Source organism: Notolabrus celidotus, chromosome 2 (assembly GCF_009762535.1).
Source record: "Notolabrus celidotus isolate fNotCel1 chromosome 2, fNotCel1.pri, whole genome shotgun sequence".
Classification (NCBI taxonomy): domain Eukaryota; kingdom Metazoa; phylum Chordata; class Actinopteri; order Labriformes; family Labridae; genus Notolabrus; species Notolabrus celidotus.
Genome location: NC_048273.1, coordinates 38,673,930 through 38,805,551, shown reverse-complemented (window position 1 = coordinate 38,805,551; position 131,622 = coordinate 38,673,930). Strand labels below are relative to the sequence as shown.

The 131,622-nt window shown below is 40.4% G+C and overlaps 4 protein-coding genes across 5 annotated transcripts; 1 reads left to right on the top strand and 3 right to left on the bottom strand.

Annotated features, from left to right (window-relative positions):
- The first annotated feature begins 20,946 nt into the window (after positions 1–20,946).
- Positions 20,947–22,252, top strand: LOC117829233 (putative nuclease HARBI1). The gene is made up of 4 exons (XM_034706835.1): positions 20,947–21,385; positions 21,488–21,600; positions 21,681–21,792; positions 21,876–22,252. The coding sequence occupies exons 1-4, from the start codon at positions 20,947–20,949 to the stop codon at positions 22,250–22,252; spliced, it is 1,041 nt and encodes a 346-aa protein (XP_034562726.1).
- A 62-nt stretch (positions 22,253–22,314) lies between these two features.
- On the bottom strand, positions 22,315–23,617 carry LOC117832824. 2 transcript variants are annotated; one of them, XM_034712113.1, is made up of 7 exons: positions 23,482–23,617; positions 23,105–23,279; positions 22,953–23,013; positions 22,820–22,885; positions 22,640–22,696; positions 22,418–22,549; positions 22,315–22,337 (listed from the first exon to the last, which is right to left on the bottom strand). In XM_034712113.1, exons 1-7 carry the CDS (start codon positions 23,579–23,581, stop codon positions 22,317–22,319), a joined length of 612 nt encoding a protein of 203 aa, XP_034568004.1. In that variant the 5' UTR covers positions 23,582–23,617; the 3' UTR covers positions 22,315–22,316. The 2 variants fall into 2 exon arrangements, 1 of the variants encoding a protein (XP_034568004.1); XR_004635265.1 differs by lacking the exons at positions 22,315–22,337; positions 22,418–22,549; positions 23,482–23,617 and having other exon boundaries at positions 22,556–22,696; positions 22,953–22,982; positions 23,103–23,475.
- Positions 23,618–43,577: 19,960 nt separating this feature from the next.
- senp5 (SUMO specific peptidase 5) lies at positions 43,578–57,641 on the bottom strand. The gene is made up of 10 exons (XM_034707465.1): positions 57,511–57,641; positions 53,857–55,608; positions 50,318–50,423; positions 49,713–49,860; positions 46,957–47,004; positions 46,747–46,824; positions 46,479–46,616; positions 46,071–46,154; positions 45,292–45,342; positions 43,578–45,060 (listed from the first exon to the last, which is right to left on the bottom strand). Exons 2-10 carry the CDS (start codon positions 55,361–55,363, stop codon positions 44,950–44,952), a joined length of 2,271 nt encoding a protein of 756 aa, XP_034563356.1. The 5' UTR covers positions 55,364–55,608; positions 57,511–57,641; the 3' UTR covers positions 43,578–44,949.
- Positions 57,642–59,203: 1,562 nt separating this feature from the next.
- On the bottom strand, positions 59,204–126,285 carry anos1b (anosmin 1b). Its single transcript, XM_034700308.1, has 15 exons — positions 125,892–126,285; positions 102,799–102,846; positions 87,339–87,401; positions 86,515–86,722; positions 84,635–84,819; positions 81,837–81,966; positions 76,521–76,614; positions 75,750–75,993; positions 71,699–71,837; positions 68,182–68,418; positions 65,020–65,114; positions 63,618–63,780; positions 62,404–62,636; positions 60,400–60,543; positions 59,204–60,312 (listed from the first exon to the last, which is right to left on the bottom strand). The coding sequence occupies exons 1-14, from the start codon at positions 126,069–126,071 to the stop codon at positions 60,403–60,405; spliced, it is 2,160 nt and encodes a 719-aa protein (XP_034556199.1). The 5' UTR covers positions 126,072–126,285; the 3' UTR covers positions 59,204–60,312; positions 60,400–60,402.
- Between the last annotated feature and the right edge of the window lie 5,337 nt (positions 126,286–131,622).

The following is a 131,622-nucleotide window of genomic DNA, read 5'->3' as shown; positions in this document are numbered from 1 at the left end:
TGTCTTGTTATTTTTCTATGACAGGATCACGATCTGGATTTCATCACACTTCTATTTCATGTTGTTTTTAAGACTTTTCTGACCAGCAGACAACATTTTAAGAACTAAATAATTCTTGTCCTACATTCTGAACTATTTTTTCTGCACCAAATTTTGCCTTTTCTGCACAATTTCCTAATTTTGATCTTGTCTTGTGTCTTCTGAACTTTTAGTGTTCATCAAGAACATTTTCACATCATGATAAAAACATTAATTTGAAAAAAAACTGTCAATTCTTGTGTTTCCTCCTAATTATATTCCTGCAGAATATCCAGAGCTTTGCATTTATAAAAGTAGTCCATATGAAGCTTTTTGAGACGTTTCTGGATTAACTTTAGTTTTGTTTGTGCGCTTGAAAGAAACTGCAAATGTACAGATGATTCAGAAGGTGATTAATTTCTTTGCTATAATAACACATTTTAAGATGGAAGCTTGGGGCCATAATTAAATGGACATTGGGCCGCAATTGGCCCCCGGGCCGTACTTTGGACACCCCTGACTTAAGCGTATACAGGACGAGATCAGTGAATAGATAGGAGTGGAACTTTGTCCACAGGTTACGATAAAATTGACTAACAGAACATTTCGAACAGGAGCTTTAAGAAAGGAAGAGGAAAGCAATATAGTGAGCTTAGCTTTGTGAAGATGTGTACTAGCACTAAAGTATTGACACCGAACAGTGAACACAAACCTTGTTTTTTATCTTGACATCAACCTGACGCAACAAATACTAGGGAACTAGTTTGTGTTACTAGTCTTTGACAAGTTGACAGGAAGACATGATGAACCTCAAACTCACCTTTAATGGCAACACTGCTAACTGCCCTATACAGACCGGTCTTGCTCCCAGAGGAAAATGTTACTGCTCAAGGCTTTCTCTTCTAAGTCTCCGGAGACAAAATTGAGATTCTCACTTCAGCCTCATTCAAGTTTCAAATTGTTCTCATTAGTTTCTCCTAAAATTCACTAGGAGAAATAGTTGAGACCATGACATGAGTCTTATTTGAGATTTAAATGAGAGATCTCATTATTGGCTAATTTTCTTCTCTTTTTAAAATATATTTTTGGCCTTTTTGCCTTTTTTTGACAGGACAGCTGAAGAGAGACAGGAAATGTGGGGAGTAGAGAGTGGGGGAAGACATGCAGGAAATAGTCGACCGGCCGGGAATCAAACCGGCAACCCCTGCGACGAGGACTGTAGCCTCTGTATTTGGGGCGCTTAGACCGCTAGTCCACCAGCGCCCAAAAGAATCCACCCCTTTAATTGTAATAATCTGGTCCATATTTTAAATAAATGGTCGGTCATACCTCATATGAAATCTCTATCTTTTGCAATTTCTCTCAAATCCACTAAATCTTTGTGAAGTTCCCATAGGAAAATACATTTAGAGAGGAGATCTAAAAGGTGTTTCATTTCTGTCTCCTAGACAACAATGAGATCTGTTTAAAAAGCAAAATGAGACTAGAGCTTATGTCTCCTGTTTCTCATTCTTGCCTCCAGAAAAAAAGTTGTAAAAAGTCTCAGCTTAGTCTCCCTTTCAGTTCAAAAGGAGATCTGGTCAGAATCTGAAATGATTCTCAGGTATTTCTCAAGTGTTGTGACTCCTTTTGAGCTCAGGTGGAGAAATCAGGGAGCTCTCTCAACTGTCTCAATCTAACCTCATCCATTTGTTTTTGTCAGACTCAGTTTTTGTGTCTCAAGTTGAGCTCAGATGGAGCAAAGAAAGAGCCTGAGCTCATCTTTTCATGAACATTAATAGTGCCCTGCAAAATTAACATTTCAATGTACTTGTCCACAAACTTACAATTCTCATTAAAACATTTGATCCACTTCAAGATCAGCTATTTAGATGTCAAATGATCTCTTCTTTGACTTCACAGTATGGTCCTTCCTTTACAAGTCTGTTTGGAACAAAACCACTTCACAAAGATTTAGTGGATTTGAGAGAAATTGCAAAAGATAGAGATTTCATACCAGGTATGACAGACCATTTATTTAAAATATGGACTGCAAAAGGGCTGACCAGATTTATCCAGATTATTACAATTAAAGGGGTGGATTCTTTTGGGTGATGGTGGCCTAGCGGTCTAAGCATCCCACATACAGAGGCTACAGTCCTCGTCGCAGGGGTCGCCGGTTTGATTCCCGGCTGGTTGACCATTTCCTGCATGTCTTCCCCCGCTCACTACTCCCCACATTTCCTGTCTCTCTTCAGCTGTCCTGTCAAATAAAGGCAAAAAGGCCAAAAATATATTTAAAAAAAGAGAAGAAAATGAGCCATTAATGAGATCTCTCATTTAAGTCTCAAATAAGACTCATGGCATGGTCTCAACTATTTCTCCTAGTGAATTTTAGGAGAAACTAATGAGAACAATTTGAAACTTGAATTGAGGCTGAAGTGAGAATCTCAGTTTTGTTTCCAGAGACTTAGAAGAGAAAGCCTTGAGCAGTAACATTTTCCTCTGGGTTGTTTTGTTCCAAACAGACTTGTAAAGGAAGGACCAGACTGTGAAGTCAAAGAAGAGATCATTTCACATCTAAATATCTGATCTTGCAAGTGGTTCAAATGTTTTAATGAGAATTGTAAGTTTGTGGACAATTACATTGAAATGTTAATTTTGCAGGGCACTATAAATGTTTATGGAAAGATGAGCTCAGGCTCTTTCTTCGTTCCATCTGAGCTCAGCTTGAGACCCAAAAACTGAGTCTGACTAAAACAAATGGATGAGGTTAGATTGAGACAATTGAGAGAGCTCCCTGATTTCTCCACCTGAGCCCAAAAGGAGTCACAACACTTGAGAAATACCTGAGAATCATTTCAGATTCTGACCAGATCTCCTTTTGAACTGAAAGGGAGACTAAGCTGAGACTTTCTGCAACTTTTTTTCTGGAGGCAAGAATGAGAAACAGGAGACATAAGCTATAGTCTCATTTAGCTTTCCAACAGATCTCATTGTTGTCTAGGAGACAGAAATGAAACCCTTTTGAGATCTCCTCTCTAAATGTATTTTCCTATGAGCTCTCACATCTGTAATCATGGATGTGTTCAGAGAGTCAACTGATTTAAACTCTTGTGTTTTCCCTTTGTAGTAGACTCTAATGTGGAGTTGAAACCCTGAAAACGATGTATGTGAGACTCTTCCACTTCCCCCAGGTGGTGAAGTTAATTTATACACTGAAAACTGTTCCACCTGGCCCAGGTAGGTCAGACATTTGTCCTAGTTTCCAGCACCATCTTTACTGGGACTGTGAACAAATCTCAGTTTACTCTGTGATGCAGTTTAAACCATGCCTTCTTCTCAGTCTCAAACATGTGGATGTAATTTGACATTTGCTGAAGTGCTGTGCATTACATTTCAGGCACATGAGAAGAGCATTGGCCCATAACCGCCATTTTTCATTTGCCACTTCAACTACATATGACTTCCACAGAGATCTGAATCTGTTTCTGTTCACTAAGCTGTGAGGCTCTGCTGCTCTGCACTGGTTTCTGAGAAGAAGCTTAAAACAGACTGTCTTTTTTGTTCGTCTTAAAACAAGATGTTTTTTTTCTGTGGTGCACATACAGCTTTTGACATATCTACTGACCTACATTAACCAGACAAGATGCAGGCAAGATTTTCAAGTAGTTAGATGCATAATCTGCATACCGCCTGAACAGAGCTGAGCAAGAAAAACATTCAGTGAGATTAAAACATGCATAAATTATGCAGTAAACATCTTTGTTTAAGTTCCTGATGGTCTAACAGTGGTATACAGGTTAGCCCTGTTTCCCCACAGAAAGAAAGGTACACAATCCCACAGGAACCTTTCTGTGTGAGAGTTTCTCCCCGTGTATGCATGTGTTCTCTCCGGATACTCCAGGTCTCCCACAGTCTGCTTGTCAGGTGAATTGGCCACTAAATTTTACACTAGTGAGAGTGTGTGTGAATAGTTGTTTGTCCCCACATGTCAGCCCTGTGATAAGCTGGTGACCTGTTCAGGGTGTACCCAGCCTCTCGCCCAATGACAGCTGGGATAGGCTCCAGCAGTATAGATAATGATATATTTACTTACAAGTATTTATAGATTCTCTTTAAATGTGTGGTGATGACCTAATGAGGAAGAAAAACTGTTCAAAAGTGGCACTGCTCAACTGGAATACTGGGATACATAGCGGATCTTTGTCTGGTCCGTCTCCGATCCATCACGGTCTTGGAGTTGAGAGATTTCTGTTCAAGTCAATGTGTTAACTTCCACTGGATCCGCACCGTTGCATTCCGGCTGCGTCTCAGATCTGGCAGGTCAAATATGGAGCCAAAACGATGACTTTAATGTTTGGTATTGAAAATAAAATTTGGCATTGAAAACACACTCTGAAACTGAAAAAAAAAACACTGGTAATGAAACACTTATATTGAAAAAAAATTTAACGGCATCAAAACAGGTATTGGCATTGAAAACGTTTCATTGAAGTTAAAATCACAAACATCAAATTTTATATCATTTAATTTATAGCAATTTTTGCATTCTAATATTTTTTCAATGACAATCATATTATTTTTCTTCGATGTCACTTTTTTTTCAATGACAGATTTTTTTTTCGATGACGTTCTTTTTCAATGATTGAATTTTCAGTTCCAACTTTTTGTCACCGTTTTGGCGTGGAGGGGAGGGTTTGAGGGGAGGGGCTAGGAGGGCGTGATTTGCATCATTTTTCACGTGTTGTCACAGACTCATGGAACGCCCCCCCTGCAGAGCAAGGAAACATACAGTCTATGCTAACTACCTAAGGGCTACGGGGAAATGACCGGACTCTGCTGTCAACTATGTGTTTAAACACTTGAAAAGTGCAGAACAGTTGTTTATCAGGTATCAGGTTTATCAAGTGTTTCATTGCCAATGTTTTTTTTTTTCAGTTTCAGAGTGTGTTTTCAATGCCAAATTTATTTTCAATACCAAACATTAAAGTCATCGTTTTGGCTCCATAGTCAAAGCCCTCCGGATCAGATACGCAAGACTTCTATTTGTGCCGGATGCCGGAGCACGATGCATCAATCTCAACAGAGCAGATGGAGCGGGACAGGAAGTCAGGTTTCACCAAAACAAAATGAAAACATCCGGTTAATTTTCAGAATAAAACACTCTGTGTTATCACCAGATCGTATTTCACTTAACTACAACAACAAACCGAAGTCCTGATGAGCGGAGCCAGGCCTGGAGTCAACAGGTCAGAGGTTTTCAGAGGACCAGAAAGACAACATGGATGAGGAGAGGAGGAGGAGGAGAATCCTTGATTCAGTGATTACAGTGAGAAAACCCTCGGTCACATGACTCCAGCTGACCGGCGGTCCTGCTCTGTGCTGCGTTCTGAAAACGCAACCCGTTGGTGTTGAAGGATGAGAGAGCACAGCGGATCAGAGACATACCGGCCACAGATCTGGTGGGTAGGATGCAGCTCATTGATGAATGGAATGGAAATCTGCATTAAAGGAAGGTGGACCAGAAACTTGATTTCGATCTCTCTTACAAGTTGTAGAAATTTGCAAAACATCAAAACCCATTGTGTTTCCATGCCCTCTGGAATGGAACTGATAAATGTACACAAGGGCACAAACAGGCCATGGATTCAAAGAGAAGAGATTTAACAACAGAAATACTATTGCTTACTTTGAATGCCTTTCCACTTCATTTCTCATGCTTGAGTTGAATTGAAGGAGCGTGACTGATTGTGCAATTACTTTTTTCACTCACGTATCATTGCTCATTACAGCACTCCCTTTTCTTTCCTCACAGCTATCATGTTTTTATTTTTCTATCTGTGAACTCCTCATCTCTCTGCCACCACAAACCATGTCTAATCGTTAGGTGACTGCATGAGCAAGTTTCTGTTAGAAGGATTTGGAAACACTGAAGCAACCATTTGACTTCAATTGTTTTTCAATCATTTCCTTCTATCACATGTGCTTTAAAGGGATACTTCAGGGTTTTTTAAGAGGGATTGAATGAGGTAAAACCCTGCTTGGAAATAAGTGAACCAAGAAGACAAGGCACAACTGTTAAAAATGTTTTCTATTTCTCATGTGAAAAGACAAACAACGTTTTGATATGTGAGCTTTGAGGGTGCAGGTCAGCAGCTGTAAAAACTATGGACGCACACAAGCTTGCCATTCTCCCTTCTTCTGGTTTTTATACCAAGTCAAACCAGCTACCTCAAGGTCAAGCTGATCTCAATCGAAATTGAAAATCAGAGTTTAGAATCCATGTTTTTGTCTAAGTTTACGAGAATGACCTTACGTAAGTTATTGCTAGCATACAGAAATAAAAGAAGTGTACTGAAGTTAAACATGTTTTTGAGGCTAGCAAGCTTCAGGGCTGTGTTTTTTCTTATTGTAGTAAACAGGAATTGCTATTGTGTGCATTTTCTATCTAACCCTATGGGCGTTTGTGTGAAAATTCAAAACACACACTCCTCTTCTGTGACTCCGCACACACACACAGCTGCACACAGAGCTATTAAAACACTTGCTTCCTGCTGGCTCAGGCTTTAGATATATTGTACAGGCAGTGTAAGTCTATCTCATATACTGTAGTTCACAGTTATAAAGAGGAGGATCAGAGAGAGGCCCCCATATCTGAAGTGTGATTACCCCTCTCTTTGTGGAGGGACAGATTGTAAACACACATACACGCACATGCACACGCATACGCACTGATGAGATGTGCAGCTCCTTCTCCACTGTGAGGATCCTCATCTATCATTCTGCTATGAATACAGACGTATGCTGAACGGATATGTTTTCAGGAGATAAACATGAATGCACTGGGTTATAAACACTGCCTCTCTGTTACAACAGATTGAGATGAAATGAATTTATTTAGGTCTTATATATTCTGAGCATGAGCCGCTTTTTTATTCCAGCCAAATGAGGAACACAGGAGAATACATTGAATTTAAAATAGGACAAAACAGAAAGCGTGCTTTGGATGCAAATTAATTCAGGCGCTAACTTTCATTAAATCTCATATTTAGGCATCCCTGTCATTTATAAGTCGAACTAAAACATCTCTCAATTATAATTAGAAAAGCCGAATTTAATGCCATGTAGATTTGGCTGCAGAGATGAACACAAAACGGCTTTTAAAACATGATCATTTTTCATGCTGCTTCCACAGTTCCCTGCCAAAATTTCTCTCCACACGTGTGAAAAGCTGTCACTGGGCACCAAGACAGATGAGAATTGGACTCCTCCGAAATGATGAGACATGATGCCACAGTGTGTGACCAATCACAGTCATTTGAGCTATGACACAGTGCATTTAGTACTTCTAATTGGATGCAAAGACTTGCTGCTTTTGGTTGATTCCCACTCGACCTGTTTCTGCAAATCCCACGATGTCTGTTTGTGTTGTGTTTAATTAATAATGAAGTGGTGTCACACATGTGCATGTAAAAGTGAGGATAGTGTACCAGTGATGTGTGTATATGAGAGTCTTCTCTGCGCATGTGTTTGTGTGTAAGGTAAGCCAATGGGATGACAGCCAAGCGTGCAAATGTATGTGTTCGTGTGTGTATTTGTATCAGTGTCTGCGTGTTGTGGTTTTCAACAGGGGGATTTACTACTTAAGTAACACAACCATGATTAGGAGGCACTGCCATCTGGTAGTTTGAGAGGGGTGCTGTGACACATGCACACTAGCTTGTGCACACAAACAAACCCACATACAAACACACAGGTACATGACACACAGTCACAAATATCAGCATGTAATGAATAATTCAAATGCAAAGAAAAAGGCCACGATGTCCTGCACTGTGGTCTATATCAGGGAATCAAACACCCAAATACCAACACAAACATTTACATCCTAATCTGAGTGTTTGTTTCTGTTAGACTTGGATTCACTCACTTTTTCTGACAACAAACTGCAGACTTAATGACCAATTTCCACACACTTCCACTCAAAGCTGTTTTCATTTTCACTCCAACAGAAAATAAATCTCCATCTGTTGATTCAGGTGAGGATGGAACATCATGTTAATGAGAAAAGACTGAATGTTTCCAAGCAACACCTTTACCTCTCCTGATGTGAATATTATTCTACACCTCCATTTTCGTGAAGACAAACATCCTCTGCTGTGTCACTACCGTCTCAAGGGCAAAACATCTTAAAGCCTCTGTTAAGGTGCACAGCTCCGGAGCTCACGAGTGTGTTTAGACGTTGGAGTTGCTGCAGTCTAAATCCACATTTGATTTTTGCATGAAGAAAAGATGCAAGATAACCCTTAAAAACATACTCTAATAAACAAATCACAGCTTAACCTTAGTTTTCATGCAACTCTTGTTGTTGTCTTCCGACCTAAAAGCTTGTATTTCATTTGTCACAAATCTGAACCATTACGTTGTTTGTCAGCAATCCTTTAAAAATCAAAAGAAAAACGGTCTGTTCTGTGTTTTAAATTGCTGTAGTAGGAAAGAGTGCTGCCTCTGTGTGGCTTACTATTTACAGCGAAACTGAGACTCACCCAAAACAGGCTCTAGCTCAAACAGAACACCAGTTCACTTCTACCAGGTGAATCTCCTCCAAGGGATGTAATAAAACAAGACATGATGGCGATGATTTCATTGGAATATCTTGAGGGGCGACTTTAGCAGGGGCGGAGCCAGACTTGAGTGACTGGGGGGTCCAAACTGGGGTACAGACTTTTGCAGGGGTGGCATAAAGACACTTTGTGCACACAAACAAAAGAATAGCATTTATTTAACATTGCTATCTCGTCAAGACGTATCTATTTTGACATCTAAGGTGCAAGTAAAGTCTGCAAGGTTGCATGTAAGGATAATGGTTAGCACTTCTGCCTTATAGCAGAAGAGCTAAGGGTTTAAAGCAAAAGTCTTCCCGTCTGAAGTGAAAGTGTTTCAGTGTCCTCCAATGTCAGTGATGACCAAGATTTTCAACAAGCAATTTCATATGAAAACTAAGTTCACCTAAACAAGTAAGCACCACAAGGTATCAGTGTGGTGGGTAGTTCTTCCATCTCTCAGTACAAAGGATCAACGTTTCAATCTGAGGAAGAGCTTTCCCAAGTGAAGCTGGAGTGAAGTATTTTTCTCTCACTGGAGTTTGAACCATTATTTTAAACAGCCAGACTCAATTTGACAGTAAATACACCCTAAAGTTTAAGATTCTTCCCCGGCACAGAGAATTATGATATTGAATTACCAGACTGAAATGGAAAGTTTAAGAACCCCAATGAGTAAGCGCTGAAAGCAGGGATGCTAGTGTGCTGGTATTCACTGCTGGGTCAGGCTTCAAATCCAGGCTGAGGCTTTTCTGTGTGGAAAAAAGAGTGATCTGACTTTCTCCCTCTGCAATGTGGTCCATGATTTTGAACTACCAGGATGAACTAAAATAATACAAGGCCACACTGACAGGTGTCATGGTAGTGTGGTATTAGGACTGCAGCCTTTGAGTGATATGATGCTGGTTTAAATGTTATGGTCCTGGTTTTTTGTTATTTGCCCTAACCCTCTCTCTCTCTCTGCCTGCAGGTTGCATGGGTAGGGGCGGGGCCGGTCTCCTCAGGAGTGAGGCTCATCAGGGACAGGTGTGCCTGATTTTCTCATCAGCACTGGCTTCTTAAGCTGCCACCAAACACTCCTCCAGTGCCAGATTATTTTCCTCTAGCCGCATGCTCCATGTCCCGTTGTAACCTTGCTCCTGAGGAGATTCAAGCCACGCTTTCTGTGTACTTATCTCGAGTGTTTTCCAGAGGATTGATTCCTAGTTTTTTGTTTGTGAGTTTTTTGATAGAACCTTTTTTCCCCCTTTTTGGGTGATTTTGTGTTACTCCTAGTTTTGTACTTTTTCTCAGTTGTTTTTACCCGCAAGGCGCTTTAGTTGAACCTTGGTTTTTTGCTTAATAAATATTTTTTTCCCTGTACTCTGCATTTGGGTCCTGGTCCTTTGCTCAAGCCGTAACATTAAATCCAGTACGGGGTTTTCATTGTGAGATGGCATTGACATGCTTCCCCCACACTGTAGTCTGAGCTGTGCTTTTAAACTAACAACACAATGGTGACATCAAAAGACCAAAAGGGCCAGCACTGCCAAGCAGCCCTGCGGTGTAGTGGACAGGACTGCTGCCAAATCCAGGACAGGGGCTTTCAGTGTGAGGTGGGAATGAAATGCTGAAATGAAAAAGTCTATAAAGTCAAATAATGCCAGGCAGCCTTGTGGTGTGTTGGTTAAGACTGCTGCGTATCAGTTAAAGGATTCTGGGTTTGAATCCCAAAGGTCAACCTTTAATGTCAAATGGGGAATGATGGGAAAGTCTTCTAATTAAATGTAATCTGATTAAAACACGTACAATGATCTGAATATTCTGAGGACAGTAATGTGATTGTATGTGATCTGAATGTGTTTTTCTCCCTGACTCATATCAGAAACTGGGCTTTTTGGGATGTTTGATGTCGTCTGTTATTATAGCCAACAATTAAACACAGCCTGGAGGAACACTCAGCACCCTGAAGCTCAGTTTGTGCTTTTAATAGATCATTGATCTGTCCTCTGTGGACAGAAGTGACACGTATTGACCTTTTTCTTTTTCTTATTTACATATGAACACACAGACAAATCCTGCTTGTCCCCTAATCCTGAACCTGCCTCTTACACACTGACACACACACACATTTAAAAAGCTTCCATCTACTCTCGTCGCTGATCTTGTGCAAAGTGAGCGGGCCGTGTTGAGTGGTCTTTCCCACACACTGCAGCATCTCACACTCATCTTTGCAAGTTTAACCTGTCAGTCCTCACAACATGATCTCCAGACATGACTCACCAGCAAACCACTGCATCTGTTCACACACACGCACACACACGAAAACAGATGAGCAACTGCAGTCACAACTATCACCATGCATGCAGGTTACACAAGAAAATGTGGAGGCACACTCGATTCATCTTCAGTTCCGTTTGGTTTTCCATTAGGGATGGGATGACCGTACAAACACATAGAACCAAAACTCAACACATGACTTTCACCCACATGCTGCGGACCAACAGTGCCTTACCTTGTCTGACATACTGAGTGTGAGCTTTACTGTAGCTTGATCTGCAACACCAGTCATGCTCTAATTATATCTACATAAACAGATTATAATCTGGATTCTTTTGAGGACTATATATGATATACACTGCTCAAAAAAATAAAGGGAACACTTAAAGACCCATCCTAGATGACGATTAATGAAATATTCCAGTTGAAAATCTTTATTCATTACAAAGTGGAATGTGTTGAGAACCAAATAACATAAAAATGATCAATGGAAATCAAAATCATTAACCCATGGAGGTCTGGATTCAGAATCCTACTCAAAATCAAAGTGGAAAATCAGATCACAGGCTGATCTAACTTCTGTGGAAATTCCTCAAGACAATTCAAAATGAGGCTCAGTAGTGTGTGTGGCCTCCACGTGCCTGTATACACTCCCTATAATGTCTGAGCATGCTCCTGATGAGACGACGGATGTTCTCCTGAGGGATCTCCTCCCAGACCTGGATCAGGGCATCAATCAACTCCTGGACAGTCTGTGGGGCGACTTGACGTTGGTGGATTGAACGAGATGATGTCCCAGAGGTGCTCTATTGGATTCAGGTCTGGGGAATGGGCAGGCCAGTCCATAACATCAATGCCTTCATCATGGAGGAACTGCTGACACACTCCAGCCACATGAGGTTGGGAATTGTCATGCATCAGAAGGAACCCAGGACCCACTGCACCAGCATATGGTCTTACAATGGGTCTGAGGATCTCATCCCGGTACCTAATGGCAGTCAGGGTACCTCTGGCTGGCACATGGAGGTCTGTGCAGCCATCCAAGGATATTCCTCCCCAAACCATCACTGACCCACCTCCAAACCGGTCATGCTGGAGGATGTTGCAGGCAGTAGAACGTTCTCCACGGCGTCTCCAGACTCTGTCACGTCTGTCACGTGCTCAGTGTGAACCTGCTCTCATCCGTGAAGAGCACAGGGTGCCAATGGTGAATCTGCCAATCCTGGTGTTCTTTGGCAAATGCCAATCGGCACGGTGTTGGGCTGTGAGTACAGGCCCCACTTGTGGACGTCTGGCCCTCATACCACCCTCATGGAGTCTGTTTCTCACAGTTTGAGCAGAACATGCACATTAGTGGCCTGCTGGAGGTCATTTTGTAGGGCTCTGGCAGTGCTCCTCCTGTTCCTCCTTGCACAAACGAGCAGATAGTGGTCCTGCTGCTGGGTTGTTGTCCTCCTACGGCCCCCTCCATGTCTCCTGGTGTATCAGCCTGTCTCCTGGTATCTCCTCCATGCTCTTGACACTGTGCTGGGAGACACAGCAAACCTTCTTGCCACAGTGTGCATTGATGTGCCACCCTGGATGAGCTGCACTACCTGAGCAACTTCTGTGGGTTGCAGACACCGCTGCATGCTACCTCTAGTGGTGAGGGCACTGGTAAAATGCAAAAGTGACCAAAAATCAGGCAGAAAGGATGAGGACAGGGAAATGGTCTGTGGCCTCCACCTGCAGAACCATTCCTTTATAGGGGTTGCCTTGCTAATTGCCTCTCATTTCACCTGTTGTCTGTTCCATTTGCACAACAGCAGGTGAAATTGATTCACAATCAGTGTTGCTTCCTAACTGGACAGGTTGATATTACAGAAGTGTGATTGATTTGGAGTTACATTGTAATTTTTCAGTGTTCCCTTTATTTTTTTGAGCAGTGTATAAAGGAAATTACTTTCTTTTTTGTAAATTGAACCACACGTGTTCAGCTCTTTCAGTCAAGAATGCACTCATAAAGCAGTCTGTGCCAGGAGCTGGACTTTTTAACTCTGAAACTATGACTTTGAGCTGAAACAATCATTCATCACTCTCAGGGATTTCAGCTGTTTACCCTCCTCTTGCAGATGTATTGTTTTAACATTACCGATCACATCCTGTTGTCATGATGTGTGCACCAGTGTCCCAATTAATGTCTGAATAACGTAAATATGCACAGTTTGCCGTTTTCACACAGCAATTTTTAAACATGAAGTCCAGTACATAGCCAGTTTGCTCTTTTATTGAGCAAGGTCCTTGTTCTCTGTTTAAAACAGTACTTCAACAGAAAAATGAACAGTCCCCTGGCCATAATTTAAACTCAAGGGAGATGGTGCTTTTGCTGTTAAGGCCCCTCGTCAGTGGAACAGACTCCCCTCCTCAATCAGGGCTGCCCCTTCTGCTGATTCTTTCAAGTCTCGCCTCAAAACTCACTTTTATATCTTGGCATTTGAGTCCCCCAGTCCTGGAAAAGTGGCATGCTTTCCACTGCCAATGCTGTATTTTCTTTGTCATTTGTCTTTATACTTGTTTGATTTAACATTGTGTTTTTTATGGATTGTCTTCGGTCAGTCTCTGCTGTGTTTTTAAATGTGCTTTATAAATACATTTGTCTTCACATCTTTTTGCCAATCCTGCTGCGAGATCATCCATGTGTACAAAACATTATGGGCCCGATCTACTAAAGGTTTGCGTGTATAAAAACACGTGCAAACTTGATAGCGCGCGCAAAGCTGACGTACTAACCGGGAGCACCGAGGATTGCGTCTGTCAAATGAGCAAAATAGCACTCGCAAATCATTTAGCGTGTTTGCCTTCATGAATGTGCAGAATACATGCAGATCATCAGAACGCGCAAAATACTGGGAGGAGGAGATGCAAATGTAATCATTTAGCACACGCAATGTGATCTATCAAACCTGAAGCAGATAGCGAGCGCTGTATTTGTGTCTATATTTAGCAGGTTTGAAAGGCAGGTGCAAACTGGCACAGCGTTACACACACATGGCTGCGGTCACTGTAAAGCTCATCATAACATCGCTTTACAGCATGCCCACAAAAGCTGGGCTTACAAGCATTACTACACGTTTTAGTCAATCAAACCAAGATAACAAAATAATAATAATAAAACAACACAAATTCAAAGCAGTTCAGCACCACGGATAGCAACCGCATCATTCTGGCATCCACTTTGACTTTTTCATATAATGAGAGCACAGTAGGTCACTGTATCAACAGATATAAAGTTTAGTCAAATTGGCACAGCGGCCCACATGTTCACATACAAACACAAAATCAATATGAAGAATTTGGCCTACTCACTACTGTTTGGACGAGCCTTAAGCTCTGTGGACTTGTCCACGATGCACTGTATGTCCATTTTCTTTGATCTGTCATTCTCAATAGATAACATGACATGTCCACTCAGTCTCTCCTGTCCCATCGTGCTCATCAAGGGGTTTTTAGTTAGTTTTAACTTGGAGAATGAGCGCTCACTGAGCTGTGCCAGGCAGCTCCGCGTAACTCCTCATCTCGTGCTTGCAGCAGTGTGTTGGGGTGAATTGACTCAAACATGTTCCCATTTCCATTTAAGCTGGTGAATCTTTGGGACAGTTGCTGGATGATGATATCAGGCATTGAAAACGTTCACCTGAAAGTTGCTCCCTGGGACAGTGAGGTGACTGTCTTCATCCAAGTGACGCCTAACTTTTCTAGAGCAAGAGTGGCAGACTAAGCCTCATCAAATCGCTCTCTAAACTCCATCAAAACACTGATTGAATTTTGGAGTAGAGTAGATGCGTTTATTTCATCGGCAGATCTTCTGTTTTTTCTCACATCATTCACCTTTTCACAGATGGCCTCCCAAATCGTGTTTCTAACGCTGAGATGTCTCTGCTGGAGTTCACCGATGTGTTTATTTCCCTCCTCCACAAAGACCTCCAACTCCATGTCTTCAAACTTCATTTATCGCTTAAGACCACTCTGTTCTCTCAAACTCTCCATGGTGACAGCCGATAGCACCCGCAAAATCCTCATTATAGGGCGGTCCACACCAATTTGCGCACGCAGTCATAGTAGATCACCCGCAACACGCCCAGAAATAGCACGTGCAAAATTATTTGCACACGCATCACGATCTTAGTAGATCAGGCCCTATGTGTAAAGAAAAGTTAGGAGGAGAAGAAAGCTCCTCTTGCCTGTTTTCTTACTTCTCACTGCCAAACTTTACTGACAGAGTACTCAGCATAGACACTTAAGGATGACAGCCAAATACCAACACTTCTTTTTTTCACGCAATCCAACCTAATCAAACACCGTCAGTAAAATTCATCATAAAGAAATAACCAATACTGTCGCTAATAACCTGATTTCACTTTGTAGATCACGAGGAAGAGTCAATATAAGAGAGACAATTTCAAAGTTAGTTAAAAAAAAAACTCACAGCTCTTTGGCCTTTTATATCTTTGTTGATAGGACAGCTGAAGAAAGCAGGAAATGTGGAGAGCAGAGATGGGTCAAACAAGTAACTACTGCGCTGCGCTAATCTCACTAGTTTCTGATGCTTCAGGTTCTTAAGACCTATAACATGCAAAGTCATAAGGTTGCTGACGTAATGAAACAAATTTGAAAGGGCTAAAAGAGATCTCTTAGAAACAGGTATGAATTCTGAGAGAGAGAGAGAGAGAGAGAGAGAGAGAACCCTTGAGGTAGACTTGGTTATTATTTCAATCACATAATTGCATGACAGGTCAGGTCAACAACCACACACCTGTGGATGATGCCTTTAAGAGTTTTAACCAGAGTACAATAAGAAGACATATTGACATATTTTGTATTTTCGTGCTTTGTTTCACCAATTATTATTTGATTCTGAGCCCAACAGTGAAAACAGCTGAATGTGTCTGAGGTTAGGAGATTTTGGTTGGCTTTGGACATAAACCAACACCAAGTTCAGGCTTTATGACAGGCTGCATCATGAAATGGGACTCTATCAATCTTCAAATTTCTTTGCATGTTTTAATTTTATCCATTAAACCGATCTGCTGCAGAATTTGCTAAATACTGTGTTTATGTAGATATCAGATATGTGTTTATGTAGATGTCAGATATGTGTTTCTGCATCAATCTGCTGCCTGTGGTAAACAACAGAAGCATAATAATACTTGTGATTGAAGTGTTGTTGAAGGAGATGAGTCAGATTAAGATGCCCATCTGTTGCAGAAGAGTCAGCTCAGATCAGCATGTGGATGTTGATGGATACCATGTTTATGCTGAAGAGACCGTGTCCCTCAAACCAAACAGAAAGACATGTCTGGAAATTCTACATTTACTTTTGAACTGATAACTGGATGACTGACTTCTGTTTGTATGACCATATATCCACCATGGAGGATCTTTTTTATTTTTCATACTCCATCACCTGAATTTATACTTTGGTGATAAGATGGATTCTTCTCTGCCTGTTGTGGTGGATTGAACATGAAACTGTCCTCATTCAGCTCTCCTTCTTCTCTGAGCTCTGTGGTTCACACACCTTTATAAAGAAACTAATGTCACAACTTTGAACCCTGCTGCTATCATCACCACCGCTCATGGTTTAACTTTCTCTGTAGAGATCACTAACCTAAAGTTTCTCTCACCTGCTCCACTAGTTGCTAATATTGTTTGACAGGATCCAATATGTAAATGTCTGTAGCCTGCTGATTCAGCATGCTAACCAAAACTAACGTTTTAGCTACATTGTTTTGATGCAAACAGAAGCTAACAGTTTTACCTCACCTTACAGTCTATGGTGTCAACAAGCAGAAGCTAAATGTGTCTGAACTCTTTTCTGTGGATTGATTTGACATGACGTGTGATCAGTTTGCCTCTGGTGATGCTCATGTTAGTGAAAGTTAATAACCATTGTCAAGGGGTTTTGACCAATCAGAATCAAGCATCTTACACAGCTGGAAGATCAGTCAGAGAGACGGATAATAAGGGTTGATATAAGCTGCTTGCCAGGAAAGCTAGCAGTATTCTTCAGAGGACTGTTTGAACTTTTCCTGTGGGGTTTTCTTAAATTAAATAAACACATCACATTTTAGCTTGAATACATAGAATGTTTAGTCTCTGTACTCATCTCAGTCTGTTTTTGTTCATTCTTCGGTCTGGAACAGCAATCAGGTGTTTTATTGCCCTGATTTTATTTCTTGGTTATATCTTTTCTGTTATATTGTTCGGGTTGGTTTTATAACTGACTGATTTTTAGTTTGACCATTTTTTGCATTCTTTGTGCAGTCTACAGTGACCACAGAGGCTTGCATTTTGACTGACTGTTCTATTTATGTATTTGTTTATTTTCGGCTCCTGTGTTGTGGTGCTGATTTATCACTTTTTGTTATTTCCTGTTAACACAAGTTGTTCCTTTGTATATGTAACCCAGCTAAAAAAAGATGGGTTAAAACAAAATTGAATAAAGTATTAAACTGTTAAATTAAGTTTAAAGTAAAGTTTTACAGTTAACTTTGTCAAATACTTAGTTTCATCCGTTTCACCGTAATTAATTTAACGGAAATTTTGCAGTGCAGTCGCCTGCAGAAAGACGTCAGTTTTGCAGTGCAGTCGCCTGCAGAGGGACGTCAGTTTTGCAGTGCAGTCGCCTGCAGAAAGACGTCAGTTTTGCAGTGCAGTCGCCTGCAGAGGGACGTCAGTTTTGCAGTGCAGTCGCCTGCAGAAAGACGTCAGTTTTGCAGTGCAGTCGCCCTGCAGAGGGACGTCAGTTTTGCAGTGCAGTCGCCTGCAGAAAGACGTCAGTTTTGCAGTGCAGTCGCCTGCAGAGGGACGTCAGTTTTGCAATGCAGTCGCCTGCAGAGGGACGTCAGTTTTGCAGTGCAGTCGCCTGCAGAAAGACGTCAGTTTTGCAGTGCAGTCGCCCTGCAGAGGGACGTCAGTTTTGCAGTGCAGTCGCCTGCAGAAAGACGTCAGTTTTGCAATGCAGTCGCCTGCAGAGGGACGTCAGTTTTGCAGTGCAGTCGCCTGCAGAAAGACGTCAGTTTTGCAGTGCAGTCGCCCTGCAGAAAGACGTCTGTGATACTGAGAGAGCCTGAGTCAGCATGTTGAGCCGCAGTAGTTGCTTCGTGTTACAACTTTAAGCTTCACTAAAGTTGAGAACTAGTGAGAACTGAGTCAAAACAGTTTTACCTGAAGAAGTTATTGGATCATATTATTGTTGGTTCCCCGACGGAGCCACGAGACGACCAGAAGTGCCGGTTTCATCGTAATTAGCGCATATGCTAAGCCTCGGTCAGGTCTTATAGCGAGAGTGAGAAGATCCAGTGATGATTCAGTGATTCCAGTGATGGCGAGCCACCCAGCTTGATTCCCGTGATCCAGAATCTGCATTGCCACTGAAACAGCCGGATGAACTATCTGCCTGGTGGTAGGATCGTATCAGTCTTCTGGATTGGTACCAGCTCGAACACACACTTGACTTAGAGTGCACTCTGACTGATCCTCAATCTGATCTGAACTGCCACAAGTTGACTTTGACTGAAACTTACTCTACGGTCACCAGACATTGATTTTGAAACTACTTGAAACAGAGTAGAACACAAAGACAATTGATACAACTCAGGATATTTTTCTTTTTTGTTAAAAGGGCCATTTTTTATTTTTCATATAAATGTAATTTTTATGTAATCTGTATTGTTATTCAAAACAAACTAAAGTTGGTTTAACTGATTCTACTCGTGCCGTGTCAATAGTGATTGCACTCTTTACTTGGCTCCTTCCGAACCTAGCGTGATGTGTACTTACCCAGGAGTGGGTTACATATAATTGTGTGCTATTTTGTCACGTTGTTTTTTTCCGTGGTTTCGCACCTGGAGATTTACGCATATAAAGGAGACACACCCACCCTGTTGGTGAGACACTGATAAAAGCCTAGGCCTGAAAGCGTTCGTTTCTTTGAGCTGCTGTCAATTTCTACTATAAAAGTTTTGAACTTATTGTGAGTGCTGACATTTTTTTTAACACATCTCAGTCTGTCATGACCAGGGGTCCATTTCACAAAGCAGGTTTAGTGAATACTCTGAGTTTGTTAACCCTGAAATGAGGGAAACTCTGTGTTTTCTGTTTCACAAAGGGAGGTAACTCAAACCAGAGAAAGAGGGGTAACTCTAGCCTGTTTCACAGAGGGAGGTAACTTAAACTCTCGGTCAGTTACCGTAGTAACAGACTCTATGAACCTAATCTGGTCGGGACCAGATTTTTCTCAATGAACCTCGAGTTTCTCTCAGTCTCCGCCCCCTTTCAGCCACACACAAGCTGTGTCTCAATTCAGGGGCTGCATCCTTCGGAGGACGCAGCCTAAGCGGTCTTCGGAGGTGAGTCCTTCGGAGGCCCGTTCGAGGGCCGCATTAACCGTTGTGAAATGAGAGTCTGGCCTTTGGAGGATTTCCGGGTTGCGTCACCAATTGTTCACGCCCTCACCTTTACGTCAAGGTTTCTGCTGTCCGTAGATGCTACATTAAGTCAGTGCTTAAAGCTGACAGGATATTTGAAAATATGACTATGTGATGTGAATGTTGTCATACACCTTTTCAGAAGTGTTGATTTTCTCTTTGCCAGCTCTGAAAAAAAAACCATCTTAAAAAACCTAGTAGCTTCAATATCATCATCCATGTCTGTATACACTTTGTATTTTATTTTCAGGTTTTCCCATTTGTTTTGGCCTGCTGGCCAAGACACATGTTGTTAAATAAACACACATATGTGTGTAAATACTGTATATATACATATGCTGTATATATATATATGTATATATATATATATATGTATATGTATATTTCCACACACCATTCAGTATGTTCTCAGAAATATGACATTTTAAAATTCTGCCTGAGAGGCTGTTCATATTCAATCATCCTAAAAATAAAAACTCGTATGTCCAGCAAATTTGTTGAAATCTGAACTGATGTATGAAGTAATTGTTAATTACCATACCTTAACTAATGATGTATTAAACACGTTGTCATTACATGAAGTCAGACAGGATCATTAGTTCATGGTGAACAACAGGAATCCATTATTAATTCATACAGAAGTTCATCATGAGTCATGCATTACTTCAACATGGATTAAGCATTATTTCACTAAGAAAACTGTTCCATTATTATAAAGTGTTACCACAATTATTAACTAACCTCCATCTAACAGTGGCTGAATGTTTTACACCGGTAATGATCGTTCTGATCCCTCAGGTTTATGAATCTCTCAGTTTGATCCTTGCTCCCTAAAAAACAAAAGAAATGTAAAGCACGTTTTGTCATGTCAACAGACACAAGGATTCTTATATGGCGAAATAACAATAATAATAAAAATTGTAATAATCCTCAAGTCAGCTCAGTATTCAATGCAAACCTTTACCTACAGTTTAACAGTCTGGAAATAACGCAGGGCTCACAACCTCATCTAAAGTTGGTCATCTTAGTCCATTTATATGTAATATGAAGTATAACAGTCTAGTCCCGTGGCTACATGTAAGCATTACTAACGTCACGTAATTTAACAGGAACATTAAAGTGTTAAGGTCCCTTGAAGCTTCACATACCTGGCGTTGGATGTTCAAAAGAGTAAAACCCAAATACTTACATTTAAAAGTGAATTCCACTCCGTCTCTCTCTTCCCCGCTAGGTGCCGCCATATTGGATAGTAATTTTCATGAATGAGCAGCGGCGCAAAGGATCTTGGGATGTATGAGGCCGCGAAGGATGGTAGCGATGTGTCCTTCAAGAACAGGGAAAAGAAGGCCGCATTTGTGGGCTACATCCGGGTGTTTTTGAAGGAGCCTTCGAAATGGGACAGCCTTCGCGCAGCGTTGTGACGTAATCGGCCTTCAAAATGCAGCCTCAGGAGGATGCAGACCCTGAATTGAGACACAGCTACAGTGTTTGATTTCCTCATTCATTCAGTCGGCAGGCGAGTTTTGGCGTAGCGTATTTCTGCGGTCTGTTATTTAAAAATATAATTCAAAAATCAATCAGTAGGCCTTTATTAGGTGCCAACTTTTTTCACTAAAATGGCTTGTCCTTTTGTTAATGATCCCGTGGATGAAGGTGCAGCATTACTGCGCAGAGAATTAAATATTCCTCGGGAGATGATAATCAGACCGCGCATAGATGTTTTAGCATTTCCGAACAATTATCTTTTTGAGCGGTACCGTTTCACTTCACAGTCGATCATCTACATACACAACCTAATCCGTCAGTACGTTTGCAACATTACCCATCGTAGTCGTGCTCTTACATCCCAGCAGATATTGTGTGTTGCTCTGTGTTTTTTTGCAAATGGGAGTTTTTTGTATAATGTTGGAGATGCAGAGCACTTAAGTAAGGCCACTGTATGCAGGACGGTCAGAAAAGTGTGCCTCGCCCTGAAACGGCTTCTGAACACCTTCATCGTTTTCCCTGGACATAAACCGGTCAGAGTCGTCAAGGAGGAGTTCCACAGGATTGCAGGTGAATGGTGTAAAGATCTATTAAATTCATTTTAAATTATATTCTGTTAATGACATTGTGCTGCAACCTCAGAATGGGATTAGTCATTTTAATTTATTTTAGGATTTCCCAGTGTGATTGGCTGCATAGATGGCACACAAATCCCCATCACGGCTCCCTCACATAATGAGGCGGATTATGTTAACAGGAAGTCCATTCACAGCATAAATGTGCAGGTAAATGTAGATTGACTACTGTTTCAAAATGTTAAAGACTGCATCATAGTTCAACATCTGTCATTCTCTGCACTGTCAAGATCATATGTGATGCTGCCTACATCATTTCCAATGTGGAGGCCAAGTGGCCTGGGTCTGTTCACGACTCAAGGATGCATCGTGAGTCTAACCTGAACAACAGACTGCAACGTGGTAAGCAGCCTAAAGATTTGCACAATATAATTCACTTGTCTCCCTCTTTTAATATACTCTAATGTATCCACTATACATTACAGGAGAGTTTGATGGCCTTCTGCTGGGTGACAGGGGTTACCCATGCCAACCAAGGCTGCTGACCCCTTACCCTGACCCTGAACCAGGCCCCCAACAGAACTTCAACCGGGCTCACTGCAGGACGAGAGCCCAGGTGGAGAGGACCATAGGCCTGTTGAAAGCCCGTTTCCAGTGCCTACGTCACCTCAGGGTGACCCCTGAGAGGGCCTGTGATATTATTGTGGCATGTGTTGTTCTTCATAATATTGCCACTATTCAAGGAGAGCAACACCCTGCCCTACAAATAGAAGCTGATGATGACCACACCATCCACCTGCCAGCTATGCAGGACGGCAGAGCAGTCAGAGACACCATATCCCGCATCTACTTCAGAGATTAAGACAATATCATCACCACTACCACCACCAACACAGCAGCAGTCAAATAAAAACATAATACAAATTTCATTTGGTCTTCTTTATTTCCTACAAATACAAGAGATAGTTTAGTTAATGTTCCTGTAGTTAACATAATTAACATAATTCACCTGTGACCATGCACCCACCTCTAACTTGTGCTCTAGTAATTCAATTTCGAGATCTGCCCTTCTCATCTGGCGGTCCAAGAACTGCATTTCTTTGTTGGTTTTTTCTATTTTTTTCAGAAGAAATATTTTATAGATATCTTTCACTGGTAACTGGGAATACATAAGGAGGACATTAAATTATACAGTTGAACATGAATTCCACAGAATGAACCTCTGGTGTTTACTGAACATCCATCTCACTGTGTCAATCTGTGCAGTTGAAGTTGAGGGACCCTCCTGCTGCTGCCCAGCCATGCCCTGTTAAAAAGGATGAGAATGTGTTAATACTTCAGTGTAGGCTAAATGTCACACTCTATTTTACACCAGAATGTTAAGAAATGTGAATGGGAAGAGAACTAGCAATAACATATCAAATGTTACCTCTACAGGCCTTTCTGGTTCCCCCTCTGTGAAGGCAGCAGACAAAGTCTCCTCGTACTCTTCATCCTAGATGAGTGATATGTCTCAGTATACTTAAACCACCATTTGGCTCTTTGGAGTATTGCCTACTTACAGTTACAAGGTCTGTTGTGGCGTGAGGGGGCTCCACCAGGCAGATAGCACCATCAGAATATGTTGTGAGAAAAAAAAAAAAGACATGAAAGGGAAATAAATATTTGTATGAATAGGCTTAAAAAAAGATATATAGGTCTAGGAATATTACATGTTATAAAGGCACTTGTGTCTTGGGGGGTGGGCTCAGAGGATGAGCTCCCTCCAGGGATTCCCTCAGTCGCTGGCCTTCCAAAATTCTGGCTCAGGGCCAGCGCCTCTGCCTCCGTTAGAGGTGGCGGTGCTCGGCCGCCACCCGTTTTACGGGCATCTGCTTTCTTTCTGTTGGCTGAGTAGAAGTCTGTGTTAGTTTAAATAGGCTTAATTATTTAACAGAACATGATATAGATGAAAATACATGCATGTGTGTGAAAACAGCATTATGTTGGGGATAAAACAACTGCACAGTCAAACAGCCACTTAATATTTACTTTACAATGTAAAACATGATCAAAATGAGGTACCCCCATGATATTATGCCGAGGTCTTACCTGTTTGAACATTGTTTTTATATTTCATCTTAAGCTGCAGCCAGGTGCGCTTCTCCCCCGCGTGATTGCACCTAAATGAAATAAATGAATAGGCTACCATTCAAGCAGTTTCCCCCTGTGATTGCAAAGGACTACATTTAAACGTACGCATTGACCCGAGCCGCAATCTCCTCCCATGCCGTCTCCCTCTGTTTGGCACCTGCAGCGGTGTTGCATGTTTTTTTTAAAACATGCTCAAACTCGCCATATGAGCGAATAAGGATGTCCAGTTCCAGTGGGGTGAAAAATGCCGCCCTCTTCTTCTCCTCCTTTGCCATGGTGACTCGTTGAATCGGGGCTCCATTGATGCTGTCTTTTTAAAGTTGTGGTGCACGCGCTTAACCCCAGGTGAAACTACTCCAAGTTGATTTAACTAACTCAAATCAGCTGTTGTGGAACCGAAAACACAGAGTTTCCTATCTCAGAGAAGATCAACTAGAGTTCAGGGTTAGACTCAGAGTTTTATTGAACCTGCTTTGTGAAATGGACCCCTGATCACTCCACCTACTTTTAGATTTTTTTAAATGTATTTTTAGGGCAAAGTTTATTGAATGAGTGTATAAACAGTGGCCAGCTGTGGTAGGCATGAGGAGCTTACCCCAAACCTTGGAAGGATATCTCAACTAATCACATCTACTTTAACTTCTAATATAAAAGTATCCCCAAAAAAGTATAATTTTCAACTTGAATGGTAACTCAAAAGAGTGTCAGTATTTAGATCTGCTGAACTTAATTGTTTAAAGGTGACATATCATGCAAAATGGACTTTTTAATGGTTCTCTACCTGAAATATGTTTCCCTGGCATGTCTACAAACCCCCCGAGAATGAAAAAAATCCATTCTGCCCCTGTTCTGATTTCTCCACCTTTCTGTAAATGTGTGTGAAACGAGCCGTTTCAGACTTCAGTGTTTTTGTTACGTAACAACAATATCCGGTCTGTCACGGAGTCAGAGCTCGGAGCTTGTTCAGCCCATAGACTGTATAAAATAATACTGAATCCCTCCCCCGTTTTTCATTACCTGCACAAATGTGTGCTAACAAGGAGCTTAGGAGGGAGGCATGCTAGTTGTAGGCTGTCTTAATAAACACAGAGGTCGGTTTTACTCCCCACGTCTGCAGATTTGAAGATATAGTGGATGATTTTTATTTGTCATGGATAAGTGCTAGCGCTAATTAGCATAGCCACATAGCTATATGTTCATAGCTGTAGCTGTAGCTGTAGCTGTAGCTGTGTACCAAGACACACGTCGACATACTGACAAATAAAACAACAAGAAACACTAAATCTGTGACCAATCCTTCATAAAAGGTCCTGCTGCCTTTCTGGTAGAGGTCGGTTTTACTCCCCACGTCTGCAGATTTGAAGATCTAGTGGATGATTTTTATTTGTCATGGATAAGTGCTAGCGCTAGTTAGCATAGCCACATAGCTACATGTTCGTAGCTGTGTACCAAGACACACGTCTACATACTGATAAATAAAACAACAAGAAACACTAAATCTATGACCAATCCTTCAGAAAGGTCCTGCTACAGGCGCCTCTCCGTCAGGATCAGATTCAGAGGGTTGAAGTAACGCGATCTCTGAGCAGCCGTGTATATTCAGCCAACATGTAAACATTAGATCAACGTGCTGGAGAGCCGAGGCACATCCACTTCCGTAGGGGGCGTGGTCAGAGAGAAAACAGAGTGTTCTGATGAGGAATGAAGAAGAGGACTTTTCAGGCAGACCAAAATCTGATTTCAAAGTGTTTTTTTGAGCATAAACTTTAAAGACATGTTTTGGGGACCTCTTAGACCAATATATATTGATGAAAAAAGCGTGATATGTCACCTTTAAGAAGACTATATTTGTCCAAAGTCCCCATCTAACAGCCTGTTTAACACAACACAAATAGTAGATTTCAATTTAAGTGCCGCCACTGACAAGACAAATAGCCAATTGTGGTTCAGGATTTCGTGGTGGCCAATGTGGCAACCATCCCCTGGCTCGGGGTGCATGAGAAATATAAATGCTTAATTCTTTTTTTTTCTGTTTTAGTAGTTCATGAAGCCCCTTTGTGTCTTAACTATTGCATATCTTTATTTATAAAAATGTCAAGTCTGTATTAAAAGAAAGATCACAGTTTTCCTTTCCACTCTCTTCCCTCTGTGTGTATTCTAGACAAGGAGATATACTTCTTAACAATTATCTTTCAAAGAAAGAGATAGAAGACAAAATGTCTGATACAGTATTCCAAGTTGAAGCTTAATTTGAAACTTCACCAGTCTCTGGTGTAAAGACTCTCTCCTTTGTGTTCCCTCTGAAAGCTGCTCCTTAATGAGCCGGAGTTTAGGGAAAGTCATTCATAAGAGGGATTATGTAATATAAAGACTTGGATGGTATTTCCATGAAAGACAATCTCAGTCTGCTGAGGTTTCATACTAACATCAGATATACTGGGTATGATATTCTTGCATTCAGTAACACTGTAGATTTAGCCCCGCCCACACCCGTCAATCTATCCATTAAGGTAGAAAGAAGTAGAGTGAAGTGTCTATAAGTCACTTCTGTCTTGGAAATGTATTTTGCAAACTTTCTCTGATTCTATGGGAATGTTTGGCAATTCACACTGAAGTCTATTAGGACTGACTCGCCTTTGGAGCCAGCCTCTAGTGGGCATTTGAGGAAGTGCAATCTTTGGCACTTTCACTTTAGCTTCATTTTTTGCCACAAAAATGTCTATATTAAAGGTGACATATCATGCAAAATGGACTTTTTAATGGTTCTCTACCTGAAATATGTGTCCCTGGCATGTCTACAAACCCCCTGAGAATGAAAAAAATCCATTTTGCCCCTGTTCTGATTTCTCCACCTTTCTGTAAATGTGTGTGAAACGAGCCTTTTCAGATTTCAGTGTTTTTGTTACGTAACAACAATATCCGGTCTGTCACGGAGTCAGAGCTCGGAGCTTGTTCAGCCCATAGACTGTATAAAATAATACTGAATCCCCTCCCCCGTTTTTCATTCCCTGCACAAATGTGTGCTAACAAGGAGCTTAGGAGGGAGGCATGCTAGTTGTAGGCTGTCTTAATAAACACAAAGGTCGGTTTTACTCCCCACGTCTGCAGATTTGAAGATATAGTGGATGATTTTTATTTGTCATGGATAAGTGCTAGAGCTAATTAGCATAGCCACATAGCTATATGTTCATAGCTGTAGCTGTAGCTGTAGCTGTAGCTGTAGCTGTAGCTGTAGCTGTAGCTGTAGCTGTAGCTGTGTACCAAGACACACGTCGACATACTGACAAATAAAACAACAAGAAACACTAAATCTGTGACCAATGGTTCAGAAAGGTCCTGCTGCCTTTCTGGCAGAGGTCGGTTTTACTCCCCACGTCTGCAGATTTGAAGATCTAGTGGATGATTTTTATTTATCATGGATAAGTGCTAGCGCTAGTTAGCATAGCCACATAGCTACATGTTCGTAGCTGTGTACCAAGACACACGTCTACATACTGATAAATAAAACAACAAGAAACACTAAATCTATGACCAATCGTTCAGAAAGGTCCTGCTGCAGGCGCCTCTCCGTCAGGATCAGATTCAGAGGGTTGAAGTAACGCGATCTCTGAGCAGCCGTGTATATTCAGCCAACATGTAAACATTGGATCAACGTGCTGGAGAGCCGAGGCACATCCACTTCCTGAGGGGGCGTGGTCAGAGAGAAAACAGAGTGTTCTGATGAGGAATGAAGAAGAGGGTTTTTCAGGTATGCCAAAATCTGATTTCAAAGTGTTTTTTTGAGCATAAACTTTAAAGACATGTTTTGGGGACCTCTTAGACCAATATATATTGATGAAAAAAGCGTGATATGTCCCCTTTAAGCAATTAATTGCCAATGAGAGCAGAGTCAGCTGTGTGGGCAGGATGGATTAAAAACATTTCTCTAAAAAACAGCAAAATAAGAGTTTGACCATAAAAGAAGAAACCTTGAAGTTGCAGTGATGACAGCTTTTCAGGGAATTGGAAGTTTTGGACATAAATCCCTTAACATTATCGGCCCGATCTACTAAAGGTTTGCGTGTATAAAAACACGTGCAAACTTGATAGCGCGCGCAAAGCTGACGTACTAACCGGGAGCACCGAGGATTGCGTCTTTCAAATGAGCAAAATAGCACTCGCAAATCATTTAGTGTGTTTGCCTTCATGAATATGCAGAATACATGTAGATCATCAGAACGTGCAAAATACTGGGAGGAGGAGATGCAAATGTAATCATTTAGCACACGCAATGTGATTTATCAAACCTGAAGCAGATAGCGCGCGCTGTATTTGCGTCTATATTTAGCACGTTTGAAAGGCAGGTGCAAACTGGCACAGCGTTACGCACACATGGCTGCGGTCACTGTAAAGCTCATCATAACATCGCTTTACAACATGCCCACAAAAGCTGGGCTTACAAGCATTACTACATGTTTTAGTCAATCAAACCAAGAGAACAAAATAATAATAATAAAACAACACAAATTCAAAGCAGTTCAGCACCACGGATAGCGACCGCATCATTCTGACACCCACTTTAACTTTTTCATATAATGAGAGCACAGTAGGTCACTGTATCAACAGATATACAGTTTAGTCAAATTGGCACAGCGGCCCACATGTTCACATACAAACACAAAATCAATATGAAGTACTCGGCCTACTCACCACTGATTGGACGAGCCTTAAGCTCCGCGGACTTGTCCATGATGCACTGTATGTCCATTTTCTTTGATCTGTCATTCTCAATAGATAACATGACATGTCCACTCAGTCTATTCTGTCCCATCGTGCTCATCAAGGGGTTTTTAGTTAGTTTTAACGTGAATGAGCGCTCACTGAGTAACTCCTCATCTCGTGCTTGCAGCAGTGTGTTGGGGTGAATTGACTCAAACATGTTCCCAGTTCCATTTAAGCTGGTGAATCTTTGGGACAGTTGCTGGATGATGATATCAGGTATTGAAAACGTTCACCCGAAAGTTGCTCCCTGGGACAGTGAGGTGACTGTCTTCATCCAAGTGACGCCTAACTTTTCTAGAGTAAGAGTGGCAGACTAAGCCTCATCAAATCGCTCTCTAAACTCCATCAAAACACTGATTGCGTTTTGGAGTAGAGTAGATGCGTTTATTTCATCTGCAGATCTTCTGTTTTTTCTCACAGCATTCACCTTTTCACAGATGGCCTCCCAAATCGTGTTTCTAACACTGAGATGTCTCTGCTGGAGTTCACCGATGTGTTTATTTCCCTCCTCCACTAAAACCTCCAACTCCATGTCTTCAAACTTCATTTATCACTTAAGACCACTCTGTTCTCTCAAACTCTCCATGGTGACAGCAGATAGCACACGCAAAATCCTCATTAAAATAGGGCGGTCTGCACCACTTTTGCACTCGTTATCATTTGCGCACGCAGTCTTAGTAGATCACCTGCAACACGCCCAGAAATAACACGTGCAAAATTATTATTTGCACACGCAAATTAGTGCTCGTTATTTGGGATCTTAGTAGATCAGGCCCTATGTCCGCTAGAAAACTTCCTTTTTAATGAAACAAGCATTTAAGACAAGAGATGAATCAATATTAACTGCTACTATGATCAGATTACCATTTTCCAAGCTTTTGATTTTTTAATCACTATTAAAATATGAAGTACATGATTTTCATTCATCAGTCAGACTTGTCTTCATCAAAGCTTTCGTACACGTTTTACGTAACTTCTTTCCACTCCGTCATCCACTTTAAGCTTTCTTACTTATATCTGATTACCTCAAACTTCTGGCAGCACTGGCCTCCACAGTTCAAACCATCCATCTCCCTCTCTCATCCCTTAATCTGGCTCCTTCAGCACTTACCTTATCCATCTTAATAACTTTTTAAGATCCAAACTCTTCTTCTTTTCCCCACTCCTAGCTTATCCTCCCTTTTCTGACCTCCCACTCAATCTCCAAAATTAATCCCACTCCATCCTTCTCCTCCTGCCAAACCCCCCTGCCCTGCTTTAATGAAGTTTCACTGAAACTAATGAAATCAAGAATCGATCATAAGTCAGAGTGATAAATCAGATCAAGATAAGTGGGTCTAGTATGTGCAACCCTCTGTGTGCTGAAGGACTAACGTGTCTGTTTTTAGGGGAGAAAGAAAGAGCTGCTTGGAGTAAACAACATCAACCAATGAAATGACAGATGCACTGCACACTGACTGTTCATCATCTGCAAATCTAGTCTTCCTGGGTCTGAAAGTAAAATCATGGCTTTTCAAAAATAAATGTCAAGCTGTTTTTTTTTAGATTAAGGAAAAAGTCTCAGCAATTAGAGCAGACAAGGGGCAACAAATCTTTAGGTGAATTAATCTTCATCCAGGCATTAAAATCTGGGCAGGAGGTCATAATAGGGATCATATAAGTGAAAGCATATGGCACACTCTGGTTCCATATGAATTTTTCTTTAGATCGATGGTGTTTCGGCGCTCTGGCCTTCTTCAAGATCATCACATACTGAGATACAGGCAGAGGTGAAGAAGGGGAAAACATCAGCTTAAAATAAACATCATTAAACAGACATAAGGTGTTGAAATGCGTATTTTTAATGTTTCCTCTATGTAATATATCTACAGGAAGCGTCTACACATTCTACCAATTAACCAGATATTAAGATTAAAATGTTTGAGGCTCATCTTGAGCTGATTCTTTTACTTTTGTCTCATATCTAGTAGAATCTGTCCTTAAATGTAAATATTTTAAAACACATTTAATCATAAGTAATGTCAAATGTAATCTTCCTAATTGGACAGATTAAATATTTTCCTTCTCTTTCTTCTCACTTGTGGGATCATTTGATTGGCTGTATCATACTGGTGGCAGGTTTGTCTGGTTGAAGTTCCATTTAAACATAAAATAAACAAATAAATATCTATTCAGTGTGGCTTTTATGCAAGTTTTCATCATTTCATTGATTCTGTTTTTTTTAATATATTTTTTATTTGTATATCAGTTTAATTGATATTTTTAGTGATATTTTTAATTAATTAATTAATTTGAACTATTAAAATTTTTTTTATTTTCATTCTATTACTTATTTTTAAGTCCATATATTTTATTGTTTTTATCTTATTATTAGTTTTCCATTTTTCCATTTTTGTTTTTATTATGCATGTTTTGCTTATATTTTACTTCTGCTTCTTTCTTGTTTTCAATCCCCATAAAGCACTTTGAGTTGCATTTGATTTGTATGAAAGGTGTTCTATAAAAAAAGCTTGATCCATTGATCACCTGAACATGTGTGGGAAGGAGCGATCTTCAACACCAGACTGCTGAAACATCATCAAATTAAAGAAACTACACGTGGAAAGAGAGTGTGCTGCACTTTTTTTTCATTTTTATTCTGCTGCCAGTAGTCACCTCCTCACTAAATCCTTCAGTGTGTTACTTGTCTACTAAGTAATAGGGATAATATCTTTATCTCATAGTATGACTTAACTTTGAAACTGAATAGTTTTTATCCGAGAGTTAAAGTTTCTACTCTTTTTTCTTCTAAAGTGATATTTTACGTGATCCTTCGAGGACTGCAGCTACAACTGACATCAGTGTAAATGCTACACTGTTAGAGCAGCTGATGGAAAGTTCAGCATCAGACTGAATCACTGTCGTAACTTCTGCCTTTGTTCATTTACTGCTGTTGCAATCTTTTGCAGACATCTCCAAAAAAATGCAGACTCCTTAACTCTTTCAAAGTCAGCCCACTGAATCTAAGCTGAAACTTTGGTCCAACATTGAGTTCTTACTTTTCATTGTCTGCAACAACTTTGTGGCTACTTATTGTGAAAAGTCTTTGAACCTATAAGAACACACAGACAGTGTTTTCTCCAATATGACCCACACCCATAACTTAGGTTAGTTACATTCATAATTGGGGTTCATTACCTGCATGATGTGAGAGATTTTACTCTAGGTATCTGCATGTTCAGTCGACTGAATGATTACATTTCATCACCTCCACTAACCGTCACCAGAATAACAAATTATTAGCTGAATGTTGAGTCTAAGGCACAGGCTGTATAAAATATGGACGTAGTATCCGTGACGTCACCCATCTGTTTCTGAAGAGCTGTTTTGAGGCCAATCGTCGGCGGCAGCCATATTGCTGCTGTAGAGCGATTGTGACGTAAAGAGGCGGGCTTTGAGCCTCCTAGCCAACAGCTACAGTGTTCCCGCCTGTCAATCAAGTCAGCTGTGCCTCTCATTGGAAGACTTCTAATCTCAATATCTTCGAAAATGCAGTGTTAGAAAAAAATTCATCCCTGTATAGTGTGTGCCGATAGAGAAATGAGCTATCCAGACTACACTCGTCTTTTGAACCAGGCTGTAAACATGTTTATTTCTACTGTAAAGATCGTCTCTTTGAATTGGTGTGTATGTGGTTTCCAGTACTTCTGGAGCCAGCCTCAAGTGGATCCTCCATGAACTGCAGTTTTTAACACTTCCACATTGGACTCATATTTTTAGACCGGAGGTTGCCGCTTGGTCGCTTGGTCAGCTGTAGCTTCGGTTAATGGCTACTGCTTTAACACTCTACCACCAGACTGTAAAACCAAGCTCTGCTAGCACCACCAGCGCCTCTACTTTCTTAGGAAGCTGAGGCGCGCAGGACTTGGGAGCTCAGCTCTGAACTCCTTCTACAGATGTGGGGTGGAGAGTGTCCTGTGCTCCTGCATCACTGTGTGGCATGGCAGCTGCTCTGCTGCAGAGAATAAGAGTCTGCAGAGGGTGGTGAAGGCCGCACAGAGGATTGTAGGGAACAGCTTACCACCAACCACTGACATTTACACCAGCAGATGCAGAAATAGGGCCTCTGGCATCATGAAGGACACCTCCCACCCTGCACACAAACTGTTTGCTCCTCTACCCTCAGGCAGGAGGCTGCGGAGCATCAAGAGCAGAACCACCAGAATGAGGAACAGCTTCTTACCTGAGGCTGTAAGACTGCTGAACTCTGGTGGTGCTCTGTAGTCTCGGCAGCTCCCAGCCACACAGACTCTGACATGAACAGTACAATAAAATGGACTACCTCAAAACTTGCACACTGTACATTTGCTCATTCAATTGCACTATGCACAATATTTATATTTGTATTTATATTTTTACATTTATTACTAATGTCTTCCTTTAATTGTATGTTCTTTGTGGCTTTATACAGGACCTGAGAAACGAAATTTCGTTCCATATCATGAGACTTGTATTGGTATGACAATAAAATACCTTGAATCCTTGAATCCTTGTTATCAACATTTGGCAAACCAATTAGACATATTTTCCCTGCTCACTGTGATCTTGTGTTTAGCTGTGTTAAATAAATTCTGACCTTTAGACTAGTCGGCCAGGTTGAATTTGAATTCCTGAAATGAGTTTCTTCAGAACACCCATACTCTGCACATTTGATGTTATGTGTTTGTTACCGAAACACCTCAATATAAAATATCACTTTCAGTCCTATAGGTCATGATAAATAGTGCTCTTAAGGGTTTAAGTCAAGGCTGCTTTGTACATGCAAAAGTGCAGCAGTCTGCACTCTTAAAATAGTCATACAGGTTAGGACTTTGGTCCCATCCTTGTGCATCTGTCATTGCAGTTTTCAGATTTATGCAGTTAAAGCTAGGGTTGGTAGTCACGGAAAACTAGCATGAATTGAATGTAGCATTTCCTCAGGACTCAGTCTAACCCCTCCCCCTCCCCTCGGAGCCGCTCAGAGCTCCTCCAAAATGACCCCCCACTCACATGCACCAGTGCTGCTGATTCACGACCATATGATGGTGACTGATTCAAAACCGGTCCTCGTGAAAGTTAAAAACACAAACAAACATGGCTATCCTTAATACTCTAGTGCACTGCACCATGCTGACCACTGACCCACATACCCATATTATTTTTTATTTATTGCTTAATTTGTCATTACCAACAATAATCACACCATGTCAACCTGTCACTACTGACATTTTATAATACTGCCTGTAATTACTTCTATTTAATTTAAATTCCATTGTAACATTGTATACATCTAAATTGTATTCTAGCTTTATTTATCGATTTTTATTTTAACTTATTTTATTTTATTTTATTTTATCTTATTTTTACTTATTTTACTCATTTCTACTTATTGAAACTTCTTTATTGGTTGTACATTTGTCTGGGTTGCTGTAATAATTGAATTTCCCACCCGGGGATCAATAAAGTAATATCTTTTCTTATCTTATCTTATCTTATCTTATCTTATCTTATCTTATCTTATCTTATCTTATCTTATCTTACTCACAACTCACAGCGAGCGGGAGAGAGGAGAGACAAGAGGAGAAGTTCTTCATTCATTCAAACATTGATTGGTTGGTGTTTTCCCAGGTTTACTCCGGCTGTAGATAGCAGCTTTGTTTACCTCTTTTTTAAGAACACATTATGTATTGATTGCCATCAGGACATAAAGATCATTTTAACCAGTATGACAAAAAGTGGATCTAAATCTGATTACCAACCCTAGCTTTAACGTCACTTTTTAAAAACAGTGTCTGCTGATGTCTTCCCCTAAACTACCATCGGAGTTGCTAACGGTGCATTTTTAACTCCTGAAGTGCGTTTTGTCTCAGTAAACGTCTGCTGAACCAAGAACACAACTGACTTTAATTTACAACCACAATAATCCAAAACACACCCTTGTCGACATGAGTGTTTAGTTCAACAACTTCTGTACTGACTAGCTTCACAAAGGGCCAGATGTGTTTTTACTAAAAGAATTTCATTTTTATTTAGGGGACTTTGTCGTTTCGAACACAGATGACAAAAACATTCTCTTCTTCTCACAATTTTTTTTTTTTTGATTGCCGATAAAAAAACAACATTTGTTGTCTAACATTTTTGAAGTCTCCTGTTTTCTGCACTGGAGATCCTCTGACATAAATCAGAGTGAATTGGGAAATGATTCCAGCTCAGAACTCTGATGACGGCCACAGGCTGAAGTGTCTCCTCCTGTCTCAGCTTCTCATTAAAGTCTTTGAAGTGCCTTCGGCACTGTTAGTGCCTGTAGGACGGCTCAGTTAAACCTCATGGACCTGTGCAGCAGACAAGCAGCACAGAAGGCCACCCGCTCTGTCAGTCAGAGCGTATTCCCCTCCGTCTGTACGTCAGGTTCTCACTGTTGGTTCATATACTACTCCCTGTGAGGCGTAATATATTAAGACACACTCATGCTGTCATTAATATTTTTCCTGAGACCTCGGGTCAGTGTTGGTGTTTCTTTAATGATCAGGATGTTAGAATGATGATGGATGTGACATCATTTTAACGCATGTAATAAATGAGCCAAATCCAGCACTGTATAGATTTTGTGACTGCATGGATTTGATTTTCTTAAAAGGTCAACCTGGGTGGTTATGTTCCCCTTCGCATGTCTTACATCATCTTGTATCTACGCTGTGCAGCAAAGCCTTCTTCCCTGGAGGACAAATAAAGTTGAACATAAACTTTTTACAGATTCCTGGTGCTGAAAACAAATTGAAGGCATGCCAGAGTCTCTTCCAACAGACTAAATGATTTAATGTAATGTGAGCAGGCTCTTGGCAGTGGCACTTTATTCTGTGGCACTTAACTTAGACTGGCTCTAACTTCTTTTAAGACTTCAGAGAAACTCAGAGATATGAAAGCCCACTTCTGCCAGAATCAAACAAAAAGATGAAAACTTGATGATCAAACATGCTCATGTGAAACGACAATTATGAGATTTTAAAAAACATAATTAGGAAGTAAAATGTCATAATATTGAGATAAAAGTCATATCAGCAGGGACTTTGTTTGGAGCAGGGCCAGAGGGTCATTGGTTGAAGACCCATCACAGAACAAGTTTTGAAATTGGGCTGGTTCCTAGAGAGGTCAATCAACCAATCTTTACTTACAGTCCTATGAATAAGTTTGGGCACCCCTCTGAGGCTGCATAATCATTTACTCTGTCTTCACAGAAAATGATCAAAGTGGCATGTCATTCATTGTCTAATCAAAGCTGAGTACTGGGGTGTTTTCCACACAAAAACTTTAAGTGTAGCAATACTAAATTGTATGAAATTAAATCAGATGTCAAAAATAGGCTGTGCAAAAATCTGGGCACCCTTGTCATTTTATTGATTTGAATACCTGTAACTACTTAACACTGATTTATTGGAACACAACATTGGTTTGATGAGCTCATTTAGCATTGAACTTCATAGACAGGTGCATCAAATCATGAGAAAAGGTATTTAAGGTGGCCAATTTCAAGTTGTTCTTCTCTTTGACTCTCCTCTGAAGAGTGGCGACATGGGGACTTCAAAACAACAAATGACCTGAAAACAAAGATTGTTTAGCATTATGGTTTAGGGGAAGGCTACAAAAAGCTATCTCAGAGATTTCAGCTGTTATTTTTCACTGTGAGGAACATAGTGAGGAAATGGAAGGCTACAGGCACAGTTCTTGTTAAGGCCAGATGTGGCAGGCCAAGAGAAATATTTGAGAGGCAAAGGCGAAGGATGTTGAAAATGGTCAAAAACAACCCACAGACCACCTCCAAAGACCTACAAGATCATCTTGCAGCAGATGGTGTCAGTGTCCATCGTTCAACAATTCAGTTCACTTTGAACAAGGAAAAGCTGTACGGGAGAGTGATGCATAAGAAGCCTTTTCTGAGCACACGGACAGAAACAGAGTCACTTGAGGTATGCAAAAGCACATTTGGACAAGCCAGCTTCATTTTGGAATAAGGTGCTGTGGACTGATGAAACAAAGATTGAGTTATTTGGGCACAAGCACCGTTATGAATGGTGGTGAAAGAACACAGCATTCTAAGAAAAACACTTGTTACCCACAGTAAAATTTGGGCGAGGTTCCACCATGCTGTGGTGCTGTGTGGCTAGTGCTGGTACTGGGAATCTTGTTGAAGTTGAGAGTCACATGGATTCCACTTAATATCAGCAAACTCTTAAAAATAATGTTCAAGAATCTGTTCCAAAGTTGAAGTTACTCCGGGGCTTGATATTTCAACAAGACATGACCCAAAACACTGCTCAAAATGTTCTCCGGCATTCATGTTGAGGAACAAGTACAATGTTCTGGACTGGCCATCCCAGTCCCCAGACTTGAATATCATTGAAAATCTGTGGGATGATTTGAAGCGGGCTGTCCATGCTCAGAAACCATCAAGCCTAACTAAACTGGAGATGTTTTGTCAGGAAGAATTGTCCAAAATACCTTCATCCAGAATCCAGACACTCATTACAGTCTATAGAAAGCTTCTAGTGGCTGTTATTTTTGCAAAAAGAGGCTCTACTAAATATTGATGTGATTTTTCTGTTGGAGTGCCCAAATTTATGCACTTGTCTAATTTTGCTTTAATGCATATTGCACATTTACCGTTAATCCAAAAAACATAATTTCACCACTGAAATATTACTGTGTTATCAGTTATTTGATATATCAAAATGAAGTTGCTGATACAAACACCCAATGAAAATAATGGAAATTGTCAGGGGTACCCAAACTTTTTCATATAACTGTATATGGTGCCAAATCACAACAAACGTTATCTGAGGACGCTTTACGAACATAGCAGGACTAGACCATACTCTATGTTCTATTATTACCAAAGACCCAACATCAAGACAGGATCAGGTCCAGTTCCATCTTACAGACAGGTCTCAGTCTGATCTCATCTTAATCCACCATGAGCAGAGCACTTTGCAGCATTTAGCAAGTTACAGTGGCAAGGACAAACTTCCTTTAACAGGCAGAAACCTCCAGCAGGACCAGACTCATGTTAGACACACATCTGCTGAGAACGAGTTGGAGAGGTGCCAGTTCACTTTCAGCACTGCCGAGGTGCCATTGAAGCAAGGCACTGAACTGCAACAGCTTGAGGTGTTCTTCTGTGTGCAGCCCCCTCACTCTGACATCACTCTGTTAGTGCATTCCCATAGGCTCCTGTTTGTGTGATTTCAAGCCTGTATGTGTTTTGCGTATTTTGACAGGGTGAAAATTTCTAATTTCAAAGTTTATAAAATCAAATTAAATTTGAAGAAATAAGAAATATACTTCTAAATAATGAAATTAAATTAAACATTTTGAGAGAAAATAAGTGATCATTTTCAGATGAAAAGTCATAACGCTGAAATAAACTGTAAAGTTATTCTAAAAGTCATGGCTTTGAGTTACAAGGTGATAAAATAAGGATATAAAAAAATCCCAATTATTAGTTTTGAAGTCAACTTTTTGAGGTAAAAATTTTAAATGATGAGATTTAAGGTCAAAGTGATGAAGTTGGTCATAATAATAAAATCAAAGTCATTGCTTTGAATTACAAAGATGGGTTTTCATCACTTTATGTTGATCCTTTTATCTTCAGATGTCTGCATATCTGAATATTGTGACTTTTATATTCTATAACAGTGCTCTTTATCACATTATTCCGACAGTTTTTCTTAAAATAATGACATAAAAATAGTTTTTTTTAACCATCAAGTCCAAGTTTTGACCTTTTTATTGGTTGAGATGGACTTCCTTACTGTTAACTATTGGTGCCAGAGTGCTTTCATAGATGTTTGTCCCCTTAATTTGACCTCGATCTGTTATATATTTGAGTTCTGCTCTGGTTTATTGTCCATTTAGGAGATGTTTTGAGCACATTTTATTTCATGGGACTTTATTTTTGGAGTATTTCAAGCCAGGCCTGGATACCAAATTCCCCTCAGGATGGTAAAGCTGAAGTTGAAGTTGGGGCTGCAGACAGACGGGCTTCAGATAGAAGAGAGGGAGTTCTTCTTTGTGTTTTCTTTTTAAGAACTAACTGGACTGAAACTAAAGACAAAGACAGGTCCAAGTGGGAGATGAGATCAGACTTATCCTGCCAACATTTAGCTATCTCTCTCTCTCACACACACACACACACACACACACACACACACACACACACACACACACACACACACACACACACACACACACACACACACACACACACACACACACACACACACACACACACACACACACCGGGAGAGTTTTCTCCTGCCTCTTATCTGCCTATCCTGTTAGAGCTCCCCCACATTAGTGAGATAAAGCAGCACTTAGCAGCACTTAACCTGCCTGTGTGTACGGCTGAATTAGATTTGATGGGAGAGGAAGACACAAAAACCCACACCTCAGCAGGAGGTCAACAACCCGGTTCACTATCACTGAGAGAGAACGGTAAAAGCATTCTTAATTTTTAATAGTCACTATTTTCATTATAAACAGTAGTTATAAATCAGTTTACAGACAGCTTTCTGTTTTCATGCCCCCAAACTCTGAACTCTGCCTCTGGACATTAAACTGCGAGCTCTCTGGGGTTTTTAAAAGTAAACTAAAGACTTCACTTTTTCACCTGGCTTTTAACTTGGAGCAATTTCCTTTTAGCCCTGGACTGTATTATTACCATTACGACCATTGTTTTAGCATTATTTTACTTTGTTTTATTTTATTCTATCTTATTTTTATTTGTTTTCTGTTATTTTTCTGATTTTATTTCATACATTTTATTGTTATAATTTTACTTTATCTTTGTATCTTGTATTTAATTCATTTTAAAGTATTGATTTTATTTAATTTTCTTGTATATATATGATTTTATTTTGTTTTATTTTTTGTTATGATTTTATTTATTTTTCTGATATTTTTCAGTTATTTCTCTGATTTTATTTTATTGATATTATTGTAATTTATTTTATTTCTCTGATATTTCTCTGATTTGATTTTATTAATATTATTGTAATTTATTTTATTTCTCTGATATTTCTCTGATTTGATTTTATTAATATTATTGTAATTTATTTTATTTCTCTGATATTTCTCTGATTTGATTTTATTGATATTATTGTAATTTATTTTATTTCTCTGATATTTCTCTGATTTTACTCTAATGATTTTAGTATATTTTTCTGATATGTATCGGAATTTATTTTAATTTTATTATTGTAATTAATATTTCATTTTCTGATATTTATCTGATTTTATTTGTTGAATTTATTGTTATGAATTGGTTTTATTTTCTGATATTTATCTGATTTTATTTGTTGAATTTATTGTTTGAATTGGTTTTATTTTCTGATATTTAACTGATTTTATTTTATTCATTTTATTGTAATTTTATTTCATTTATCTGGTATTTATCTGAATGTGTTGCTTGTTTGAATGTATGAAAGCGTTTTACTTTTCACTTTATGTATTATAATTGTAATATAAAAGCGAGAAAATAGAACAAAATTTCAACACACAAAAAAACCAAGGATCGATGTTTAAAGTCCATCTAAAATGAGGAAAATCTGTGTTTAATATTCTAACTGCATTTATCAAGAGAACATCCCCGAAAGGCTGAGGTGAAGCCTGAACACTCACCTCAAATCAGAACCTGCATTTATATATGACACATCATTAGCATGAAGCAGCAGCCCTCTTAAAGGTCAACTAATTTACAGGCCGGTGTAATGCTAATTGTGACATTAAGGACTGCAGCCACAGGGTAATGAGACCAGCATAAAACTACTTACGAGACCATCTCTCACCCAGTCGTCACGGGTCAGGCACGCACGATAGCTGATGTCACCGCTGAAGGGACCTTTAAATAACACAGAAGCGTGATCCAGCTCCAAGACCACTAACATAGTCCTGACCCCGTGCTCTGACTGGATGCTGGGGAATTAAAAAAGGTGACAACCGTTGCAGTATACTGACAGCTGATAAAGAGCACCCTCTTCTGGTATTTAAAAAGTAATACAGAAGTCGACACTAGCTTCCATAAGTGGAACATCGAAGCCGTCTACAAAATGGGCCTGAGCCGCCTCTACTTCCTGAGGAGGCTGAGGTCCTTTAACATCTGCAGGACGATGCTGAGGATGTTCTCTGAGTCTTTGGTGGATCAGTGCTCTCCTGTTTGCTGTGGTGTGCTGGGGCAGCAGGCTGAGGGGAGCGGATCCAAACAGACTAAATAAACTGATCCGTAAGGCCAGTGATGTTGTCAGGGTGGAGCTTGACTCTCTGAAGGTGGTGACAGAGAGGAGGACTCTGTCAAAGCTCCACAGCATCATGGACAACATCCACCACCCTCTCTACAACGTGCTGCTGAAACACAGGAGCACATTCAGTGAGACACTCATCCCCCCTAAATGCACCACAGAACACTACAAGAAGTCATTCCTGCCTGTGGACACCAGACTGTACAACTCCTCCCTCTCATCACTGAACACTAACCTGTACTCTGTGCAATAACGTGCAATACACTGTGCAATACACTGTGCAATACACTGTGCAATACACTGTGCAATATCCCTGCCACTTCAACATCCTGTATATAATACCTTCATTCCCAGTGCTTTTATACATAGCAAACTGTAACTATCCTGCATTTCTGTATATACTTATTATTAATCCAAATTATATTATTTCATTCGTATTTATATCTTATTTTATTCCTTCTTTCTATTCATATTTGACTTTTTCATACTGTGTATAAGAGCATTCTGTAACAACTGAATTTCCCCCGGGATAAATAAAGTATTTCTGATTCTAATGATTCTGATGATTATGATAATTAAGATTATCACTCATCCCCAAATTAAATAATTACAGTTCTTAATGCTAATAACTGACTTATTGACTTTAACTGATACAATCAGCATTATTGGTTCTGCTTATATTATAATATCTGTGCTTTTATGGCTAACAGCACGGCGGCCATCAAAAAAAAAAAAATCCCATCCCTGATTATTACACTCATTGTAGCCATATAGGCAGTTACATCTGTTGCTGTTTTTGCTCTGTTTGCGTCACACTGTATCCCACTTTCTCAGCCCACCCAGTCTCAGCAGATTGCTGTTTACCAATGAATCCTGTTCTCCTCCATATCTGTGCCTGTTAGTGGAAGTTTGTCTTTGCAACTGTTGCTGAATTTTGAAAGGTGATTGCACAATAGACTCCTTTGGTATCAGCGAAGAAGATGACATAGATTACAGTCTAGAGGTTTTTTATTAAGTGTCTCAAGATAACTTTGGTTGAAGCCACTGTGAGAAGTTTCTATCTGGTTATGAAACAGACTGAAATGTGCACTGATGCCTTTTTAAAGACCTGAAACAGCAAACCAGACCATCAGAGTGATTATTTTTAGAGTTAGCAGTAATGCCTAAAACTGCTTGAAGGAGGGTAGGTGAAATAAAACCAGATTATTTCAAGAGATTAGCAATGCTGACCCTCAGCAAACTTCAACTCATCTGTCAGTACATTGTATGGGCCTGCTCGTCATACGTAAAGTCTCTAAAAGTAGTATGGGAGGTCGAGCCCTCAGTTATCAGACCCCTCTCCTTTGGAATCATCTACCAGTCAGGGTCCGGGAGGCAGACACCCTCTCTACTTTTAAGAGTAGGCTTCAAACTTTCCTTTTTGATAAAGCTTATAGTTAGAGCTGGATCAGGCTTGGACCAGCTCTTAGTTATGCTGCTATAGGCTTAGACTGACACACTGGGAGCCTGTCTCTCCCCTCTCTTCTCCCTCATCACTTACTTTAACTCTCTCCGTCCCATTAAAGTTACTAACCATAGACCTTCTGGGGTCCCTGAGCTCCCTTGTCTCGTAGGTTCCTCTGGATCTCTGCTGTAGATGTGCCAACTACTACTATCCGTCTCCCCACTATCATCTCTCTCTCTCTCTTCATCTCCCTCTATCCCTCTCTCCAACACAGTCTCAGCAGATGTGTGTCTAACATGAGTCTGGTCCTGCTGGAGGTTTCTGCCTGTTAAAGGAAGTTTGTCCTTGCCACTGTAACTTACTAAATGCTGTAAAGTGCTCTGCTCATGGTGGATTAAGATGAGATCAGACTGAGTCCTGTCTGGAAGATGGAACTGGATCTGATCCTGTCTTGATGTTGGGTCTTTGTTAATAATAGAACATAGAGTTCGGTCTAGACCTGCTCTGTTTGGAAAGAGTCTTCAGATAATGTTTGTTGTGATTTGGCGCTACATAAATAAAGATTAAATACATTCATCTAATAAACAAACTGAAGAAGCCTGCAGTGGGTTTTTTTTAATCACTCTCTAATGAAGGAGTCCGATCACTTTTATAGATTATTTTACTTCAAGAGGGAAATAAAAGAAGAAGTAATCTCATGATTCAGATTGAAGTTTGATGCTGGAGAAAGATTGATAAGATGCAGATTATCTTCAAAGTCAGTGGTGAAAGGACAGGATTGACTTGAAGGTCCCTGCTGTCATACGTACATACACGACAAACTGGGATATGAAGACAGAATTCACTACATAATCCACAAGCAGCATCATGAGAGCATGGGTCACGGTCATAGACTGTAAATAAAAATGGACAGCATTGCTCCGCCTCTTCCCGTTGTACAGTTCTGAAGCCAAAAAATCCCTCTCCTGGGCGCAGCCATTGTGCAGCCAGAGCCTGTGAAGCCTTTGTAATAAGCTCCGCCCTACAGCGTGACATCACAAGACGCTATGTGTCCTTTGAAGTTTCTCTCTACGGCGGCTGTGAATCACAGGAAACCCAGAAGTAAAACCCCGTTTTTTTAACTCTAATAACTAACGAAAAATAAACTTTTCAGAAAAAAGAGGCCTTGAACACAAAACAGTCAAATACTAACTACATATAACCACAGCATACGGATGTGAGAAACATTCGTACGACGTGTATTTATTTTTTAAAGTTTGACTGCTCCCCCATTCAAATGAATGGGAGAGACGGATTTTTTGACCTATACTGCAGCCAGCCACCAGGGGGCAGTCACACTGCTGAAAGCCTCCCCACCAGGGCCGTATCCGGCACGCTTGGTCACGGTCAGACGGTTATTTTGTTTGATAGAAAAATAGATGTGCAGTGTGAGAGAAAACAACCTGCCTGTTTCTGCCTTTCTGTCTCTTCTAAACCTTGTAATTGAAGCAGTTTTTGATCTCAAGTGTGCATTCATATTCAACACAAGTATGGTATAAAAATTCAAGTTCCCAGCGGTATCAGCTTTTAATAAGAACAATAAAAACAGTCCAGAAACCTTTGTGGTTTTCAGCCAAAGCAAGCGTGTACAGCAGTAGACCAGTGAACTTACAACACAATATGCAAATATGTATATACGTGAAAATAACAACTGAACCCGGGTTGGACAGAAGGTTTAATCAAACAGCTGAGGTCGACTTGTTTTACAGTTCAGAGGCCAATCTGTAACAATGATGCTCAGCACCCATGATGAAGCATCCATGTGAGGCAGAGGCCCGTAAAAATATAAAGTTATCAAAGAGAAACTGTCGGGTTAAAATCATAAACGTTGGTCCTCGCGTACAGCTCCGTGTGAAATGCTTGAACCAGCTTGAGACACAACTCAAATATCAAATAGATGCATCCAAATGTACAGTTTTATCAAACGGCTGGAAAAACATGTGCAGAACCCGTGATCACAGCTAAACAGAACTAATCTCAGGAAATAATGCGGTGAGAAAACTGGAACTGTCGCAGGAAGTTATTTGGAGCTAGGTGTGAAAAAACCTTGTACTTAAAACAAAACAGAACTGGTAAATTAAATCCCTGTTTCAAGCCACAGCCAGAGTGTGCCATGAGCCTGCACGGTGCTCAATCTCCAACCTCCCGAGGCAGCCAGGAAGAATACGTGATCAGTACATTCAGTTGATATCTCTTCAATAGATCGGCCTCTCACGGTGCAAATATCTGAAGTCCAAGAGGCCGAATGAAACCTTCAAGTTAGAAGTGAACGTCTGGTCCACTGATTTGCGCATCCTATCTTTAATAACATGTTAGAAAACGAGCAGATAACGGTAAGCATGATACTGCTGAAGAGTCCAGCTTAAAACAAACCTAAAAATGTCTTTAATGGTTAAAATGGCCGTCCAGGAGGTAAGGCCACTCGAGTCGGGATGGAAGCTCCGTCCCATTGGTCCAGGCTGGTCCGACGCCTGTGTCCTAAGTCAAAGTCAGAGATCTACTGACACCCTAAAGGTGGCTGTTTTACCATGAAACACATCACAGGTGTGCACATGTATACTGCAAAGACCCCCTGATGGGTCTGAGGTCCTGCACTTCAGCAGGTCAGTAGGAGCCACATCAGTAGTTCTTCGCATGTCCAAATCTTCTCTGCTACAAGCTGTGATTAAACTCCAAAAGTCTGGATGACCCACCCCCCTCTGCTGTCAGTCACACAGGTAGGACGAGCAGGGCTCCGTGGCTTACACATGTCCAGGTTGTGTTAGCTTATGTAACAGGCTGACATTGAAACAGGTCCTCTGACGGACTCGCACCAACTGTTGCAAATTACTGGAAAAGCAGTCAGCGAGAAGAAGGCGTCCATTGTACCATCAGTTACTTGGTGAGGTGACAGTCGCACAGCTCCTTGTAGATTCTCTTGCGTATTCGAGGCATGTCCTCCTGACTGAACTGCAGAGGCTGCCTTACAGAGAGACAGCGGCAGTACTGACGGACAGAGAAAGACAAGCAGTGAGGAAAACAGTCCCTTACCAGAGATAGTTTAGCATTAAATGTTGTAGCATTCCATTTGTGTAGGGAAAGTGAAGTCAATGAGGATGCAGATTGAAAATGTTTCATACAGTGAAGAGAGAGAGGCATTCTTGGCTCTGAGGTGAGGATGACAAAAAGAGAAAAGGGTGAACAAAGGAGATACAGACAGATGAAATAATGTCTCACCTCGAGGACAAAAACTCCACAGTCGCTGTCGTTTTTCTGCTGAGGAATCCCCTGAAGAGTCAATGAGTCACAGGCAGGCAGGGAGCCAGACAGAGGAGGACACAGAAATAACACTATTATAGAAGTCTGTATTCTTTATAGGCATTTAAAACATTCTTCAGTGATGTGCTCAAGTGTTCAAAGTGTTTCATCAACAGTTATTTAGTCTTTGTAAAGAACTTTGAATTCCCTCGTCTTCTGTTTAACATGAGAAAGTTGGCAATATACTGTTGAACTGGACTATTGTAAACTGAGGCAGTAAATATAAATGACCCATTGAGCTTCCACCAGATCGCCAGTCAGCTGGAGTCATGGGACCAAGGGTTTTCCCGTTGTAGGAGGATTCTCCTCCTTGTCCTCTCTTCATCAATGTTGTCTTTCTGGTCCTCTGAAAACCTCTGACCTGTTGACTGCAGGCCGCCCTCCTCTGAGAATGACCTTTTGTTGTCATAGTTAAGTTAAAAAGAATCTAACGATAACACAGAGTGTTTTATTCTGAAAATAAACCAGATGTTTTCATTTTGTTTTGGTGAAACCTGACTTCCTGTCCCGCTCCATCTTCTCTGTCGAGATTGATTCAACATGCTCCAGCATCACAACGGATCACAACAGAGCGGATCCAGTGGAAGTTAACACATTGACTACAATAGAAACCTATCAGATCCGCTGCTGTGACAGATCGGAGACGGATCGGACATGGATCTGGTGGGATTTGGTCAGGGTTTGGAGTTCTGAGTTACCTTGATGATGGTAATCTTCCAGCCTCTCTGGAAAGCGGTCTGTTTCTTCTCTCTGGCTTCAGACAGAAGGTACTTTAAGATGTTCTGATAGGGAACGACAAACACACACACAGACAGACAGACAGACAGACAGACAGACAGAGAGAGAGAACAGAGTTTTGCTATTATGAAAGAGGAACCAAGAAAACATGACGTGATGGCCACAACAAGGACTGTAGCCTGAGCATGAAGGGTGAAGGCTTAAACCCCCAGGCCAACCAGCGCCCGATCAATCCACTCATGTACCATCAAAGTATGATGTCGTTCAGATGTAGACTCATCATGAAAAATAACATGTTGTCCATGATTCAAAATCCATCATCTACAAAATTTGAGCTTAAATTTTAAGATGTCATCGGAGGTACTCACATCTGTGGTGTGTCTGAAGACGATGCCTTGGCTGTCGTAGTAACTGATGGTTTTGGTCGCCATTGTGACCGTAATGAGGGACCAGTGGATTTCTAAATGGATGGGAAACAGCAACAGCCACTTGGAGAACAGGTCAACCTGGGAACAGTTAACAGAAGGTCAGATTATCAGGGAAAGATTAAGGCAGATTTTCCAGCTTTTCTTTATGACTTTAGAGAATTATTAAAAACAAATGAAAACTGATCCAAGCTGCTGTCCTCCTCCTTACTTTCTTAGTCCACCTCTTCACTCCTTCATAACCCTTGGCCACCAGCTGCTTGTGGAAAAAACTGTTGAAGAAATGAACCTGAGAGAGAAAGAACAACATTTTAACACATGACACGGTCAGCATTCTAATATCTATTAATCAAATGAAAACCATCTCTAAGAATACAAATATCAGTCTTCATATTAGAGTCCTTCAAACACCGACTCTTACCTTGTGTTGAGTCGCCTCCATGATGAGCTCTCCATACATGTTGATTATCTGAACAGACAAAGAAAGACATTTAAGACTGTCCAACAAAGAGACAACACAAGTGATATTTCTATGCAGTTTCAGATAAAACCTTTTAAGACCTTGGACAGACTGCTGGCTTTTACTTTGACATATCTAGTTTGTGGCCAGGATGATTTTGTAAATGGACTCACAGCCACATTTGCAGATTGTTTTCAAATGAACCTCTGAAAGTATCTTGGTACAGTAATTTTATTTTATATTTATTTAATGTGTATTAATTTTTAAATGTATTTATTATGTATTAAAATATATATATATAATTTTATTTTTTGTTAATGATGTATTATTATTATTTTATATGTATTTATTATGCATTATTTGTTATGTATTTATCATATATTCTTTTTATGTATAACATATTTTTATTTATTTATTATGTGTTGTTGTTATTATACAGTTATTTAAATATCTATTTATCTTTATTATATCTTTCCATAAATCACACTTATAAGCCACATCATCACAGAGTAATTCAGCATGTCCACGAACACACAAACACACAAATACATAATATGTAAGACGTTCACTAACATCTAACTTCCTACACACACAAGATGTACCCAGTTACCCTGAACTCTCTAAATATTAGATTTCAGTGGCCTGTAGTCTTTGTAATGGTCTGCTCTCTTTTGTTATGTTAATGTATGTTGTTGTTTATATCTATGCTTTTATCCATAGACTGCATGATAAATAGACGTAGTATCTGTGACATCACCCATCTGTTTCTGAAACACTGTTTTGAAGCCAATCGTCGGTGGGTGCCATGTTGGAAATCGACCTGATTCTGTGGAGCTAGTGTGAGCCTCCTCACTAACAGCTACAGTGCTCCCACCTGTCAATCAAGTCAGCTGTGCCTCTCATAATGGAAAACTGGTAATCTTAATATCTTCTAAACTGCTGGGTTATGAAATAATTCACCCCTCGTACAGTGTGCATCGATAGAAAAATGATCTATTCAGACTAAAATCGTTTTTTGATCCAGGCTGTAAACATGTTTATTTCTGCTGTAAAGATCGTCTTCTTTGAATTAGTGTGTACAGTCATGGCCAAAAGTTTTGAGAATGACACAACTATTAATTTTCACAAAGTCTGCTGTTTCAGTTTTTAGAATGGCAATTTGCATATACTCCAGACTGTTATGAGGAGTGATCAGCTCAACTGCAATTAATTGCAAAGTCCCTCTTTGCCTTGAAAATGAACTTTATCACCAAAAACACATTTCCACTGCATTTCAGCCCTGCCACAAAAGGACCAGCTAACATCATTTCAATGACACACAGGTGTCACACACATTAACACAGGTGTGGGTGTTGATGAGGACAAGGCTGGCGATCAATCTGTCATGATTGAGTGACTGGACACTTTAAAAGGAAGATGGTGCATGACACCATTGTTCCTCATCTTTTAGCCATGGTTACCTGCAAGGAAACACGTGCAGCCATCATTGCATTGCACAAAAAGGGCCTAACAGGGAAGTTTATAGCAGCGAGTAAGATTGCACCTCAGTCAACCGTCTATCGAATTATCAAGAACTTCAAGGAGAGAGGTTCAATTGTTGCCAAACAGGCTCCAGGGCGCCCAAGAAAGTCCAGCAAGCGCCAGGACCGTCTCCTGAAGGTGTTACAGCTGCGGGATCGGGCCACCACCAGTGCAGAGCTTGCTCAGGAATGGCAGGAGGCAGGTGTGAGTGCATCTGCACGCACAGTGAGGCGAAGACTTTTGGAGGAAGGCCTGGTGTCAAGGAGGGCAGCAAAGAAGCCACTTCTCTCCAGTAAAAACATCAGGGACAGACTGATATTCTGCAGAAGGTACAGGGACTGGACTGCTGAGGACTGGGGTAAAGTCATTTTCTCTGATGAATCCCCTTTCCCATTGTTTGGGGCATCTGGAGGAAGGCTTGTTCGGAGAAGATGAGGTGAGCGCTACCATCAGTCCTGTCTCTTGTCAACAGTGAAGCATCCTGAGACCATTCATGTGTGGGGTTGCTTTTCGGTCAAGGGAGTGGGCTCTCTCACAATCTTGCCTAAAAACACAGCCATGAATAAAGAATGGTACCAGAACGTCCTCCGAGAGCAACTTCTCCCAACCATCCAAGGGCAGTTTGGTGATGAAGAATGCCTTTTCCAGCATGATGGAGCACCTTGCCATAAAGCAAAAGTCATAACAAAATGGCTCGGGGAACAAAACATTAAGATTTTGGGCCCTTGGCCAGGAAACTCCCCAGATCTTAATCCCATTGAGAACTTGTGGTCAATCCTCAAGAGGCGGGTGGACAATCAAAAACCCACAAATTCTGACAAACTCCAAGCATTGATTACGCAAGAATGGACTGCCATCAGTCAGGATTTGGTCCAGAAGTTGATTGACAGCATGCCAGGGAGAATTGCAGAGGTCTTGAAAAAGAAGGGTCAACACTGCAAATATTGACTTATTGCATGAATTCTGTGTAATTCTCAATAAAAGCTTTTGATACTTCTGAAATGCTTCTAATTGTATTTCATTATACCATAGAAACATCTGACAAAAACACCTAAAAACCCTGAAGCAGCAGACTTTGTGAAAATGTAATATTTGTGTCATTCTCAAAACTTTTGGCCATGACTGTATGTGGTTTCTGTTTCTTCCTGAGCCAGCCTCATGTGGACACTCGAGGAACTTCTTTCACGTCTCCTCACCTGGTCATTGAGCCAGTTCTGTTCCTCCAGCGTGCCGAGGTCCTCCAGGCTCAGAGTGTGTTTGTTATATGTCACCATGAAGCCTGCGACAGGAGCGGAGGCCAACGCTGCCCTGTATCGACTCATCTCCCCTTTGATGTCCAGTCCCCTTCGAAAAACAAAACATCAAGAAGAGAAATTTTATGCAAACGCCTGAAGGGTTTCTCATATCTTCAGAGGAGAGAGGAAGAATACGACAGGCTCAGATAAGGAGAGAGACGCCACAAGGTCAGAGATTAAAAATAACTTCCTGGAAAAACAAGAAGGAGAAAAAAAGCTGGAGTGTTCCTCTGCTCCTGAACTGGTCCCTCTGAAAACACTCAGCTGACCGGACGTGTTTTATTACATTATGTGTCATCATGTTCTCATCTTCTAAGAATGACGTAAGCTTATTAATCTGCAACTCAACCTCAAGGATACACAAATAAAGAAAGCTTTCATATTCAGTGCAAAGAGTTTTTGGTTTATTGTCCCTGCTTTATTGTTTTGCAGCAGAAGCAGAAAGCATTCAGAGCTTCTTCAAGATTTAAGGCAGTTTGTGTTTTTGTGAGTGTGCTTGTTCTTACCTGTTGCCGAGGTCACAGTTGCCTTTCTTCTTCAGGTATTCGAGGACATCGGCCTCACTGAGAGGAATGAAACCACCGTACTTAATGTAGAAGCTCTCCAGGAACTCTGAAAGGAAGAGAAGGGAATAAAAATCACTGAATCATCTGATCTCAAGATAAACAACTGAGACATGTTGTTTTGGAGAGATCTGATCCATTTTATTCATGAAATTTAAACCCACAGTGTTTCTAAAATGAATGCCTGTGTGCTTATAAACTCCAGCACTGCTACACGTCAGAGGAGTCACAAAGTCATCACACACAGCTGATATTTGAATAACCTTGACAACCCTAAAGTAGAATGGTTTCTGTTTGTTTGTGTAAAAGCTGCGGCTGCATGCCCACAAGTGCTGAAGACAACATGATACTGTCTCAGAGGAAAGACACAACTTCAGTAAAAGAGGAGTGCGAGCATGAATGAGACTCATGTTGTCTTTTTAAAGTGAAAAAACACATTTCTGTTTCATTCTGAGGAGAGAGTGACAGGGAGATCAAAAACTGGCCTGTGCTACGCCACTCTGCAGCTTGTGGCCTGCTGCGCCACACCGCTCCAAAAACAGCACCAGGAGCCGTTCTCTACCAACATGTCAGGAACTCAGCTGTGTTTCTTGTGATCAGTGTTCCAACAGTCTTACATTCTCATTTGATGATACATCTTTTTTTTAAACTGTCAAATATCATCTTTGACTATGCTTCTCAAAAATCCTTTTCCAACCGTCTTGAAATCCTGTCTATTCAAACACATACATATGATTTGTGATGTAGACTTAAAGGATCAGAGTCATCTCAAGAGCAGTGTTAGTCAATCTGCCGCACAAGAAAAAGGAAGCTGACTAATATAGCTTCTCTATTATCATTGAGTTCTCCTTTTTTCAACGAAGTGTGGTTGAGAGGAAATATATATATGCTAAATATACACTACCAGTCAAAAGTTTGGACACACCTTCTCATTCAATGGCTTTTATTTATTTTAATTATTTTTGACACTGGAGATTAATACTGAAGTAATCTGGTTTTTACCATAATCTGGATTACAACAGTAGTCAAATAGGGCTATCCATTGTGTACTAACCCTACCTCTGAACAACACAACTGATGGTCTCAAACACATTAAGAAGGCAAGTCATTCTACAAATGAACTCTTGACAAGGCTCATGTTCATTAGAAACCATTCCAGGAGACCACTTCATGAAGCAGACTGAGAGAATACCAAGAGTGTGCAAAGCTGTCATGAAGGAAAAAGGGGTCTACTTTACAGAATCTAAAATATAAAACAGATTCTGCTTTGTTGAACACTTTGTTGTTCATTCAATAATTCCATATATGTTCTTTCATAGTTTAGATGTCTTCAGTATTAATCTACAGTGTTTACAATCATTACAATAAATACAAACCCTTGGATGAGAAGGTGTTTACAAACTTTTGACTGGTAGTGTATGCTAGATGTACTTAGAAGCCAATTAAGTGCAGTATTGATTATTTATTTCAATGAAAATAATTTAGTCTAAAGTTTGTGTTTGAATAGACTGGATTTCAAAACGGCTGGAAAATGATTTTTCAGAAGTGTAGTCAAAAGACAATTTTTGTCTTCAAAGCAAAGTTATCAAACATGTTGATGTAAGATGACTTTAAGACCCATCACAAGAGAAGTTGCCACTAGCTATGGAGTGGCATGGCTTCGGTCACTTTTCCATCTCTGCGCTGCTGGCCTGATGATGCTGATCAAACTCTGTTATGAAAACAAGTCGTTAAAAAGGATGTTTCTAAGAGACTCATTTCTTTTAGTCACTTAAATTAAATTTAAATTCCAGCTAAGCAACTAGTCCCAAGTCTAAACAGAGGAAATGATTTAACACAGCTAAACATGAGATCAAAGAGTGTGCAGGTAAGCTGTGTCAAAGTAGTTTGCTGAGGGCTGTGACCATTAGCAGAGCTAGCACCACAAAGTCTTAAGACCTCAGGTTAACGTCCACATGCCTGTGCTGGTTATGCATTACCAGATGAGTTGTGGTGTGACAGTTTAACCAGACACAGCCTCCATACAACTAGGGTTGCAAAGGGGTGGAAAGTTTCCGGTAAATTTCCATGGGGAGTTAAGCTGGGGAGTTTTGGAAATATTCCAAATTGGAAACTTTCCATGGAATTATGGGAATTTATAGGAATTAAGGGTAATTTAATAGAAAGGTATCGTATCCAAGCATAAATATTTGTTTTGTTATAAGCAGACATCCATCCAAAATAGAAATCATCTGTGCTTCATATGATGGAGGAATAGCAGAGATATTCAACTGCACTTCCATGAAATCTGGTTGTTTTAGTCAGGATTATTAAGTTCCCTATTACTATAACTAGCATGAATTTGAATGTAGCATTTCCTCATGACTCCGTCTAGCTCAACGTGTTCACCAATCGGCTCGTCATCCTCTGATCCGGACTACAGTCCTGAGCAAAGCTCCTCATCGGGTCAGAGGGGACAGGCCCGAGGTCGAGCGAGAGGGGCAGTCAGTAGAGTCAGGGGAAGCAGAGGCAGGAGACGGGGACTCAGAGTGCACGCTAGGAAATGTACGCGCAGGAGGCGGGCAGAACGGCAGGACGGGATTTGAATGGTTCAAAATTTTGGGACCCAAAAACGGTGATTGGTTGGTTTTTTCCCAGGTTTACTCCGGCTGTAGATAGCAGCTTTTCTTACCTCTTTTTTAAGAACACATTATGTATTGATTGCCATCAGGACATAAAGATCATTTTAACCAGTATAACAAAAAGTGGATCTAAATCTGATTACCAACCCCAGCTTTAAGAGCCAACTTTCAATCTAGTAAATTCCTGGTTTATTCCCATGGAAAGTTTCCAACTTTGAAAAATCCTGGAATTTTAAAACCCTACTAACAACTTTTATCTCCATACTAGATCAAAATACTGCTGTGCTACTAGATGCCATCTGTCATCTGAGCTTGTTTATATCAGGCGGGAGGCGGGGCTACAACTTAGACCCAACACACTACCAGCATTCAGGCCTACAATGTTCAAGATAATAATCTGATTAACTGACAAGTCTGGTGACAACTAGATGTTTAGTCGACTAAATGCAAATATCTCGATTTAAAAGTTGTTTTTGTTTTTTAATAATCAAGCATCTTCTCTACATAAGAAGTGCTTTATTCCTCATTTCACGACCACGACATTAAAGCAAAAGCAAAAAAATGTGGGTACACCTGTTGACAAAAATGTCTTGTGAACTATTTTATAAAATTTGTTTGTAAAAATTAAAAAATAAGAACAAAAAGAAAAAAATACCCCCAAAAACTCTCACATATGGAATCACAACAGTTTCGAGTCTTTGTGGAGAGGAAGCATGTTTTCTGGATGTCATGTCACATGACACATAAAGCTATCCTCCGCTCTTAGCCCTAAGGTCATGCATCAAAAGATCAAACATTAACCATATATCATTTTAACAAGTTAAGATGTTGGGAGGGAGTTCATCTCAAAACATGTCTTACCGTGGATCGTATGAATCAGCTGCTCTCGCTTTTCTTCATCCTGTGTCTTTCCATCCCCCTCCGGTCTAGACGCCTCCTCCATCCCCTCCTTCTTCTCCCAGGTTCCGGTCTGACAGTAGAGCCAGTGGTCTCTTAATGCCCAGCGGTGCTGCTCGCCGTCTATTGTGATAGGACCCTGGCACTGAGGAACAACCTTTAATGGATGAGAAGTTTCCACCTCCATTAACGTGGTGCTGTGGTCCTCATTTGTGGCATCTCCATTGGACAGAGTTAATGCTACAGATCCTAAGTCTGTTTGGTCAGGAGTCTGGTCCACCTGCATCTCAGAGTCCAGGTCCAGAGGAGACTCTGAGTGCTGTGAGATAGACAGTACTCCGTTTTCCATTTCTCTCACGGTGATGTTGCCATCCCTCGCCTCCTCTTCAGGCTCAGAGTCAGAGAGGTTAACAGTTTCTCCGTTTCCAAGAGGAGAATTCGTTGTGATGAGGTCAAGCTGTCCTCCGTGATCCTTCTCTGCGACTTTAATTTTCACCTGCCTCGGTATCAGCATTGATCGAGGTATGGCAAACGATTGGTTAGTGATGGCAAACCCACCTAAACCTTCCCTCTTTATCCCGCCTTCTACTTCGATTTTGAAAGCAGACGAGGCTCCCCATGGTCCCCTCCATCCTCTACCTCGAACTCCTGTCGCTCCCCTGCCAGCCACTCCTGAAAATCTCACCTCCACATCCCTGCTATCGCCACCTGCTTTCCCTCCTGCACCAGCTGACCCTGACCCTTCTTTTGAAAACTCCTCCTTTTTCGGTGCATCCACTTTCACTTGAGCAGAAAAGTTCCTTGTTGGTTCCACCTGCTGTGACAATGTGACAGGGAGAGCAACAGGTGTTTGTGCCTGACTGTCCGCCTCTACTGGAGTCCTTTGCAACTCCTCATATTTGTCAACTTCCTCCTCTGCCTCCTCCACCTTCTCATTGGTCAAATCCAAACTGTTGCTTTTTGTCAGCAGGCTGCCAACTTTTCGTTTCGGGGTGTCCCACTCGTCACCATAAGTACCCCTTCCCTTTCCCCTCGCTCTCCCTCTTCCTCTCCCCCTCCCTCTGCCTGATATACCATCATTATGTCCTTTGCCGTTGGGGCCACAGCAGTCGCAGGCCTTAGGAGTCCTCTTCCTGCCAGATGTGCGGCCATTTGCCAGACCTCGAACAGGGGTCTGAGTCTGCGTCAAAGTCCTAGCCGAAGCCGGGCTCGAGTTAGTTATTGCTTGAGCGGGGGTTACAACAGGAGGCTCTGCATCTGCAGGAGTCGGAGTGGAGGGCTGGGTTAAATCAGAGTTGGAGGTGAGATCTGTTGCGAGGAGTTTGGCAGGAGCTGGGGTGAGGTCCAGATCTGTTGTATCTCCAGGAGGGGGCACGAGAGGAACCAGACTGGGTGCTGTAGCAGAGACAGTTAAATGGGGTGAAGCTGATGGTGTTGTTTTCATTGGGGATGCAGAGCCGCTGTGAACCATGACGTCCTCCTGTGGCTCTTCAACCCCATCCCCAACACCTCCTCTCCTCACTCCTGACCTCTCCTCGTCTGTGATCCTCTGAAGTCTTGATGAAGTTTCTTCTTTCCAACTTTTGATATCCTGACACTTCCCCCCACAGTTCTTCAGTGACGGTGAAGTCGTTCTTATGCTTTTATCACCAGAGCAGGAGAAACAGCAGACAAGAACGTAGCAGGTATTTAGCAGTCCTCAGTGAAGGGGGGCCTCTGTATGGGATATAAACAGAATATGTTATAGAGCATGGAGGAAACAATGGGGAGTGAGAATACAGAGAAGAGAACAAGGAGAAGTGGTGCTAACTTTCACCCAGCACAGCATCGTCTTTGAAGCCGTGGGTGTTTCCCTATTCCAAAACCCACTTTTTCCTACTGGCACGTGGTCGGGTGACTTTCACCCGGCAATACTGACTTTTTGTTTCTGTCTCCTGCAGCTGTTTGTGTGTCAAGGAGACTGTGCCAAATGTCCCAGGAATGGGTGGACCGAACACCAAGTTTCCAGTTTCATCATTTTTTATTTAGGAAGTTTTGGTCTTGAATTCAAATTATTCAGTAATTTTGGAGCTTTTTTACAGGGTCCCCCCATGATACATTGTTTTCATTTTGTTAGACATGGCACAGTTGAAAATAAAAGAACACTACTCTGATTTGTCATATAGTGTCATATTTGATGACAAGTCCTTTTTATTGGGTATATAATATCGGGTTAAAAACACCCAGCATTAGTGATGGTGTTGCTAATTTTAGCGATCATTTTATATTAATGTCCAATTCATGATTTAGCGCCCTCACTCTTTAAAATGAGCTGCTGCCGCCTGCCTGAGCTGGGACACTCTTGCACCAAACATTTTTAATCTCAATGAAGCTTTTCCTGATTGAATCGATTTTTAATAAAAATAAAAGAAATGTAAGCAAATTATTCATGCTCAATATTTAGATTTCACAGCTTTTATAATAAAAATTATAGCATAAAAAAATAGACTAAAAAGAAGACAGGACAAAATGTTTGACACGCAATCTGTTCTAAAAGATGGGTTAAGAACAAATCTAACATGAGAAATAAAAGTGCCCCGTCCCGTCACATCCCTGTGCCTGGTTTGTCAGTCATATCAAAGGATAATTTCACACGTTGAGAAAGTAATAAGATGTTAGTCACGTTCAGGTCCATGTGGGAATAATAACAGTCAAGTTAAAGCCAAAAACAGTTTCAATCTTAACACTGAAAGGATTGTCCTTCGCCTGCTGATGATCCTCTCTGGAGCACAGTGTCATGTTAATTCAATAAGCCACTGCCTTTGAGAGGGAGGTCAGGTTTCCTTCTCACTATTATGCATGTTTACCCACAGTGATAGCTAATCCTTATTCTGCTGGGAGGACACTGGAAGTCTGAAGACGAAACCAGCAACTACAGTAATCTAATCTTAATCTGTCTCTTATCTTCATCTTAAAATACAAATATATCACATGACCAATTTGTGTGAGATCGAACTAAGACACTTGTTGATACATATATCACGACTATTTAAGAACTACTTGACATTATTGTCTCTTTTTGGTTTACAATAACATTAATGTCGCCTTTGTGGTGGGATTTAGTCAGGATACAATTGTCGATTAGCTGATGTTAGCAGCCTAGCAACGACGTTTGGCATTAAATTGTGCTGCAAATGCATGCAAATAATTCATCATTGAAAGCTTTGCAAAACAGCAGCACCATCACTAGCATCTTCTGGATTTCCTAGTTGCAAAGTTAGATGAAAGTACGTGGACTGGGGTGATTTGTCGTTCCGTACCATTCAACTGGACGACACCCAAACGCAAGGAATCAAATGCATTATATGTACGCATTACAAGACGACACACTGTGTAATTTGTCGTAGTCTTGTAAAGTTCTGCATTGGTAAGTCATTTCACTGAAGCTAGCTAAGTTAGCTAGCTGCCAAAACACAGGCGAAAACACAAAGCAGCGACAGAACACATTTCCTCCATTTTCAGTAGGAAGTTGGAGACGTTTAAAGGCACAAAAGGAGCAGCGAGTAAGCCATTTAAGTTATTCGGGTAATAGGCCAAAAGTCATAATGAAAAGTACAAGGAAACGTCATGATACAGTACCTCTTCTGTGAAATAACAAACTGAGTTTCGTCTCTAACCACGATTTGAAGAAACAACAATCCAAGCTGTGGTCGCTTATTGATGACGTCACTGCGCCCAGTCTCGGGCTCGGGTCATCTTCGGTTGCGTCCGGATTCTCCCCCGAAGTAACCTTCAAACCAAACTCCTGCTGGATTTGCAGTCAAGAAAAAATAAAATGATAATAGTAAAACAAAATAATAATAATAAATTAATAATAATAATAATAATTATAATAATTATAATAATCATAATCATAATCATAATAAAAAAATAATAATAATAATAACAATAATAAAATAAATAATAAATAAATAAATAAAAGAAAAAATAATAATAATAACAATAATAAAATAAATAATAAACAAATAAATAAAAGAAAAAAAACAATAAATCAATAAATCAATACATTAAAAAAATAATAATAATAGTAATGATAATAATAAGAAAAAATAAATCAATAATAATAATAATAATAATAATAATAATAAAATAATAAATAAATAAATAATAATAATAACAATACTAATAACAATAATAATAATAATAATAATAATAATAAAATAAATAAATAAATAATAATAATAAAAATAATAATAATAATAATAAGAGTAATAGTAATAAGCAGAAGACATGAATTGCCGCATGTGAGAAGATGTTGGGGAAATAAACTCCAGAAACGATATAATTAAAGAACAATGGGACAGCTTAAGTGACTTTAAGACTGGGGAAGCAACATAACTCTGTGAAGAATGAATGGTAATTGCCCTTAAAATGTGACAGCAAACATAAATGATAATGAAAACGTGAATGTAAATTCCAACAGTTTCCTGCCAACCTCTTTCATTCATTTATTTATTTTTGTTTATTTATTTATTATTATTATTATTATTATTGTTGTTATTATTATTATTATTATTATTTGTATTGTTTGTATTATTTGTATTTATTAGCTTATTTTATCTGATGTTGTCATAGTCCATTTTATTTGTTTTGTCTTTGTTGTTCATTATTCTTGTTAAAAATAAAAATAAAACTCTTATAAACTCTAATAAAATTACTAATTATAAAAGAAAATGATAATAGCAATAATAATGATAATAATAATAATAACAATTACAAAAGTAATAATAATAGTGATAATAATAATAATAAACAAAATAATAGTAATAATAATAATGTTCGTTTTATTTGTATAGCACTTTTCAATGCAAGTAACAAAGTGCTTCACAAAATGAGTAAAAACAGACAATAAAAGCAGAAAGGTAAAACGTTAAAAATTTGAATAAATTCACAAAATAAGAGCTTCACTATAATGGTGTGTCTTGGACAGCAAAATATAATTGGGTACTGGCGCTGCAAGTCATATGTAATGAAAATTGACTTATACTACACAACAAATGCTTAAAATAGATGAAAGCACTCATGATAAGAGACCCTGGGTACTAATATTTGACCATAAATGAAGAGATGCCTTTGTTCGCTTTTTATTTGATCTGTCTGTATGTGAAGTTAAACAGCTCGTTGTTACCATCACTGCTAAAAAAACTATTAAAGATAACGTAGCTACTTTATTTAAAACTAAAGCTATAGAAAATATAATTGTCCAAACAGTGCAAGAGATAATTATAAGATTAAAGTAGTATCAACAAATTACTGACACAACACACAATGTATCATGGTGATCTTTATTTATAAAAAAAAAAATAAAGAAAAACAATAAATAAAACTATCAGTCAAAAATGTAAAGAAATAAGTACAAAATTATCAACAGTAAAAATATCAAAAAGTTATACATTTAATATTACAATGATTATTTGTGGTTACTTCACACAAGGGGTTTTCCAACCTTCCTAAAGTAATGATGTGACTTTATGACAATAACAACTTCTTTAACCAAAGACATCTACCATAGCTTACAGTAGGGTAGGTTAACAGTAGAAGAATGTCACAAATACTTGTTAAGTATAATGGGTGTACCTAATGCAAGTTAATGCTACACATGATGTATTAAAGGGCACATTCATAAAGATCCTGGTGACTTTTTTCTCTTTTTTTAAAATAATCAAATATGAACATTAAAACATATTTGATATTCTTCAAGCCTCCAGCACCATGACTCCGAGCCAATCGGTTTAAAGGGAAATATCAAAAAAAGGCTTTTATTTCTATTTGTACATAAGGTCAGTGCGAGAAGTGTCTTTACAAGTGATGTTGATGATGTCAAGTGATTAGAAATGACCTTATTAGTCCCATTTAACACCACACATACAAACTGCAGCTGTGCAAAAAGTCACATGCATGTTTTGCAGTTTATTTTTGCAGTTGCACTAACTTTTGTTCCATAGCATTATATGGAAAAAGCTGCAGTTTAGCTTAACAAAAATATTAGAAATGTTATCTAAGTGTGCTCCTTTCACTACCAAGACTATCATGTGCATGTGCAGGTTTCTTTTTAAAATGTCTAATATTTACTTTAGTCATCAGCTTTGGATCAGACGGTAGGTTAATGTATAGACGTTAATGATTAATGCTGTCTTTCATTACAGCAAGCTCACATCCTTCTTGTTGTTTGGAAAGTCTTTAAAGCTAAAAAGAAGCGACACATCAGAGTAGGAAATATTCAACATGTGAGAGAATGATGAAGTTCAACGTGAGAAAGTGTCTGTTTCGCAGCACTCGAACTGCAATGTAACTGTGTCCCCAACTGGAAAACATTGCAGAAGTGGATTGTGGAAAAGATGGCCGAGGTACAGCAGACGGGAGCACCAGTGAGGTTCAGGCCTGGAAGAGACGGGTGATCAAAAGTGTGAGTGTTAGTTGGATTAAGCTACACACCACTTCATCATGTCATCAAGATATCACAGCTACCTGTTAAAGTGTGGCACTGACGGCTGGAGTATGGATGGTCTTGGAGACAGTGGCGCCTTTGTTGCCCCCTGCAGTTAGAACCTGCAGCTGCAGCTGGTAAACACTCTCAGCTCGGAGAGCAGGGACTGATACTGACCGCTGAGACTGTGGGGGTGAAGCATAGTAGGTCCATTAATACACTCTTCCTCCTCCTCCTCCTCCTCCTCCTCCTCCTCCTCCTCCTCCTCCTCCTCCTCCTCCTCTCCAAATGTTCTTATTGGGTGAGTGTAGAAGTATTTTTACGGCATGAATAAAGGTAATGCAATCCCATGAAAAGACAAAACCATGTGTTGATTGATAGCTTGTCTGTGGTAATGTTTATAGCCTGCCTTTGTTTTTTTAATTAGTCTGAATGATCCTCTGTGAGATGTTTTCTGTGGTTTAAAGCTAACATTACTCAGCTCTATTTGTTGTGGACAACTTTGACCCAAGGATGTGATCTTCAAACAAATATTTCAGCTGCAGGGCTCAGAAGTTTAGACTGATATGCACAGTGGTTTCAATACAGTAGATCCAAAAAACAGACAGTTACATGCTTTTCATGGCAGATTCGAATATGAGAATCTATATCATTACATTTCTGTATTCTAAAAAGTTGGTCATGACCTTCGGTTAATGCTGCAGGCTTAGAGAGGCTAAGGTGAATTCCACTGTATAGGTACAAGTCCATTCCATAATCCCTGTGTTACCTCCCTCCTGTGCCAGTTCATCTTGTCTTAATGTCAACGTTCCAGCACTCATTTATCAGAAGTTTACTTGTGTATGAACCAATTCTTCCGGTATTTTGACTCAACTTTTTGGACACCTGTTTTTGATACCTCTGCTTATTCGGATCGCTCTCCCATTTACCAACCTTGTGTTTTTGGATTAAATGGACTTAAAACTCTGGATCTGAGAGTCTCGCTTTTATTGGGTTCATTTCTGTGGTTAAGTGTGTACTTTGATAACAGAGTGACCTCTGCTGAACAAATGATCTCAGAGGTCCACTTCTTTTGTACTCTGGTACATTCTTCTTAATGTAAGTGCATAAATCATTTGGCTAATGCTAATGCAAGTGTACTTCATACATTAGGAGGGGGCTGTTATCATTTGATGTCAGCCTAACAAACACAAGGTGTGTTTCAGCAGTGAAGAAAAGGACCTGTCCACTCTGTCCGCTCTGACATTGCTGCATTGGATCTTTTTGCCCTCAGCTAGATTTGTTGACAAATATAATTAAATAGAATATCAATAGATGTATTGTTTTTATGTACATTATTATCTTATCCTTAGTGGCACACACTAAACCAGGCAGAGGGATGTGAAGGGATGTGACACTTTTATTTTCAATGTTTATTTTTTTGTCTTATCTCACCTTTAAAATAGGAGCGTCAAACATCTTGTCCTCTCTTCTTTCTATTCTTCTTCTTTCTTTTGGTACAATTATAATTTTATTATGGATGTTGTGAAATGTAAATATTGAGCAGAAATAATTAGCTTATATTTTTTTATTTAAATGTTTTTTTAACTTGATTCTGAGGTGCCTTTGTTGATGAGCTTTTAGGCTCATGATATAACCATAATCTATGAGTTTATTTTTTTAAAGGTCACCTTGATCCTTTTATTACACTCTCAGGAGTGTGAATTAAAAAAGGGAGAGGAACTTGTCCTGAAAAGACTCACTGACTCATCATCCCAACTGAAAATGCAAACAAACACACACCCACACAGCCACACAATCACAAAGCCACACACTCACAAAGCCACACACTCTCCCTCTCTTTCTCTCTCTCTCTCTCCCCTCTCTTTCTCTCACTCCCCCTCTCTTTCTCTCTCTCTCTATCACACACACACACACACACACACACACACACACACACACACACACACACAGATATCCTTCTCATATTTCTAAGTATTTTACGCCCCATTGCAGGTACAATCCATTGCTGTATCCCTAACTGTAAACCACTCGTTGTCCCTCACCGGTGCGATTGTCTGCGTCTGGGAGATAAGTATGTCTTCCTGTCTTTCTGTTGCCGTTGTAACCCCAGACTGCAGCATCCAGGTGAACTGGAAACCCTCCACAGCTGCCTGGTCCAGTGGATTCTGGGACATCCTCCAGCGGAGCGTCATGAGCAGGGTGCCATTGACCTGCTGGAAGTCTGCAGTGAGCCGTTCTGGACGCAGTACCACCTTTCTGCCTGACAGGGGGCGCTCTGACACAAAAAAAGTCCAAACATTAACCTCACTTGACAGAACTCTTTTTGTGTGTTAGACTTTTATGACAACTTATTATGATGAACTTTTTCAGAACTGATCAAGATGGAAATTATTTGGAAAAGGTTATTTGGCGAGACGAGTGGAATTTTGTTGTAATTATTAACATTTCCATGAAGTGTTCACTCAGTAATGTTCCCAAAAGAAGATGAAAACAACAGGAATCCATTTTTCAGAGTTATTTAAAAGAAAAGACATTTTGGGGACACAGGTTTAATGAGGACAAAGGGAGCTGTTTACATTTATGTGTTTAAAGTCGACGCTTATATCTAAAGGGGACCCAGCTCTTTCAATCAGGGCCCCTCGACTTTGGAGCAACCTGCCCGGGGAGATAAGGCTCGCAGAATGTGAAACATCATTATAATCACTTCTTAAAACTCTCTTATATGATGAAAAGGCAGAGGTAGTGTAGATGTGGATATTGGATTAAGGTGAAACATGCTGCAAACACAGGTATGTGTAAAACTCTATCCCTCTTTCCAACCCGTCTCAGCAGATGTGTGTCTAACATGAGTCTGGTCCTGCTGGAGGTTTCTGCCTGTTAAAGGAAGTTTGTCCTTGCCACTGTAACTTACTAAACGCTGCCAGGTGCTCTGCTCATGGTGGATTAAGATGAGATCAGACTGAGTCCTGTCTGTAAGATGGGACTGGATCTAATCCTGTCTTGATGTTGGGTCTTTGTTAATAATAGAACAGAGTACGGTCTAGACCTGCTCTGTTTATAAAGAGTCTCCAGATAATGTTTGTTGTGATTTGGTGCTGTATAAATAAAGATTGATTGATTGATAAAACATGAAGGACAGTTATAGCTCCGAATGATCTCTTCAGTATCGGTTTGATTATCACACTTTGTATCACAGTACTGATCTTCTAGCATATTCTCCACTTTCCATGCAGGCGTAGTCTGTGTCTTTACTTACTCTCAGTGCTGCAGGGCAAAGCTTTGCCTCCTCTGACCCTGACGGAGGAGCAAGTTGGGGTCGTCACCCAGGCAACAGCCTCTGACTCCGGGTCTGACTTCATGGCTACAGCGATCCGGTATTTACAGGCAAACAGCAGGCCTGTGATGGTGTGATGGGTGCCCTGGTGAGAAAAGATAGTGTCCAGTTGGATGCATGAATCAAACATATTGCCGTTTGTTTTTGTTTGAGAGCCAGAGTCTCATTAAACAGTTTGTCAGCTCTGTGTTTGAACACACAGCACAGCGTGAGGCTTCAGAGACGGAGACATGATATACAAAAGACTCAAAACTCTATAAAGCTCTCACATTACACACAGCACTTTCATATTAACAACCTGCTGAGTGTGTGATCGTTTAAGATGAGAGGTAAGCACCGGGATAAAAGTGGCTAAAGATGTAATGTTGATGAGTCAGGTCCCTGCTATGCTAAGTGCTCTGTGCAGATATCAAGTGCACAGATTACAGTTCACTCCTTTCTATTTTTGTTTCAGTGCTTTTAGATTTAAAGCAGATTTAGTTTGCTTATTTAAATTCACATTTAATAGTTATAGTGATCGCTGAGATGAGTGTGCGTCTCACTTTCCCATGTCAGTCAAGTTATCTTACATGTCTGTGCATGTGACAGACACAGGCACAGACATGGGCTGTTTTAGAAACTGCCTGCTACATGCTACCTACAAATGTAGTATGTAGTAGGTAATGCCTACTACATACTGCGTTTGAATTTAGTCTGTAGTATGACTACTCTGTTGGATCTGTGTTGCAGTATGCTGGGCCAGACGTCACTGGATTTCAGGTTTCGGAAAACAGAAGTAAACAACGACCAAGCTGACAGAGAAACTGCTTCTTTAGTATCACTTATGATTTAAAAAGTTAAAAAGGGGTTTATATGGAATTAATTAATAAATAGTTTTCACAGCACCTAAAAACTGAGTTCCCCCCGTCAAAAAAGAAGAAAAAAGAAAAAGCATAATAAGTGCTGTGCATTGTGGGAAACAGTACCGGCAGACTGGTCCACTGCATACTGTGAAATTTTCCCAAATCAGTAGACATCCGGGGAGTTTTGGTTTACTGCAGATTTTGCTCTTGTTCACATACTACATACTGAATTTTGGCCAAATCAGTACGTACTGCTACTACTTATGGTTAAAGTGATGTCAGGCAGAGACAGAAGTAGACGATGGCAGAGAGACAGATTTAGGATGAGCGCATTCCTGACCCGTCTGAGTTACAGCAGGGAAATCTGAGCTTTGAAACACGAGTACACACAAAAGAAAACAATGCTCATATAAAAAAAGTCTATACACAATAAAAAAAAACCTAACTGAGGGACACATGAGAGCCAGTCAGTGTAGTCATACCTGCGCAGTTGTAGTTTTCTCTGTGCCTGTAGTGTTAGAGCTGCAGGTATGAGGATGCCACCGCAGAACGTATGGACCGGGGTGTCTCTGTCTGCCTGTGGAGCGGAAAACAAAACAGGACCATAAACACAACATCAGGGAAAAGAAGCATTATGACCACAGATATATTTTGTGTAGTCACATTTTTTACTGGCATGTTGTCTGCAGCTGTTGAACGGTGAACAGTTTCTTCTTTCAGTCACAGAGACAGAGTTCAAGTGAGCAAGAATGCACTACTCTACAAAGATTGTGTTGCTGAAGTCAAAATGCTGAAGAAACAAGTCCAAAAACTTGGAAATGAGTTTTGAACATCTAGTTCCCTAATCAAAGATCACTGGATTATCTGAGAGATGTTTTTGGAAACATAAATAAAGACAGCTCACCTAAATTTTAAAGCCTTTATGTTTTTTAAGCATTATGTTATGCTAACAACAGAAATCATAAAGTCCAGCTCATTTGGGAAGAACACCCCGCTGATTTAAACGTCCTGCTGGGATAAACATTTGTTTGCCACAGATATTATTTTCTGCTGTTATCCAAAATCCAGCTGAGATATCCCATGCTCACTTGGCAAAGAAACGAGGGCGATGATAACTTCCAGGCTAGTCTAAACAAATACTGAAACCCCCGCAGCTTTTGCATCTCTGTCTGCAGTTGAGGCTTGGACTGAGTGCTGCCGAAGGTTCAGGAACTTAAAGAGCATATCAGTTCAACAGCTGACATCTTCTGGTGAAAGAAATCAGTAGTCCTGCCTGAACAAATGGAGCTTGGAATATTTTCTCTCTTCGAAAATCTGCATGTCAAACATTAGCAAACCTTTTAGTCCGCGACCGCCAAAATAAAAGTATCAGAGACTGGAGAGCCCCACTGTTCTGGGGTGGTTAAATGTTGCTCACAGATGCATGCAAGAACTGGCAGGCTAATCCAACAACCAACATATTTCTTTGTACTTCAAAAAAGAGGCTTAAGCATCACATTTTCCTCATGGGTCATGTGGCAACAGCACAAAAAATATTTGTATTTTTTTTAATGGCTTTATCTAAAATTCGACTACAATTTTTGTATGTATTTTTAGAAGAATGAATAATATAGCCATTTTAAATCATTCTAAATTGTAATAGTTCTTTTTGTAGGGCATCTTGCCCCCCCTACTTTTGGAAACACTGGTCTACAATACAATGGAAATAATGTGTTATTACCATAGACCAGGGGTGTCCAAACTTTTTTCAAAGAGGGACACTTTTGATGTTGTCAGAATACCTCAGGGCCAGTGGCTCCTACTGAGACTTAGGGATCATAAAAGTTATATATGAAACAATTATTTTAATGTTTGTCTCAATAAATCAGTAACTAGGTAGTCCTCAGTTCTCCACAAGCCACGTACACATTAGCAAACTTTATCTCCTGGAGGAAAATGATCGGGCAGTGTGAGAAAAATATTGCCTCATTATTTTTCTATGGTAGGATCACGATCTGGATTTCATCACACTTCTTTTTCATGTTGTTTTTCAGACTTTTCTGACCAGCAGACAACATTTTAAGAACTAAATAATTATTTCCCTGATTTCTGAACATTTTTAAGCACCAAATTTAGCCTTTTCTGCACAATTTCATAATTTTTATCTTGTCTTGTGTCCTCTTTTGTGCCTTCTGAACTTTTGTGTTCATCAAGAACATTTTCACATCATGATGAAAACATTAATTTGAAAACCTGTCCTCTTTAAGAGTTCTTGTGTTTCTTCTTTATTGCCATCTTGCAGAATTCTCAGAGCTTTGCCTTTATACAAGTAGTCCATAGGGAGCTTTTTGAGATGTTTCTGTATTGACTTTAGTTTTGTTTGTGAGCTTGAAAAGAACTGCAAATGTAAAGATGATTCAGAATGTGATTAATTTCTGTGCTATGAATAACACATTTTAAGATGGAAGCTTGGGGCCATAAATAAAGGGACCTTGGGCCGCAATTGGCCCCCGGGCCGCACTTTGGACACCCCTGCCATAGACCATAGACTAGGGATGATGAAGACGGTACTTCCGGAGCCAGCCTCAAGCAGACACTCAATGAACTGCATGTGTTTTTAACACTTCTAGCTTGGCTTCAATTCACACATCTGGACGTTGCCGCTTGATTATTATTGTATAACCTGACACTTAAAGGGATATTGTCCTTTTTTTTGAAGAGGGGTTGTATGAGTTTTATGTCACAAGTAATTGTACGAGCCACTGTGGATGCCGGTCAGCTCGGCCCCTTTAAGAAACTCCAGGGAGAAACAGCACGCAAGCTAGGCTACCGTTTTCAGCAGACGGGGTCGGTCCTGCCACATAATTTAGCCAATTTTGAAAGACTCAGTTTGGGTGTACGCTCTACTTGTGATTTTTTCAGCACTTCACTTTGACACCAGAGAGTCTGTTTGTTTTTGCATTATTTGCAGACACAACACAGACGTGCTCTTCTGCCTGCAGCACACTGATCAGCTGTGTGACAAGTGACAAAGATACAACTAAACTTAATAATGAGTGATTCTGATGGCGCCGATGTCATGCAGTTTACTGCAGACACACGTGGACACCTTTATGAGCCGGAGTTTACAGAAAAAAAGGCGATTCAATGCACCGGAGGAAAAAGTGGAGACACTTCAAAACTAAATTGGAGAGCAGGAGAGATCCTGAGTTACCTGGTGGTGAAGGTGTATACACCCAAACCGAGATGAGTGCATGGGTCGGAGTCTTTCAATCTGGATAAATGATGTGGCAGGACCGACCCTGTCTGCTGCAAACTGTGGCCTAACCTGCATGCTGTTTCTCCCTTGAGTTTCCCATTAAAGAGGCAGAGCTGAGCAGCATCTGTAGTGCTGCTACAATTACCAGTGACATAAATCTCATACAATTACACTTCGAAAACACTTAAATATCCCTTTAAGAGACAGGCGCTTTCATGATTGTGGAACATTTGCAAAAATATAGATAACAGTGTCATTATAGCTAAATCCTATGGACAGCAGCAGGTGGAAGAGGACCGGACAGAGGGGCTGCTATCAAACTGTAACTGTTCATAAAGACATGCATTAACACATACAGGTTTTTGGGGGTGACAGCCGAGTTGTTTTGTGTTGTATAGTGACTCACCATTGTAGGGCCACTTCCAAAACACCTTGACCTGCAGCTGGTCATCATGGTAATGAGGGGCGGCGACCTCCAGGCGCAGGTTCCCAGGGGTGAGGGGGTTAAGGGGGGATTCAGGGTGAGGCAGAGAGGAGGATTCAGGAAGGTCCGAGGACGAAGGGGAGGAGGAGGCGAGGGATGGAGAGGAGGGAAGGGATGCTGAAGATGAGGAGGAGGGGAGCTCATTGGAGAAGTCTTCACCTTTGGTGGAGGAGAGGAGAGAGTTCATAAATGTTTTTGTTTCTGGCACATTTTCATAAAAAAAATTAAAAAAGTAGACAAAAAGCAACAGTTTCTGAACCACTGCAGCTGTTTCTGCACTCCAGTGAACCAAAGTTATACATCAGCTGTTCAAAAACATTTGAAGCTGGGGTTGGTAATCAGATTTAGATCCACTTTTTGTTATACTGGTTGAAATGATCTTTATGTCCTGATGGTAATCAATACATAATGTGTTCTTAAAAAAGAAGGAAGAAAAGCTGCTATCTACAGCCGGAGTAAACCTGGGAAAACACCAACCAATCACCGTTTTTTGGGTGCCAAAATTTTAAACCAATCAAATGCCGTCCTGCTGTTCTGCCCGCCTCCTGCGCGTACATTTCCCCGGCGTGTACTCTGAGTCCCCTGCCTCTGCTTCCCCTGACTCTACTGACTGCCCCTCTCGCTCGACCTCGGGCCTGTCCCCTCTGACCCGATGAGGTGCTTTGCTCAGGACTGTAGTCCGGATCAGAGTCTAAAAAGCTCTCACCACGGGGGCTCTGACAAGCAGAAGAATGAATGACATTTTCTAAGTCCTACAGAAATGTTTATGTATTGTAGCGTCTGTCTTGACGCTGTAGGGATGACGAGCCGATTCGTGAAAACGTTGATCTTTAATAACCGATCACTGTCGGTCGTGATCACGACAACCAACAAAACAACAATCAATGTTTGAATGAATGAAGAACTTCTCCTCTTGTCTCTCCTCTCTCCCGCTCACACACTCTACACCTCTCCTGATGCCTTCACTGACTGTCAACACTGTAGGAATTAAGAGCATCTACACTGAACACGTTTAACAGACAGTAGAGTTGTTACAGTATTATATATGTGTTATAACTTTTATCCTGATATCATGTCACCAGTACAACTGGATAATGCTAGCATGATAGTTGTGAGTACTAACAGCAGCCATGTTTGTTTGTGTTTTTAACTTTCACTATGAGAATGTTTTGGTGAGGACCGGTTTTGAATCAGTCACCATCATATGGTCGCAAGTCAGCGGCGCTCGTGCATGTGAGCGGGGGGGGGGGGGGGGGGGGGGGGGCGTTGTTTTGGAGGAGCTCTGAGGGAGGAGGGGAGGGGTTAGATGGAGTCCTGAGGAAATGCTACATTCAAATTCATGCTAGTTTTCCGAGACTACCAACCCCAGCTTTAACTGATGACAAACACATTAGACATATATTAAGTAGTTGGTTAATAAAGTTTGCCAGGCTAAAACTAATGCTGAACTGTAATAAATCCTCCTTCATAAAGGTTGTAACATTATTTTATTAAAAGATAATAATAAAATAAAATAAAATAAAGTAAAATAAAATAAAATAAAATAATAATAATAATAACTTTTATTCACATAGCACCTTTCAAAACAGGTGTTTACAAAGTGCTTTGACAAACAAAGCCTGGCAGAATTCAGGAGGATGACAGAATAAACCTTTAACAGACAGAGAGAAGTGCAGAAAATTCTAACAATGCAAAAAAAACAAAAAGGTAAACCAGAATAAACGTGAATTGAACAGAAAAAAGTGACGAAACAGTAAACCAATAAATCATCATTGTTGAGGTTTTCAAAAGATTTAAATTAATTAAATTAAAGGACAATAAAAGGTTTTTGGGAAAATACTTCCTCACTTAAGGGAAAATAGAAAAATCTAGATTAAGAAAATTAAAATGATAAGAAAATGATAAAACACAAATAATAAAATAAATGAAATCTAAGTAATTAGTCAGATAAAAAAAATAGCAAGTCATTAAAAAGGTGATGTCTCATAAAAGAAGGGTTTGATGCAACTGTATGTTTATCATAGAGGCAGTGGTTTCCAGTGCTTTTCAGTCATACAGCACTATCTTCCCATCCAGTTTATATCGATTTAGCTAGGCTACTTCACAGAAACACCTGGAAGCAAAACATAGCCTCACAAACTTTAATCAACACCCTCTAATGCACCTTTTGTAAAAGTGCATGCTCCTGCAACATAGAACTAATAAACCGGCACCTGAGTGTTCATGCATGTATACTTCAATGACAGGATGTATGAAACCTGTAATTAACACATGGAGTTTTCTAACGCATGATATTGTACCAGGAATATCATAAACTGCTGAGTAGGCTGCAGCTGTCAGCTATACTTTCCCGGTAACTCACTCACTCTGTAGGATTAATTGGCTTTATCTGGCTGAACTGACCCTCATTAGCTTTGAGAGAAAGCAGGCTGATACATGGACTGTGTCAAATATGAATACAGCTAAATTATAAATGGTAATATGTTCCATATAAAATTGTTGGTATGTGGTGTGATAATTGAGCCGCAGCTGGCTGTAATCCTGCGCTGACCAGCAGGTCGCCTATAAATACCTTTGTTGCCTGGACGACCATTAACATCGCCACTTTCCACTGTATGTGTGTTTTAACGGTGCAGCTGTTGGGGGACAGAATATGCTGACTGTCAGAAAACACAGCAGCTTTGCACTTATTTGAATAAAATCATTGCCTCGATGTATGACTTGTGAAAACAAAGGTGCTGTGGACCATAATTACAGTATTTGTTAACGGTCTGACGCGATTCAATGTTTAAAAATGTGAACTTCAGAGTCTCTCTTTAGAGAAAAGTTGCTTTGGGAGACCTTAGGTGTTGTTAAGTCTGAATCACAGCAGCACAGACATCACAGCTACAGATTACACTACTTAAACTGTCCCTCGTCTGTAGAGCTATTTATTTTTAGACTGTTTCTTTTCCTTTCAAGCTTTCTTATCCAACAAAGGCAAAAATGTCCCCCAAAATCGTAACTTTAAAATAGAAACACTTTCTTTTATTTATTTTTATTTTATACTTTTAGGCATTTCACCTTTGTTTTTTATGAATGGGACAGCTGAAGAGAGACAGCAAATGCAGGGAGCAGAGAGTCGGGGAAGACATGCAGCACATAGTCCAGGCAGGGAGTCAAACTTGCGACCACTACAACGAGGACTATAGCCTGTGTATATGGGGCGCACGCTTGGACCGCTTGGCCAATGGTGCCCCTAAAAAATAAACACTTTCATTGTGGATTCAACCCTGTCTTCAGGAAAAGCTTGAAAAGCTTTTTAGACATTTCATTTGAATTCTGCTGAAGTAACAAGGAGTGAATCTGAAATCATTGTTAGTTCAAAGTATACTATGCTTTATAACAGATTTTAAGTTCAACCACCCAAACCCACGAGGAAGAAACTCTGTCTCCTTACCTGCATGAGTGATTGTGGTGAAGATCATTTGTGCTCTGGGACTCTTCAGCCTCTTCTGACCCCAGTAGGCCACGGTCTGCACAGACAGGATGTAGGAAGTAGCAGGCAGCAGACCCTGCAGCCACAGCTCGCTCTGCACCTATAAGGAACGCAAAAACAGGAACATGAGACTCTACTTCTCAGCCAGTTTTAATTCAATTAATTCAGAAGAATATTCAGACATCTTCTAGACATGATGTCAAACGTACCAATGGCTCAGAAATACTGGTGGATAGAAGTCTGCTCATTAAGTCGTAATACCGCTAGACTCAAAACAGTTACGGCCACCATCTTCATCATCTTGCTGTCATCGCAATCCTCATCATTATAAACCTGAGTGATGTCTGCGCCCTGCTCTGTGACTGACAGGCCAGACCTGCTCTGCATTAGCCTGCTGTTTGACTGACAGCTCATTAACATCCTCTTAGTCAATCAACTCTGTCTGTCTGCTGGGTTTGAGGTAGTCACAACAAAGAGATGCTTGGATGATAACTGTGTCTGTGTGTGCGTGCGTGTGTGTGTGTGTTCGTGTTCGTGTGTGTGTGTATACACTTAGGACAGAGTGAGACAAACGCAGGTTAAAAGCAGTTTCTTGGTGACTTGCAGACAAATGGGGTAAAAGTTTTTCCATTACACTCAAGATAGACAAAACATATGGCTTGTACAGCTGTAAATGCATGTGTGTGTCTGTGTCTCTCTGTGTGTGTGTGTATTTGTGAAACAGAGACAGCAGGGGAAGCCTGGATTTCTATTTTGGTGCATAATGTCAGTGGACATTATATATAAGAGGCTGATGTATATTTAAAAGCACAGATTCAGCAGAGGTTTTTCCATGTTTGGATACTTCCTCCAATTTCCCTTTCTTACTTCACGTTTAACGCTTAATCCCTGGAGGCTTTTACCTAATAGACAGGATATTAGCTTAATACATATTGAGGGAAAGTATTATCATGTGCTACTGGAGAGCTGTAACATAGGAAAGCTTTACATTACATACTGAGTACACACGTGCTTCTTGTCCCTGTCTACCTGTTGTGATGCTGCCGTCTTTGTGTGCGTCTAGACGCAGCTGCAAGTTGGTAACACTAGTTAGGGGGCCTCATTTAAATTCCAGGCCTCCAAACGGAGCAGAACAGAGGAGCAGACTACAGATAAATGGCTCCATCAGGCTCAGTCTGGGATCGCCATCACTACTTAGGATAGCCAGGTCCATATGAGTGCCTCGGCATTAAAGCCTCCAAACTCTTGATGTTTATGCTTTTAATCCTTTTGTCTCTGCTTTTGAAGTGAATGCCCACTTTAGAGATGAACGTTTAAGTGGCTCTAAAGCTGAAGGATACTCTTCAAAGAGTTCTGTTTATCATCCTGAAGAGAAAAATTACAGGCGATCACAACTGTTGCATCCACGCTGTAATATCTGTGATGTTAGCTGTTATTATGGGTATTTTGGTGCTGCTGACTGGACTCTTTTTTTGCATTGTAGGCATATTACATCACCATGAAACCTGTAATTATAAAAGTAAAATCAACATTTAATATAATCTAAAAAACACAGCATGAAACCTTTTTGTGTTTCTTAACAGGTAGTAACTTTAATTGAAAAGGAACAAGCTGACAATCCTACTCTTTATTACTCTATTAAAACAACTTCCTGTTAACTCTTCTTTTGCTCTCATGCTTTACTCCTCCAGATTCTCCCTCTCTCTACTTCTATCATCGTGCTGCAGTGAGCGGCATGTCGTCAGTTTGCTCCCAGATGCTTTAACTTGAGTTAAACACATTATCCAAACGCAGGAAAGCAGCTCCTCTCTCTGTTGTCCATCAGTCTACACGGCTAAGTCGTCATGTTATTTTACCCCTGTAAAGCACTCTAACAAAGTTATGTCCCATGAAGATAATGGTATGTCTGTCTGGGGATACACCAGGAATGTATGCATGAATATGTAAAGGGGAAGCGTGCCAAACTGTGATTTCAGGGGAAATATGTCAGAAACAGGTCTGTAGTTTTGAAGTTAAATCACATCAAGGAAATGTGACTCATATGATAAATGTTTAATCCACTTTGGAATTAATTTTTGAGTACGCATGATGAACATTTGTACAGAGAACCTAGTACATGATTTTTCAATAATGTGATTCTTTCTCATTATTTAATCTACATTTTTACTTATAGGATATTTAAGCAGCCTAAAGTGGTTTAGCAGGATTTTTGTAAATCTGAAAACTCCTTGACAACTCTTATTAACCTTCACTAACATGAGCAACGCCAGAGGCAAACTGATCACACGTCATGTCAAATCAATCCACGGAAAACAGTTCAAGCACATTTAGCTTCTGCTTGTTGACACCATAGACTGGATCCTGTCCAGCAATATTAGCAATGAGCGGAGCAGGCGAGAGAAACTTTAGATTAGCTATCTCTACAAAGAAAGTTAAACCATGAGTGGTGGTGATGATAGCAGCAGGGTTCAAAGTTGCAACATCTGCCTCGTTCATTTTACAAGGTGTGTGAATCGCAGAGCTCAGAGAAAGAGAGCTGAATGAGGACAGTTTCATGTTAAGGCCAACCAAAAGTCATCCATTAATTAATTGTGTGTTTCATTAATCCCTTGGTGGTTGTTATTTTCTCTCAACTTAATGGTAAGGAACTTAAACACAGCAGATAAATAACATGTAGTGTTGTTGCACTTATATACAGTAGCCGTTAAAAGAACCTGTTCAGTTTGAGCTCTGCTGCTGCCTGTAAAGTCTCTGCAATAATCTAAACCAGGATACCGCAAGGTAGGAATGAGCATATGTGTGTGCGTATGTGTGTGTGTGTGTGTGTGTGTGTGTGTGTGTGTGTGTGTGTGTGTGTGTGTGTGTGTTGAATGCTTTTACAGAGGCAGTAAAGTCTCTCAGGTGCAGCAATAGAATTTGTGTATGCTGGGTGTGTGTGTGTGTGTGTGTGTGTGTGTGTGTGTGTGTGTGTGTGTGTGTGTGTGTGTGTGTGTGTGTTCCTCTACTTCAGTCTTTGGAGGGACTGACATCAGAAGACTGATGTTTGTTTCAGATGTGGAGATCTTTACATAATACTCAACTCCAAGAACTTTTGAGGGGTTGAAATTTTGGTTTTAAAGGAGCAGTTCAACATTTTGCTGAATATTATTCGCTTCACCGGGAAACCAGGACAGACCCTGCAAAAGCTGATGAACCTGGCCAAGACATAATAACATATAAACCACATAATCTAATTTTGATAATCAATTTCTATTGCAAATTTACAAGCATGAAATAAGCTGTAAACTAGTCAGCTTTAGAGGTGATAGTTGGCATTTAATTGGCAAGCTTACAGTCTGAAAATAAACTACATAGCCGCTTTGTTTTGTTTTTTACTTATCATAAAAATTAGTAGTATCCAAGCAGCAGCCTCTGGTCACGAGAATTGAAGCAAATGCAGAAGTGTAAAAAAAACTGCAGTTCCTCGAGCGTCCACTTGAGGCTGGGTCTAGAAGTACCGCAAACCACATACACACCCATTTAAAAAAGCTGATTTTTACAGCAGAAATAAACATGTTTACAGCCTGGTACAGGAAATGGTTTTAGTCTGGATATCTCTTTTGGCACACACTGTACAGGGGGTTGATTTTTCATAATGTAGTAGTTTAGAAGATATTAAGATTATGAGTTTTCCATAATTAGAGGCATATCTGACTTGATTGACAGGCGGGAACACTGTAGCTAATAGCGTGGAGGCTCAAAGCCCGCCTCTTTACCTCACACTAGCTCGACAGACGTTAGGTTGAGTTCAGCATTTCCAATATGGCACCCGCCGACCATCGGCTTCAAAACAGCGCTTCAGAAACAGATGGGTGACCTCACGGATACTACGTCCATTAATCATACAGACTATGGTAGTATCCATGTTCTCATCTAAGTTTCAGCATAAATGTGAAAAAGCACATGTCCAAATTTGTGCAACTAAATCTAAAATGTCTTTCTTTGAAATGAAGTTAATAAATTGTTTCCTTACCCCTTGAGTGACTCTGGTGTTGCTCTCCTTCTTATCATGCTCTGCTGTGTGTGAGTGTGTCAGGCGCGTGTGCATGTTATTGTGCACTGTGTGTGTGTCTGTGTGCAGTTTTTGTGTGTGTTTGTGCGTCGTCTGCGTGTGCCGCGGCATCCAGGTGACTCTGTAGTTGTGCACCGGCAGGTCTCCCTCTCTGGGGGGGTCCCAGCTTATTAAGGCGGCCACTTTGACCCCACTTCCCCTCGACCTGAGCGGAGAGATCCACAAGTCAAACAACATCACAACAAGGATGCAAACAAATTAATGTTACGGAAGCAGACAGAGAGGTACTCCCTCACATGTTGACTTAAGAAGTAAATGAGTAGGAGTTAAGTCAATGAAATACCCGGATGTCACTGCGTTCACTCTTTGCTTTCTATCCCTCATTTGTTCCACGTATAGCCTCAGACTATTTATCATCATGTTGAGCTGAAGCTACTATTTAAGTCCTCACTTCTGTTATTAGAGGATTTATCTGAATATTGCAGTCTATCCAAGACATGCTCTGAACTTTCTATGCCCTTGTTAAGCATTACAGTACACAAATAGAGGAGACGCTGTAAAATGTGATTGAACAACGATGAACTATAATTATCATCAGACAGGCGACGACTCTCCACATGACCACATTTTATGACTGATTGCACACAATGACATCCTGCTGGGGCTGAGCAAATTACCAAGCAATGAAAGCAGCACGGAAATTCAAGTATTTATCAAACTTCCATCTATTACCTGTCTGTGAGCTGGGTCCCTGGATGTGAAGCTGCCCAGTGCAGAGTCTGGTTGCTCACTCGGATACTTATAGGAGGTTCTGGAGGAGAGGGGTCTGCAGAGAGAGAGATATCGTCAATAGAGACATGGTAGAAATCATCATCGAAATCAAGGTGAAGGTAACAGGGTCAATAGATGTGAAAGAGTAGGCTGGATGTAACCCTATGAGAGAGAAAAAAGCTGATTATTATTCAGGATTTATTTAGAAGATGTGCTGTGAGTGAGTGCTGAGTCAAATGAAAGGCAAAATCAGATGAGTCCCTCAAGGGCTGTTTTCGAGACCGCCTACTATACTAGCAGTACGTACTGATTTGGCCAAAATTCAGTATGTAGTATGTAGTAACTCCATTCGATCTGCAGAGTCCCTCTCTACTTTCAAAAGACAGCTAAAGACCCAGCTCTTTAGGAAGCACTATGCACTTAGCTAGACTGTTCTCTACTGTTGTCCCCAGTGGCAGATCATGTCTTCCAGCTACAGTTGACTCGCACTGTCCTGCTCTACTCTGGGAATCTGTGTTCAGGTCTGGAGTGACCCAGCACTTGGTACTTTGGTCATTATTGTGGTGGTGTTAATTGTTGATGATGATAATGGAAGGTCTTAAATTGTTTGGTTGCTTCATTGTAGATGTTCCTTATTTTGAAAAAAAAAAAAAAAAAATCCTAACTTACTTTTGTGCATTGCCTTTACACTGCTTGGCAGTACCTGCACCCAAATGGACTTGAAGCACTTTGTTACTCTTACTGATCTTGTTTCCTCTTGTCTAGATCTTTGCTTGTGTTGTTCTTGTTCTCATATGTACGTCGCTTTGGATAGAAGCGTCTGCTAAATGACATTGTAACATTGTAACATTGTAGTATGTGAACAAGAGCAAAATCTGCAATTTGCAAAACTACCTGGATGTCTTACTGATTTGGGAAAATTTCTCAGCATGCAGTGGACACAGACTGTATGGCTGTTTTCAAAACCGTCTGCTAAATAGTACCTACAAATGAAGTATGCCGTATGTACTGCTATTGGCAGATTTTGCTTGTTCGCATACTACATACTGAATTTTGACCAAATCAGTAAGTACTGCTTGTATAGTAGGCGGCCTTTATGAGTGGACCAGTCTACCTCATGGACTGTTTCCCACAATGCACGGCGCTAACGTTCGTCTTCAGTTTGTAGGTGCATTAGCGTCACCTTCTGTGTTGGAGTTGTACCAGACGTTTAATGGTCCGTTATATTTACTGTGAAACAATGCAAAATAAACACTGGTGAATCTTGTCACTTCCAGTAATTACAGAAGTGATACACATCTAAGGTGTCACTTTCCATGTCTGTGGAAATTATTAAATTCCATATAAACCCCTTCTTAATTTTTTAAATCATAAGCGATGCTAAAGAAGCCGTTTCTCTATCAGCTTGATCGTGGTTTACTTCCACTTTCTCAAACCGGTAATCCAGTGACGCCTGACTCAGCATACTGCAGAACAGATCCAACAGAAGAGTCATACTACATACTACCTTCAAACGCAGTATGAAGTATGCAGTATGCAGTACGTACTGCATACTACATTCGTAGGTAGTATGTAGCAGGTTGATTGGAAAACAGCCAATGTCTCAGCTTATCTTTAATGCAGGTGAGGAGTTAGACGGCTGTGTTTACTGAATCAATAAATCAAGATCTGATGTGGAAAGACATTTATTTTCCACAAAAATGGGTCTACAACAAAAACAGTCCTCATTAAGAGGGTACACCATAGGCTAAAATAACTGTCCACCTCCTTCCCCAGTGGTAAGGACACATTCAAGCTCTTTACTAAAGCTGTATTTAAGACTAACTTTGGTTAAGATTATTTCTATAAAGCAGAGGTTGTTCACCGTCTAGACTGACCTGTCTGGAAGCAAACTAAACAAGCAGGTCTGATGGGAAAAGGAGTAATTTCCACCTGGTCATATTGAAGTCTGCAGAGCCAATTAGATTTAAACCATCAAAGGTGAGCAATACAGGAGAAGCTGGAGGCCTTCATTTTCAGCAGCTTCCACAACGCAGACCTAAAGCGACCACCACTAAGTCACCGTTGGTCTCCAAGATTACATCTCCAGGTCGCTGCTCTTTCAACACATGGCTCTGTATCTCATTAGAACCCCAATCCTGTTTTCATTAAACTACAAAACGTATCTGATTAGGACTACATTCCCCATGGCAGGCCTCCCACGGGCCCTGGGCTGTGCTTGGCTGACCCTGATGCAGAGATCAAAGTGAGGGCAGCATATTGGGGCTGCGGGAGCTGCTCTGTTTGTGTGAGCATGTGTGTGTTTTTCTTCTCTGGAACAAGCAGGAGGTCGCTCCCTGCCAGCTGTAATTTTCAGATCAGAAACAAAACACATGTTTTTTCCTGAGGCGTTTTTCACTCTGTGTGGCTCCCGCAATCAGCTGATTTCAGACCATTGTTGCACAAGATAAAGACATCAAGATGAGTTTTTCGATCCAGACATTCCCTCGTAATCACAGCTGGCAGGTTCAGTGGAACCCTGACATCTGAATGAACAGAGAGAGCAGTTCTTCAAACTCAAAGTGTCTTTGGTTAGCATCGGGTCACACTGAAGGAACCCTAACCATCCTGACATCTGCCAGCTTCCTGATTTGTGACCCCTGACCTCCAGCCCCTGACTAATCAGGCTAATGAACTGGAAACACAAGCCTCTGACTTGGGTCAGATGGTATTTCTAATGTTAAAGTGTGTGTCTTTAACCTTTGACCCCGGTCACATACATGCATACATGTAGGTTGCACAAAGCTACCCACCCTGTGTCTAAATGAATAAGCAAACATTTTTCAGAATTAAACTTTCCCTTGCTGTCTCACAGAGAGTTACATGAGGGCAGTGATACCACTCTCATATCTGTCAGTTGTCTACAGATAGACTGTAGTGAACGGTAAATGAACTGCAGTTATATGGAGCCTTGGTAACACTAGTTAGGGGCCTGAAGACTAAAGTCGACCACTCACAGCACTTACATGTCACATTCACACCACATCCATACACTTATGGCAGAGGCTGCTATGTGAAGCGCCCATCAGTGCTAACTAATACAGTTCACACACCACTGGCTATGCCACCAGGAGTAATTTGGGGTTTAGTGTCTTGCACAAGGACACTTCGGCATGTGGACCACAGAGCTGGAATGGATCTGCCAACCTTCCAATTAAGAAAGGATCTACTCTGACGCTGGGCCGAGCCTATTGCCTACAGCAGATTAGTGTAGCTTAGCATATTTAGTTTGGAAATTATGAGCTGGTTGAGGTCACTTCTTCATATAACAGCAAGCGATAGGAAAACAATCTGGCACTATCTGCTTATACGCTCTTTTAGAGGAACAAAAAACAGCAAGCAGCCACTAGAAGTCACGGGAAAATGAAAAATAACACAATTCATCTTCTGTAAAATCACAAATTGATTGTAATTTTTTCACCTGGTTAGATTTATTTTTGAGCGTTTTGAGCTATACATGAAGAAAAATGTCCATCCTGTTTTTATCAGCTCAGAAATATTGCAAAGTTAAAGTCCATAATTTCATAAAGATTTAGAAAAACTCATTCATGCTTTTATTTCCTCCTAACAAGACCAAAATATTTCTCTCATCACCCCAACTTTAGCATCCCTACATTGATTGATTGATTTTAAATCACATTTAAGACTCAACATGAGCTTGCCCTGCCATTCATCTCTGTGTTTTTATCCCCCCGTTGACACAGGACGCAGTCTGAGATCCTCTGGTAATGCTCTGCTGTTCTGTTCCAATGCGACAGGGCCTTTGCTGTCAGAGCCACCCGACTGTGGAACAGCCTGCCAGAGGAGATCAGACTTGCAGAATCAGTCCTTACTTTTATTTCACTGCAAAAAACTCACCTTAATAATAAAGCTTTTATTTTTGCCAATTTATTCTAATGTTTAAGGTTTTTCCTCCCTTATCTTATTGCCTGTTTTTACTTTTTTTGTGAAGCACTTTGTTACTTTTATTAAAAGGGGTATAAAAATATAAGTATTATCATTTTTATTGTCTAAGGTACTCTTGTTCACTGATGACAGTACAAACCAAATTTCAAAAAGGTGTAGTGCAAATTATCTTTTATCAAAGCACAGAATAGAAAAGTTCTGTTCAAGATACTCAATTTGACCGTTTATGTAGTTAAAACAATTAGACAAGTTTGCTGCAAGGGTGTTTTGGTCTACGTTAACTTTTAAAGGCTTGAAATAATCTGTTTTCTAATTTTCTTGTTGTGTCTTTTTCCATTGAAGTTGGCGAAATATTTGTATAGTGAAAAACAACATGACAACACATTTTTACGTCTCCATTCTTACATTATATGTAGCAGACTAAAAGAAGTATCAATCTTTTCACATTACTCCCAGGAAATAAGAAGATAAAGACAAGTTCCCAAAACGCTGACTTATCCCCTTAATAGGTCTACACATCTCAAGGAGTTGCATTTTTAAGTTTCATTCTGCCCTAGCTCAGGTTCATCACCACTTTGGAGGAATGAAGAGCTGTATTATTCTGAGTTTAGTTAAAGGTGGAGGAAAATGATATCTCAAACACCTCCTCTTAATCTCCCATAAGTCCTTGATTGATAAAGAACCTTTTCCAAAGCTCAGTCCAACCTGAAGTCATTATTCACATGCAAACATGCTCAAGCCAATCCCTGCAGGGGATTCATATCACCAGCCAATCCTGGCGCAACACCAATATGACCTCAGTCTGCTAAGCATTAGAGCGAGGACCTCCTAGTGTGTGTGTGTGTGTGTGTGTGTGTGTGTGTGTGTGTGTGTGTGAGAAAGAGGAGGTGTCTCACTTTCACCCTCTCTCACTGTCCCACACCAGGGATTTGAATCTGGCTCTGAACCAGCTGACTTGTGCGCGCTGTGATTTAATGTGTGTTTCTGTACTGTACGTGTGAAAAAGTGCAAACGCAGTCGTGTGTGTTTTCTGTTTCCTGTCGATGTTTTATGGACTGCCTGATAGTTTCCCTGCTGTGTGTACCTTATCCATCAACTCTGAGTGAAAAGAGAGAAAGAACAGAGGACAGGAAGGTAAATGTAGAGTTTCAAACGCTCCCTCAGAGAGGTGTAATATCTCTGGTAAAATGACACAAATGGAACGCAGGACTCAGCGCTGTGTTCAGTGTCTCATAACAGAGTATTAAAATACACTGAAAGGTTACGGAGGAATCATCGCTCTCTTTTGGGACTCTGTGAAGAAAATGATAGTGTGTGTTCAGAGTGTATTACCTTTACTGGAGATGTGGTGTCTGCTGGGTGTGGTGAAGCCTCTGCTGCCGTGGCTGTTGATGGCTGCTACTCTGAACTGGTACCAGCGCTGAGGCCTCAAATCTGACAGAACCATGTGTTCAGAGAGGGTCTGAAAATACAAAAATGTTAAAATGATGACATGCATGACAGAAATAAAACTTTTGTGTATTTGTTGTATTATATATTTTCTTCATATAACACATAAAAATATAGATCATTCATAACTTAACACCCCTTAATAATCGTGTTTATGCTGATCTCTAGCTTAACTTAAAGCCCCTGTGGGGAGTTTTTCACTAATCATGAAACAGACTGAAATTAACAACCATGCCTCTTCATGACCTACACAAGTGAACTAGACCTTTAGCCAAAAGAATAACAAGTTCTATCTTGTCATTCTTAATACCTGTAACTGATGCAGAGGGGTAGGTGTCAGAAGAGGTGAGAAGAAAATGTTGTCTACACTTTTTGACAGTACATATTCACAGTGAGAGATACATTTGAATGTTTAAAGATTAGTTTTTTTGTCAGAAAACACAACTTACATATGTACAGGACTAGATCAGCAAAGAAAAGAGGTATCACTTTGACCACAGGGGGCGCCAAAATCAACACAAACAGAAAGTTTCACACAGGAGCTTTAAGATAACTTCTCAGCTACCTGACGAGCTCTGTGATAAGAATCAGGAACCTGTTCCAAATTGTCTAAATAAAATAGTCTAAATTTGAGTGTTTCATTGACAAAACAGGGACAACAAACAAGTATATATAAGCTTTAAATCTGCATTAAGAAGAAAGGACATAAAGATACAGTCCAAATCTTTACTTTATTTCACAAAAGAACATGACCTTAAGTCTTTTTATGTCTTTTAAAAAGGCTACGTCAAGAACAGTTGGAAACAACAGCAGTGTCCTGAAACACTATTGATGAAATTTGGGCTAAAATACCAAGAATGTGACGTATTTGACACGACACACAGTGTCACACAAAGTGCTGCTGCTCTCCAACCAGAGAGCTGTAGACCTCATTTTTACAAGACAGAAATAGATCCTGAATCAATAAAGAAATCTGTAATACATCACAATAACAAGCAGAATCAATAATGTCACTGGTGTCAAATGAAAATTATAAACAACAATACCTTGTAGAGGTATGTTCAAGGACACAATGACATTGATGAAAGCACATTTATCACCACGCACAAACACGAGCATCAGTGAAGCCAGTGAGATCACAGAAGAAGAAACTTCAAACTTTCATCCAGATGGGAAAAACAATCTCACATCCATTTTTACTTTAGAACATGACTTGCAAAGGATAACTATATATTTAACTTTCACAAACTTATCATGATAAGAAACATTTTTCTAAAGTTTTTATAAAATATAAATACAAAAAGCAAATATACTCATCATGCCTCTCTTACGGAGGGTCATAAGAGGATGCAACTACACCCAAGTTTGTAAGCATCTGTCCTGGCTAAAGCTACTAACTGAATAACTTAGCTTAGCATAAAGAATGAAACTGGGGGAAACAGCTAGCTCTACCTGTTTCAAGTTTCTAGCCCAAGCTAAGATAAGTGGCTCCTGCTCTTAGCCTCAAATTTATTCTCTTGGTAAGAAAGCAAAACTACAAATTTCCAAAGAGGTTGAATTTGTCATTTGCATTTTCAAGTTCTTAAAGCCTTGATCGCTGTTTGAATGATAGTCCATGCTGTAAAATAAAACACCTCATTCATTCCAAGCCCACTTCAGAAACACATGATCACATCATCCCTGAAAAGTGTAACAACATCTCCTTTCAAAACATGACAGAACCCCGTTGTTCTTTCAGACATATGGGTTACAAAAGTTAATGAGATGGAAAGTCGGATTGGAATTTCATCTGATAATAGTCACATTAAATGATTTGCAAAAATTATGGTTCAAATTCCTGAGGATTCACATGTTTTGTCTCTCTGACAGTGTGAATGTAATCACTGCTTAAAACCTACTCATCCACACACACACACACACACACACACACATACACACTCACAGACACAAGCTGCCATCTATTTAAGTCTATAATGAGCGTTCAGTCATTCAGACTCAGCCGGTGGAACGACTGTGGCTGCCTGTGGTTCCTTTTTAAGCTCTGCTTATTTACCTAACCTCACACAGGCTCACACACATGGCCGTACAGTGCTCACACACACACATTTACTCTCTCACACACACGCACACACACACAGACAGTTTACCCTGGCAGAATGGGAGACTTGCTGGGGTGGAGAGGTTTAGACAGCAAGGCAGCAGACGGATGAGGTGGAAACAGAGACTAACATCCATCTCCATAGCTGAGAAGTTTCATCATTCATGGCAAATTGAGAGTTATGAGGTAAAGATATGTTGCAAACTTTGTGGCGTTTTTCCACTTTTAAAGGCACAGGGAGCCATTTTTAGAGCTTCAATCACTGAAAAATGCTAGCTAGACAGAAACAGCTATGTGCTATGTTGTAATATGTTTTTTTTTCCAGCAATCAGCTTCCCTACATCAACATCCCCACAGCTATTACCACCTACCAATGTAGGAAGGCAGACATTTACAAGATGATACTTTAACCTCTTTGAATGTGAAAATATGACCCAGAAAATAATGTAACACATATCTAAAAGAAATAATCAACTCTCGAGTCAACGCGCAGCTGCTTTATAAATCCTTATTGTCTCTTAACAAACTTTTCGAGCCTTCTGCTCCAGAAATGAATATATAGGCTGTAGGTTTCTGGACTTACCGTGGCAATAGTGGTCCACGGGGAAGCATGATCTTCGCTGGGATGAATCCCTATGTTCCAGCGGGACTGGAGCATGTAAACAACCGGCTCCACGCTGACATTGAACTTTGACACCCAAACCACCTTCACACGACCCTCCGAGTCCTCCACAAAGCTCATCTCTCTGCGAGGCTTCAGAGGAACGCCTGGAAGAACACAATTAAATAAGGCTTACATTAGCACTGAGAAAGGGAAAACATGTCAGACATTTAAATAGCATTACATTGCAAGGTTTACTGTTGAGATGTGTTTCCTGAGAAGGTTGTTGTATGTTTTAAAGATATGAAATGTGGGGATGTTTGAATAAAAGGTGCTGTTGAGGATATTGAAAAGGATCACATCTGTCTCAAACATTTCCTCATTTCAGTACTAGAACATTTAGAACTTATTCAGTGCTTTTATAACTGTTGGGTTAACTAACTAGAGATGTCCCAGAGTGACTCATTTTCTAGTCCTTTAAATGAAAATCAGACCAACCAACTAGACTACGGGTGAGAAAGCATTCAGAAAACAGTCTAAATTGAGCACACTATTTAATAAGAATTGATACAACTTCTATAAAGCTTTTCTGGGTACTCAAAGACATTTTACAAGAGCGAAAAATGAAATGAATAAATAAAACACAACAAAAACAGAGGTGGGAAGGAAGTAGAGGTCATATGTTGTAGGCTTTTTAACAGGAAGGGTTTTGAGTACTTAACACGGCTAAACACGGTGGGCAGTGCAGCTACCATTAGCAGAGATAGCACCACAAGGTTCCAGACCCCGTTGCAGGTTCCCATTACAATGTCTGTTTAACCAGACACAACTTTATCTCCATTTTCAGATCAAAATACTGCCAAACTGTCACGCACCTCATAATACCATGGTCACCTGTGCTCGTTTACATATGGGTGCTAAAACATTATAACACTACGCCTTTAACTGCTGCATTGGTTAGTATTGACAGTGGGTTTAGTTGACTTGTTATTCTTTTACTGACTAGCATGGGTGATGATGTTTAATCATTTATTCCACTAAATGTACACATCCTCAATAATAACCCTCTGAAAATAAAAATGGATAATTCTGTTAATCAGGCACCAATTGCTATTGATTAGCATTTACTCAAAATAACTTGATCAATGTTTTTTAAGTTGGCAAATCAGTTGAACTGCTGAACTTATAACTACAAGGGCATCTGAGGCAGTTTGTACTCCTGATTAGCTCCACACAGAGCTTTCAATCAGCTGCTGTGTGGGCCTTGATTCAAGAATCTTTAGAAATATTTATAATATATAATATTATATATTGTAAGAGTTAAAGCTGCTGTTGGTACACAGAGTAAACATCTGTTTAGAGAGAGGGACTTTGAATGTCAACAGTATCCCTCCCAACCAGATTTCCTCTTCGCCCCCCAACACAGATCGCTGTGTGCAGTCATGATAGTGCCGAACTCATAACCAATCGGAGGATGTAGTAGGGGCCGCCCCTTAACCAACCAGGACAGAGGATGGGAGATTAGCTATGATTGGTACGTCAAAACGGGAACGAGGGGAATAATAACATTGCTTGTTACGGCATGGGAAAACGCAGAGATTTTTCAAATGACTTCACTTACCGATGAGTACCAATGGGCTTTAAGACCTTTTCTCCAAACCCAACAGAAAAAAAGTGACATTTTTTACACCATTCCTACCAACAGCAGCTTTAATTTTCAGTGTTTTCATTAAATATAGCATCTTCTACTTTGAGTAAGTGTGGTGTTGTGGATATAAAAACATTGTGCAGCTGCATTCTAAACTGAAGCCCACAAGATGTTGCAAACAACCTCTGACATGCTGCCAGGGACTTGCCTTTACCTTTATATAGATTGGCCGGGGCTTGGCATGTATGTCCACAGCCGTTAGCGCAGCATTTCCTCGGGGAGGGGCAATGCTGGTCTGACGAGCAGCTCTCCACGCAGGCTGCAGCGAAGCCGGTGGCTCGCTGAGGCGGAGGGCAGTCACCCTGACGAGACAACCTCAGGGAGGTCAGAAACTCCCTGCTCGTCACACACTCTGTCTGCTTCTGAGAGACAGAACAGGGGGGGATTGTTATTATTGCAGCTGACACATAACGGAAATAATATGTAATGTTTAAACACACATACGAGGGCAGAAAAACACAGCAGAGGGGAAAGTGTTTCCTTTGGTAAACTCCAACTGGCTCTTTGCAGGCAGCACATGAGCTCTGGTATAAATGTTTCTGTGCACATGGCTGCAGATCAGCAGAATGTAAACACAAGCTTAGCTAATAGCTGTGAATTACCCTGTGTTCCTAACCAGCCAGCCAGTCAGCCATCCAGCCGGTAACATGCTTCAGCTATTGTGATGAAAAACTAATCTGTCTGAAAACCACCGCAGCAGACCGGTTTTACAAATAATCATTTAAGGCTGCACACACAAAGTACACACATGCACTTTCTTACATATATACACCCAAAGGCTCTAACATGTTATTCATAAAACACACATAAAGCTTGCATAAATACACACATAAACGCTCATTCATGGCACACACGGTTAAAAATAAGCTTCATGGGGCAAAATAAAGTTTCTTTCTGGTGCTGAAGTGACACCGCCACCATGGCTGTTGTTACACATACAAACACACACACACACTTGGCTCTCTCTTTCGGCCTTACCTCACAGGACTTTGGAGAAAGCACCTTCTTGGACTCCCATAGTTCTTTGCATGGCTGAAGGCACTACACACAAAGAAATATAAATACACACATTTAAGTCTGCAAAAATGCATGATAAATTAAGAGTCTGACATTTTATACATATATGTTGCATCACATGATAAAGTGAGTCAAGAAACAACATAATGTACATAGAGGAGCATGAAGGTTGTTGGTCATCAGGGTAAGGGTGATTTAAAGGCAGATGATAGACAGAGCTGAACTTCTCTCAATAGGGCAGAAAGAACCAAATGAGACACATGAACATCTTTTGGTGGTTACACAAGGATGAAAGGATGGATTCAAGATTCAAAGATTCAAAGGTTTTTATTGTCAATTTTCACTGTATATACGAGACATACAGGAAAAACAAGATGCTGCTTATCTCTTCCAGCTTTTAAATATCTAAAATTTAAATATAAAATACAATAAAATATAATAAAATACAGTTCTATAAAAACATCCTATGTACACAGTGCAGGTAGTAAATGCAACTCTCAGTCTATCAGTAAGAACATGAGGCTACAACCTGCAGCTGATGAGTTCAATTTAGCAATAAGACTGAAAGCCTGATTGTTCATGCATGAGATTTGAGTGTTGCTAGCAGTGGATTTTGTTACCTCTGTACTGTTGACAATTTGATTCTTCATTTGTTCAAATTGAACCATGAGTCTGTTTTTCGTGGTTACTTTGATACCTGATCGGACCCCATTACTGCCTGTCTGGTGTACAGGTCATTAACTCCGCCTCCTCCATGTTAACAGATGGGACATGGGTCAAACTCAAATTAAAAAACGTGTGAAATCCATTTCTCAGTGTGTGCAGGATTAGCAGAGTAGCAGAGGAATGGTTAGAGAAAGCACAACGGACACAGTAACTGATAACAACAAGCTGTTCTGCTACTGACTGAGGGATCTGTACTGTTTGATCTGAAGAGTTTAATGTGTGTTTTGGTTAGCAGAAGTGGCATGACATCAATACTACAGTAGCTGATCCCTACTGAACAGACTGGCTCTAAACTTCCCAATACGTCAGCAGGTATCAGGAGGAGTTTTTTGGATTTATTTCGAACACTGGAGGAGGTGGAGCACGTTGTCCATCTTAGTGTCAATGCAGGAGTCTTGGCCTTGCCTACATGTACTCTAATATCCATCAGTGAAAAGGGTGTATTCTTTTCCTTAGCATCCTCTGCAGTCAAATTCTAGAGTCCTTATGATGACGATTGTGTTGCGCTTTTGTCATTAGTTTGCAATAACAGAGAAGCAAAAAACTAAAATAGACTGAGACTTCCAGACGCTTTACAATATCAAGATTTTGCAGCTGGGCCAAGCTGCTCCTTAGGAACACAACCAACATTCTGCAACAACTGCAGAAGTCTTAATGCTATCTATTCAAAAATAAAAATAGATCAGATTTAAATCAGTTATCTCTTTAAAACAATGATTGAACAAAAAGACTTTAAATGTTTATGGGCAAGCTTTGAAAGTTTTGATGGGAGGGTTTTGTGATTTAAGACTGCATCAGGCTCGCTCTGCTTCCCTGATTCCAGCCTTTGTCCCAAGCAAAGTGAAGCCTTTTATTTTACGTATGAGTTGCTGATGAATTGAATCTAACTTTATGCAAAAAGTGGAAGTAAGATTATGTCCTAGAATAGCTGACTCCTCATGTAAAAACGAGGATAGATGGCGGAGTGTCCAAGCGTTTGCAGAGACAGAGCTCTGAGTGTTTCAGCAGGTAGGGAACACACACTCCTGCAGCACACACTCTTCTGGTTTGCCACCTCAGTGAACTGGTGAATGATGGCTCTTACAAAATTAAAACCAGACAACATATAAAAACTGCGGTTTCACCCCCAGCCTCCTCCCCCTTTCCCCCTTCTCTCTCTCTCCCTGCGTCTGTCCATCTGTCTCCCTCCCTCAGCTTCCCCGTGAGCCTGGCTTCAATCAATTCTGCAATTTATTCCATTTCAGTGATTCAAAGAGAGCAAACAGCATCAACAAAGAGCCATGAAAACTTCATTTTGCACAAAAATGACTACTGTTGGATGAAGAAGTCTCCCCCAGACGCTGTTTGAAACAGGCTCATTATCAGACTGATGACAGGAAATATTTCAGATGACAACTGTGTGGGGTTTTTGGGTTATCAGGACACTTGAGCCCCGACTTTAAGATGCTATAAAACTTCACTTTATGTAAACGATAAAGGCGAGGCAGTACAAAATAACCTGTCACTGGATTTTATGCAGCATCAGCAGACCAAAGCATGTGAAGCTACGTGAACATCTGCAGGTTTGTTAACCTCTGGAGCCTCAGCATGAAGCATGATATCTGTTTTACGCTGTGCAGATTTATTTCATTAAGAAAAAGAAGACTTACTACTCACTTCAGTCCAAGAATGTCTGTTTTAAGCATTGAACACTCTTGCTCTGAAGGGCTTAATGTGGCTGTGAAAAGGTTGAAGTTTGTTCTTCCACTACTCACAAAGGTAGATTAAATAAGGGATTATACATGATGATAGATACATGGTGAATGAAGCCCAATGTGCTGCCTTCAGGGGGTGTGAGGTACACCCAAGAGGCAACCTCCCTGCAAGAATTGAAGCTAATCTAGAAGTGTTAAAAACTGCAGTTCCTCGAGTGTCTACTTGAGGCTGGCTCCGGAAGTACCAGAAACCACATAAACACCAATTCAACAAAGAGGATCTTTACAGCAGAAATAAACATGTTTACAGCCTGGTACAAAAAACAAGAGTCTGGATAGCTAATTTCTCTATTGGCACACACTGTACAGGGGGTGAATTTTTCTTAACTCAGCAGTTTAGAAGATATTATGATTACAAGTTTTCTATAATGAGAGGCACAGCTGACTTGATTGACAGGCGGGAACACTGTAGCTGATAGCGAGGAGGCGAGGAGCCCGCCTCTTTACCTCTCACTAGCTGGACAGAAGTTAGAATGTGTTCAGCATTTCAATATGGCACCCAATGAGGATAGACTTTGAAACAAATGGGTGATGTCACAGATACTAAGTCCATATATTATACAGTCTATGGTTAAACCGAGTTACCAGCTTGTGGTCTTTCCTAGGAAGCAATAAGGAATGGTTTGAGGTGTCTGTGGTAAATAGAATATGGTAAAAGAACAACTCCACACATGTGACCACCTTTCTCCTGGAGAACTTCATGCATATTTAAGAATAAACAGGATTGTTTATAACGCTCTTTTTATACCGATGAAAAAAAAAACATGATGCAATAAATGCCCCTCACTTTTTGTTAGATTCCCACATTTGGATCCAATAAAACTGTCATGAATCAAAGCTGACTGAAACCTTTGTTCCCTGTAAAGAAGAAAAAACAATTTCTAAAGGCCAACTTTTACAAATTGAGAGGTATCGCTTTATTTTATTATTTCTTCTCATTTTCTCTGCACTGTAAGTTATTCATGCATTCCTCCAAATGTCTGGATGTGAGGAGACAGGGAGATAATACCAGGGTGCACACACACACACACACACACACACACAGTATTGTAACCAGATCCTGAAATGCAATGTGTTTCTTCAAACAGCTCTCATGGGCCTCTTCAATCGACCGTGTGCTGCTCAGGTTGTCAAACCTCCCCAAAAACACCTCACACACACACACACACTCACTGAAACACACAAACCAACGAACACATTCTCACCACTCCATCATCCATCTAACCCGACCCATTCTGCACTCCCTCCTCTCCTCTTTGGCTGCCTCTTTGATCAGTTACAGTCATGTTTAATTTTTCATTCTTACCCTCTCTCCATCATACATCCCCTCCCGTCTTCCTCTGTTCTTGTTGTCTCCTGTCTTCACATTATCCCTCCTCTTCTCCTTTGCCTCACCTCAATATCTCTCCTGTCCATCTTCCTCAACTCCCACTAACGTATCCTCTTCTCCTCAAAGGCTAAAACAACCGCACCGACTACAGTTTCCTGATAATAAAAACCTCAGGTCAAAGCCAATCATGAATACTGTGCAACACCAGAGTGATCATTGTGCACAGGTGCAAGAGTTGAACAAACTGAGTGCTTGTCTGGAGATAGCATGTCTTGTCCTGTCCGTGTCTTGTCATGCAGTGGATTGTTTGTTTCAAAAAGCATTTGAAAAAAACGTTGAAAGCCAAATGTCCTAGTTTCTAAAACATGTTTAAGTGAGATAATTAAAGTTCTTATTTCACCAAAACATGTTATTCAAAAAGATAACCTTGTGTTTATTGTTGTTGACAAGATGACTAAGGTCACCTTCTTTTGTTACTGTGATGATGAAGGTCAGCTGTCCTGAATGTTTGAATGTTCTGTTAACATAGTTGAGGCAAAAAAAGCCTGAAATGAGCAGACATAGGAAGTATATGTCCTAAAAACTAGGGGTGACCCCAAATAGTCGAATATTGGACGATTCGTTCTAACGAGTCTTAGTCGACTGTCAATCTCATAGTCGAATATTTGCATATGAAATGTGGATCATTCCATTCAAACCATGGGGGTGCTCAATGTCTAATTTTACATTATTTTCCTGTTTCCCTTAAAAATAGTGTCTCATATATCCTATTTTTATATAAATATAGACTTATTTCATGTAATTCTGAGAACAGCTCTTGAAGTGTTAAATCTCCTTAAAGTGGTAATTAAATCTCCCCTGGTAATTAAAGGTGGACTCTCCCATTTAGCGGGAGCTGTGGAGCAGACGTACCTCAGCTGGTCTTTAAATCTTTCTACGTTCATGGTAGCTCAAAATGTCAGGAAATAAAACTTCAGTTGATACTTAAAAACAGTGATGAAGATGAGGAGCAGCTTCATGAAGAGGGCTGTGAGATCAAGGATTACTGGACCACACAAAAACTGTACGGGGCGAAAAGAACGAGCAGGAATACCCAAAGCTGTCTGAAGCCTCAAAAACAATCCACAGCATCCCATCCACCTCCACACCATCAGAGAGGATATTCTCAAAGACAGGATTTACAGTCAACAAAGACAGGAGCGCACTTCTGCCCGTACACACGATGGTTTTCCTCACGTACAATTTGAAAAGACTCAAGCGGACAAAGACGTGATGAAAGACTGTTTTAAAAGGTTCTGTTAAGAGATTTAAAAACCCTTTAGCTGGTTCAGGTTTGATTTTGAACATTATACAAATGTTTAGTCTTAAGTTGGACAAACTACCCTCTGCAGTGCTGCTCTCCTCTGTGTGAACACTGTTTAAATATCTCCTGATTCTTTATTCTATGGTGGAGCGTTGTTCCATGTTTAATGGATGGTGGTCTTATTTGAGTTTTCTCTCCTTCATCACCTCGTTGTTTTTGTAATATAGATTTAAAAAATCTAAGTTTATACTTATAATATTCTGTTGTCCCTTTTACTTTAAGCTATGAGTCTCTTAATTGTAAAGGGTTATGTGCAATATTGTCATGCGGTCACCATCATGCAGACTTTGGGTCAATAAGGAAAAACAACAAACATTCCACTATTCGTCAACTATGGGCAAAATCTGATGAATCAGATCGACTAAGCAAATCCTTAGTCGGGCTCACCCCTACTAAAAACAGGGCTGCTGTTTATACTCCTTCCTAAGTGGTCATGCAGTAGACAGGATTTAAGGATGCAGACCATCTTATCACATTGTCACAGGTTAAAGTCCTTTTCCTGTTATTGTATTTTGCATGGTATCAAACAAAAACAGAATTATTATCTGAAAACAAATCAATCCATCTAATTTAAACCAATTCTTTGATGTTTTCCACCCTGGTTAAAGCTCATTAAGTTTATTGTACTTAAAATCACTGGTTTAATTTAAGAAACACGTCAACACAAGTTATACAATCTTTAAAAAGAGATGATTATTGTATATGTTAGTATATAAATGGGAGCTTGCTTGACCATTAATCCTGAATTAATTGATAGCAGAGAAGGGGTAGGATTTAATAAGTGTTACTTCTTCCCACTACTTTTCTGATAAAAGTAGAATTCACATTAAAGATGTTTTTTTGTTTCTGTCTTTTTGTTTATCGTGGCTTGTTATTTTTTTACATGTTCCCAATACATACTTTCAAAAATTCTCACATTTCTTCACCATTACCTCTCAATATCAAATTTCACACATTTCTACTCATGTTTGGAAAAGCTCCACATGTAACAGGGTGTTTTTTACAGGTTGTACTTCAGTGATTAATGTGAGTATTTATTATTTCACACAGTAGGGCGAGACATGTGAGAGATGGAAGAAAGGGGGCGTCGAGTCAAACAGATTTCAGCTGAAAACACTCGTGGTATGTACCAGGAACGCACCTTACACTCTCGAATATCAGTGGGATGTTGTAAATCACTGAGGAGCACTGTATTCATGTAAGAGGAGCTGAGAGATGAACAGACACTTTGGCCTTGAAGGCGACATGATGAGTTATGTGTATGAGCAGGAGAAACAGTAGACACAGCAGAGGTCAAAGGTCAGAGATGTTACTGTTTAACACTCCAACACACTGTATCAACACAGCCGAGATTAATGGCCAGGTATGTGTGCACAGTTTGTATAGCAGCTCCTCAGATATCTGTATAATAATTAATCACACACACACACACACACACACACGAACACACACACACACACACACACACACACCTCTGGCCTCTCCTGCTGTTTTATGGCCTCACCTGCCACGATAGAGGGATGACAGCCACACTCAGCGAGAGGGAGGAGAGGAAATGGGAGCGGGAGGGCAGGAGAGATGTGGTTTCGGAGAGGATGGAGGGGGGGATGAAGTGAGTGTCAGCTGAAAAGGAGAGAAGAGATGAAAGACAAATAGGGAAACAGGTCCAGAGAAAAAGAAGTGAGAGAGAGAGAGAGAGAGAGAAAGAGAGACAAAAGAAAGACCAGATGTGCTCACTCCACGTACACGGTCCAGTTCAGGGGGTACAAGGAGTAAATCTCTTTATGGTAATTTATGTTTTAAGCTTGTCATCAGTTCTTCAGAGTTTATTTGATATATTCAACCCAAAGTACCACATGTGTGCAGAGTACCAGTGTGTGCAGCATACCGGATGGATATTACTTAGAATCTTAAAGGTTTGGTGCCAAAATCAACCGAGGGTTCCTCCCGCAAATACAACTAGAAGGTGGACGCCTTCAACAAGATTTGGACGGCTCTCATCAGAGTCTTATCATCATGAAGATCAGAGTTTTCCAAGGACAGCACATTTTCTAACACACACAGTATGGGTGGCACCACCTCTGCCTGATGTTGAGCCATGTCAACACCATGCAAACAACAAACATCTACCTTTTTTTTACATTTTTTATTTAGCATTACTGTTGTTAACTACCTAACCCTGACAAATAAAAACTTTCTCTGCAGTTATCACCTTTAGACTGGTGGGCTAGTCTGACTTTAAATTTCTATTCACTGACTATGACTTCCATAGCTTCAGAACATCCCTAATGCAGTCCAATAAGTAATATGCACTCTGCAGTTTACTTAACAGAGGGTGTAGTCTTATTCTGGTAAAGCCAATAAGATTATCCAGGTTTAAGGCTGGTTGGTGGAGAGGTTAATGGTAAATGCCTAAATGTATTCATCACACAGCACTGTTGAGTCCTCAGACACAGACTGTAAGCTACAGACACCTTCTGATCCAACCTGATCTCAATCACATCATGTTGCTGAAAGAAGTCCTGGAATTTTAACATCTGCTGGTTTTCAGACATTCCTCTACAAGCCAACTGACACTTGAGCAAATGATTAAAAAAAAAAAGGAGGAAGAAGGAGCCAGTGCAGAAATAATGTGAGGGGGCTGAAATACAGGACCCTTTAATGGGGTGTAAGAGAGCCTTTGAACCAGTTAAGAGAGAGTTATAAAGAAGACGTGAGGAAGAGAGGATGAGGAGAAGAGGAGTTGCAGTGGCTCGATACTGAAGCTCTGTTCTTTTGTTCTGCATCAGACCTGTTTGTTGGTGGACATCCTGCTACTTCTAACACACCTGGTACACATTACTACATTTACTCTACATGTGTGTGTGAGAGAGTGTGTGTGTGTGTGTGTGTGTGTGTGTGTGTGTGTGTGTGTGTGTGTGTGTGTGTGTGTGTGTGTGTGTGTGAGAGAGAGGGGGGGGGGGGGGTAGATAAAAAGAAGGCAGAAGAAGGATCAACAGATGGAGGAACTGAGTGAGGGCTGTAGTTCAGTTTTAGAGAACTTGCATGTGTTTTTCCATGCGAGAACGTCCACTGATGATGTGACACAAACCATATGTGTTCGCAACATTCCTGGTGCATGTGTGTTGTGTGTTGTGTGTTTGTGTGTGTGTGTGGCCTTTGGTAAAGAGACAAAGGACCCTTATTCAACAAAGGAAAAGCTCATCTTTTCAAACCAACTTTTGAAGAACAAAAGAAGAAACATTTTTTTTAGCTCTTCAACATTTTCCTCCATGTTTTCTAAAATAATGAATCCTTTCTGCCTTTTAAGTTCAGTGTATAACTTGAGAAGTGAAATGTGTGCTTTAGTGTCACAGTGCACCATTTTGTCAGTATGTGTGTGTGTGTGTGTGTGTGTGTGTGTGTGTGTGTGTGTGTGTGTGTGTGTGGGTGTGTGTGCAGACAGACTGACAACGTGTGACACATTTGAAAAACTCAGTGAGAACAACCGAGTCCAGCTTAGCTCAACGTCTGGATAGGGACCCAGAAAGGAGCTTAAGGGAGCAGGGGAAAGAAAGAGCAGTCATCAAATAAGTCTCTTAAAATCTCTGTCAGAAGTTATTGAGTTTGTTCCACTGCCAAACGGCTTTATGAGATCCTGCAGCTGAGTGTAGGTTGAGAACATCTCATATTTTGTTAGATTTGTCTTACTAAAAGCCCTAATACTGGGTTTATAAACATTACAGAAATGTAGCTCCCAAGTGAGGTTGTCTGAAAATGAAACGGTACAGAGGAGTGTTCCTCCCTCAACAAACCAAATGCTGGGAAACACTGACCTCTGACCTTATATGTTCTTTTCTCTGCGCTGAGAAAATGGTCCAGACAAAGGCTGGGCGATGCACTGTAACAATACATGGATCCTATAATGGTGTCCCAAGCACAGTTATTGGACTGTAATGTAAGCAGAGAAAGTTATCTATCTGGCTGCCTGCAATTAGATAATATTCGATTTTTGCTCCAAAAAGTAGTATGGGAGGTCGGGCCTTCAGTTATCAGGAACCTCTCCTTTGGAATCATCTACCAGTCAGGGTCCTGGAGGCAGACACCCTCTCTACTTTTAAGAGTAGGCTTCAAACTTTCCTTTTTGATAAAGCTTATAGTTAGAGCTGGATCAGGCTTGGACCAGCTCTTAGTTATGCTGCTATAGGCTTAGACTGCCGGGGGAACTGACACACTGGGATCCCCTCTCTGCTCTCTCTCTCCCTGTCCCATTAAAGTTACTAACCACAGACCTTTCTGGAGTCTCTGAGCTCCCTTGTCTTGTAGGTTCCTCTGAGTCGCTGCCGTAGACGGCCTGCTGCTGTGGACGTTCCAGACTCCAGCTGCTGCTACAAGTACGACTATCCGTCTCACCACTATCATCTCTCTCTCTTCATCTCCCTCTATCCCTCTCTCCAACACGGTCTCAGCAGATGTGTGTCTAACATGAGTCTGGTCCTGCTGGAGGTTTCTGCCTGTTAAAGGAAGTTTGTCCTTGCCACTGTAACTTGCTAAATGCTGCAAAGTGCTCTGCTCCTGGTGGATTAAGATGAGATCAGACTGAGTCCTGTCTGTAAGATGGGACTGGATCTTATCCTGTCTTGATGTTTGGTCTTTGTTAATAACAGAACATAGAGTACGGTCTAGACCTGCTCTGTTTGTAAAGAGTCTGAAGATAACATCTGTGGGGATTTGGCGCTATATAAATAAAGATTGATTGAGTGATGATTGACTGCTTGTGTTTGAAGTGTAAGTAAGGTATATGAGAAGTCTTACATCCTCCCCTGGAACTGATGTCACATCAGCCAAGTCTCCATCCACCCAGGTGGGGCAGCATCAAAGACTCTCTGTAGCCCTTCTATATTACCACTGTCCTGTTTTGATTGTGCAGCTCTTTTCATTCCTCACTCTCTCATGTGTTGCTTTTGTTTAGTTTTGATTGCCTTTGTGTTGTTTTATGTTCACGTTGTTCATCAACTTATTGAATGTGCACTTTCTAGCTTATTATGACTAGTTGCCGTCACCGCCAACAGTTTTGCAGGAATTTGACTTCAACCCAAAATATTGCTTTCAGAAGTTTCATATTTGACCTGATGATGGCGTTTGATGATAATTCTGCAGAAACAACTGAAGACAGGATCATGAATGTGTGCGAACCAAGCAGCAACCTCCGGCCGCGAGAACTGAAGCCAATGCAGAAGTGTTAAAAGCTGCAGTTTCAAAAGCATCTGCTTGAGGCTGGCTTCGGAAGTGTCGGAAACCACATACACACCAATTAAAAAAAAACAATCTTTACAGCCTGTAGTCTTAGATAGGTCATTTCTCTATCGGCACACACTGTACAGGGGGTGAAGTTTTTCATAACACTGCAATTTAGAAGATATTAAGATTGCGTGTTTTCCATAATTACAGGCACAGCTGACTTGGTTGACAGGTGGGAACACTGTAGCTGTTAATGAGGAGACTCAAAGCCTCACACTAGCTCCACAGAAGTTAGGTTGAGTTCAGCATTTCCAATATGGCATCTGCTGACGATCGGCTTCAAAACAGCACTTCAGAAACAGATGGGTGTCATCACGGATACTAAGTCCATTATTTATGGTGTGAACACAGTCTTATGTCAGTCAATCCAAGGTGTTGAAGGTTTTCACACAAAACCATGAATGTAGATTAATAGTCTTGGTGGAGGAAAAGTTCAAAAAGTAACTCAAATGTATCATTTAGGAGCTCTTAATGTCAGTCAGAGTGGTGAGCCAGAAAACCGTCATAGAGTTCCATCCAGCATGAATAAAATATATGAAACAATATCGTATACTGTCTCTGTAGGACCTTAGAACCTGTTGGAATCTGGTTTACCTTCCTTTATAAATATTTTTCTGGGACAAGTGGAGGAATTATTCAAATAAAGTGCAACAGAGAGCTGGGAATATTCATTAGCCTGTAATGAAACAGGAACAAAGTGAACTGGGCGTTTTGTACGATGCTCTCAGGATGAATAATCAATAAAATAACAACCAGCCCGAAACATCTTCCACAAATCCTGTTCACAAAAATACATACATACCTCGGGAGCACTGAACAGCTCTGAAACGTCTCGGCTGTGTAATTCATTATTTTGATGAATCTTGACAATTATGGCCCAGGACTGGGATATGTGCTTTTCTCTGCTAATTTATTTGTGTTGGCCTGCTCCGGTGACTTTTACAAATTGGGCTGTGGCCACTTTCAACAGACTGTAAAATGGTAAAAAAAAAATTAATAATAACCAAGAAGAGACTGAGCATGTCTGCGCAGTATCAGGCTGTCTGAGAGGGAAAAACTGTGGTTTATGCAGCCTTGTCCCTGATTGGCTGGTTTCAGAGAGTGTTGCAGCATAGTGCCGCACTGGTACTCACACCTTAACAACAACAAGGCACAAAGCCAGGGTGATAAAGTTTAGACATGGTTTTAAATGTTTTCTGTTCTCGCTCTCTCTGCTTCTTTGTTGAACTTTAAGCATCAGGAATAGAAACAAAGGAAGGGAGAGACGGAAGGAAAGAAAGGATGCAGATAAGTTGGGGGTTAAAGGCTGAGTGTGTTTTTGTAAGGGGGTGTGAGGTAAAGTACAGAGTTGATGTCTGATGTTTTAGAATCCAACAGGGGTAGACTTGCTCTTGGCTGGTGTTGACATTAACCCCAGCTGACCTCAACATACACAAACTATTGATATACGCTCCCACTCTCACGCCTGTTTCTTGCCTTTCCTCTTATCCGTCCGTCGTGTGAATTCTCAGCAAAAGCTTGCCAATGCTACGAGAAGTAAAATACGACTCAGGTGTGCTTTCAGCTGAGACAAGGCTTTTAAATAAGTCTGAACCTGAACGGAGAGTTCAGAAAACACATCAGTTAGAAAGCAGACAGGATCTGTCAAGAAGTCATTAATATTGGGTGAGTTAAGGTCTGTGAATAAAAGGTAAGGGTGGACAGATATTCAGCAGACTACACGGCATCGTTAGATAGCCAATAGAAAAAATTCTAATCACAGGTTTGTTGTTTTAAGGATCAAAATGGGCTTTTCCATCTTTTTGTTCCTCTCTTTTCAAATACCGATGATGTTTCCCTGAATTCAGTTTTCATCTTTCAGCCTTTCCTTTTTTTAAGAATTGATCTTTCATTTAAAATATGAGGATCCATGTTGAACTTATCCCCCAATCGTCGGTGTGTCTGAGATGGAACCAGAGGTCCTAAAGCACTGACAATTATGTCCAGAAAGCTAAAGCAAGCTGCTGGAGGAACGGACAGACTGGCAGCTAAAAATACACACAGCATGGAAACTCCTCTTAAATCAAACAATGAATTAGCACACACACACACACACACACACACACACACACACACACACACACACACACACACACACACACACACACACACACACACACACACACACACACACACACACACACACACAGTGGAGCCTCCTGGCACGCAGTGTTAAGTGAATAAACAGGGGATAATTTTTTGCTCCAGTGTGGATGGATAATGGGGATAAAGGGGAGGAGGTTATTTCAACTAAAAACACAACCTTTGCTATTACAGGAGTCGTGTGGTGAATGTGAGGATTCCATCAACAAGAAGAGCGACAGAAGGTCTCTCTCTGTCTCTGGAGAGAGAGTTGGAGTGTGTCAAGCTTTGGGTTGTGTAGACTGCTGTGTCAGGTTGTTTCTGTTATCTTCCGCTAAAACACCAGGATAGGTTCAAGGTATCTTTTACTCAGACCATAACACGTGGTTTGAAATTCATCAAAACAGCTGAAAATGTTTTATTAGCATGTGATGTGAAACAATCTATCCTATGTCCTAAGAAGGGATGTGCACATTTAGTCGACTTAAAGATTAAATGTTGTCACACTCAGAAGTCAAAAGAAACACATTTTTATTATTTACATTATTTTAAGCCTTAAAGCTGCTGTTGGTAGTCACAGAGTGAACATCTGTTCAGAGAGAGGAACTTTGAATGTCAACAGTATCCCTCCCAACCAGATTTCCTCTTAGCCCCCCAACACAGGTCTGCGTGTGCAGTCATGATAGTGCCGGACTCATAACCAATCGGAGGATGTAGTAGGGGCCGCCCCTTAACCAACCAGGACAGAGGATTGGAGATTAGCTCTGATTGGTACGTCATAACGGGAACAAGGGGAATAATAACATTGCTTGATTCAAAGGCATTGGAAAACGCAGAGATTTCTCAATAGTCTCAAATGACTCCACTGACCGATGAGTACCGATGGGCATTATGACCTTTTCTCCAAACCCAGCAGAAAAAAAGTAACGTTTTTTACACATTCCTACCAACAGCAGCTTTAAATGACTGTCATATCTTGTCACTAGCTGGGGCTGTAGCTCCAGTCAATAGCTCCTGCCTTCATCATGTTGTGTTGTACTACCCGGATGTAAACAAGCACAGTGTGGTTGGGTATGTAGGCTGTATCTGGTTAAACGAGCATATAAACACTTGACTGGGGCAATGCGTAACCTACACATGCATGTGGATGTTAACCTGAGGAGGACCCAAGGCTGACGCTGCTAGCTATGCTAACGTTACCCACGCTCTGCAAACCAAATTGACATGGTTTACCTGCAGTTCCTGTGATGCCATGTTTAGATGTGTGACATATTTTTGCTAAATGGACTATTTTCTACGTTTTTCGTTATTTTTGGAGAAGTGGGTTAACTGGAATTCAAATTTCCATTTAAATGACTATGAAATTAGTCACTTCAGAGCATTCCTAATTATTCTAAAGTTCTACTTAGTTAGCCAAAAGCTGCAAAATTTGGACATCGCTTTAAAAGGAAAAGGATTTTATTTACTTAGTTAATTGCTGTAGAAAACCAACAATGATTTAAAGCATTGAAGTTTAAGTAAATCTGAGAGTTCTTTTCAGGTTACATCTGCAGCAACTAGTGTTGTTTTAGACATTAGCAAAATGATGTCCAAAACAGCTAATAAAAGTGTTTGTTACATAAGTACGGAGCCCCTAAAGTGACATGTGCAGAATTTTTTTTTTGGAAAGTATCTCGTGTGCACGAGATACTTTCTCGTGCACACGAGATGACAGTACAGCAGTTCGTTGAGCTTTATTTCAACCTTGGGCTGCCTTGTATCTTGTTACATTTATATACGGACTGTTCAGTCTGCATTTACGAACACTTTGTAATTTGTGAACCTCACTGCATTTGTGAATGGAATTTTTGAGACTGCAGGGCAATGTCTGTAACCAATCAGACGTCTCACTCCTATGCAGCCAATCATAGTGTAGATTCCAGGGTATGTGGTTGTGAAGCTATCTCTTTAGCCATGCCCGAGACCAGAGCGCACCGAGACCAGAGCGCACCGAGACCAGAGCACACCGAGACCAGAGCGCACGGAGACCAAGACCAGTCGATATCATCCCGCATTTAGGATCAACAAAGGATCAAACATAGCCCTCATTAAATAACTGCCTAAATGCGGGATGATATGGACTTGTCTTGGTCTCAGTGCGCTCTGGTCTCGGTGCGCTCTGGTCTCGGTGCGTTCTGGTCTCGGGCATGGCTAAAGAGATCGCTTCACAACCACATACCCTGGAATCTACACTATGATTGGCTGCATAGGAGTGAGACATCTGATTGGTTACAGACATTGCCCTGCAGTCTCAAAAAATCCATTCACAAATGCAGTGAGGTTCACAAATTACAAACAGTTCGTAAATGCAGACTGAACAGTCCGTATATAAATGTAACAAGATACAAGGGAGCCCAAGCCCTCATCACTGCTGAAACTCCTCCTGATGGAGATTTGCTGCTGCCAATTTTCTTTCACCTACCAGCAATTAGCTCCAGCAGGGCGATGAAACATGCAGGAGATTCAGGCTATCAGACCTTGTTCCATTTCAAAACAAAAACAGTGAGCGTTGCTATTTGACAAGGAGAACAAAGACCCTCACACACACACACACACACACACACACACACACACACACACACACACACACACACACACACACACACACACACACACACACACACACACACACACACACACACACACACACACACACAAAGCCTATCGTCAGTGAGTGTTACCCAAGATTGGGTTTTAGGGTTTATGTAGGGGTTATGAGTAGCTTTAGGATATGATTCATCTCAGAGTTAGTCTCTGTGATTCATGTTTGAGTAAGCCGGTCACGTCTGAGTGAATGTGTGTATTTACCTGTGAGCAGCGTCTGTGGTTTTCACACCAAACCAAGACTTGGTCGCTCTGGAAAAGAGAGAGGAAGAGGATTAAGTCAAGCACACAGAGAGAAATACACTTTTGTGTTTTGACGCGCTGTCTGCATGTGACCTATTCATGCAGCAGTGCCCCAATGAACAAGAACATGGAAAGCAAAATATTGTTAATGAAAGGTCATCAACCGAACTGCAAAACCAGAGAAAACCGTCCATGCAGAGAGACTCAAACTTAACCTTTCACTTTATTTACTTAATTATCACTGAGGTGCAAAAGGACTTAGCACACTGTGTTCGTGGTTGCTGAAGCAGACAGAGACCACGTCAGCTGGGGTGATGTATGTTTTTATGTGTGTGTGTTTTGTGTGTGTGCACTTACTGCAAAGTGAGTCAAGACCAACGGTAAACATGTCTGTATAACCACTGTGACAGAGGGAGACGTCACTTCATGACCACGGCACGGGAAACCAAACCAACCCCACTTCTACTCATAACTTTTATCTCCATTCATAGAAACCCTCAGCAGTTTTATCTGTAACACTAAACAGCTGTGAGTGATAACAGATGATGACACAGTTATATGCAGTGGGGCACAAAGAACACTGCTTCATTACTTAAGTCAAAGAAGAGACACTCTATGTCAAATATTACTCCAATACAAGTGAAAGTTGTTCAGTCAGATTATTACTTGAGTTAAAGTACTGGAGTACTTGCTTTTAAAATACTGAAGTATTCAAAGTACTTCTTAAAAATATCTTAAAACTTTGTATTTTTACAAAGCATGAGTGCAGTCAAGAATACATAGGAGTACATTCTGTTACATCATGTTTATTTAGAAACCATTACTTGAAATCTCTAAAAACTATACCATGGAATAAAAACAGACACTAAGTTACTCCACAGACACCTTAGTTTGAAATGTTCATCTGGAATGAAACAAACGTTACGTAGCTCAACACGCTCTCTCAGGTTGGACAGTGAATGTTTGTTTGTTTGGGCAGAGTGGGAAACAGGGAGAACATTTCAAACCATACGTATCATTCTTCATTTAAAAACCTCTAACACGGGCTGAAGATATGACCATGGGTGCTCATGTGGAGAATTCTAGCCATCATTACCACCTCTACATGAACTGACTGATCTGAGTGATGCTCTGTGTTTGCTCTACGTTCAATCGTGGAGACGCACGATATACAGGTACGACTAAACCACTGAGACAAGCAGAACAACACAAACACAGTTTACTGTCTTAGGATCAGATTTCAGAAAAGAGAAGGAAATTCATGAGCTGACTTCAAAGATAAAGTAGAGAGTAACTAGAGCACTGATAGAAATGTAGTGGAGTCAAAAGTACAATAGTTGTCTTCTGAATGTAGAGGAGTAAGAGTCATAAGTTTCCCCAAAAAATAATACTCAAGTGAAGTACAGATACTCAAAAACTGTACTTAAGTACAGTACTCAAGTAAATTTACTTTGTTTCTGTCCACCACTAGTTACATGTGCTACATACAAACTAGGGATGTACATTTTAAAGGTGACATATCATGCAAAATTGACTTTTTAATGGTTCTTTACCTGAAATATGTTTCCCTGGCATGTCTACAAACCCCCCGAGAATGAAAAAAATCCATTCTGCCCCTGTTCTGATTTCTACACCTTTCTGTAAATGTGTGCTGAAACCAGCCGTTTCAGACTTCAGTGTTTTTGTTACGTAACAACAATATCCGGTCTGTCACGGAGTCAGAGCTCGGAGCTTGTTCAGCCCATAGACTGTATAAAATAATACTGAATCCCTCCTCCGTTTTTCATTCCCTGCACACATGTGTGCTAACAAGGAGCTTAGGAGGGAGGCATGCTAGTTGTAGGCTGTCTTAATAAACACAAAGGTCGGTTTTACTCCCCACGTCTGCAGATTTGAAGATATAGTGGATGATTTTTATTTGTCATTGATAAGTGCTAGCGCTAATTAGCATAGCCACATAGCTATATGCTCATAGCTATATGCTCATAGCTGTAGCTGTAGCTGTGTACCAAGACACACGTCAACATACTGACAAATAAAACAACAAGAAACACAGAATCTGTGACCAATCCTTCAGAAAGGTCCTGCTGCCTTTCTGGTAGAGGTCGGTTTTACTCCCCACGTCTGCAGATTTGAAGATCTAGTGGATGATTTTTATTTATCATGGATAAGTGCTAGCGCTAGTTAGCATAGCCACATAGCTACATGTTCGTAGCTGTGTACCAAGACACACGTCTACATACTGATAAATAAAACAACAAGAAACACTAAATCTGTGACCAGTCCTTCAGAAAGGTCCTGCTACAGGCGCCTCTCCGTCAGGATCAGATTCAGAGGGTTGAAGTAACGTGATCTCTGAGCAGCCGTGTATATTCAGCCAACATGTAAACATTAGATCAACGTGCTGGAGAGCTGAGGCACATCAACTTCCGGAGGGGGCGTGGTCAGAGAGAAAACAGAGTGTTCTGAGGAGGACTGAAGAAGAGGACTTTTCAGGCAGACCAAAATCTGATTTCAAAGTGTTTTTTTGAGCATAAACTTTAAAGACATGTTTTGGGGACCTCTTAGACCAATATATATTGATGAAAAAAGCGTGATATGTCCCCTTTAAGTATTTTCCGTGATCGATTTTTGGAAATGTTAACGATCAATTATCGATTAATTGATAAAAAAAACATTATTATTCTTACGTCAAAAACAAAGCCAAATATGTTATTTTACCCGTAAATTATATTTTCTATAGCAACAAAATGCAAATAACTGACGGGATTGAATACTGGTACATGTTTGACACGCAGAATATCAACGATCAGGCTCATTAAAATATTCTCCGTGGACATAATCTTATAAAGTGAAGGCTCATAATACTAACAGAAAAGTACTTCAGACTCACAGTGTCCAGTTTTCTGTCTACTCGTTCTTATTGAGAAAAATAAACATGTGTATTCAGTCAGGTGTCAGCCGGGAGCGCAACCGGGTCATAATCAGTCCCGCTGCAGAGAAGCTCAGACGGATCTGATGTTGCTGGTCTGTAAACATAGCGTACCTGAATTTCCCACCTGTCTGTTGCCTTCGTATCCAAAGGTGGGAAATGTCCTGTTTAAAGTTGTGTACCTTTGTGTCTGTGTTGTTGTTTGCAGCAGTTTTGTATTGATCCTCTTTTAAAAAGCGCACGTGGAGACCTGACGCGCAGCCGCAGCCGCCAGCTGAGCGTCTCCGCTGTGCGCAACACCTTTAACAGCTGATTCACATCCAAACATGCTTTAAACTTAAAACACCTCCCTGATAGATGAGTGTAATATGAGACCACATGATGATTGTTCCACGTGACGGAAAATTGATAACAAAAATTTGTGTTTCGAGTAATTTCTTAACAATCAATTAATCGATAATCGATTAATTGTGGTCATCCCTAATACAAACAGAAGTTGTTGGCCTTTTTATAAAGCTCCCTTCTCTCCTTTCTACTCTCATAATCATTTTGCATTCCCTTGATTAGATTATCTTGATTTGGTGAGATACATTTGAACTTTTTATTCCATGACTTTTAAAAAATTGTGGAAAATGTGGAAAAAATGTAGGGGATTTTTGGCACATTTGTGGGGGCGCTACCCACAGGTTTAGCTGTGTTGCTCATTCCACAAATGCAGAATCCTTACAGATTAAATCTTGTTGTAAAGGTGACTAATCAGGCTTTCCACTGACATTAAGCACAACGCCAGTTGGTATTACTAAAGGGGAGAAATAATTGAGCCAACTAACGTTTTCAATTTCTTTTGAGGAGTTTATTTTACCACTGTTGTGTAACTTTTCAAAGTAAAAAGAAATACTCAGAAATATGACATTTTGGGGTCACATTAAGTTAAAGTAGACATAATTAGTGGAGATAGAAAGGAGAGGGGAGAGGAGAAAGAAACGTGTGTGGTGTCTATAGATACCACAACTGATCCAGAAGCAATAAGTGAGAAATAAAGATTTTATTTTGTTTTGATGCTTGAAGCACAGTCAGCCATTTTAAACTTGTGTTTGTAAGATAGTCCTTCAGTCAGTCAGTGTGGGAACTGCTACTCTTCCCTCTGAAATGCTTTATCATCATCATCATCATCTGAACAATCATGGTGCCATCATCCAACATCAAAACAACTATTAGAATACCATGGTGTGTGTGTGTGTTTGTGTATCTCCCTGTTGCCATGTGAGTGTGTCTCCAAGGAGCCTCTGGTGTGTGTGTGTGTGTGTGTGTGTGTGTGTGTGTGTGTGTGTGTGTGAGTGAGTGAGTGTGAGTCCGAGTGTGGGATAAGCCCTCTTAACGACTCCTAAGCCCTTTCCTGACTGTGCTGTATTTAGCCTGAACCAAGCTCACCCTTTTTCCTCACACACACACACACACACACACACACACACACACACACACACACACACACACACACACACACACACACACACACACACACACACACACACACACACACACACACACACACACACACACACAATTTTAAGTGGCCTTTGTGCTTCTGTTCTGATGAGGGTTAAGGGGTTAGAGTTGGGGTAACAGTGCAGAGGTCAAAGGTCAGAGATTAGGGGTTAAGGGCTTTCACGGTACAGAAGATGCTGAATTGACTCATTCACTCTTCACATTTAAAACAGATGCATTTTCACCACTTAGCTTAAATAGCTGCTAAAGAAGCTAAATTGGACTTTGATGTATGAAGCTGGGGATTTATTTCTTTTTAAAGCTTTGCAGAGATGTCGAATATAGCAGCTAGAGGAGTCAAGGATGAAGTGAGGGCGAGATTAAGGCTGTGACACAATCTTAAAATAGAGCTCAGATTGAGAAGTTAAAAGCTTCTTTCTGACTGGTGAGACCTGCTTCTTGTGATTTGGGGAAATTTCTAAAACTGACAAACTGTCAGTCACGCCCGCTCTCTGCAGGGACAAGAGACTGAAAATATGTGTGAAAATGGTCAGAGCTCCAAGTTTGTCTCCTTCCTCTCATAATCTCCCTGTTGTCTATTTCTGCTGCTGCAGCTGCAAACCGTTGCCATAGTTCTCCAGCGTGTCGTTTTGCAAGATGATCCAGGACGACGAGTGCAGGATGGAGGTTTGAATAAAGGCCATGAAAAAAGCTTTAACAGAGAGGACTGATGGACGTAACATTGAGAGAAATATAAGGGCATTTATAGCCCAAGCTTATACGCCTTTAAGGCGACAGTATATGAGTTCTGATGGGGAGGACATCCTTGGCTAAAAGTAATCTGTGTCATTTGTTAAAAGAGATGATGCTTCATGCTGAAAAGGTAAATGAAAGAGGAAATCAGTAGAGCATTAAGTTAGTGATTAAATCCCTGAGGAATAGATTAGTTACAAATCTATGGGGAAGAATGGATAGAGGAAAAACAGAAAACAGGCACCATGGTATCACAACAGAGACAAACACCTTCCTTCTGCACACCACTTGAATTTTCAAGAGTGCAAAACTGGAGCAGAATAAATGAGCATGTTACAAAGACACATTCAACCTGTCAAAGCAGCTGACATAACTGAGAGGGAGCTAACAGCTGCTTCCACTGGTTCTGATGGATAACACAGAATTGTACATCATTACTATCCTGTGCTTTAGACCATTAACAGGCACTGTCCGAATTTTGACTTCTCTTTTTGACCATTTTTTATTCTGAAACCACTGGTGGGTGCTTTCTGCAAAGACAACTTTTGGCTAGCAGACAGAAACAATAATACCAATAATACAAATAATTGACAGGACTTATATAGCGCTTTTCTGGGTACCCAAAGACGCTTTACATAAAGTGCAAAAAATAACATACAAAATAAATAGGAGTTGCTGCCATTCACCGCCAAGACCTCAACCCCAGGCCACCCTCCATCCCTGCTGCACCATCTTTTAAACACTTGGCATTTAAATTCTCTGGCCCAAAACACCTCATCATTGCCATCATCTACCATCCCCCAAACCCAACCCATCCTTCCTGTCAGATTTCTCAGAACTCATCACATCAAATATTTATTTATTAAGGTCTGGTCATGCTGTGAAAATGCTCCACATCCAGGACAGAATCCCTTTAGAAAACTGCCTTTAATAAGTTTGACTGTTTCAGTACACAAAATTTAAAAAAGTCTGCCACCATGTTTTATTAAAAGTTCACTATGGGGCCTGGATTTGGCCTGATGGTTAAATTGTGCGCCTAATTTGCAGGCGGCCCAGGTTTCAATTCCAACCTGCAGCCCCTTTCCCACATGTCAATCCCCCACTCTCTCCCACTATCCAACTCTATCCACTATCCTCTCCTCTCTAATAAAGGTCTAAAAAGACCCAGAAATATTACTTGAAAAAAGAAAAAAGTGTCCTGAGGAGTTTGCAAGAAAACAAAGAAAAGTTGCCATCTACATCCAATGTTGATAATCAAACTGTGCAGTTTTTATCATTCAAACTTGTATCATTAAAATGCATGTTTTCTTGCCAGAAAAATCTAATTCCTCAGTTTCTTTTCTGTTTTGTTTATTTGTCAATTCACTGATGTGAAAACATGGAGGGATTTGCGCATTGGATCCACTCACAGTAGGTCAAAAACTCCACAGGGTGCCTGTGAGTTATTTTAGTTCAGCAACATGGACATCCTGGTTGCAGCTTCAGATAGTCTTCCAGCATCAGTTTGTGACGTTCACTGAATTCCTGAAGTTTATCCGTGAAGCGGTAAAGCTTACTGCATTTTACCTCTTCGGCTTCCATGACAAGTTCCCTCTATCCACCACAATACAGGTGCATTGCAGTCTAGTTCATTCATGTTGCTATAACAACATTGTGGATTGAGTTGTCCCTGTATGACCTCTGAGAGCGGAAAAACTGATAGAATCAAACTCAAGGGTGTTGTCAATGTCATGCCATGATGCAAAAGGAAGGAATGAATAAATCAGAGAAATATGGCGTTGACTTTGTTCACATTGGGTTTGGTCTTTGAAGTAATCAAATATAGCTTTTTCTGTTTTTTTGAGACCCATTACAGCAAGTGAGGTCATTTTCCAAACTCATTAAAAGAGCTCAAGTTGACTGATATGACACAAAATGGTTTTGAACGCTAATCATATCCAAATTAATCCTCATCAAATCTACATTGCAGCCCTAATGACTTCTCATACTCCCTGAAAAGATCTCAACTCCCACGGTCTCCAAGGCCTCATGTAAAACATATTCTTGATTCTGGAAATATTATTCTCCATCATCCTTCTTTTATTCATATTTACACTTAAAAGCCTGACTTTTGATACCTTAGTCTTTCTTTAGCCCTTGTTTTAAAGCCCATATCTATTCTTGTGTACGTGCATTCATGCAGTCAGATTCCTAGCATGTTGTTATGATACCTCAGGGTGGCACTGATGTCATCAGCAGCACCGTGAGGAGTCATTAAGTTGTGACATGTAGAGTCAAGTTGGAAAGGAAGTCTGTAAGGGCACATTTTTTAAATGTAATTATTGTTATTTGGTGCCATTATTACAATAATTGTGTTGCTCGGGATGGGAATCATGAACCAGTTCCAGAAGAGAACTAGTTATGAGAACATCATTTGCCTTTATGCTTAATGGTTCTCTTATCAATGCCTTCCACTTGTTCCGTGTGCCTTGCAAAACAATAATGTCATGCATTGGGAAAGGCAGAATGACAACCAGTCGAGGCAGTTATCATGGTGGACAGGAGACAGTAGTGGTCCAAAGTGTGGTTTAATATCACACAAAATGATGCTAGCAGCGCAACCTGAAATGTCTGTGGATGTGTGATGTCAAGCAAGAGTGGAAATACCAGCAACCTGTCTGTCCAACCATGAGCTCTATGAACCACTACAGTCAGCCTACAGAGCACACCACAGCACAGAGACCGCCCTCATCAAGATAACCAACAACCTCCACCTCGGTGCAGACTCTGGACACATCAGTGTTCTCTTCCTCCTCGACCTCTCTGCTGTCTTTGACACAGTTTCCCATGCAGTCCTTCTGAAATGCCTCTCAGACAATCTCGGCATCACAGGTAGAGCTCTTTCATGGTTCCAATCATATCTTTCACACAGGACTCAGTTTGTCAGCATCAACGGCTCATCCTTCCCCCCCCTGTTCTCTGTCAACCAAGGTGTCCCCCAAGGCTCTGTGCTCAGTCCCCTACTCTTCACCATCTACATCTACTCGGTCAGATCATTCGTCACTACGGTCTCAATTTCCACTGTTACGCTGATGATACTCAGCTCTATCTCAGCACCTCACCATCCACCCAGCTTCCCCCCTCAGTCTCTGGTCAACTGCCTCCACGCCATAAAAACCTGGATGACAACCAAACTACTCAAACGCATCAGTAAAAAGATGGAGCTCATGGTTATGGCCCCCAACCCATTGCTCAGGAAGGTTGGAGATGGGGCGCTGGTGGCCTAGCGGTCTAAGCGCCCCACGTATCGAGGCTATAGTCCTTGTTACAGAGGTCGCCGGCTCGACTCCCGGCCGGTTGACCATTTGTTGCATGTCTTGCCCCACTCTCTACTCCCTGCGACTGTCTCTCTTCAGCTGTCCTGTCAATAAATGCAAAAAAGCCTCAAAATATATAAAAAATAAAATTAAAAAAAGAAAGGTTGGAGACCTCCTCCTCCATGTGGATGGCTGTTCCATCTCCCCATCTCCTGAAGTCCGCAACCTGGGTGTCATTCTTGACTCCACCCTCTTCTTCCGGTCACACATTGTATCTGTCACCAAGTCTGCCTTCTACCACCTGCAGAACATCTCCTGTCTGCGTCCATCTCTCTCAGATTCAGTTGCTGATACCCTCGTCCATGCATTCATTACCTGCCGGCTGGATTACTAACTGATCACACGTCATGTGAAATCAATCAATCCACAGAAACCAGTTCAGTCACATTTTGCTTCTGCTTGTTGACACCATAGACCGTAAGGTGAGGTAAAACCGTTAGTTTTCGTTCGCATTAAAAGTGACATATCGCGCTTTTTTCATCAATATATATTGGTCTAAGAGGTCCCCAAAACATGTCTTTAAAGTTCATGCTCAAAAAAACACTTTGAAATCAGATTTTGGCATGCCTGAAGAACCCTCTTCTTCAGTCCTCATCAGAACACTCTGTTTTCCCTCTGACCACGCCCCCTGAGGAAGTGGGTGTGGCCTCGGCTGTGCAGCACGTTGATCTAATGTTTACATGTTGGCTGAATATACACGGCTGCTCAAAGACCCGCGTTACTTCAACCCTCTGAATCTGATCCAGAATCTGATCCTGACGGAGAGGCGCCTGCAGCAGGACCTTTCTGAAGGATTGGTCACAGATTTAGTGTTTCTTGTTGTTTTATTTGTCAGTATGTAGACGTGTGTCTTGGTACACAGCTACCAACATGTAGCTATGTAGCTATGCTAACTAGCGCTAGCACTTATCCATGATAAATAAAAATCATCCACTAGATCTTCAAATCTGCAGACGTGGGGAGTCAAACCGACCTTTGTGTTTATTAAGACAGCCTACAACTAGCATGCCTCCCTCCTAAGCTCCTTGTTAGCACATGTGTGCAGGGAATGAAAAACGGGGGAGGGATTCAGTATTATTTTATACAGTCTATGGGCTGAACAAGCTCCGAGCTCTGACTCCGTGACAGACCGGATATTGTTGTTACGTAACAAAAACACTGAAGTCTGAAACGGCTCGTTTCACACACATTTACAGAAAGGTGGAGAAATCAGAACAGGGGCAGAATGGATTTTTTTCATTCTCGGGGGGTTTGTAGACATGCCAGGGAAACATTTTTCAGGTAGAGAACCATTAAAAAGTCCATTTTGCATGATATGTCACCTTTAAAACACTGCGGCAAAAACGTTAGTTTAGGTTAGCATGCTAAATCATCAGGCTACAGACATTTTCATATTGGATCCTGTCCAGCATTATTAGTAACAGCAGCGGAGCAGGTTAGAGGAACTTTAGGTTAGTGATCTCTACAGAGAAAGTTAAACCATGAGTGGTGGTGATGATAGCAGCAGGGTTCAAAGTTGTGACATTAGTTTCTTTTTAAAGGTGTGTGAACCACAGAGCTCAGAGAAGAAGGAGAGCTGAATGAGGACAGTTTCATGTTCAATCCACCACAACAGGCAGAGAAGAATCCATCACCATGGAACGATCACTGACGAGGAATCACTGGGACTATTTTTAAAAACTGTAAACATGAATCATTTAAATCAATAAATAATCTTGGAAATCTTCTCATGGAAAGTTTGTCCCTGCTGTTTTATGTATGTACACAAAGCTGATTCTGAATCTGCCCTTCTTTTGGAGGAGATTTCACATTTCGTCTCTCTCAACCTGCTGCTATCCATTGAGACTAGCCCTCTTCGGTCACTGTCACTCTTCCTGCATTTTTGTGAGAAACATGGACTGGAAGAAGACTAAAGAACCACAGTGATGATAAACTAGAGATGCTTCAGACAAAGATCTGAAGGCGGTGCACGGACCAGTTAAGCATCTCCAGATTTCCTTTGAGGAGATACAATGCTGCTCCCCCCCTGCTGGCCTCACATCTTCATCCCCTCTCTTAATCTCTTTCACACTTCTTTTTCTATCCTCTTCGCCAAAACCTCCTCCTTTTTCTGTCACTCTTCTTCAACTCACTCTGCGACTTAAATGCACACACACACACACATAACAGCAGATGTACACACAATCATTGCAAGACGATTTCATGGGACATACTTGCTGTCAGAACCAATCAAGGCAGTTTAGACGGGCCTGTGTGCCGTGTGGCTATTAAACAGTGGTCAAAGTGGGGTTTCGTAGGGTCTCAAAATGAGTGTGTGTGTGCCGGTCTGTAGCAAAAACAGCTGCACATGTTGAAAAAGAAGAGGAAAGAAAGGGAGGATTGGAAGAAGGTGGTTTGAGGAGGAGAAAAGAAGTTGGATGTGGGAGACTGAGAGGAAATGGGAGTGAGGGAGGAAGTTGAAAAGAGCAGAGGGAGGCGGACAAAGGGAGGTGAAAGATGGAAATAAATATTAGTTAATAGGAGCAGGGAGGACACTGGCAGGGAGAAGTGGATACTAGTTATGGAACAGGACGCAATAAATTTTGGTGACTGCTGTTCATCTGGCTGAGGGCTTATTTTAATAATGGGAAGCCAACTTTTAATAGTGTGTTTTCATCCTTAGTGGAAGAACATTTGATAATGTAAAAACCATGTACTGATGAAATTAACCTCTGCTCATGGAGGAAGTTGTAGGTAAAGTTTTATTAATTGAAAAACGTTAAAACAAATGTAAATAAGAACCAAACTCTTCTGTCTTTGGGTGTTTTATGGATCATGGATGAATAAAATCCTCATGCAATAGCTCACAAGGTACCTATCACGAGAATCTCGCTTCAACCCAGCTTATGAAATATGACTTAGAACATAAAAGTGCAAAGAATTCATTCTAATGATGGATTTCCACATGGCTGGATTACATAGCAACACTTAAAAGCACATGGTATTAAACTTTTTTTCTATCCTGGGAGCAAAAGGAGAAAGTTTCCTCAGCCCGACACACGAGAGAGCCGTCAAAAGCAGAGCTGACCCTCGCAGTGAGAGAAACACTTGCACTAAAGGACTTCCACATGGTTCCGGTGAACACTGGCTCTCCAGTAATCAGTGTTAAAAAATAACAACCTGATATTACCCGATGCAACAACAGGAAAGAGGCAGGAGAAACAACCACACACACACACATGCGTAAAGAAACATGTGCACGGTCCATATGCACGCGCACAGCTGCAGACACCCTTCAGTGTTTGAAAGAGAGTGAGATATAAATCACACTTTGGCCAGATGCAGCGGTAAAAAGCAAGCATGTGTGTGTGAGAGAGAGACAGGAGGAGTGTGTGTGTGTGTGTGTGTGTGTGTGTGTGTGTGTGTGTGTGTGTTGTGGTCAGTGTTTGCGGTGAGGTGCAGTAGAAAGTCTATTTAACACGACGCATTAACTCTGCTAATCACACCCAGATGACCAGAAGCAAACACAGCTACGGTGTGTGTGTGTGTGTGTGTGTGTGTGTGTGTGTGTGTGTGTGTGTGTGTGTGTGTGTGTGTGTGCTATTAGCGTGAGTATGTGGTGAGCGTATCATGACTAACTTCCACTCAATGGAATATAAAGTTTTTCCAAAAAAGCCCGTGTTGAGGTCTGAACTTTCCAGACAGAAGCCCTTAATTGGTTTATGTGCGTGTGTGTGTGTGTGTGCCTGTGTGTCAACGTCAGTGATTGTGGTGTGCACATCCTGTAAACAACAAGCTTCACAACAAAGAGATCATTACACGGTCTTGAATCTTTCCTCATCCGAATGTTATGTTGGCATTGGTTTGTCGCTTCGGTTCACTTCCGACAGCAACATGGCTGAGAGCCCATTGGTGCAGGAAAGTTACAAAATCGACAACAAATACTTCCAACAGTTCAGCTTTTTGGTAAATACGTTTATTCTGAATGATATATTTTAAGATACAGGTGCACCAGGAGCTGTGAAGAGGGAAACACCTGACAGCCAGTTAGAACTCCAAGGTGTTACTGGTCCTGAACTCGGAGTGAAACTATGATTCGTCTAATATCATTTAGAATCAAGAATCATCAAGAATCAAGAGATCTTTATTGCCAAGTGAGCTTGCACACACAAGGAATTTGACGTGGTGAATGGAACTCTGGTACTTAACAACGAGACAGTAAGGGCAATAAATATACAGGGTTCCCACTCTTCTCCAGAGATCATTTTCCAGGACATTTCAAGGACATTTTCAGTGATGATCAAGCTGGTGTGACAGTCTAAGTTGAGTTCCTAAATAGTCTAATATGTTCCTCTCAGTGGAATTCTACATTGAAAGACATGCAGTCTATGGCTATCCATGAAGTCATCTCTTACATGCTTAAAATGATGGCACATTGATTCTAGAATAATGCAACCACTGATGTACAGCACTTCACTTTATTAGTGCAACCAAGTAACAATGATGGCTAACTCTCATCTCAGCTTTCTCTTCTCTCAAAAAATATAAAATTAGCTAAGAAAAAAACAAAAGAGCCAGCAAAGGACTCTGGAAGCTGCCTTTCTGAAATAAATAAATAAGAATAATAATCAGAGGATCAGTGCATAAATTGACCTAAATAGATCTGAATGACAAAAATGGCCACAAATGTTGAATGGGGATGTGTTTTTTTAACCTTGTTTGATTGCACACAGTCATGTTGGAATAATTTTCCAGGACAATCTGTGATTTTCCAGGACATTTGACTTTTTCTCCCATTTTCCAGGTGTTTTCCAGTACTGGAAAACTGGTCAACTGCTATCCAGGTTTTCCAGGTTTTCCAGGACGCGTGGGAACCCTGATATATATGTAACCCATATAAACCTAAAAAACTAACCTTAAAAATTCTAAATAAAAATAAAAATACTATCTGTAAAAAGAAAGGAGTAGAAGTACTTTTAAGACATAAATAAATGAATTATCCTAAGTCAGAGTGCAAATTTTAGTGGATGAATATAATAAACAGTCTGTATGTTCAAAAACTGGCTGGAAAATATCAGGAGTGTGTTGCGTGATGTTTAAAAGTTCACCTCTGGTAAAAGTGAGGCGAGTAGAATGGCTTAGGGCCAAGAAAACAAACAAAAACAACAAAAGTACCAAAGAGCTCCACACCGAGGTCACCACCTGCGGCGCCATCCTGGATCGATCCCAATAATCCGAAACACAACTTTTTAATTTGTCAAATTTAAGCTGTGTTCAAACAGGAAACACACAAAGTGACTCTAAGTTATCATTTCCAGTGCTGAAATATGAATCCAATGCATAAGCCAAGAACATGCAGTTCCTTGAGTGTCCACTTGAGGCTGCAAAAGCCAAGGCAAATCATAAGCGTAAACAAGAGATCTTCCACACATGTCGGTAAATGAAATGCTGTCATAGCTGGGTCTATAAATTCACCCAGAGAGCACATAGCTCAGTTCATTTCACAGCCTTCACTGCTGCTTTCAGCTACCTGAGGGTGACCAGTGCCGAGTTAGCCAATCAGGCTTCACTCAACCACTATCTCTCCGATGCAAACCAACTACTTGAGTTTCTTTTCAGCTTCGGAGCATCTTCTGTGAGAAGCAAAATTACAGTAACGAGTAAATCTGATTGCAGCGGTGAAGCGCCGTTAGCTTAGCAGCTTTATTATGTGTGTGCCCCATGTATAGAGGCTATAGTCCTTGTCGCAGTGGTTGCTGGTTCGACTCCTGGCCTTGAATATTTGCTGCATGTGTGTCACGACTCTCGACTCCCCACATTTCCTGTCCCTCTTAAGCTGTCTTATACACTCTGGGAGGCAGACACCCTCTCTACTTTTAAGAGCAGGCTTCAAACTTTATTTTTCGATAAAGCTTATAGTTAGAGCTGGATCAGGCTTGGACCAGCTCTTAGTCATGCTGCTATAGGCTTAGACTGCCGGGGGAACTGACACACTGGGATTCTATCTCTCCTCTGTCTGCCTGTCTCTTACTTGAACTCTCCCTGTCCCATCAAAGTCACTAACCATAGACCTTTCTGGAGTCCCTGAGCTCCCTTGTCTCATAGATTCCTCTGGATCTGCTGTGGACATGCCAGACTCCAGCTGCTACTTCTACTCGCTCTCTCTCTCTCTTCATCTCCTCTATCCCTCTTTCAACCCTAACACAGTCTCAGCAGATGTGTGTCTAACATGAGTCTGGTCCTGCTGGAGGTTTCTGCCTGTTAAAGGAAGTTTGTCCTTGCCACTGTAACTTGCTAAATGCTGCAAAGTGCTCTGCTCATGGTGGATTAAGATGAGATCAGACTGAGTCCTGTCTGTAAGATGGGACTGGATCTTATCCTGTCTTGATGTTGGGTCTTTGTTAATAATAGAACATAGAGTACGGTCTAGACCTGCTCTGTTTGGAAAGAGTCTTCAGATAATGTTTTTGATGTGATTTGGCGCTACATAAATAAAGATTAAATACATTCATGTAATAAACAAACTGTAGAAGCCTGCAGTGGGTTTTTTTAATCACTCTCTAATGAAGGAGTCCGATCGCATTTATAGATTATTTTACTTCAAGAGGGAAATAAAAGAAGAAGTAATCTCATGATTCAGATTGAAGTTTGATGCTGGAGAAAGATTGATAAGAAGATGCAGATTATCTTCAAAGTCAGTGGTGAAAGGACAGGATTGACTTGAAGGTCCCTGCTGTCATACGTACATACACGACAAACTGGGATATGAAGACAGAATTCACTACATAATCCACAAGCAGCATCATGAGAGCATGGGTCACGGTCAGACGGTTATTTTTGTTTGATAGAAAAATAGATGTGCGGTGTGAGAGGAAACAACCTGCCTGTTTCTGCCTTTCTGTCTCTTCTAAACCTTGTAATTGAAGAAGTTTTTGATCTCAAGTGTGCATTCATATTCAACACAAGTATGGTATGAAAATTCAAGTTCCCAGCGGTATCAGCTTTTAATAAGAACAATAAAAACAGTCCAGAAACCTTTGTGGTTTTCAGCCAAAGCAAGCGTGTACAGCAGTAGACCAGTGAACTTACAACACAATATGCAAATATGTATATACGTGAAAATAACAACTGAACCCGGGTTGGACAGAAGGTTTAATCAAACAGCTGAGGTCGACTTGTTTTACAGTTCAGAGGCCAATCTGTAACAATGATGTAAGATGGGACTGGATCTGATCCTGTCTTGATGTTGGGTCTTTGTTAATAATAGAACATAGAGTACAGTCTAGACCTGCTCTGTTTGGAAAGAGTCTTCAGATCACGTTGGTTGGGATTTGGTGTTATATAAATTACAATAAAGATTGATTGACTCCTTACAGCCTAGGAGATAGTCTTTTCATGCAACTCCCCTTGTGGTCTGAACACACTTTAGAGGTGCAGGTGTGATTCTGTTACTTCAGTCAGGGCAGGCTAGCTGTTTCCTATTATCTCCCATGTTTTTTTCTAACCTTAAATATCTGGCTGCTGGCGGTTTCTTCGTGTTGGGTTAAGTCGCTCCAGTATCAGATATAAAATATTGAAATGTCTTTGATGTAGTGAAGGAATTCCTATCCATCTCTCTTTCTGTAGCTTAAGGAACAAAGCGATGCCGCTCAGTGCTTTGCCATCCCAGCTGTGATTTACTGTCCTGGGATTTCTTTTTGCTGGTTTCAGGTGAGACTCACTCCTACGCTTCCACAGTTTTATCACCATCCATTCCTGGGTGTGCTGATCAAATGACAGAGCAGTCACAAAGCCACAGAGAGAGTTAGAGGCGTTATCTCTGAGGGGAATCAATCGAGCCTTTGTCTCCCGGGGTAGCCACCCCTCTGCCTGTCTCTCTGCTAACCATGACAGTCTGATTTTAACAAGTATCAGTTTGTGAAGTTTGTAGCACCTGTGTGAGTGGGTCTACCTGCCTCCTCACCTGTCTAACCATCTCCTCTGCCTGCCTATGTGCATGACCGGGTCCCTCTACCTGCCTTTATCTCCCCGTCTGTCTCTGTGCAACCCGACCCTCCCGTTGTCTCTGGTCTTTTTCAGAGCGTGACTGGTTGGCTGACCGACCTCTGGGCTGATTAGAGCTACCTACCGCAGAGCAGCTGGGACACACACACACACACCCATGCACACACACGTAAACATGAATGCACAGGCAGCTCATTCAGCTTTACGCTGGCACTAAGAGCTGGCTCACACCACTCACCATCCACTCATCATCACCACAGTGCTGTGAGTGTTTAAGACACGCAGTCTAATCTGATTAACTACGTATGTGCAGCAAGATCCAGCTCTGCAGGCGAGGCTGTCGTCTTGTCTTTATTTTTAGGAGTTTACATCAAGGAGGAGTTTGGGAATATGACAACATACCAGTATATATATGCTCATGTGCACACAAACACACACAAAAAGCTATAATTACACTATTACTCCATACAAGGGAAAGTAGTGGAAAACCCAGAGAAGCTGCAGAAAGAGAGGTGTAAATAGAAAACTGGTGAGTCACATTCTAGTGGCTACACACTAGCCACACACACTGAGAGAGACCGAGCCAAAAACACAGGGTTCACCCACATGAAGCCAGAGGAAGCAGCGTGTGTGTTTGTGTCTGAGTGTGGTGACGGAGCAGGATGAGTAAAGAGCTATTTGCTGTCAGTGATGTTAGAGTTACTAGAGCTGCTATCAAAAGGTTTTATTTATGTTTTATGAATGAATGTCTTTCCCATCACTCTGTGTTGTGATACAGAAGACTTTCCTAAGTTCAGGGAGTGATGTTGTTCCCCAGGATGTGGCAAAGAGGAAACTTGTTTCCTTGTTTGCTCAAAGTGTAGAGGCTCTTTAGATTTGGTTTCAACTGAAGATTTCAGGGTCACTTTATTTCCCAAAATGGATTTCTATCAGAGCTTCCCAGACCCAAGGAGACAGCTGGTCTCATTGCATCCAACCGGTTTATATCAGCAGTGGTGTTTTGTTGTGTAGTGATACAAAGAGGTACTGCTTGAAGATATGATGGGTGGTGGGAGCTGGAATGAAGGGGGCAGGCTCTGGGACTCAAGGGAAGATTTTCCTGAGATGTCGTGGACCTAACTTAGTGAAAAAACAAGTCCAGGTCGGTGCCCACTAATAACCAGTAGTGATCTACTGGCTCTCACTGCACATCTGTCCCCAGTTATCTCAGGTTGTGTGGGACATTAGGAACTATGGGGTAGGATACATAACTTATCCACAGAGAATATTGGTATGGGGGCATCATGGGATGGGTTTCTTCACAGAGTCTTGTAGCTTATGTTTATTTCAAAGACACCCATAGACTCAATCAGACCCATATGAGCCTATAACAGATACATACATGGTCTCAGCAAAACACTAGGTCTGTAAAACCTTTATTTTTTTCAATAGTGATTAATTTCTTGAATAATAATAGTTAGTTATAGTTAATTGCATCTTTAAATTTCCATTATTTTGCACTTCAAAACAGTTAACTTCATATAGACAAAGTAAAACAATTCTCATCAAGAAACTGTGATTCTAAAATGTCCCTGTGAAATCAGTTGAGTGTCTCTAATTAAGAAGTGTGAGTCATGAGAGAGAGTCATGAGTCATGTGAGTCCAACTCAGTTTACTAAAGCTGTTTGCATTTGTGTAAATACAGAGCGTGGCAAAATGACCCTGGAAATCGTTACTTAGCAGCGTTACTTTTTTCTTAACTTTTAACTTTGACGTTAATTTAAAAAAAATGTTTACCTTCCTTTAATTTTATCTTCCTAAACATTTAGTTTCCTCTAACGTTGTCAATCTCTGGTTAACATCTGCATCATGTAATAATGGCCATGGAGAGGAGAGAATTTGGGAACAATGTTAAAACTTGTCACCAGTGTACAACCGACTGACGTGAGGACTTGGTGCAACATTAAAAGAGTACTTGGACAGAAAGAAGAAGAATCCAAACCCTCCTCTAACCTGGTAAGATGGATCACAAACAACTTGAGCAAGAGCATGCAGCCGTTGAAGATTTGAAGTAATCTGTGGATCTCTAAGAATATAATGTGTTTGGATTAAATCTATCTTCTATGGATTTGGATTGTAGGGACCCTTTCTGTTGCAGCAGCAGGGGTATCAAACTTTCAATCTTAACATTGGTTAAAGGTGACATATCACGCTCTTTTTCATCAATATATATTGGTCTAAGAGGTCCCCAAAACATGTCTTTAAAGTTTATTGCTCAAAAAAACACTTTGAAATCAGATTTTGGCATGCCTGAAAAGCCCTCTTCTTCAGTCCTCATCAGAACACTCTGTTTTCTCTCTGACCACTCCCCTCAGGAAGTGGATGTGCCTCGGCTCTCCAGCACGTTGATCTAATGTTTACATATTGGCTGAATATACACGGCTGCTCAGAGATCACGTTACTTCAACCCTCTGAATCTGATCCAGAATCTGATCCTGACGGAGAGGCGCCTGTAGCAGGACCTTTCTGAACCATTGGTCACAGATTTAGTGTTTCTTGTTGTTTTATTTATCAGTATGTCGACGTTGGTCTTGGTACACAGCTACAGCTACGACATGTAGCTATGTAGCTATGCTAACTAGCGCTAGCACTTATCCATGATAAATAAAAATCATCCACTAGATCTTCAAATCTGCAGACGTGGGGAGTAAAACCGACATTTGTGTTTATTAAGACAGCCTGCAACTAGAATGCCTCCCTCCTAAGCTCCTTGTTAGCACACATTTGTGCAGGGAATGAAAAACGGGGGAGGGGTTCAGTATTATTTTATACAGTCTATGGGCTGAACAAGCTCTGAGCTCTGACTCCGTGACAGACCGGATATTGTTGTGACGTAACAAAAACACTGAAGTCTGAAACGGCTCGTTTCACACACATTTACAGAAAGGTGGAGAAATCAGAACAGGGGCAGAATGGATTTTTTTCATTCTCGGGGGGTTTGTAGACATGCCAGGGAAACATATTTCAGGTAGAGAACCATTAAAAAGTCCATTTTGCATGATATGTCACCTTTAATTTTGAACAGAATTAACAGATTATCTGCTATCAAAAGGTAACGTTTTTGGTAATGGATTAACAGTTAACCAGGTTAAATCATGCCCACCATCTCTCTGCTTCCCTCCACAGGTACACTTAATTTGGGTTGTTTGGTTCTGTTCTCTTAAAATGACTATTTGGTTATGTTTGCATCTGACAACACCTTACACACACACACAGACCCACACCCTCCACTCATTCACATCACATACTACTGATTTCACTGATTTTCACACCTCACTCAGCAAATATTCAACTTGGGTTTAACTCGGTCAAATTTGGTTTGATCTGGTTTAATAAAAGACGATTTGAATTTGGAACATGGTGTTTTATCCTCTATTTTGTTGTGACCTTTTGAGCTGGGTCATGACAAGTGGAACATACCAAGAACATATTGTATTTACATGCACATGTGCTTCCATGTGTTTGAACTGAAAGCAAGAGAGACAGCGAGCAAGCAGACAGGCATCAGTCTGATTAGCTTGTAGGTTGTAGCTCAAACTTAAAGTGCTTCAGTCAGAGATATTTTTAATTCTGATCATTTAATCCTCTCAGCACAGTTTTCAGCCCTGAGTATCACAGACCGTCAGATGGAGCCCAGTGCTAGCTTCTCGTCTGTGGAACAACCTGTCTAAGGATGTCTGAGTAGCTACATCAGTATCCTCCTTTCAAGCACTTTGGATGACATATTTTTATTGAAAGGCTCTCTTATAATTTCTGTATTTTATTCATGGTGCTTCCTTTTTATTGATTTTTATCAATATATATACTCTTTCATTATGTGTCCCTGTTTCATTATTGTTGGGCTTTTGTTTCATAAATCATGTAGTGTCCTTTTCTGTTTAAAGACACCAGCATCCAGACTCCTGACAGGACAGACACATCATGGATGTAAATTAATGCCAAACTTTGAATCAACTCAACTCAACTTTATTTATAAAGCACTTTAAAACGACCACAGCCGGAATAGATTGCTGTACATAAATAGAAAAACAACGCAGGCATAAAAACAATTAAAACACAGGATAATAAAACAATAAAAACAATAAAACAATAAATAGAAACAAACCATAAAACCCTAAAACAGGAGAAGAGTCTCATGCAGGGTTGAAAGCCAAGGAATAAAAATCAAACACTTGAATCAGACAGAAATACAACATCTTGTTCACTTAAAAAAAAAAGGTGCCCTAGTAGAAAACGAGTACCTGCCACTTTTACGACCTCCCAGTCAGTTCCTCTTGTTTCCATCGCTGCTGTTTGATGCTCAACATCTGACTACTGCTCTCCACTTCATAAAAGTTTAAACCAAATGTTCCCTTTATCACACCTCTATTCCAGAAACCCTGCTAAATTCACACACACACACACACACACACACACACACACACACACACACTCAGAGTCACACACATCGCAATGCAAGAGAGTCATCCAGAGGCCACCCTCATTACTCGGCGCACAGGTGGCGGAGGTCTTTTCTGGATGGACGAGGACCAGACCAAACTTTCACTTTACACATGACCATATGCAAACACACACACACACACACACACACACACACATGCACATATGCACACATTTTCTTCTACACACCTCAGAGCCACTGGGGCTAAACTCTGCGGTTAATGACTTTCCCACCCACTACACAGCATGCACATGTTGAAACCGTTAACGATAAGTGGCTTTTCGAACTTGGTAACGTCCTAATGTCCCCGTTAATCTCACATTCCTCACTACAAAGGCCGCAGAGCGTGGACCTGCAGCTTCACAGAGATGAGTCAACCAATAACTGTGTTTTTTAGGCTACCTCTGGCCCGCTGATTACTGACACAGACATACCCAGGAAACATCAAAACACTTGGTCTATCCCAAACTTTCTTATGGTAACCAGGTGGAAAACATCAGACTGTTTCAAACCAGATCTCTCTGTTTCCTTTGATTAATAATTAAGGCTCTAAGTGCTCCACTGAGCTTTTTATTCGGCTGATACAGCAGGTCTGGATTCACTGGCATGAAGTCGAGAAAACAGAGTAAAGAGCTTAAATACAACACAACAAAGGGGGATGCTTATGTGGTGATCACAGGTGTGTGTTAATCAGGTGTGGTAAAAGAGAACAAGGCCTCCTCCTTGATCCTCTAATGAATACATAAAGTGTAATGATGCAGTTTCAGTTGAATGTGAATGGTTTCATTTTTCAGAGACATCATTAGGTCAGTCCATTATTAAAGAGTATTTCTTTGACTTTGGGTTTTATTTAATAATTTGAAGTTTCTCATCCCTATCCAGGCGTCTGTTAACGTAACCCTGTAAATATCTACATGTGAAATATTTCAGGAGGCTGAGAATAAGAGTTAAAATAATAAATCAGCATGATGCAAAATGAGACCATAGGCTGAACTATGGAGGCCCTAATCAGACATTTCCTTTACTCAGTTTTCCTGTGATAGCAAGTTACTTTCAGTATTTTCTCCACATCTCAATCAGATGACCATCACTCCTAGAGTTGTAAAGGCAGAAAACAAGCATGGGTAATGGGGGGCATGGCATGTTGTGGTCTTGAGTTTCACAGTGACCACAGTACTATGTTTTATAGATCTCAAGAAAATCATGAGAAAACAAGCTGTGCTATCTCAAAAATAACAAGACATACCCTGATACATACGTTGATATCTTAAGAAAACAACTAGAAATCCCTTGTTATCACCAGGGCTTCAAGTGGACTGGTACGCTCCAGCACCAGTACCAGGACGTCTTGCCAACTGCCAGTATCCTTTTCTGCCCTCTCCATATTACACTTCTCTTTTGATGATTCATAACAGCACCTAAACGACTTTACCCATCCTTTCTTTAATCTTTTCACAAGTGTTACATGACATTCACTAGGTTATGTCAAATCAAAAGGGACTGGGAAGTCTCTATGGTGTTAGATAAACAAGGAAAATCTGAGTTAAAGGATGATAGCAGTGATGTTGGCTTGGCTCCAAAAGGGCACAAAGAGGATCTTTTATTAACTAGATTTTAAAACTAATGATTTACTGACACTGGCTGCACAAATGCTTGCCAAGAAGTGAAAAGGGGAGTATCAGTGTGTTTCTTTTCACTTAAATGTTGGTTATCACAGGAAATAAAGAGTCATTATAATCTCTGCAAGCATGTCCACTGCTTCCAGACTAAACCACCTTTCTGTCTCCTCTGATCCCACATAACTAGATGAGTAGCATGAAAACAAGCAAAGATTGCAGGTGCTCTGTGCTGCATTTTAAAGCTGTCTGGATTGGCGTTATGTTTGAGAAACAGTGTCTTCTGAGGGTTATGGATGCCATGTGTTTAAATACACGTCAAACTAATGTGATAAAACTCAGACTAAGCATAAATACACTCACTCCTGGCTCACTCTTTAGTATTTCCTCTCATTATTGTGTGTACACTGATGAAACTCCTCATACATGCACAGAGTGGATGTGGGTACCTGGAGGTGTCTGAAGGCAGCAGTCAGCTGGGTCATGTGTAGTGTGAGGCACCTTGACGTGCATCTCGCGCTGTTGACTTTCTCCTGAACATCCTCCTGCTCCGGTGAAATCCTGCGGGCACGAGTCTCTGCAAAAAGCACCACGCACAGGAGAACCCAGGCTGCCCGACACGCTGACATGATACCGGGGGGTAAGAAAAAAAAACAAGGAAGTGGAATAAAGTGACAGAAAATGAAACGCGAGTCTGCTCCGTTCCTGTGTCCAGCTCGTCAGCGTCCTGCTCTCTCGACCCTTTAAGTTCAGAATGAAAACATGTCAGCACCGCTCCTGCCTGCGCGCTTACACGGACACTCCCACCACCAGCAGCACCGGTGTGAGCGCTGCCACGCGGAGTGTAATCTTCATCCGTGTTGTCCTCCCTTTTTTTTAATATTATTTTTTTTTATTAAACATTTGGCAATATACTACGAAAGAGGATTAGCAAATATATATTTATTATTATTATTATTGTTCTAAGAAAAAAGTCAGAATTCTGAGAAAGAAGTCAGAATTCTAAGATAAAAGTAAAAGTTCTTAAATTAAAGTCAGAATTCTAAGATAAAATTCAGAATTCTTTAATTAAAGTCAGAATTCTGACTTTAATTTAAGAACTTTAACTTTTATCTTAGAATTCTGAGATAAAAGTCAGAATTCTGAGATAAAAGTAAAAGTTCTTAAATTAAAGTCAGAATTCTGAGAATCAAGTAATAATAATAATAATAATAATAATAATAATAATAATAATAATAATAATAATAATAAAATATATTGGACTTCATTTTTTTTCAGTGGATTAAAGTCAGAATTCTGAGATAAAAGTCAGAATTCTTAGATTAATGTCAGAATTCTGAGATTAAAGTCAGAATTAGTCAGCATTCTTGGATTAAATTCAGAATTCTTAGATTGAAGTCAGAATTCTGAGATAAAAGTCAGAATTCTGAGATCAAAGTCAGAATTCTGAGATTAAAGTCAGAATTAGTCAGAATTCTGAGATAAAAGTCAGAATTCTGAGATAAAAGTAAGAATTCTGAGCTTAAAGTCAGAATTCTTAGATTATAGTCAGAATTCTGAGATTAAAGTCAGAATTCTTACTTTTTTCTCAGAAAATAATATTAATAATAAAATATATTGGACATGATTTTTTTTCCAGTGGATTAAAGTCAGAATTCTGAGATTAAAGTGAGAATTGAGATTTTGATGAAGCAACACAGGGTTACTTAATGCATCCTTGTAGGTATTTGACCTACTTGGTTCAAGTTACATAAATACATGTTTTCTGAAAAACATTTTTTTGACAAACAATGGAGTTACTTGCATGCACAAGTTGATATCAACTTGTGCATGCAAGACAATTATCCTGTTCACAAACTATTTAAATTGAGTGCACAAGATGATTTTATGTGCACACAAGGTAATCCACCTGTCCCTATAAGATGATGTCTTTTAAATCCCTTCTTTAAATATACCTTTATCTTACAGCCTTTCCTGATTTTATCTGAATTTTATCTATTTTATTTGAGTTTTAAGAAACATATTTTAAAATAGTTTTATTCCTTCAGAGTTATTTTAGGGGGATTTTATTTCTTTTAAAATGGGTTTCTTTATCTTGCCTTGTCTAATTTTATGAACTGCTTGTTTTATTTTGCTGCTCATGTAAACACTTGTAACTTGGTTTTTGAAAAGTGCTCTATAAATAAAATTATTATTAATAATATTATTTTTAAGATAATAACTGTATTATGTTATATATGCCTTAACGACCATCATATTATTTGTATCTACATCTCTCACTTCCACACTCATCCACTCAAACCATCACTCACACTACCTTATCTCCACAAACTTCACCACAACCAGTTATCTTTATCCTAACAGGTTGTTACACTGCATATGTGCAGTTCTGGTTTTCTGTCAAGGCTCCCCAAAGTTTTGAGACCAAGTTGTCCAAGTTGTTTATAACTGAATAAGCTCTGAAAACAATGAGCATATTGTTGAAAGTCAAGCTGCTGCTAAAAATAGATAAAACATTAGGATAAACAGAGCAGTGAAGAAAGAGGAGGCATTTATAGCCTGATGGTTCGCATGGCAGGCTATTGTTTTAGGCCTATTAACGCTTTCCCATTCCCATTCTGTAAAACAAACCTCCCTTTATAGTCCAGGAATACTCTCCAAGGGTATTTATTAAAGCAGACCAATAAAAGAGCACTTATTAATGGGAAAAGAGACCTGAAGAATGTGTTGAAGTAGGTGTCTGTCACAGAGCCAGTCAGTGCGTTAGTCACCTCTTTTCAACAACAACTCCAGAGCCAAGTGGGGCTTATTAGATCCAGAGCCAGGGCAAGATGTTCAGGACACATGGTTGAGAGCTCTATCTGTTTATATGAAACTGTATCACAGACGAGGAGTCATCTTTACTGGCAGTGAGAGGTAGAAGGAATCACCTAGGTTTTGATTTAGGGGAAATGGAGACGTATAAATATTTAGTGAGTTCTGGCAGGACTGTTCTTGGCCCTGCCATGGAAACTAGACATTTAATTCAAACTTCATATGGGAAGGATTGTATAAAATATGTTTATACACAGTCAGAACCAATGCTGTACCCTCACAACCAAGATATTTACAGCTTTAACTCATGGTTATTTCACTTTTTTTTTATAGTTGTGTCTGCAAAATGTCAGAAAACAGATGTATACTCTGTATAACACCATTACTGTATGAGCGTATTTACTAAGAGCATCAGATGTCTGTTTACGTGTGGATGACAAAGAGAAGCATCAAAGTCTTACATGCGACCAGCTGTCAGGATACACACTAATATTTACATCTACATTTATTAATGTCTCATGAGCTAACGCCTTAGTTGAAAGTCTTCTATAGATCTAAAGGAATGACAACAACCATCAGTCGTTGCTGTCGTGTAGAGCCTTACTGATGGATCAGATGACCAATTTCATCTCGCCTTTATCATCCAATAAATCCTAGTAGCAGATTTACAAGTTTTAAATGTGTTTCCAATATGTACAAGGTTTTGATACCTTTTTGACAGAAAGGGATTCAACTTCAGATTAAAAACTGTTTGAGTTTAGATCTGCCCTTTGAACCCTCCTGCTTCCTACTGGGAATAGCAGGGGATCAGGAGTACTGCGTCCATGAAGCGCTGCTGAGGGTCCTGCTTTTAGATGCAAAGAAGATCATCACAGTCTCCTGGTTAAGGCCACAGGTCAAACAGTGGAAGAATAAAATGAAGGACATTTTCTATATGGAGAGTATCACTGTGAGATTACGGTTAAAAAACTATCTTTTCTGGATGAGGTGGGCGCCTGTAGCTTCATCTCTTTTTAGTTGTCTTTCTGATGGATTGATTTGTGAAATACATTATTATTGTTATTGTATTTTATTTATCAATTGTTCTGTAATTATTCAAATTATTATTATTATTATTATTATTATTATTATTATTATTATTATTATTATTATTATTATTTTATAAATTTGTATTTTTGCATTTGTTCATTTTTATTCATTTATTTTTTATTCTCTTTTTTTGACTTTTGGACTATGTTATTATTATTGTATTTTATTTATCATTTGTTCTGTTTTTCTTCTAATTATTATTTAAACATTTTTTATTTTTAAAATATATTTGTATGTATGTATTTGTTCATTTTTTTCATTTAATTTTTTTGTTATTTTTCCTTTACCTTTTGGACTATGGACATGGTCTTTTCTTAACACTTGTTTTTTAAATGAAATATTTGAGCATAAGATCTGTCTCTGAGTCTAATGGATGCATTGTTGTTTTGTGTTTGGTTGGCACAGTGTAATAAAAACGTAAATAAAAACAAACAAAAAAAACGTTTGGAAAGTGCGTATAATGTAATAAACAATCGTTACATATTTTGTCCAGCAGAGGGTGCTCTGATTGACAGCATGGTCTGCAGCACATAGTGCAGGGGATCACAGCAGAGCAGATAGTGGTCAGCAAAAGAGTTGGTTGGTTTAAGCCAGGGGTGTCAAACTCATTTCAGTTCAGGGGCCACATACAGCCCAAGTTGATCTAAAGTGGGCCGGACCAGTAAAGTCACAACATAACAACCTATAAATAATGACAACTCTAAATTTTCCCTTTGTTTTAGTGCAAAAAAGTACAAGCACATTCTGAAAATGTTTACATTTAATGAACTATCTTTCTACAAAAACTCTTGTATTTTCTGCCATGATGAGTCTCATAGTGGGCCGAATATTTTAATCTTTAAGCCCTGAAACCTGCTGCGAACACACCAAACACACAGGTTACCCATTCACCTGACACCGAATGTAATGTTTACTGCAAAAGAAAAGATAGATTATAATAATAAAGAAGGTAAAGTTGACTATTTAGTGGATCATCTTATAGTGCTCTAAAAAGTCTTTATGAATCTCAACCGGATGATGCAAACAGCAAGTAGCCTAATCTATTTCCTCACTTTAAGAAAAAAGTCCCAGGAAAAAAAGCGCCTTTCAGGTGCGCTCCGTCAACAATATAATTTAATGCGACCCCTAGAGGACAAATCTGAAATCGCAGTTACTTTTATTGAAAAATTGCAGTCTTAATGTCTTCTATGTAACCCTTTCATTTTGCAAAGTTATTCCGCGGGCCGCATTGGAACCTCTGGTGGCCCGGTTTTGGCCCGTGGGCCGCATGTTTGACACCCCTGGTTTAAGCAATGTCAGATATTCAAACTGAAGGTATTTGCCTGAATAAGTAGGCTTTTTCTCTGTCATACATTGGCGGCAAACTCTTGCACGTTATTTTACAAATATGTAAATTTTTCCACTCCCAAAATCAGTGATGGTATCTGCCTGAAAAACAAACAAAAAACATAATTTGGGTGCCAAGGTGTAAGCAGTACACAGTATAAAGAGCTTTATTCCAGCAGAAATCCCTCTGATGAACAAGTTGTAGCATTATTGCACAGTTGCAATAGTCAGTCACACAGTGTGTTGTGCAAGTAACTGTAACTAATCAACCTCATCTAACCCAGCCAAACCTTTGATTTTATACACAAAACAAGCAAAAAGAAACATGTTTAATTTTCTTCTGCACACTGCTACAGGGCTTCTTAACAGATATCCATTTACTGTAACGCAATGACGATTAAGATATCTTCTACAAGACAGTTGAATATGTAATGAGGTGTGAGGCCACACAATGAGTACAGATCAAAGGTGTATGTATGTGAGTGCACACCTGACCTCAGAGCACCTGGAGCAGTCTTTAAATCAGAGAGCATAAAATCAACTCTGAAGTCACTCTTGCTTACACACACACTCTCACACTCTCACACCGTACACAGATAGACACACACACACACACACACACACACACACAGTAGTTACCCATTATCTCAATTCCTGAAAGAATATTTTCGTACGTTCATAAAACACCTGCTCAGATTTCTGAGTAAACCATTAGCAGAGAAAAGACTCACTCCTTCACATACTCTGACATCTCAAAGTTTCACACACGAGCACATGTGCAAACACTGACTCACACACACACACACACACACACACACACACACACACACACACACACACACACACACACACACACACACACACACACACACACACACATGTAACAGAAGCATTCGGGCCAAATGTGCTTGTTGATTAAAGCCAAATGTCTTTGATCTGCATGAAGACAAA

Bases quoted from the DNA above. Each gene is read 5' to 3' on its own strand.
- LOC117829233 (XM_034706835.1), top strand. From the start codon at position 20,947: ATGGCTTGTCCTTTTGTTAATGATCCCGTGGATGAAGGTGCAGCATTA. The intron at 21,601-21,680 runs GTAAATGTAGAT...TGCACTGTCAAG, and splicing joins TTCACAGCATAAATGTGCAG to ATCATATGTGATGCTGCCTA. The intron at 21,793-21,875 runs GTAAGCAGCCTA...TATACATTACAG, and splicing joins GAACAACAGACTGCAACGTG to GAGAGTTTGATGGCCTTCTG.
- LOC117832824 (XM_034712113.1), bottom strand. From the start codon at position 23,581: ATGGTAGCCTATTCATTTATTTCATTTAGGTGCAATCACGCGGGGGAG. The intron at 23,014-23,104 runs ATGTAATATTCC...TTTTCTCACAAC, and splicing joins GACACAAGTGCCTTTATAAC to ATATTCTGATGGTGCTATCT. The intron at 22,886-22,952 runs GTAAGTAGGCAA...TCACTCATCTAG, and splicing joins CCACAACAGACCTTGTAACT to GATGAAGAGTACGAGGAGAC.
- senp5 (XM_034707465.1), bottom strand. From the start codon at position 55,363: ATGGTTCACAGCGGCTCTGCATCCCCAATGAAAACAACACCATCAGCT. The intron at 46,825-46,956 runs GTAAGAGTCGGT...TTTCTCTCTCAG, and splicing joins TGGAGGCGACTCAACACAAG to GTTCATTTCTTCAACAGTTT. The intron at 46,155-46,478 runs GTGAGTACCTCC...GTTCCCTATCAG, and splicing joins TCTTCAGACACACCACAGAT to AACATCTTAAAGTACCTTCT.
- anos1b (XM_034700308.1), bottom strand. From the start codon at position 126,071: ATGTCAGCGTGTCGGGCAGCCTGGGTTCTCCTGTGCGTGGTGCTTTTT. The intron at 87,402-102,798 runs GTAAATACACAC...CTTTGTGTGTAG, and splicing joins ACCACAGACGCTGCTCACAG to TGCCTTCAGCCATGCAAAGA. The intron at 60,544-62,403 runs GTGAGGGACAAC...TCACCCCCACAG, and splicing joins AGACGCAGACAATCGCACCG to TCTCAGCGGTCAGTATCAGT.